Source organism: Pistacia vera, unplaced genomic scaffold, assembly GCF_008641045.1.
Source record: "Pistacia vera cultivar Batoury unplaced genomic scaffold, PisVer_v2 Contig664, whole genome shotgun sequence".
Lineage (NCBI taxonomy): Eukaryota > Viridiplantae > Streptophyta > Magnoliopsida > Sapindales > Anacardiaceae > Pistacia > Pistacia vera.
In genome coordinates this window covers 378,186-522,364 of record NW_022196517.1, presented here as the reverse complement: position 1 = coordinate 522,364, position 144,179 = coordinate 378,186, and the positions used below count along the sequence as shown (strand labels likewise).

Genomic DNA, 144,179 nt, shown 5'->3' with positions numbered 1-144,179 from the left:
GTTCATTGCGATTATTTTCGTGTGGACTACATCGGTTCGATCCTAAACTTAGGTCGGTAGCAAATACATTTAGAGACAAAGTTGGAGAAGCCTCCAAACGTGCGTATGATTCCTTAAAACCTTGAAAAGATTTTTCTGCAGATTTAATATATATATTGTATAAACTGTGATTTTTGTACTCAGATCTTGGTTCTAAGGAACGATCCATGTAGTTTATGTTTTTGTTTTCCGCTGCGTAACTGGGTCGTTCACTAACAGTGGTATCAGAGCCTTGGGTATCAAATTTTTACAGTTTATTGTATGAACTATAACATGTATTTGGTTGATAACAAAATCTGCAAAATCTGCTTTTGGATGAATAACTCAAATGATAAATTGGTTTAATAATGTGTTGATGGATGTTATATTGGTTGGTTGATGTCCTGGTTGAACGTGTGTGCGTTCGATTTGATTTGGATTCGTGTTATTACACAAAACCTGCAAAAAACACGAACTGTTCATATTGGGGATTTCCAGGTTTCGCCGCGGCGAAGTGCTCTTTGGAAATTTTCGCCACGGCAAAGATAAAAACTTTGCTGCGGCGACGTGGCTGCTGCCCCAATATTGTGCTTTTCGCAAATGGACCGAAATGCAGTTTTTAATAACCTATAAAGGCAATGATTATTCTGCACATTTTAAGAGGGTAATTAATAAATAACCCACTCGATTCAAAAATTGATTGTTTTTGAAATGAATGCTATGTACTTGTTTGTATATTGTATGGTGCACGGTACATGAGCCTTATGACCTATGGTGAATGTTCTAAATTATTTTTGGGTATTTATGGTTGTATAATTTATTAAATAGGGTTTGCGTGTCCTGCCTTTCTCATCTTCTCAATGTACATTCTCTTCTAATCTCATTCCCCTCGAATGTAAATCGAGGTTTCTAAATTTGTTGATGTAAAATTAGTTTAAGATTAATTTTATTGTAAATTTAGAATGATGTTTTTGTAATGTACTTGAAGACGGAACAAAGGACTAGGCAACCATACTTGAAGACTCAAGATGTTTATTACAGGACCCCTAGGTGACCCACCGATTCCTCTAGGCTCAAGAAAATTAGTTTTAGTTGGGCCATGTACCGGAACGTTTTAATATTGTGTTTAGAATGCATGCTAAGGTTGAATGTTGAATAACATGCCAAACAATGTCATTCTAACAAAGATAATAATTTGGTGAGACATTAAATAACAAACCCTCAATTAAAGTATATTAAGTCACGTAAGCCTTCCATCACCATGGTTTTAGTCAAACCACTGTTCGTCGAAACCTTGTTCGGCAAAGCAAAGGGTACACTTCTACCAATGAGAGGTTAAAATGCATTGGAGTTTTCCTTAATGGTGATGGGTCAACTTAAAATGACGGTTTTGCTTGTTTGCCAAAACGAAGGTTGATAAATGCGTCATAGGCATAGTAGAGCAGTAAACTTATTGTGTGTACGTGGTGACATGTAGTGTCCACTCTATTGATACTGAGAATCACACTTGAGGACAATAGTTGGAGCCATTGGATTGTGTGATTGGCTTGTTGGCTTTCTCACATTTGAGGTTGATAGTGGGAGCTATCAACTAGTGTGGATTAAGTTTGTTGGCCTACCTAATCAACTCATTTTGGCTTGTTCGCTAAAGTGAAGGTTTGAAATGGGCCAGATGGGATCTCAGTCGGCTAGGAAAGTCAACGGGCTTTCCCGAGTTAATAGTGAGGGCTATTAACTTGAGTAAAATAGTGGGAGCATCGTTTAATAAAAGACCATATTAAATAATAATGAACTTTATAATAACTTTATTTTTCTGCAATTGTAGATTCGCCAAAATGAGCATTATGAACCTGCAATCGATAATCGAGAAAGAAAACAGGTTGGATGGATCCAATTTCTCAGACTGGTATCGTAATCTTCAGATTATACTTAAGTCAGAAAAGAAATTGTATATCCTTGAAAAGCCATACATGGATGAGCCTGATCCTGATGCCACTCAGGAAGTAAAGGATACTTATCAAAAGTTCCTTGATGATACTGATAGCGTTCAATGCTTGATCTTAGCATCGATGACACCTATGCTCAAAAGCAGCATGAGAATATGGACGCTTCGTCCATTATTCTATACCTCAAGGAGCTTTACAAAACAAATGCTCGACATGAGAGGTACAAGGTGTCAAAAGCACTGTTTGGGAGTCGTCTAACTGAGGGAGCCCAAGTTGGTCCTCATGTGCTCAAGATGATCGAGCACATAGAGAGGCTTAAGACTTTGGGATGTGGCTTGGATGCAGAATTACAAATGGATTTAATTCTGCAATCCTTGCCTGACTCTTATGCTCCGTTCATAATGAATTTCAATATGAACATGATGGAGAAAACCCTGTCAGAACTTTTGAACATGATTAGGACTGTAGAGCAGGACTTGAAAAAGTCCAAGCTTGTTTTACTGGTTGCTGCCGGTAAACCAAAGGGCAATGGCAAAGGTAAGGCCAAGGCCAAACCCAAGCTTAAGCCCAAGCCCAAGCCCAAGCCCAAGCCCAAGCCCAAAGGACAGGTTGCTCTTGGTCCTGAGAGTGGCATTGGGAAGGGCAAGGTGGTCTGCTTCTTTTGTGGCAAGCTTGGCCACTAGAGGAAACACTACAAGGCTTTCCTCGCAAGCAAGAAGAAGTCAGATACTACGAGTTCAGGCATTTTTATGATTAAGATTAATTTCTCTCCCTCAACATCTTGGGTCATTGACACAGGATGTGGTACTCACATTTATACTGCTGTGCAGTGACTAAGGCAGAGTAGAGTGCTCGCCAAGGGAGAGGTGGACCTACGAGTTGGAAATTGAGCACATGTGACTGCATTGGCTGTAAGGACTTACTGTTTATCTTTGCCTACGGGCTTGTTATTAGAACTACATATCTGTTATCACATACCTTTTATTTCTAGAAATATTATTTCAGTATCCGCTTTGGATAATATAGGGTATCATTTTGAGATATCTAATGGATTGTTGTCCTTTAGTTTGAATGGTATTCTATTTGGAATTGCAAGGTTATATAATGGATTGGATGTTCTTGATTTAAACAATAAAGAAATTCTAAATATTGAAACCAAGAAATCTAAACATAGCGATCAAAACCAGATATATCTCTGGCACTGTAGATTGTGTCATGTTAATAAGACTCGCATTGCAAAACTTCAAAGGGATGGAGTTTTGGACCCTTTTGACTTTCAGTCATTTGAGGTATGCGAGTCATGCCTGTTAGGCAAGATGACCAAGTCTTCTTTCACAGGACAAGGTGAAAAGGCTACTGAGCTGTTAGGCATCATCCATAGTGATGTATGTTGTCCACTAACAGTTGAGGCCAGAGGTGGATATTCATACTTCATCACATTTATTGATGATTTCAGTAGATATGGTCATGTCTACCTTATGAGACATAAATCTGAAGTCTTTGATAAATTCAAGGAATTCAGGAATGAAGTACAGAATATGTTGGGCAAAAGTATTAAAGCTCTTCGGTCGGATAGAGGAGATGAATACTTAAGCTCAGGGTTTTCAGAGTACCTAAAGGAATGTGGGATAGTATCGCAGCTCACCCCTTCTTATACACCCCAACTCAATGGAGTGTCAGAAAGGAGGAACATGACCTTACTTGACATGGTTAGGTCCATGATGAGTTTTAGTGATTTACCTGCATCATTCTAAGGTTATGCCCTAGAGACTGGGACTCACGTTTTGAACCATGTGCCGTCAAAGTCTATAGATAAGATTCCATATGAGCTATAGAGTGGGCGAAAGCCCAACTTGTCTTATCTAAGGATTTGGGGTTACGAAGCTTATGTTAAGAAATTGACTTCGAACAAGTTGGGCCCAAAATCCTGTAAATCTATATTTGTGGGGTATCCAAAAGAGACCAAAGGATATTATTTCTACCACCTAGAAGAGCGCAAAATTTTTGTTGCTCGATCTAGTGTCTTTCTAGAGAAGGAATATTTTCTAAGAAGTACTAGTGGGTGAAAAGTAGAACTTGATAAAGTTCTAGAACCGCAAAATATACTAGACGAAGGACGGGATGATGTGCTACAGGAAGTGGTTGAGCATCATGAGGAGGTTACTCCACCACTTGTGGATCACAGTGAACCACCTCAGGTAGCACAGGAGCTACGTAGATCTGGGAGAGTATGCCATGAGCCCAAGAGATATGGTTATCTTGTGACTCAACATGGTGACATACTAGTCTACCAAGACGATGAACCCAGAACCTACGAAGATGCTATATCGGATCCAGATTCCATTAAATGGCTTGAAGCCATGAAATCTGAGCTAGATTCCATGTACCAGAACCAAGTGTGGTCTTTGGTGGAACCACCTAAAGGGGTAAAACCCATAAGGTGTAAATGGGTCTTCAAGAAGAAGACTGACATGGATGGCAAAGTGCATACTTATAAAGCACGACTGGTTGCCAAAGGTTTCAAACAAATTCATGGCATTGACTATGAAGAAACTTTTTCGCCAGTTGCCATGATTAAATCCATCCGGATTATGCTTGCGATTGCTGCATATCATGACTATGAGATTTGGCAAATGGATGTCAAAACTGCTTTCCTGAACGGAAACCTTGAGGAGGATGTGTATATGACACAACTTGATGGTTTTGTTCTTGATAGTCAGGCTAATAAGGTATGCAAGTTGCAGAGATCCATTTATGGACTCAAGCAAGCTTCAAGGAGCTGGAACATGAAGCCTTAAAAGAATTCGGTTTTATCAAGAACGAAAATGAGCCATGTGTTTACAAGAAAGTGAGTGGGAGCGTAGTAGTATTCCTAGTGTTGTATGTTGATGACATACTTCTGATTGGGAATGATATACCGAACTTGCAGTCAGTAAAGACTTGGTTATCCAAGTGCTTCTCCATGAAGGACTTAGGGGAAGCAGCCTACATCCTTGGTATAAAGATCTATCGTGATAGATCACGTAGGTTGTTTGGCCTAAGTTAGAGTGCATATATTGACAAGGTGTTGAAAAGATTCAGTATGAAAGAATCCAAAAAGGGATTTCTTCCAATGTCACATGGTGTTTATCTCTCTAAAGAATCATGTCCTAAAACACAAGATGAGATAGATAACATGAAGAGAATCCCATGTGCATCAGCAATTGGATCCATCATGTATGCCATGCTATGTACTCGGATTGATGTCTCATGTGCTTTAAGCACTTATAGTAGATATCAATCGTATCCAGGTGAGCATCACTGGATGGCTGTCAAGAATATTCTTAAGTACCAGAAGAGGACTAAGGATATGTTCTTGATTTATGGAGGGGAAGATAAGCTCACTGTAAAAGGATACAGTGATGCTAGTTTCCAAACGGACAAAGATGATTATCGATTGCAATCAGGGTTTGTATTTTGTCTCAATGGCTGTGCAGTGAGCTGGAAGACCTCCAAGGAAAACACTGTAGCGGAGTCTACAATGGAGGCTGAGTATATTGCATTGTCAGATGCGGCCAAAGAGGTAGTCTGGATTAAGAAGTTCATTACTGAACTTGGTGTGATTCCCATGATTGTTGATCCTATAGACATCTATTATGAAAACAATGGAGCAATTGCTCAAGCCAGGGAACCACGGTCTCATCAGAAGTCCAGACACATACTCAGAAGATTCCATCTCATCAGAGAGATAGTTGAGAAGAAAGACATGCAGATTAGTAAAGTGCATACTGACGACAATCTCGCAGATCCATTAACAAAGCCTCTGTTGCAGCAGAAGCATGAAAGGCACTTGAGATCATTTGGTATTAAATACATAAATGATTGGCTATAGTGCACGTGGGAGATTGTTAGAGTAGATGCCCTGGAGCCAATCAATTATTGTAGAATTGACTATTTGCAATAATGTTCATTAATCAATAATAAGAGGCATTTTATCCTATATCGCGTAAATCATTATTCTTGCAATATGTATTGATATATGTCTTTAGAATGGTAGAACCGTGACGAGGGTATCAAGTGTTTCAAATCTTGATAGTGAGAACCTTATGAGCACATATGGTGGCCATTCTAGAAACGTCAGTAGCCCCAGTATTATTTTGAAGTAAAGGCACAGATAATACGGTAAGGCTATCATAGTGTTGAACGACCCTGTCGAAAGGTAGTGACTGATCTCACTTGTCAAGGTTATTTGGTGACAACCTGGTGCAACACATGGGTGCTTGCTATAGGCAAAGACATCGCAACAAGTTCACTGGATTGACCTACCAGAGGATTCCATATGGATGGTACCCTAGTGTCTATGGAACAAATCCTCTAACGAATGGTGGTGCATGTGATCCTTAGACTTGAGATCACCGGAGAGCCTTGTGCATCGATTGGTGTAGTTTGACACTAGCCTAACGCAGTTCTATTCAGAGCTGTCAATACAGTGGTGATTGGCTGCATCAAGCAGTGTATCAAGACTATGGTAGATTGACAGAGGATTCATCACTCCCGAGTACGGGAGAAGTTATCTCACGGCGTAATTCAGTATATGGCAATGACACTAAAACTGTTGCCACAGTGGGATTGAGTTGTTGCTCTATCCGGATTATAATACAAGTCATTGGTCCAAAAACTGAATACATAATATCGAGAGTAACCAAAGGTTGACACTATTTCTATGTCTTCATCTCGTTGAGATAACGAATGATGAAATGATTGAATTGTACGGTAACCATATCGTTGACAGGTAGCTACTTTGCTGAATCCGAATCTATCGGGTGGCCATGATGCCTTTCTAGGGGCCAATCTTGGTCTGTGTATTAGTGAGACGATTAATTGGTGTTAATCGCGATACTATACACTACCGGTATGATGAGGAGCCTATGGGTCACACACATAGAAGATAATTTAAGAGCCAAGAAGAAAGAAGGGCGTTTTCGTCTTTTTGGGCGAAAGGGTATTTTGGTAATTTCACAGTGCAATTAAATTTGCTGAGGTCGTAGCCTTTATTTAATTTGTTAGAAAAATTAAATAAGTGAAATTACGTTTAAATATGTGTTCGCATATATTTAAATAAATTATCATTATTGTTAAATGTTAATATATATAGATTAAATATATATTAATTGGATTTTAATTGAGATAATGATGAATTAAAATAAATATCTAATTGGGAGTGTTTGGAAACATGGGGTGTTTGGGTTGGAGCCCAAGCCCATTCCATATGGGAACAGGGCAATTAAAAGATCACTATAAAAGAAAAGGTTTCGTTGAAAAAGTAGATAGATTATTCATTCATTACTTTTCATTGAAAACAAAACCCTCAAGCCCCAAATACTCTCTCCCACACCACTTTTAGTTTTGATTGAGAAATCAAATACTCTTCATTTCTTCTTTGTTCTTAATGCTAAAGAGGATCTAGCAAATTCCTCTTTAGTTCATTGCGATTATCTTCGTGTGGACTACATCGGTTCGATCCTACACTTAGGTCGATAGCAAATACATTCAGAGACAACGTTGGAGGAGCCTCCAAACGTGCGTATGATTCCTTAAAACCTTGAAAAGATTTTTCTGCAGATTTAATATATATATTGTATAAACTGTGATTTTTGTACCCGGATCTTGGTTCTAAGGAACGATCCATGTAGTTTATGTTTTCCGCTACGTAACTGGGTTGTTCACTAACAGATTAATGGCTCTAGTTTCAAAAGCAGATTGCATTACTTTGTATTGGAACCTATAAATGGCTGCTATAGGAATGGTTCTTGGTTTTAATTCATAACCAAATGTTTTAATAGTCAAAGTTAAAGCATCTAGTATATTTTGATCATCTAAACGAATTGTGAAATCAGGATAAAAATTGAAATAAATTGGTCCATTGGACATGCTGAATTCTATTGTTCCTAGTAGAGAATCTCTAAATCATAGCCATCTACAATCTCTTAAACAAGTAAAGATAGCAGTGTCCATGCCTTCAATGCTTAAAGGTTTGATTCCTATTTGGACTAATCCTATGTGAAGATAATTATAGTTCTTTTTGTATTTTTCAACCATTGCATTCGATATTAACTTAGTTATTTGAGTTGAACTGTTTACCTTAAGAGTCTTTTCTTCTGTTTTAATTATGTATTTTGATTTGTTTAAGTTGAGACTTGATAATTTTCCTTCTTGGAAATGTTCCACTTATCAAAATGTTTTTGCAAATCTTGAGGTCTTATGACATGTTTATCTTTTTGTGTACAGGCTTGACTTGTTTCAATTATGTTATCATTTTGATTTATACAAATCTCTTCTTGATGAACAATCTGTTTATCTCTACTATTCAAACTGGAAGTAGACATTGATCTAGAAAAGTTTTCAATTTTGTTTATCACCTATTTCTTTCCCTTCAGTGGTTGATCTAGGGGACTTACAACGGTTACATCCTACAGCCCTACACAACCCAAAAGGACTTGGTACTAAAAAATAAAATTATATATATATAACCATGTTTAACCATTATTGAATTTATCTTATTGAATTATTATTATAGTTGATACCATCCTAATATAATTATATCAAAAACATACATATTTACTATTGGATCCTTATATATAAAATATCATTTTAGTCGAATGAGTGAAATCCAATAGTACTTAAATATGATCCTGATATAATTATATTAAGACAATCCTAGCTAGAGAATTATTGTATATTTTTATATACTTAATTTTATATTTATATATTGTAAAGTGAGTGGATTTTCTACCACTCTTTGGCAATAATTGGACCCCTTCCCCTTGGCTTGCCTTTGATTTAACCAGATATACTTAAATTTTCTGGAGTGGTGCTATAGGAACCCCACTTTTTAGCTAAATAGCCTACTTTAAGTAAGGATAGATTTGGTATAAAAAAAATTATACTTCTATAGAACTAAATCAAATCCCTCTCTATCATAAAAATGTTTATTATTTTATCTTTCTTACATTTTTTTTTCCTTTTTTTTAAGATCTCCGTGGTAGAAAAATAAATACCTTTCAAGTTCACATACTTCATATTCTGATAGATAAGTCACTTTATGTAAATAATGAAAAGTATTACACAATTAAACTTTTGATAATTGATGAAATTAGGAAGAAGGATCAATAGATGTTATTACAGGATTCAAGGTAATTTTGCGAGTATGATTGGAGGATGGAAAGGAGGAGTAGGACAAGGGCTTAATAAATGGGAAAGGCGTTCGGCTGGAGTTGTAAGAAGGGGGCAGAAGCGAAAGGATGGGGATGTTGGTTGTAAAACTTGTAGTTGATAAGAATAAAAGAGGAGATCTTTGTTTTATGATAGAATGAAGTGTTAAATGTAGAGTAGGTTCCCTAGAGCAAACCATATTGTTGTATATTGACTCTAGCTATGGATCATCTTATTCTATTACTAAAAAGGCATCGTTTATATTATGTAAATCATATTTTATATCCATGTGTTAATATATGTCTTTAGAGTGGTTGAACTGTGACGAGGGAATCAAGCAGTGATAAGTCTTGATTCTGAGATCCCTATAATCACTTATGGTGGTCATTCTAGAAACGTCCATAGCCCTAGTATTATCATGACTTAAGGCACAGATAATACAGTAAGACTATCATAGCGTTGAAGGACCCTACCGGAAGGTAGTGACAGATCTCGCATGTCAAGGTTGTTTGGTGACAACTTGGTGCGACACATGGGTGCTTGTTATTCACGAGTTCACCGGACTGGCCCATACAGAGGATTTCATTTAGATGCTAACCTTATTGTCTATGGAATACATCCTCTAACGGATGGTGGTGCATGTGGTCCTTAGACTTGAGATCACTAGAGTGTCGTCTATAAACATTGGTGTAGTTTGACACTACCCTAACGTTATCCTGTTCAGGGTTATCAGTATGGTAGTGATTAGCTGCATTGAGAAGTATACTATGACTATGGTGAATCGACAAAGGATTTATCACTCCTAGGTATAGGAGAAATTATCTTGGTGAAATTTTTGGTAAAAGACAACAACATTAAATCTGTGGCCATAATGGAATCGAGTTGTTGCTCGGTTGGTCAATTGGTTCGATAACCGAATTTGAATATGTCAAGGTGGTTCACACTTAAGTTGACATTATTTTTGTGCTTCAAACCTTGATGAAATAATAGATAATAAAAGGATTTGATTGCATAGTAACCATACTATTGACAGGTAGAGAATACGCTGAATCCGAATCTGTTGGGTGACCGTGATGCCTTGCTAAAGACCAATCTTGGTTTATGTGTAATGAGATGATTAATAGGGTATTGATCGCGATATTACTCATTGCTGATATGATGAAGAGCCTGCGGATCACACACTTAAAAGGCAATTTAAAGAAGATAATGAGTGAGGGGCATTTTCGTCATTTACAGATGAAGGGGTATTTTGGTAAATCTTATGAAGCAATTAAATTTTGCTAGAAAGGTTGTTGCCTGGATCCAATCTCATATTGGATTTAATTTGTAAGATTGAATATTTAAATATATATATTGTCATATGTATATTCTAAATAAATAAAATATCATTATTTAAATATAAATATTGGTGTATATATGTTTTAAATATTGAATAATTATTATTGGATGAATAAAATAATAATTTCTTAATCCCCGGTTAATTAATTTCTTCGGAAATCATTATATCTAATTATTTAATTAGATGGGGGTATATTAGTAATATATCATAATAAGGGGAGATTAGGGTTGGCCTATAAAAGGCACTTTTCCACAAATCTCCCATAACCCTTGAATTGCCACCCAAGCTAAAGGTGAGAGAAAAATTCTCTCTAAATTATTTTCTTAAGTATTTTCTTCTTTAAACTACATAAATTACTCTAGCAAACTGATTATGTGTGTAGTCTTGCCTTTGTGTGGATTTCTGTTAGTTTACTTCTATCCTTGAAGTGGGAGCGTTTTCAATGATCAATCGGAGGAGCCATCAACGTGGGTGAGAATTCGAAACCTTGAATGGGTTTTATTGTTCTTAAGCATGTAAACAACGTTAAATCTCTTATAAGGATTTTGGGCTTTAGGTTTTAATCAGTAAATTTTTGTTTTTCGTTGCCTATTTGTTTGATTAATTCCTAACACCCTCATATGTTTTAATGTGCCAAAACTAATAAAAAAGATTACTTAAGAGCTAACAAATGTGCAAAAGTGATGAGTGTTGGAAATGCATATATATATTTAGTGATTTGGGGATGAGATTGTAGGGAATTTATGGTTTAATGCATTATTTATGATGATATTCCTTGCATGTTTTGTTATCTTCCATAACTAGGGTTTGTGTGTGTTCTCAGGAATTCAAATGCAAAATTGATGATTTGTACATGCGCTGATGTTCGGACCATCGAGACTCATTAGGATACGAATGAATCAAGACAAGAAGAAGAAAAAGTGGAACTTCAAGGTTGCGTCGCGGCACAGTTTTGCATGTTGTGGCTCAATCATAGTTGTGTCGTGGCATAAATTAGCGCTATCCTTGTTGTGTCGCGGTGTAGATTTATGGCACCACGACACACATTAGCGAAATCCAGATCGTGCTGCGATGTGTTTGGGTTTTTGTCGTAGCACAAATTGCCAGAAATTGTGCTGTGGCGCCATAAAACCGCGTGGCATCGTCAATCGAGAAAAATGCAAAAATTGCTCATTTCCAACCCTAATTTGACTTTCCAATATTTTACCAAATTGCCATTATTTGTAAACACTATATAAGGGCAACTAAATTCGTATTTTATTCATTCATTCACATTCCAAACTTTGTAAACATTTGGGTTAACTTGGAGAAGGGGTTTTTGAGAGGCAAGGAACTAAATCTTGATTATTTGTTGTGGTTTATGATCCAAATGATTATGAGTAAGATTAAGGTTTGTTCTCTTGTAATTATGAGTAGCTAAACCCTTATCTAGTGTATCCAATGTAACCTAATTTGAATACTCTATGTTTTTAATCTAAATTACGTGTTTAATCAATTCATTACAATCTTAGTTTCATTCATTGTTGTTTATTCAATCTTTGATCGTTATTATTGCTGGATCGTCTTTAATAATTGCTTAATTGTTTGTGTGAGTCAAGATTAGACTATACGCCTAGCTAATCTTGAATAGCTCTTGTGAATGGATGGTTTGTGTCTGTGTATACACCTTGACATATTTAGATTGGTTTGTGAACTATGGGTACTCGTATTTTTAATGGGTTTTTAGTAATTATACTAGACTATACACCCTAGCTAGTTTAATGATGAAAGCATTAGGTTAATCCCAAATGTCTTACGGTAATACCTTAATTTGGTGAGTATCGACCTTAGGATTTAATTGAGAAAACAATAGTTAGATTATTGGCATAGAGTAGGATAATTATGGTGAAATTGGATACCTAGACCTTTACCCATTTGTTTCTCACGTGTTTTATTATCGTCTTTACTTTAATTGTTAATTTTCGTTATTAGATTTAATTGATAACCTACAATTCTCTGTGGGATTGACCCTTGCTTTTTTACTATACTGCGACAGCGATTCATACACTTGTGAGGAATGGCATTTTGTCTATCAAAAGGTATGACATAAGTCATAACCAAAATGAAAATGCAGTTTTTCCAAGTGGAACAACCATTCATGCAAATGGAATGCCTATTGCAATCAGTTTATTTTGGAAAATAATCCCTAGTCAAGTCGTTCCAATTTGAAATGACATCGTTTCATGACGCCGTTTATAGTTCTGCCCAAAATGAAGCAAGCATCCAATCATATTGAAACTCACATCTAAAAGGAACGACCAAAACAAACGACCGTTCCAGCAAGCTATTCCAAACATCTGAAGATTTATCCAAAAAGGCTGATACACATTCACGAGTCAAACATAATTTGTGATCTAAAAAAGGAATGACCAAGAAGAACGACTGTTCCTTGAGCCGTTCCACATGAACGACATTGTTTCATCACCTCGTTCATATCTTTGGAATCTTGACACTTTGCGACCTAAAGAGGAACGCTTCTTCCATGAGAGGAATGCCCATTCCAAGTTTCAATCAAGATTTTGGACTTAGAAGTTTTGAGCTCAAGTCAAGGTTGTGGAAACTTCAAGTAAAACAAGAACAACCTTGATGAACGGCTATTTTGAAAATTCTTCAAGCCATTCCAAGAAGGAACGACACCATTCCAAGAAGTCGTTCAAAGTTTTAGAACTTGTGGACTTTAAGAGATCCAAGATGGAATGCCCGTTTAAGATAGGGGGAACTATCATTCACTATAGAGGAACGACCATTTCATATAGGGCAATGATCATTCCAAACCCTAAAATAAAATAAAATAAAAAGTGACTGTTGGTGTCATGAACACCCATTCCCAATGTTGGAACTCTCGTTCCTCTAGGTAACTTTGTAGTAGTGCATTAAATGCAGCAACGACTCTAATTTTCTAAGGGTTGGCGAAGACTTCAATAGGGCGATTTATTGCAAAAAGAAGAGGGAGAAAACAGTGCAATATCCAACAATCAAACTTGCAAACCCTAGAGCTCATTCTTGATAAAAAAAAAAATTACTCTCTCATTTGTACTAAAACTCATATCCTTAGAGAGAAATTTGGAACCCATTGTGTATTAGCCTAGCGTAGAGGTAATAATTCACAAAAACATTTATCTTATATTTGTGGGCAAAATCTTGTAAAACTAAAGGTGAAATCCTGTCAAACTATTGAAGAGGCAAAATCCTGTGAAAACTATTGTATTGACGAAATCCGATTCCAGTGGAACTTCAAAGAGATTGCTTTGAAGAAGTTGATGTAGAAGGCTTGTGATCAAAGCTCCAAACCACTATAAATCTCTGAACATTTTTGTTCTCTCAACTCATTTATTACATTTTTTTAATTTTTCTTTAAATTAAATTTTAATTAATATTAATTTTTAAATTTTTAAATTTATGTTTTTATTTAATTAATTTTCAGCGAGCGTCCATGACCCTGAAGTACACAAAGTTTTGTTATTTTTTAGCTGATTTATCCTTTTGTTTTATTCTCAATCATACCCTCAGAAACCCTAAACTATAAATACATACTTTTAACACAAGAGACTAGACTTGTGTGGAATTTTGGATGCTCTTTTACGTTTTTCAGAGTGTGTCTTTAGTGTGAGAAAATTGTGAGTTTTCAACAAGGGAGAGAAGGAAAAAGATCAATCTACTTCAATTCCTAGGTGATTTCTTTTCAGTTACATCTTATTTTGCAATATGATTAGTTTTTCATTCATTGAATTCATTTGTTTGAGTTTGATTATGACCAACTAAATATATTGTGGGAGTTCAGTTTAACTATCATGATTGTATTGGGTATTTAGTGATTTGTTTTATGAAAGTTTTACATTGTTTCTTGTTTTATTGTTCTTCATGATCTTAATTATAATTTGTTGATTGGCCGACTACTTTTTATAATTAAAATTAAGAATTAGGGTTCTAGTAATCATCTTGCCTTAATTAAGTTCTATTAAACAAGAGTTCAAATTGAATACATGATCATTGTTCTGAATTGGATGGTTGTGTGATTTTTTTTTTTTTTTTTTTTTTTTTGCAGATTACAATTAATCAATTAACGACTTGATCATAGAAGTTAATTAGTTAATTATAAACGGAGAATAAAAATGATCAATGGGATTTTCTATGGCTTAGTGGAAAAATCAACAATTTGAACTTAGGATTTAATTGTTTTATTTGCCAAATATTCCAATACATGATTGAGAAGTTAGCTAAGTCCCCACTATCACTTTCATTGATTTAATTCACATTCAACAAGTTGCATTCATTAATTTTAATTAATTTACAGTTTTATTTTAGATTAATCTCATCAATCTTTTGGTTACAGTATTTAGGATTTAATTCATTGTTTAGTTTAGTTTAGTTGTTAAAGAAAATAAATCAAGAATTTAGACCACTGCAATTCCGCGAGAGATCGACCTTGGGAGTATACTTATTTCTAGCTATTAATGATTTGTGTGCTTGCGAGTATTGAATTTGCACATCAAGTTTTTGGAATTCCCCCAAACTTAGATTTTGCTAGTCCTCGAGCAAAACAACAAAGAAAGAAAGAAAGAAAAATTCAACTAAAACCTCAAATCGTGAAGTACATTGTAATTAGCAACTAAATACATTAATACAATTGTATTCAAAATCTTAGCACAACAAAGTGAATTATGCAATTATAGTACACACCACACTATCATATTCCAATGCTCAAAACATATCCGTCTCGATCTCCCCCAAACCTAACGTCAAGAATAGGAATTCGCTTCAACTCTGTATCTCACAAGATTCACTCATTATATCGCATTGATTCTAGACTTCCGCGCACCAATTACGCATATGCGAGTAGAAGTTATATAGACAAGGATTAGCAAATATATTCTCGCACATGAATATGGGTATAATCAATAAACGCTCATGTGTTCACAAAATAGGTCTCATGAAAAGAACCAAGTACAAGGAATAGACATACATTCCTGTTAGAAAACTAGGAATAACAACTATTCTATTTCTATCCCAAGATCTTATTAGCATAATCATCATTGCAATCATATTAACATAATTAACGAATTGCAATGAAAAACATCACAACATAAATACCTCTTGTAGATACCCAAGTAATTCTTCAAAAACACACAGATTGACAGAACGAAATTGGAGAGTATGCTCACTGCTCTGTGAAAAATAGAGAGAATAGTGTTTTTTACCTTCAAGGAAGATTTCCCAAGAGATGAGTCAGGTCTTTATTATGGTTGTAACGTAAGGCTCGGTTGGGGTTAAGAAGAAAGCTATGGAAAAACTAGAGCTTGAAACATACCAAAGCTTCCTCTTCTTTATAATTGAAAGGCAAGCTTTCCTCCTTGAATTCATTTTGGTGTCCGAGATGCTATACTTTTTTTTTCTTCTTTCAATTCATCTTTTTTTTTTTTTTTTTTTTTTTTTATAAACAATAAATAGCAAACATTTCCTCGGTACTCACCATATTTTTTATGCGGAGTTCAGCCTTCTTAACTTTTCTCATCACTTTAGCATTCTCAAGCTATAGGGTATGGCTTAAAATTGGGTTGAATGGGTAAGGCTTGTTGTAGGTGATGAAAGAAAAGGCTAAGTGTTTGGCTTCAAAACTGGTAATTGGCGCACACAAAAGAGTATGGATTAAGGCTTTTAACAGGGGAAACAAAACATGCATAGCCTAACATCATCTCTCAAGGTCCTTCCGACTCGGACCTAGCTAGTATAAATGCCTAATGAGACCATCCTAATGTAAGTACAAATTTGAAAAAGTATTAAAGAGGTTCAAGAAACCTAACTCTCTCAATCAAAACGCTTATGGCTCAAAGAACTCACAAGGTAGTCTCCACTGTTTGTTTCTTAATCGTTAATTCTAAGTTCATCTCAACTTCAATATCAAGAGCATAGTCTATGAAACATGAGTATGCATCAATTTACACATCAAACTTTTGAAAATGCTAACAAAATAAACACAAATTGCATTAAAGATCTAGTTACCAACCCAAAATTGAATTTTCAAAAACAATTTTTTTTGCACAACTAAACATTGTCCTCAGTGTTTGTAAAGAAAGCATGTGTTTAAAAAGCATTTAAAGGGAACATATAATAATAAAATAAAAACTAAAAGCTTAAAAACACAAATAAAAGGAAAAAAGAAAGAAACTACCAAAGCGCTTTCTTTAATGCCCTTGGCAAGACGTTTCTCCGTGTGTGTTCAAGGAGGCTCATCCATATGTGGGGATGTTGGTAACTCTAAGGATTTACTAGAATTTTCTTGTGGTAAAACAGGAATTGCTCTGTCTAGTATCTCATGGAATCCCTTAGTTTCCTCATCAAGTGTTGCCTCTACCTTATCAAGTGTTAGTGCAACTTCAAGCTTATCTTTTATCTTCTCCTACAAATAAGTGTCATAAACAAGTGGGTCAACACAATCAATAAAAGAACACTCATCATTAGTTGAAGTAGAAGGAATAGGTAGGGAACCAAACACTTTAAATTCAACAGTCTCTCCCAAGACTGTTATGGTTAACTTCCCTTTATGGACATCTATGATTGTCTTGGTTGTCGCCATGAATGGATTACCAAGAAAAATTGTATGCTCATTGTCCTTTCATGGCACTTCTTCCATCTCCAAAACCACAAAGTCGACCGGAACAATCAGCTTGTTGACTTGCACCAGCAAATCCTCAACTATCCCTTTTGGGTATTTGATCAATCTATCCGCAAATTGAAGGGTCATAGTTGTTGGATTAAGCTCCTCCAAACCGAGTTGCAAGTATATTAAGTAAGGGATGAGATTGATACTTGCTCACAAGTCTAGCATAGCTTTCGCGATTTTCTTGTCTCCCATGGTGATGTTTATGTTGAAACTTCCAGGATCTTTTAATTTAGGAGGCAAATTTTGTTGGAGCACCGCACTAGCAACTTCTGAAACCATGACTTTCTCGTTCTTCCCATATCTCCTCTTTTTGGTAATGAGTTCCTTGAAAAACTTTGCGTTTGAAGGCATATTCCTGATAACATCCAAAAAAGGCAAGTTAATGTTAACTTTAGAAAGCATATTGTTGATGCGTGATTTTTATACCAGCTAAACGCACGTGTGCAATGCTGAGCTAGCTTAGAAGACACACATGAATGCAAGAAAAATGAGAGTAAATGCAATGGGAACAGCTTTTAAAGTGGTTCGGATGCTAAGGAAGCAAATCCTATGTCCACTGTTGTTTGTATTAATGATAGAGGTCAGGTCGCGTTAGCGGACTGACGTACAAGTGACTTACAAAATGATAGTGCAAGAGAGAGAGTGCTATATATTCTTGAGAGAGAATAGCAATTAAGAGTAAAAATGAGCGAATCCTTTGAATGGGAGAGGAGCTCTTTATTTATAGCGGGATACATTGGGCTAATGATTACTGAATCTGTGAGTTGGTGGGATTAAGTGTACAAATCTTTCTTTATGTCACATTGCCCACCTTCTAAAGTGATTTACGCGATTTGGAGCAGGGATTGGACACGTGGAATCATCACAGCTTCTGGCTGGTCTGGCGCGCACCTATATTCTGACAGAAGCAGGCTGCCCCTTTCCTCCCATGACTTGGCTATGGGTGTACCCATGCTCTGACTTTTACACGCTGACTGGACCTTATGTCAGCCCTATATTTTTCAGGCATAACAGAAGTCCCCTAGTTTTTAAGGTTTGAGAATCGAACCTTGGAAACTATAAGTCATGCCGCGATTGGATGATTTCTAGAAATTCTGGTGATCCCGACCTGATTGAAGATAGGTTGGGGTAGCACTTTTTACGAACACGACCTCACATGGTCCTTGTTTGCAGAGGATAAGCGACCTAACTTCGTCAGGCGTTATCTGTTGTACTCTAGCTAACAATGCTTGCATGCAGTGACCATGCCTCCAAAGGAGTTAGAGCCGCTGCGACGAAGGCAATTCAATTTTCCGCGGTCAAGGACCGCCAAGGTGACCGATGCTGCTCCTGCCGATCCCCAGACTGAAGGTGCCACATCGTGCCTCCCGGTGTGACGTGTTGGAGCTTCTTAGCATCAGCCTTCAGAGGACGCACCAATCCGTCCTGCGAAAACTTCCCAGCCATCGACTGTTCGCCCGAGGCTAAAGACAACGGCTCAGCGAGCGAAGAAAAAGAGAAGGCAAATTCAGGTCAAAGAGTCAGAGACCGAATTCGAGGATGATCAACCCGGGAGGTCGCAGCCAGACGTAGGGAAGAGGTCGGGTAAGGAACCGACAGGCGACACGATCTCTGCTGAAAGTGCGAAGAAGGAAACTCCAGTGCTGGACTCGCTGGGGAACCTGCCGGAGTACCTACAGTCGAAGGCCTATACTTTGTTGGACTGCGGACACTCGAAGGCATTCGAGGAGTTTGTAGGTTCCAGCGATGTGGATCTAATGTCCACATCGCTCTAGCACTTAAGCAAGGTAAACGAACTGTCCTCGGCGAGGACTTCCTTAGTTCCTTTTGATAAACTAACTTGATATCTTTTCTTGTTCGCAGGCCCTACTTTCCATGTAACTGTCTCTGGAGAAGGTTCGGTTGGGAGCTGTAAAGGGGGACTGAAAGAAGAGAACGCACAGCTCAAGCGAAACCTAGAAGCCACCGAAGCAGAAAGGAACCTATCCTCTAAGTCGGCGAACCGGTACCTGAGCGAAAGGGACGTAGCTCTTCGTACAGTGGACTTCCAAAAAGCTAAGCTTGAGAAACATGGGGAGGAAATAAAGGAACTCTAAAGGACTATAGCCAGACTCTCCAAAGAGGTCAAAGAGAGGGACCAGGAGCTGAAAACAACCTCTCTATAGGCTTCACAAGCAGAACAAGAGAGGGATTCCTCTGAGAAGTAAAGACAAGCTCTCGAGGTCGAACTCCAAGCTAGCCAGGGAAAAGTTGCCTCCCTGACTGAAGAGATGCAGAATCAGGTAACGGAGGTCAAGGAAAAGGTTACTGAATGGGCGATCGAGTCTATCTATGCCTTGCGGCCGAAGAATCCGCACATCGATATTTTCGACCTCCCGGAGGACTGGCAGGAAACTCTCAGGTCCATGGCACGGCAGGATGATGAAGCGGCGGCCACCCGAAAATGAAATACATTTTGCTTTTACAATTTCTATTCGCTATATTATAAATGAGTTTACATTCTGTCTACAATATTGGAACAAGTCTATGCGAACATGATAACACATTTATACGAACAAGATTACATGCGAAGACTGTTAGAAGCGAACAGAATAATACTTTACAAGGAAATAATTTACAAAGATCAAAAATTAATTTACAAGGAAAACTGAGTTCGGAATTACTGATAGTAAGGTCGAAGATGCTCAGCATTCTAAGCTCGGGGTACTTTGGAACCATTCAGCCTTTTCAGATGATAAGTCCCTGGTCTTATCACCTTGTCGATGCGGTATGGACCTTCCCAGTTTGGTCCTAACACTCCCGCACTTGGTTCCCTAGTACCGAGAAGAACTTCCTTCAATGCAAGGTCGTCGATCTGGAAGTCTCTTCGTCTGACCTTCGAATCAAAGAACCTATTCGCGCGTAGTTGGTAGGCTACTATTCTTAGTGATGCCTTGCTGCAATGTTCTTCAACAAGGTCTAAACTTGCTCGCATAAGTGCTTCGTTGTCGGCTTCATTGTATAAGTCCCTCCGTAGCGAACCGGTCCCTACCTCTACAGGGATCATCGCTTCACAACCGTATGCTAGCGAAAAAGGGGTTTCTGAGGTAGAGATTCTCGGAGTTGTCCTGTACGCCCATAGGACTTCAAGGAGGTCGTCGGCCCAATTCCCCTTGGCTACGCCAAGTTTGGCCTTTAGAGTGTGCTTGATGGTTTTGTTGACAGCTTCAACTTGACCATTTGCTTGTGGTCTTGCGACTGAGGTGATTTTTTTATGGATGCCCAGCTCGTCGCAAAACTGCTTGAACTCCTTGTTGTCGAACTGTTTTCCGTTATCCTAGATGAGGGTATGAGGAATTCCGTAGCGGCACACAATATTCTTGAAAACGAAATCTTTGAGCTTTTTGGTCGTGATCGCGGCTAGCGGTTCGGCTTCCACCCATTTGGTGAAGTAATCTACCGTGACCACTGCATATTTGACTCCCCCTCTACCGACTGGCATGGGACCGATGAGATCGATTCCCCACATGGAAAATGGCCAGGGGCTAGTCATTGTTATCAGTTCGTGAGAAGGAGCTCGCGGTATGTTCACGAACCGCTGACACTTGTCACACCTTTTCACAAAGTTGTAGGTGTCTTCTTGGATTTGGGGCCAATAGTACCCTTGGCAAACAACCTTGTTCGCAAGAGATCGTGTGGTGGTGTGATTACCGCAGATCCCTTTATGTATTTCCCTCATGATGTAATCTGCTTCCTCGCTGGTTACACATCGGAGGAGAGAGGCGCTAAACCCTCGCCTGTACAGTTGGTCTCCGATGAGTGTGTAACGAGCTGATCTTATTCGTAGAACCCTCGCCTCGACTTTGTCATCAGGCAAGATCCCATCCTTGAGGTATTGGAAAATGAGAGTCATCCAGGAATCTGATTCTGTTACATTCACGGCCTGTTCGATCGGGCTGATACTGGGGGTCTCAATGAATCGAACAGGAATGCTATCCGGTGCTTCTGAGTCCAGCGATGAGGCTATCCTTGCCAAGGCGTCCACCACAGAGTTGCTATCTCTGGAATCTGGGTGATCGCGAAGTGCTTGAACGGCTCGAGTGCGGCCTTAGCTTCCTTCAGATAGCAGATCATATTTTCTTCCTTGGCTTGGTACTCTCCTAAGATCTGGTTAACGACCAGTATGGAGTCGTTGTGGATGCTAATTGCAGTTGCGCCCATTTCTCTGGCCAACCGCAATCCAACGAGCAAAGCTTCGTATTCGGCCTCATTGTTGGTTGCCTTAAATCCGAACCGGAGGATGCCGTGAACGCGAGCCCCTTCGGGACTCAAAAGGAGAAGACCTGCACTGGTCCTCTTTCTGTTCAATGATCCATCGACGTAGAGGCTCCAGGTCGACAGATTCTGACAGTTTCCTGAATGGCTTCTCTGGGCTGTTGCTCCGACTTACTTAAAAGATAGGAGAATTCTGAGATGAAGTCAGCAACAGTCTATCCTTTGATAGTCGATCTTGGCTTGTACTTTAGATCGAACTAACTTAATTCCATGGCCTATTTAAGCAATTTAACCGATGCCTCTAGCTTCTGGAGGACCTGCCTGAGCGGGTAATTAGTCATTACATGAATTGTATGGGCGTGAAAGTAAGGTCACAGCTTTCTGGAAGTGATCAACAGGGCATAGGCTAATCGTTCCATTTCTGGATACCGTATCTCGGCATCCAATAGACGCTTGCTCGTATAGTATACTGGCCTTTGGATCTTTTCCTCTTCCCGAACTAAGGCTACACTGACCGCGAATTGAGAGACGGACAGGTACAGGAGTAGGATCTCTTGCGGAAGAGGCTTGGACATGAGAGGTAGCTTCCCGAGGTGTTCTTTTATACTCTGGAATGCCTATTCGCACTCGAGAGTCCACTCAAACTTCTTATTGGCCTTCAAAACATTGGAGAACGGCAAACAACGATCTGTTAGCCTCGATATGAAGCGACTTAGCGTCGCTATTCGCCCATTAAGGCTCATGACCTGCTTTTTGCTGGTTGGGCTTTCCATATCGAGGAGAGCTTGGATCTTCTCGGGGTTGATCTCTATTCCTCGTTGGTTAACCATGTATCCTAGGAATTTTCCCGAGGATACTCCGAACGAGCACTTGAGGGGATTCAGCTTCATTCTGTATAGTCGGAGGATATCAAACATCTCAGCGAGATGCGCTATGTGATCTGAGGCGACATGGGATTTGACCAACATGTCATCTACATAGACCTCCATTGATTTACCGATCTGGTCGGAGAACATCTAGTTAACCAATCGCTGGTAGGTCGCGCCAGCATTCTTGAGGCCGAAGGGCATAACTCTGTAGCAGTACAGTCCCCAATCTGTAATAAAAGATGTATGCTCTTCGTCCAGCGCGTACATCAGAATTTGATTATATCCCGAGTACGCGTCCATAAAACTTAGCAGCTCGTGCCCCGAGGTGGCATCCACGAGCTGGTTGATTCTGGGTAGGGGGAAGCTATCTTTCGGGCATGCCTTGTTGAGGTAGTTGAAGTCGACACAGGTTCGCCACTTGCCATTGGGCTTCTTTACCAGAACCAGGTTGGTAACCCAAGTCGGGTAGAGTGCTTCCCGGATGGACCCGTTTCGGAAGAGGTTATCCACCTCTAGCTTTAAGGCGGTATATCGCTCCGGATCCATCGCCCTTCTTTTTTGGTGAACTGGCTTGGCTTCGCTGTCGATGTTCAACGCATGGCAGATGATATCTAGGCTGATCCCGACCATATCTGTGTGCGACCAGGCGAACACATCGATATTTTCCTTGAGGAAGCTAATCAGCTCGGAGGCGAGCTGGGGGTTAAGATTGCTCCCAATTCTTAGCATTCAGCTCGGCTCGTCCTAGTCGACCAATACCCCGGATAAATCCTCAACTAGCCCACTGGAAGGGCTTTCCTGAATTCGAGGATCCATATTATCCTCGGCTGGACCTGACTGGGGGCTCGATCCGGCTGATCGCCATAGTTTGTCAGGGAGTTCCACGCGAGATACCCTTCCCTTTGCACGCCATCTGCACTGCTTTTATGTAACAGTCGCGAGATGCGCTTTGAGATCCGCTAACTTCCCCTATCCCCATCGGGGTAGGGAACTTTATCTTGAGATGGTACACTGAAGTGACTGCCTTGAAGTTTCTTAGTAGAGGTCACCCCAGAATTCCATTAAAAGCAGATGGGCAATCCACTACCAAGAATTCAGTAACCTTGGTCACTTCGTCAAAGTCACCTAGCGTGACTGGAAGTTGGATTGTTCCTTTGGGGATCAGGTGGTCCCCCGTAAAACCATAAAGAGGGATCGAGGCGGGCTTCAAGTCGGCCTCGTCCAAGTTTATTCTTTCGAAAGTGGTCTGGAAGAGGATGTTCACAACACTTTCGTTGTCCACTAGCATCCTGCGGACGTTATGGTGCCTATGAAGGGCGTGATCACAAGAGCGTCGTCATGGGGATGATGCAAATAGGCTGCATCCTTTTCGGAGAAGGTGATTGGCTCCTCCTTGCGAACCTTTTGTGGTCGCTGCGACGTGCTCATCACACTGATTGGGTCGTGAGGAGTTGCGGGAGTATATCTTTCCTGGGCACCTCGCGTGTTCCCCGCGAGGTGCGGCCCCCCAAAGATCAGGTTGACACTGCAATATCCTGTACGTTCACGACGTTTCTTTCCTTGTTCCCTTTGACTTTTCTCTTGTGCGGGAGCGGAGTCGTCAATATACTTCTTGAAATGCCCCTTCTTGATGAGTTCTTCGATTGCCTGCTTGAGAGCTCGGCACTCATCGGTGTGATGCCCGTTATCCTGATGGAAGCGATAGTACTTTTTATTACTTCTGGCTGACGCGGGAGTTTTCATGGGCTCGGGCTCTCCGAGCAGGCTGGCTTCTTCTGATTTATTAAGAATAGCCGATACGGATGCATTCAGATATGTATATTGGTCTCTGTCGCCAATGAATTTTCAATCCGGAGGTACTTCTCCGCAAGGTTATAGAATCGGGTGAGGGAAACATCATCCTCAACCTGTAATTCTTTCCACAGGTCGGTTTGTGAATGAACTCCTGCTATGATGAGAGTCCGAATAGACTCTTCGGGAGTATGAGCCACCTTGTTGAGTTCTCTGTGGAAACGGTCAATGTAGGACTGGAGGGATTCATCCCTTTCTTGCCTTATATTGCTGAGGTAGCTCAAAGGCATCGAGAATTTTCGGTTCGCTTGAAAATGTCTTAGGAACGTCGCGCTCATCTGAGGCCACGAACTGATCGATCCCGCTGGGAGCGACCTGAACCATCGTTTGGCATGGGAGGTTAAAGTCACTGCCAAACAACAGCATTTTGCTAGATCTGAGACCTGGTGAAGCTCCATCAGGTCGTTAAATTCATATAAATGATCCTGCGGATCAGAATTTCCATCAAACGCCTGCATGTCGGGCATCCTGAATCTTGATGGGAGTGGAGCGGCTAGCACTTCGGGAGAGAAGGGGGACGCATACGCGACTTGCCCTTGCTCATTTTGCTAAGCTATTAGTCGGTCTAGAGCTCGCTGCAGCTCCTCAATTTGTGGCAATGAAGCCATTTGGGGATTGCTTTCACCCATGCGAGTTCGACCCTCGCGATTACGGTTGAGGAAATTTCGAAGGTCGGGTTCCTCTTCGCCTCGGCTGGCGATTCCGACCACTCTTAACACACGCTGGCTAGAGTCGTGTGATGGAGATAAATGGTGCGGGGTATTTTCACGACCTTCGCGATGGTAAGAACTGCCCTGCGAAGTGTGGGACCCTTTTGCATAGTGACAATCAGGATCGTTTTGCTGGCGGTGATAGGAATCGCCCCGCCCAGTACTTTTATAGGGGTGTACTTGTGACGTGGCATGGGACAGCTCGGGCCGCGTCTTTTCACCGAGTCTCAACGAGACTGGTATTCTGCTTGGGACGCGGTCGATGTTTGCTGGCCCTTTGGAACCCGTAGGCCCATTTTTTACCACCTGCTTACCCTTTCATCTACTTGCTATAGTGCTCGCGGCACGGGCTATTTCCCTTTGCCATGCTTTCGCACGACCTACATGCGTTTTTGGCGGTTGCACCGTCCCAGCTGATTTGGATGGCACACCTTGGTCCAAACGGTCCAACCTTCGGTTGACCATCTAGAGAGTATTGTCGAACCTCTCCAGGTAGCTTCTAATGGCAGGGTCAAGTTGTGAACTTGATGGGATATCCCCTGCAGCATTTTGCAGAACTGAAGGTATTTTGGAAGAGGTGTCCCCCTGGACTTGGGGGGTCCCCTCAGCACCGTGGTTGGTTCGCTCAGGTTCAGGTTCAGGTTCAGGTTGAGGTTGGTGGACCATTTGCTGTTGTAGGACCAGTAAGTTAGAGATTCTCCTGATGAAGGATGAACACTAAATCAGGCTCTCCTTCTAGCGTCAAACTGTTGATGTGTGATTTTTACACCAACTAAACGCACGTGTGCAATGCTGAGTTGGCTCAGAAGACACATGAATGCAAGAAAAATGAGAGTAAATGCAATGGGAACAGCTTTTAAAGTGGTTCGGATGCTAAGGAAGCAAATCCTACGTCCACTGTTGTTTGTATTAATGATAGAGATCAGGTCGCGTTAGCGGACTGACGTACAAGTGACTTACAAAATGATAGTGCAAGAGAGAGAGTGCTATATATTCTTGAGAGAGAATAGCAATTAAGAGTAAAAATGAGCGAATCCTTTGAATGGGAGAGGAGCTCTCTATTTATAGCGAGATACATTGGGCTAATGATTACTGAATTTGTAAGTTGGTGGGATTAAGTGTACAAATCCTTCTCTATGTCACATTGCCCACCTTCTAGAGTGATTTACACGATTTGGAGCAAGGATTGGACACGTGGAATCATCACAGCTTCTGGCTGGTCTGGCGTGCAACTACTATTTTGAAAGAAGCAGGTTGCCCCTTTCCTCACGTGAATCGGTTGCGGGTGTACCCATGCTCTGACTTTTACACGCTGACTGGACCATACGTCAGCCCTATATTTTTCAGGCATAACACATATCAAAAATTTCAAAAATTTGCTTATCTTGTTTATTGTCCTTTAGTTGATTTGGATAAGGAATTGGAGGTCTATAAGGCTCCGTCACCTTATGGAGTGTTGGTGAGGAGAAATCCCGTGTTCCTTCATCCTTGTTGATTGGCTTGAACGATTGAACATCCTTTGCTTGCACTTCCTTAGGATTTTGTTGTCTATCACGCTCCTCATCCCAATTTTCTGCATCTTGTGGTAAGTCATCAAAATTTTTATTATCAAAATCTTTATTTAAAATCTTACCACTTCGAAGGACCGTAATAGCCTTCGCTTGTTCGTGTTGACTCGACAATTTTCCTTGTTGATGTCCTTGTAGTTGACTTGCAAGTTGCCCAACTTGCACTTCTACCCTCTTCATAGATGCTTCTAGAGAATCTAGCCTTTGATTATTTCTCTCTTGATTTTCTCCACTAACTTTGAATAAAGGCATTCAAGCTTTCTTCCACGGTTGGATTTCTAGGTTGGTTAGGTGGTATGGCTTGGTTTGGAAATTGACCAGGCCTTGGGTTTTGAGTATAGGTAGGATTATTATTAGTCTTCCAGGAGAAATTAGGATGATTTCTCCACCCAGGATTATAAGTGTTTGAATAAGGATCATTCCTAGGCTTAGGTTGGTAAGAATCCATCAAATTGGCTTGTTCTTGTTCATTCCCCGCATAAGAGTCATAAGACAAAGAACAAGTGTTAGCACCATGCCCTAGCCATTTAGAGGTTGACTCATAAAAACTCCTCTATTTGACATAACATTTATTAATTTATAATTATTCATCTTTTAATTTCAAAATTAAAAGCTCAAGTGTTAAGATCATGCATTACCCTTCGTTCATATTATTTCTACTAACACCTCCACTAATGGGATTTTCCTACTTCACTTCATAAGGAAATGATCTTCCCATCATAAGAATAGCGTACTTATTATTATTATTTTTTATTGAGTTTGTTTTTACGTTATTTTGAAATTTTTTGATAAGTATAAACTATTTGATTTATCTATATAAGTTTATTGTTATTATAAATTGATTCTTCATGGGTTTTCTTGTTAGGAAACGATCAAACTCATGGCAGCGGAAAACAAAAATTATAAAGCATAGATCGTTCCCATTGAACCACGATCAGGGCACAAATTATACAGTTTATATGTTAAATCAAAATTTGTAGTTTAGAGTTCATATGCATGTTTGGAATCTCCTTCAAGCTTGTCTCTGGCTGGGTTCGCTACCGATTCAAAATAGAATCGAACCAGCGGTAATCCACACGAAGATAACCCGAAGAGCTAAAGAGAGATTTGCTAGATCCTCTTTAGCTTCAAGAACCAAATCAAGAATCAAGAAATTTTGATTCAATGAAACAAAGGTGGCATGAGACTTGGGAGAGGGCTGTGTGTATTCTTTTCTTTCAAGTGAAAAATGATTGAATGAATTCACATACCTTTAATTCACAAAACATTGCACTTATATAGTGCACATAAAACTCTATTATATCAAGGAATAGTCTTGGGCTTCAACCCAAACAACCCCTATATCCAAACACCCCCAATCATGATATTTTAATTTTAATTATTATTATTTTCAATTAAACTCAATTAATATATTTATAGAAATACATTAACATTTAATTAATAATAATAATCCATTTAAATATATGTGTACATATATTTAAATATAATCTCACTCATTTAATTTTAATATCAAATTAAATATAGGCAAAACCTCAGCAAATTTAATTGCACTGTGAGATTACCAAAATACCCTTTCGCCCAAAAAGATGAAAACGCCCCTTGCACAAACTGATTCTTAAATTATCTTCTATGTATGTGACCCGTAGGCTCCTCATCATACCGACAGTGTGTAGTATCGTGATTAACACCAATTAATCGTCTCACTACACACCGACCAAAATTAGCCCCTAGCAAGGCATCATGGCCACCCGATAGATTCGGATTCAGCGAAGCAGCTACCTGTCAATAATATGGTTACCATACAATCAAATCATTTCATCATCTGTTATCTCACCGAGACTGAGGTACATAAATAGTGTCAACCTCTATTACTCTCAATATGTATATATTCAGTTACTAGACCAATGACCGGAATAATAACTTAGATTGAACATGCAACTCAATCCCACTATGGCCACAGTTTTAGCGTCATTGCCATTTATTGAATTGCGCCGTGAGATAACTTCTTCCGTACCCAGAAGTGATGAATCCTCTGTTGATCCACCATAGTCTTGATACACTCCTTGATGCAACCAATCACTACCGTATTGACGACTCTGAATAGAGCTGTGTTGGGCTAGTGTCAAACTACATCACTCGATACACAAAGCTCTCCGGTGATCTCAAGTCTAAGGATCACATGCACCACCATTTGTTAGAGGATTTATTTCATAGACACTAGGGTTACCATCTATATGGAATTCTTTGGTGAGTCAATCCAGTGAACTTGCTTACAGTAAACACCCATGTGTTGAACCAGGTTGTCACTCAACAACCTTGACAAGTGAGATCTGTCACTGCCTTTCGACAAAGTCGTTCAACACTATGATAGCTTTACTGTATTATCTGTGTACTTGGTCAAAATAATATTGGGACTACGGATGTTTCTAGAATGGCCACCATATGTGCTCATAGGGTTCTCACTATCAAGATTTGAAACACTTGATACCCTCGTCACGGTTCTATCATTCTAAGGACATATATCAATACGTATAGATATGATTTACACGATATAGAATAAAAATACATTTTATTGATCAATGAACATTATTACAAAGAATCAATTCTATAATAATTGATTGGCTCTAAGACACCTACTCTAACATTTCTTGGTGTTGTGTACTTTTGTTTCATGCTTCATGAAATTTTATATTTTTAAATTATTTCATTAATTATGTTGATGTTTGAGAGTAAAATTTGTCTCAAGTAATTTTAGTATGCGATTACAGCATTTCAATGTTTTTTTCTTCTCACAACCGAGAAACCTACTGATGCACTTGTTGATGAAGGAGAAGGTCTATTGTTGCTCTATGTAAGGAACAATAGAGATAAGGCCTAAACATGGTCAATTTGTGCATTTCTTATTGTATTCTATATCAATTATTTCGATTTATTAAAATATTTAATTCAATGGGAGTTTTACAAAAACATAAAGAAAATAAGAAAAGTAAATATTTAGGTATAAATAATAACAATGANATTACCATTAAGGAAAATCCAATGAATTTTAACCTTCCACTGGTAGAAGTGTACCCTTCGCTTTGGTGAACAAGGTTTCAACGAACAGTGATTTGATTAAAACCATGGTGATGAAAGGCTTACGTGACTTAATATACTTTAATTGAGGGTTTTTATTTAATGTCTCATCAGATTATTATCTTTGTTAGAATGATATTGTTTGACATGTTATTGATCATTCGACCTTAGCATGCATTCCAAACATAATATAATACGTGCCGGTACATGGCCCAACTAAATCCGATTTCCTCGAGCCTAGAGGAATCGATGGGTCGCCCAGGGGTCATGTAATAAACATCTTGAGTCTTCAAGTATGGTTGCTTTGTTCTTTGCTCTGTCTTTAAGTACATTATAAAAACATCATTCTAAATTTACAATAAAATAATTATACAAATTCTTTACATCAATAAATTTAGAAACCTTGATTTATATTTGAGGGGAATGAGATGAGAAGAGAATGTACATTGAGAAAAGGAGAAAGGCAAGACACGTAGGCCCTATTTAATAAATTTACAACCATACATACTCAAAAATAATTTAAAACATTCACCCTTAGGTCTAAGGCTCATGTACCGGTCACCATGCAATATACAAACAAGTACAAAGCATACATTTCAAAAATAATCAATTTTTTGAAATTTTTGGGTTAATTACATTTACCCCCTAACAATTTGCAGATCTTATTTGGTCCAAAAGTTTTGAAACTTTACATTATGGCCCCTGTGCACTTGGAAGTGCGCTCACTGCGGCGTGCGTTGGTTATGCTGACGTTCACGCTCTAAGGACAATCGTCGCAGCGATGGGTTATATCGCCGCAGCGAGCGCTGTTTTCATACAGCGCTCGTCCTTTGCATCGCCGCAGCGAGCATTGGTTTCGTCACCAGCCCTGGCGTGAACAACGCTTGCTGCGGCGATGGGTTATATCGCCGTGGCGAGCGTACACAGACCTGTAGCTCCGGATTTGTTCATACAGTAACCATATACACTCTAAACGGATTTTCAATCAATCATACACACTGATTTCAACCAAAAATCCATCACCAATATACCAAACTTCCAGATCATCAACAAATTAAATTAATCGATTAATAAATTTCTTAAAACATGAATTTAAGGCAGATTTTATTAGGCAACATAATATCATCAAATACATGTTATCAACCATCCACATAAAAACTGTAAAATTTGGTACCCTAGCTCTGATACCATTGTTAGGAAATGGTCCCTATACGCTGCGGAAAACAAAATCATAATAACAAGGATCGTTCCCAAAGAGCCAAGATAAAGGGTATAATTTTACAGTTTTATCATAATAAAAAGAAATCTACAGAAAAATTAATCATGAGTTTAGAAACCTTACGCACATTTGGAGGCTCCTCCAACTTTGTCTTTGAACGTTTTGCTGCCAACCCAAGTGTAGGATCGAACCAATGAAGTCCACACGAAGACAATCACAAAGAACTAAGGAGGGATTTGCTCGATCCTCCTCAGCCTTAAGAATCAAGAAGAAAAATCAATGAAATTGATTTTAGGCAAAAATGAATCTGCCGTGGGAGAGTGTTTAAGGGGCTGGAAGTTTTCAATATTTTAATCAAATGAGTGAAATGAAAAACCTTGATAAAAAATCTCTACACTTTTTCTTTTATAGTGATTTTTAATAGCCCTATTCTCTTACGGAATAGACTTGGGCTCCAACCCAAACACCCTATGTTACCAAACACTCCCAATTAGATATTTTTTATATTTATTTCATCATTATCTCAATTAAAATCAATTAATATATATTTAATCTATATATTAACATTTAACAATAATTATGATTTAATTAAATATTTGTAAACACATATTTAAACGTAATTTCACTTTTTTAATTTTTCTAATAAATTAAATAAAGGCTATGACCTCAGCAAATTTAATTGCACTGTGAAATTACAAAAATACCCTTTCACCCAAAAAGACGAAAATGCCCTTCTTTCTTCTTGAGTATTAAATTATCTTCTATGTGTGCGACCCATAGGCTCCTCGTCATACTGGCAGTGTATGGTATCGCTATTAACATCAATTAATCGTCTCACTAATACACAAACTAAGATTGACCCCTAGCAAGGCATCGTGGCCACCCGATAGATTCGAATTCAGCAAAGTAACTACCTGTCAACGATATGGTTACCGTATAATTCGATCCTTTCATCATACGTTATCTTGACGAGACGAAGGTATAGAAATAGTGTCAACCTTCGGTTGCTCTCGATATTATGTATTCAGTTTTTGGACCAATGACTTGTATTATAAACTGGATAGAGCAACAACTCAATCCCACTGTGGCCACAGTTTTAGTGTTATTGCCATATACTGAATTGCGCCGTGAGATAACTTCTCCCGTACCCGGGAGTGATGAATCCTCTGTCTATCCACAATAGTCTTGATACACTCCTTGATGCAGCCAATCCTCACCATATTGACAGCTCTAAATAGAACTGCGGTAGGCTAGTGTCAAGCTGCACCAATCGGTGCACAAGACGCTCTGATGATGTCAAGTCTAAGGATCACATGCACCACCATTCGTTAAAGGATTTGTTCCATAGACACTGGGGTTACCATCCATATGGAATCCTCTGGTGGGTCTGTCCAGTGAACTTGCTGCGGTGTCTTCGCCTACAACAAGCACCCATGTATTGCACCAGGTTGTCAACAAACGACCTTGACAAGTGAGATCAGTCACTGCTTTTCGACAGGGTCGTTCAACACTATAATAACCTTACCATATTATATTTGCCCTTACTTCAGAATAATACTAGGGCTATGGACGTTTCTAGAATGACCACCATATGTGCTCATAGGGTTCTCACTATCAAGGTTTGAAACACTTGATACCCTCGTCACGGTTCTACCATTCTAAAGACATATATCAATACATATTGTAATAATAATGGTTTACGCGATATAAAATAAAATGTCTTTTTATTGATTAATGAACATTATTACAAATAGTCAATTCTACAATAATTAATTGGCTCTAGGGCATCTACTCTAACAATAACATCCAAAAGAGGCAAGTTAATGTTAACTTTAAAAAGCATATCAAAAATTTCGGAAAATTGCTTATCTTGTTTATTGTCCTTTAGTTGATTTGGATAAGAAATTGGAGGTCTATAAGGCTCCGTCACCTTATGGAGTGTTGGTGAGGAGAAATCTTGTGTTCCTTCATCCTTGTTGATTGGCTTGAAGGATTGAACATCCTTTGCTTGCACTTCCTTAGGATTTTCTTGTCTATCACGCTCCTCATCCCAATTTTCTGCATCTTCTGGTAAGTCATCAGAATTTTTATTATCAAAATCTTTATTTAAAATCTTACCACTTCGAAGGACTGTAATAGGCTTCGCTTGCTCGGGTTGACTCGGCAACTTTCCTTGTTGATGTCCTTGTAGTTGACTTGCAAGTTGCCCAACTTGCATTTCTACCCTCTTCATAGATGCTTCTAGAGAATCTAGCCTTTGATTATTTCTCTCTTGATTTTCTCCACTAACTTGAATAAAGGCATTCAAGCTTTCTTCCACGGTTGGATTTCTAGGTTGGTTAGGTGGTATGGCTTAGTTTGGAAACTGACTAGGCCTTGGGTTTTGGGTAAAGGTAGGATTATTATTAGTCTTCCAGGAGAAATTAGGATGATTTCTCCACCCAGAATTATAAGTGTTTGAATAAGGATCATTCCTAGGCTTAGGTTGGTAAGACTCCATCAAATTGGCTTGTTCTTGTTCATTCCCCGCATAAGAGTCATAAGACAAAGAACAAGTGTTAGCACCATGCCCTAGCCTTTAAGTGACTCATTAAACTCCTATATTTGATATAACATTTATTAATTATATTTATTCATCTTTTAATTTCAAAATTAAAAACCCAAGTGTTAAGATCACGCGTTACCCTTTATTCATATCATTTCTACCAACGCCTCCACAATGGGATTTTCCTACTTCACTTCATAAGGAAATGATCCTCCCTCGAAAATAGCATACTTATTATTATTGTTTTTTATTGAGTTTGTTTTAACGTTATTTTGAAATTTTTTTGATAAGCATAACACTATTTGATTTATCTATATAAGTTTATTGTTATTATAAATTGATTCTTCATGGGTTTTCTTGTTAGGAAACGATCAAACTCATGGCAACGGAAAACAAAAATTATAAAGCGCAGACCATTCCCATTGAACCAAGATCAGGCACAAAAACAGTTTATATGTTAATCAAAATCTGTAGTTTAGAGTTCATATACATGTTTGGAGGCTCTTTCAAGCTTGTCTCTGGCTGGGTTTGCTACCGATTCAAAATAGAATTGAACCAACGGTAATCCATACAAGAATAACCTGAAAGCTAAAAAAGGATTTGCTAGATCCTCTTTAGCTTCAAGAACCAAATCAAAATCAAGAATCAAGAAATTTTGGTTCAATGAAATAAAGGTGGCGTGAGACTTGGGAGAGGTGTGTGTTATTCTTTCTTTCATTGAAAAATGATTGAATGAATTCACATACCTTTAATTCACAAAACATTGCACTTATATAGTGCACATAAACTCTATTCCATCAAGGAATGGCCTGGGCTTCAACCCCAAAACAACCCCTATATCTATAATTTAATTAATTATATTTCCAATTAAACTCAATTAATATATTTATAGAAATACATTAACATTTAATTAATAATATAATCCATTTATATATATATATATATATATTATATATATATATATATATATATATAATATATATTATATATATATTATTATATATATATATATATCTCACTTATTTAATTTTAATATCAATTAAATATAGGCAAAACCTCAGCATTTATTGCATCGTGAGATTACCAAATACCCTTTCGCTCAAAAAGACGAAAATGCCCCTTGCACAAACTGATTCTTAAATTATCTTCTGTATGTGACCCGTATGCTCCTCATCATACCGGCAGTGTGTAGTATCGTGATTAACACCAATTATCGTCTCACTACACACAGACCAAGATTGGTCCCTAACAAGCATCATGGTCACTCGTATATTCGGATTCAGCGAAGCAGCTACCTGTCAACGATATGAACTGTACAATCAATCCTTTCATCATCTGTTATCTCATCGAGACTGAGGTACATAAATAGTGTCACCCTCTGTTACTCTCAATATGTATGTATTCAGTTATTAAACCAATGGCCGAAATATACTTAGATTGAGCATGCAACTCAATCCCACTATAACCACAGTTTTAGCGTCACTGCCATTTATTGAATTACGCCATGAGATAACTTCTCCCGTACCCAGGAGTGATGAATCCTTTGTCGATCCACCATAGTCTTGATACACTCCTTGATGCAGCTAATCACTACCGTATTACGGCTCTAAATAGAACTACGTTGGGCTATTGTCAAACTACACCAATCGGTGCACAACGCTCTAGTGATCTCAAGTCTAAAGATCACATGCACCACCATTTGTTAGAATTTATTCCACAACATTGGGGTTACCATCTATATGGAATCCTCTGTTGAATCAGTTCAGTGAACTTGCCTACAATAAGCACCCATGTGTGGCACCAGGTTGTCACTCACAACCTTGACAATGAGATCTGCCACTACCTTTCGACATGGTCATTCAACACTATGATAACCTACCATATTACTGTGTCCTTGTCAAAATAACTAGGGCTATGGACTTTTCTAGAATGACCACCAAATGCATCCCTACTCCTAGTTCTCGTGGTCATCAATAGGGAGCTGTGGTTTCTTTGGGAGCTCTAGAGGGCTGAGACAAGGGGATCCGTTATCCCCTTACTTGTTTGTTATTGCTATGGAGGTTCTCTCGAGGCTCTTGAATAGAGTGGCAGCTAATCCGAACTTTAGTTTTCATTGGAATGCAAGAAAATAGGGCTGACTCACTTTGTTTTGCGGACGATCTCATGCTTTTTGTGAAAGCCGAAGGTACTTCCTATCTCTCCTTAAGAATGCTTTAATTACCTTTGAAAGTTGGTCAGATTGAGTGCTAATCCCGATAAGAGCAATATCTTCCTTTCTGGTGTGAATCACAATGAAAGATGGAACTCTTAAGTTTGATAGGTTTTTCCAGGCTACTCTTCCCATAAAATACTTATGGTACCCCTTATTACCTCTAAGTTAACCTTTGGGATTGCCAACCCCCTTGGATAAAATCTTGGCTCGGTTACCACTTGGAGAATAGGTTTTTATCCATGCGGGGAGGATTATTTTGATTAGTCGATTCTTTGGAGTATCCAGATTTATTGGTCGTCTCTCTTTATTCTTCCTTCCAAATTTCAAAGGAAATTGATGCTAGGTTGAGAGCTTTTCTTGGTCCGGAGTTGATATGAATAGACACAAAGCAAGATATCTTGAGAGGAGGTATGTGTACCCAAAATAGAGGCGGGCTTGGTTTTATGAAATGTGGATGGAACCTCGCCGCTTCTTTAAGACATATTTGGAACCTGTGCAATCATAAACCATACTTTGTGGGTCTCTTGGTCCAATTCATCTTTTGAGGAATAGAAGCATTTCGGACATAAGCATTCCCCAAATTGTACATGGTCATGGAGACATATCCTAAAAAATAGGGAAATGGCTAGAAGAATATCAAATGTCGCATTGGCAATGAACCCCACCTCTCTTTGGTTTGATAACTGCACCCGAACGGGCCCCTTGTTTCCTTCTACGGGAAAAGATTATTTATGATGCAGGGATTGCTAAGGATGCTAAGGTAGTTCTATAATTGATGTGCAATTGGAAGTGGCCAAGTGCCAATTCTTGGGCTCTTATTAATATGAGGATCTATGAATTTCACATCTTCCAATGTTGACGACAGATTTGTTGGATACCCTCACCTTCGGGGATTTCTCTACCAATCTTGGAGGCTATTAGAGGAACAAGAGCAAAAGTTGACTGGTGTGCTTGGTTTGGTTCTCAAAGCTATCCCAAGATACTCTATGATCTTATGGATGGCTATAAGAAGAATTCACCTACAAGGAAAGGTTGATGAGGTATGGGGCTACTAATGCTCAGTGTTCCTTTGTAACTCATCTATGGAATCTCTTGATCACTTATTTTTTGCATGCCTTTTTCTAAGTCTATTTGGAGTAAGATCCTTATGCTTGCTAACCTTGGCTATTGGTTAGACCCTGGCATGATTACATCCCCTATTTGGCAAGGAAATGGAAAGGTAAGAGCTTAAAATTCACTTTGGGTAGGCTTTGTTTAGGGCTACGGTTTATTGATTTGGAGGGACGCAAGTCACGAATTTTTAGGGTGACTATAAGGATTCCTTCCACCATAATTGATGTTATCAAAAGTGTTGTGAGAGACAAAGCCTGGAACTTAGAATATCAAAGTATCCTATAGCAATGGGAAGTGGCGAATGATTGGGCCTCCCCAGATCTATTTTCAAAGATGTTCCTCAAGTTCCCGACACCGTTTGAAGACTGGATTACGGAGGGTTACACATATGGTTTTTCTTGTTGTTTCTATCTATCATTTGTAGCGAGTTTGATATCGTGGTTTTCTTTTAATGATCCTAACCTAGGAGGTGTCCTATGGTAGTTGGAATTGTTGTTGTTCTCCTTGCTTTCTTCGTGTTTTTGGTTTAAGATTACCCCTAGAGTGAATGGCCGTTTGTAGGCTTGTTTTCTTTGATTCCTATTTTGGAGCATGTCCCAAAATAGGCTGGTCGCCCTTTATCAGGCCTTTGTACATTCTTCTCTTTTTTTTTTTTTAATATTATTACTTACTTAACAAAAAAAAAGTTTCTCACTATCAAGATTAAAAACACTTGTACCCTCGTCACGGTTCTACCATTCTAGAACATATATCAATACGTATAGATGTATTTACACGATATAGAATAAAAATACTTTTATTGATCAATAAACATTATTACAGAGAGTCAATTCACATAATTTATTATTCTAAAACACTTCTCTAACATTTCTTGGTGTGTGTACTTTTGTTTCATGCTCATGAAATTTATATGTTTAAATTATTCATTAATTATGTTGATGTTTGAGAGTAAAATTTGTCTCAAGTAATTTAGTATGCGATTACAGCATTTCAATGTTTTTTCCTTGTCACAGTTGAGAACCTATGAGCACTAATTGATGGAGAGGGTCTGTGTTGCTCTATGCAAGGAACAATAGAGATAGGCCTAAACATGGTCAATTTGTGCATTACTTACTGTTTCTTATCAATTGATTCGATTTTAAAATATTTAATTCAATGGGAGTTTTACAAAAACATAAAGAAAATAAGAAAAGTAAATATTTAGGTATAAATATAACAATGACGACCACCATTATCTCCACGACATCTTATGCCCTCTTGGCTATTGTGAATGAATTTAGAGAACATGAAGACTGAAAACTAGATTGATATTACAAACAAAGCATTCCATAAAACAAATGTAACTTTCATATCACAAGAAACATATCCATCTCACTAACATTACTCGTACAATAAAATACCAACATCCTAATCAAACAATCAATAAAATGACGGTAACATTTTAACCTGTATAAGTTCTCTCAAACATTGGAAAAAAAAAAATAATAATATAGAGAGAAAACTTCACATTTTTTTAGCAAAATTTCCGATTATGCTTATCGGCTGTCCCTTAAAATAAGCAGCACCGCCAAATTCTCATGTGTAATTTAAGTTTCTTATACTGTAAATCCATCAAGACAAGGCCTAAAAATAGAACAAATTCATCAGCCTTTCTCAATATCTCAGTCTCCTCCACTTTCTATTAGAACTTTATAAACATACCCAATCAAAACTCGTCTTGGCAAGCGCATTTTAACCTGTATCATAAACAAACTAATTATTAGTCATATAAGAAAATCTATAACCCCAACAGAAAATCAAATCAAATATTGTTAAATATGAACCCAAAAGAAAATCTAAGAGACATAATTTGAATATATATTTGTCATCATAACTTTGTCAAGTCGATGTACAAAAACAGTGTCCCACTTTGAAGAGGTGATTATAGCCAAAGCCCAATCCCTACTCCAGATGATTATGTTATTATGTGCATTATACTTTGGTGGGACACAGATTCTTGATGTTTAAATGAACTAAACAGCTCGCCAAGGCTAGATGCATATTGCATACCTTCCAAAAACCATTTCTTCACTTCACTCACTGGAAACATTGTCATGCTTCTCATAAGCTCGATTATTATTATGTGCTTCAAGATCCAGAAGTCTAGATTCTAGGCTCATGTAGAATCAAGAAAGCATAACTTTTATCGCTAGGCCAGATGCAGACACATTTATATGCCTTATATCAAAACAAATTATGACATAAGAATAATCAATTATAGAGCACATACAAGCCTAGTGACTCAAGAAAATCTCAAAATGGTTTGATTGAGAAAGCTTGTAAACTTGCCCAATTTGGCAGACGCAAATTCATGTCCTAAGTCAGAGGGTCTCTTACTTTTTGTTACCATATTTCGAATAATGCAACATGATAGCCATGTTAAAGGTTAATTAACCAACTGCTAAGCATCTCTACTTAAATAAACTCAAACCTTTAGTAAGACTGACTGTGTTCTGTACAATTGTTATTACCGCCTGGAACTATTATATCCCAACCTGGAGCCTCTGTGTTGGTGTTGTGTTGCTGATACTCTGTTGCTGGCTCTGCTGGTTTTGTTGTTCTAGGTGCTGCAGCTCATGCGCTGTTTCGCCCAATGTTAATCGCCAATGCGAGACTGCATCTGCCTACTTGTCCTCCATCTAAGGTATCCCAATAAGAGAATTTGTACTAATTCAAGTCCAAACCCAGTGAACAGAAAGGAGGACAAGAGAATCGGGTTCACATTTAGCTGCATGTTACAACATGTGAGAAACCAATTCCACCCCCCATCCCCTCACCCTCAAAAACATTAATTTCAGAACATTGAGCAAGCATTGAAATCATGCTATACAACCCAAGAAATACAAGAAATGCATGGATAAATTTAGTTTTGCTTACTACAGAGTAAAAGTTGAGCGAACAGGATCACAATTGCAAATGTGGAAGGAGCATAAGCCCATATGTAAGTCCTGCTCACTGCCACCATCAAAAGCCACATGCTTTTTAAGTAACTCTAATTATGAAACAAAGAATGCTCTATAATTTGCAAGCGAAAATGAGAAATTTACACAAATGAAAATAAGAAAACACAGAGCAAAGAACTTTTAATATATCTCGCATAGTACGAGTATTCTAGTAATTACATTATAACCCTAAATTGCAAAAGCAAACTTATAGGTTTTAACGACATTTAACTTTTGAAGCTTTAGCACTCATTATTTAAGCAGTTTTTTATTATATTTGAAGTATGATACTCAATGTAAATAGAGCCATATATTTGTATAATATGAATATAAATTGCCTTATCCCAATCTCTGCCTACGTTCTTCATTCTCTTGTTTCTAATTCATTGTCATCTTCTGTCTGGTAAAACTTTTCAGACTTACTATTACTTCAGCATTTAATGAGGTAGACTTGTTTCCTTACAAAACCTTTGAACCCTTAATTTTTTTTTTTTTTTTTTTTCTTCAATAAAAATCTTCTCAGTTCCTACACACAGAATCCTCCGTTTTGCCTGTGATGGGGGTTAACTTTGTGAATATCCAAATTGATCAGTTAACTCCATCAACGGGGACAAGGCTATTGTTTGTTGTCCACTAGCTCAGCACTGGATATAAATTTACACAGAAAGAACAAGTTGTTCACACAAGAAACCTTGTCCAATACTAAAACCCAAGCGTAATAAAGGTGTTGTCCACTTCAACTAACTGCTGCCCCATATTTAGATAAATAAAGAAATGCATTTCTCCAAACTCTATTCATAAGCACCACATCCTCACCTATGCAATCGTAAAAATCTCTGCCCCTCTAATCACCCCAAAGGTGGTTCCGAAGCCTACAAGCCAACAATCTCCTGACACAAGCTTTACAATCTCACTATGATTGAATGTGTAAATGAGGTAAAGCCTATGGCCTTTGACATGCACCTCGGGCATGTCATAAGCCCATTTATGTTGGAAAAGAGACCTTGTTGCATCTTGCTAAGAACCCTTCCACTACCATGACACTTCAGCGATTTGAACCCATGACTCCAGGCTCCTCTGCCACTATGTAGGAAGAGTCTTATCATAGAACATGAATCCTGTAGCTTTTCTGATAGGAACCCACCCAATAACTCAACATTTTGGCTAGGCATGATCTTTCAGGTGCTTGGGTAGAACTCTCCTTGGAAAACCGCTTGTCAAGGAGGGTCCCAAGCCTTTTAACCCATGCCCACCCTTTTCCCTTTCAATGTGGGATCCTAACATTCCACCACGCTTCCGCAACCGACTCCACGTCGGCCTCTTTACCCCTTGGGTGACTAGCGGATCCCCTTTCCCTCGGGCCTCCATGCCCTTTCTCGGGGTAACAGCCCGGCCCAAGTCAGCCACTCTAATAACTCAACAATTGGGCTGGGTCTGGTTTTTCATGGGCTTGGTAGGACTTTCCTTGGAAAACCCGGCTTGTCAAAGGAGGGTGCCCAAACCTTTATAACCCACATGCCCACCCTTTTTTCCTTTCAATGTGGGATCCTAACACTTTCTCATTTCTCCCAAAGGCCACGGTGTCTCTCAAGCAAAAAACCAAATAAACTATGTCAAGAACACTTTGAACCAAAATCTTAAGTTATTTGATGAGAACCAAACATCATTTTCAGGCTACCACGCTCTCTCACAAATAACTTGGACCCAATTTTAATGTCAAATATCCCCTCTTATGTGTAACATGGATTCGATGGTAAGGTCTAATAGATGTAGTGAGATTACCAAGCTAAACTGAGATAACTGAACAAAGATCAACCTGATTTGATTGAGTGAAAGAACATATACATAAGGGATTCAAAACACAGGCTTTTAGCTTTAATACTATTAAGTACACTACTTACTCAAAGTTTAGCTAATAGATAAAGCCCCAAAATATAATTTAAACTTAACATTGTAACACAAAAATTTGGTTTGTTTGCATTGCTTTGGTAGGTTCAGAATCTAATATGATTTTCACTCCCTCATGGCATTTTCCGAAGCAGCATTTAGGCCATTTGCATCATCTATAGTATTGTTGGAATTGATTAAGCTATAAGAAATTTTCCACCCTATGCATAAACAATTAATTTACTCATTGGAATGAATCTTTTTAGTGGGAAAGAAAATGAATCAAACCAAGAATAACTGTGTTTCAATTGTATTATTATTTGCTAAGATTGAGTTTAATATGGTTATTACCCTATTGATAAAAAATTTATATTCATGATTGGCTTTCTTTAAAGAAAGACTTATTTTCTAATAAATCCCTTCCTTCATTGTCCTTTGCACATTGTTGCAAGACACATTGTTTGAACACACTGTGAAATCCTCTACCGTTGAGTTAACTTTATCCTTATTTTGCTTTATCCTTAATTTCCATGATTGTCATATCTTGTAATTGTACCACCATGGCAATAGTTTGATATAATTAATTGTTATTTAGTTGATTAAATAATCAAATTGTAAATAGACTTACCTCCCTCTAGATCTATTCATCTTCAATATAACTTTCAATATGTTACTCATAATATTACAAAGTAATATAATAATTAAATTCTCGCTACTAATCTCCCTCCAAATTCTATATTCTCTTCCAATAATTTTTTCCTTATTATGACTCTTTTTCTCTCTTATTTCTTTCTGTCCTTCCGTTATCTCTCTTTCTTTCTCTCTCTTCCTTTTCGTCTTCTATTCTTTCTTTCCTTTTTTTCTTTTTCTCACCCTATATAATATTGTTCTTGCAAGATAAGAACCAAATTGAGGGAATCTCTTTCATCTCACTATTCTTGAATTCTCCTAAAACTCAAACTTTACACCCAATTAATCATGGTCCCAATATAAATAATCCACAGAACCATTTATCGTTTTCTCTCTCTTGGTCATAGCATAACTAAAAGAATGCCATAGATGACAAGTTTACCCACATTTGTACTACAACCTCTCAACCAATGGTTATTGTTGTAGATTGTTGTAAATAATCATGCAAATCTTACAGATATGCTGATTAAGTAAATAAATCTATAATAGGATATATGGATTGTAATCAATACAAATAGGAACAAATCTTAATAGATTAGATTTTTATTTCCTAATTATAGATTATTTTTTCTAGATTATTTCTTATTTTCCTATATATTGAGGTATCTTTGTCATGCATACATAAGAAAATTACAATCATTCTCTGTTTGTAACATGGTATCAGAGCAATACAAGCAATTCTAGGTTGTTTTTTTTTTTTTTTCAGTTGTTTTTTTTTTTTTCTCTTCTGCCCAAGTGAGCATTTTTTCGTGAGTCACCCTAGAGAGTGGCCATTTTTTTTTCTCACCGCCTGCCTAGGAAGAAGCCTTGTCTGCCGATCGCCATTCCCTGAAGTCCCGTCACCGGAAGAGTAGCGTGTGAGTCTCACCGCCACCCTTTTTCATCTGCGTCAGATCCACGCGCTGGCGCTTGTGGGCGTGTGACAGAGGAAAGTGCCCCGATCACCCTTCCCGGCTTCGTCTGTATTTCCGGCAAGTCTGTGTGTTATTTCCTCAGTGTTTCTCAGCCAGGTCAGAACAGTTTTGTTGATTTCTGTTGATATCAGTTTTGTTTCTGTTGATATAGAGTTCGTTCGTTGAGGAGTTTTTGTTGGCTATTTTCGTCTTCTTACTATGACTGATAGTCTATAATTGATATGGTTCCTGTAATGTCAAAAATTACGGAACAAAGCTTAATGGGTCTGATAACTATTTTGATTGGAGTAAGACAATTCGTCTTTATCTGCGAAGCTTGGTAAAAATGATCATCTCACCAAAGATTCATCTGAAGACGATTCAAAACAAACATGGTTGAGAAAGGATACCCGGTGGTTCTTGCAGATACGGAACTCCATCAACAGTGAGGTACTTTTGGTTTAATTAATCATTGTGAATATGTGAAGGAATTGATGGACTATCTAGATTTTTTGTATTCTGGGAAAGGGAATGTTCTCCGGTATTTTGATGTTGGCAAGCTTTTTATCGAGCTGAGAACAAGATAAGGTCTCTTATGGGCCTATTTAGTGGTTTTAAAAAGACATATGAAGAACTAAACTTCCTTTCTACCGGTGATTGTCTGATTGAAAGTTCAACAGCTCCACGAGAGAAAATGGCGATTATGAGTTTCCTATCTGGACTCCCTTCTAAGTTGAATCTGCTAAATCTCAGGTTCTTGCTAGTTCTGAGATCACCTCAACTCCCTCCAAGACATATTACTAGGGTTCTTTCTTCGTACATAAACACTCCATCTGTTCAATCGGTAGTGCTCTTGTAAGTCAGAATCATGAACACTGGGCGTTCATATAACGAGTCAAAAAGAGGAGGGATTCAATTATCGTGAGAATCGGGAGTCAGGAGTCAGGAGTTTGTGTGCTACTATTGTCATGAACCCGATCATACAAGCGCACGTGTAAAAGTGCAAAATAAGACCCAGAAACCTCAGTACAGCTCATGTTGCCGCTACTGATACTTCTGAGAAGATAGGTTATGGTTTCAGCTGATGAGTTTGCCAAGTTTTCTCTCAATATCAAGAACATTGAAGTCCTCATCACTCCATCACTGCTCTCCGGCCGAGTCAGGTAAACCAAAACATGTCTTATTCCCTCATCCTCCAAATGGGTCATTGATTCTGGTGCCACAGATCACTATGACAGGTATCCTAGTCTTCTTTTCATCATATCAGTCACTAATTCCTCGTCAATGTTACTTTAGCTGATGGGTCAACTTCTTTGTGTTCTTGGGTCTGGTCTGTTACCCCTACTACTCCGTTAATTTCCTCTCATCTTGTATTGAAGTCTACTACAACGAAAATCGCGTAAAGTTTCATTTAATTTTTCTGGGAGTAAACTCACTCGCGCTCTAACTGTTGCATCTCATTTTTCCCTTAACATTGCCTGTTTCATAGATCTTACGACGAGGCAGATTATTGGTAAGAGGACATGATCTAGAGGCTTACATCCTTGACACACAGGTGCCTAGAACATCTGCTGTTCCAGTATTCGTACCCCTTTGTAGGAGCATGTCGTACGCCATCCTTCGTTTACATTGTTAAAGAAAACTAGTCCTCAGTTTACTGAAATTTGAGTCGTTAATTGTGATTCATGTCAATTTGACAAACCCCACCGTCCTTTCTTCAAGTCCAGAGTCAAAACGGGCTTGTCCCTTTTGAATGTAGTTCATTCAGATGTTTGTGGTCCCGTGTCTATTGTGTCTAAACCTGGATTTAAATTTTTGTTACCTTTGTTGTGACAACTCTCGTGTAACCTTGGCTTTATTTAATGAAGAATGTTCTGAGTTGTTTCCAACGCCTCATTTTGTGGCTTTTGTGCTGAAGTTAAAATTCAATTCTAATACTTCTATCCAGACATTAAAGTAAGCGATAACTGCCAAAGGGAGTTTTCTCGAGTTCTTTCAGCTTATATGCGCCGCATGGAATTCTTCATCATCCTCTTTGGTTGACACACCATCTCAAAGGAGTAGCCGAGAGGAAAAAATAGCCACCTTCGTGAACCAAAGCTCGAGCCCTATTTTTCAATGCAAGTTCCAACGTTTTGGTCCTATGCGTTTCCACGGCCTGGTTTTTCTATTAACCGCATGCCTTTCCTCTATTTTGAATGGTTTCCACTCCTTAAACCAGTATTCTCTTCATCCCTTTTAAGTCTTTGTTTGCCTATTGCCCCAAGATATTTGGTATACTGTTTTGGTTCGTGATGTTCAACCCCAAGTAACCAAGTTAGATCCCAAATCTCTTAAATGTGTTTTTCTAAGGTTTACTCTCGTCTTCAGAAAGATATCGATGTATTGGTCCTAGTCTTAATAGAGATCTGTGTCACCATGTAGTGTTACTTTCTTAGAAACCCCATTTTTTTTTTTTTTTCCCACCTTCGTCTCCCTATACAACGCAGGAGGGAGACGATGACTTCTAATCTATACTTCACGTCCCACCTGAGTCTTCCTCCCACATCCTGGTGCTCTTCTCTCTTCACCCACTTGTCCGTCCACTACCTCCAATTCGCATTGTCTATTCTCGTTCGCAGGACCCTCCTGTAACCATCCCTTCTGTCGTTAACCAGTCCCCAGTAGTCCGATACTTGTTTCCTCGTCAGAGACGACAGTCACCTTCATGTCCTACCCAAACTCTTCGTCTTGGAATCCAACCTTGAGTGCTCTTGATCGTCCTATTGCTTTTCAAGGTAAACGTCAGTGTACTTATCCTATATCGTCATTTGTTTCTTATGATCCCTATCATCTTCTTCTTGTTCTTTTGGCACTCACTAGCTTCTTTCCTCCCTCCTGCAAACGGTCCATGAAGCCTTGATCCAAAAAGAAGAAACATCCTCTGGTTGGCTGATGCTTGATAGAAGAGATGACTACTTTAGATGTTAATGGTACTTGGAACTTGGTTGACTACCTACTGGAAAGAAGCTATGGATGCAAATGGGTGTTTGCTCTATTAAAGTAAATCATGATGGTGTCTGTGGCTCGACCTTAAACTCGTCGTGTTAGCTAAAGGTCTATACCTCAACTTATGGAGTGGATGTCAATTCTGACACTTTTTCCCTGTAACTAATTGACTTCTGTCGCTTATTTATCTCTATGACCGCTACTCATCTTGGCCATTACAACATCTTGGACATAAAAATGTTTTTTTATCAGGTGACCTCAGAGAAGTCTTATATGGAGCAACCACCTGTGATTTGGTTGCTTAGGGGGAGTATGGAAAGTTGTCATCTCGTACAATCGTTGTATGGTTTTAAACAGAGTCCCCTGCTTGGTTTTGGAAAGTTCAGTGAGGTAGTTGCAAAGTTCGCAATGACAAGAGCAAGTCATCACTCAGTCTTTTACAAACAATCACGTTGGCTTATTCTTCTTGTTTGTAATGTTTTGAGACATTATCATCCCTGGGAGTGACACGACAGGATTGCATTACTTAGAGTCATTTCTTCTTCACCCAATTTCTTACAAAGATTTAGGAGTGTTGAAGTATTTCTTAGGGTTGAGTACCAGGAGCAAGAAAGCATCTTTCCTCTCTCAGAGAAATATGTACTGTGACTTATTAACTGAGACGTAAAATTGAGTGCTAAGCATGGAGTCCCAATGTTTCCTACTTTGTCACTTCCAAAGATGGTGAACTATTTGAAGATACCTGGAGGTATTAAGACTGGTTGAAAGTTGAATACTCTAACAGTCCTTGTCCTGATATTGTGCGTACTCTGTCCGAGTGTGTAAGTCCAATTCTGTCTTCTCCTACTGTTGATCATTGGCGGACGTTAGACAAGATTCTGTGTTATCTGAATGAGGAGCTCATGACGTGATATTTTGTACGGAATCATGGACATATAATATTGAGTGTTCTTTGTACAATTGGGGCGGGTTCCAAGATAGATAGAGATCCACTACGGGCTACTGGTGTTTTATTGTGGGAAATTTGGTCTCATGGAAAAGTAAGAAGCAAACGGGTTGTGTCGCCGATCTAGTGCACGATCGGAATATAGGCTATGGCCCAGTCTGTTGTGTGGAGTAATATGGATATATCAGTTTTTGACTGAAGTTGGTCTTATGGCCTCTTTGCCACAAATTGTGGGTGTGTAACCAAGCCGCTTGCAATTTACGTTCTAATCTCGTATTTCATGACAACTAAGCACATTGAATGCTGCCTTTGCATTCGTGATAAATACAACAAGGTTTAATTCTACAGGTCTATACAGACCTAGAGTCAACTAGATGAATGTTTTCACTAACGCTTGAATGGGGTTGGGATTGATTATATTTGTAACAACGCTGGCTATTTAACTCTAATGCTCCATCTTGAGGGGAGTGTGTAGAATGTTGAAGTAATCTCAAATCTTAACAAATATTGCATGATTAGTGGATAATCTATATATGATTTAGGATTGTAATCAATGCATAATAGCACAAATCTGTAAAATAGGATTGATTTTTTATTTTCCTAGATTAGATTATTTATTTCCCTAGATTGTTCTTTATTTTCCTATATATTGATGTATAATTTTGTCAATGCAATAACATAAGAAAATTACAATCATTCTCGGTTTGTAACAGTTATCAAAGAAATTCGAATGATAAGAACGTGATACATGAAGCCTGTGAAACTAACTATTTAACATAACTTACCCATGGTTGAAGCTATCATTGAAGAAAGGAACTAAAACACGAGAGAAGGTAGTGAGATGCGAGAGCACGAGGACCCAGCTGAGATAACCTGCTCAAATGAAATCCAAAGGGCCAGCATAAAGAAAATTAAATTGAAAACGTTATAACATAAAACAAAAAAAGAAAAAGACATACCATACAAGCAAACAAACATGAGACCACAAAAAGGGCAATCATCAAAGTGAAACTCTTACAAGGCAATTATGTTCTCTTAACTTGTTGAGGCTTCTAAAGAACAAAATATGAATGAATTATGTTCAATCACAATTTTTAACTTTCAAATTTGAGAAAATTCAACGTAATGATTCCTCAAACAAAGGCTTTTATCTGTCGGCCAAAGGCATCTATGAAGGTGATCATCAGTAAAGTTTAGGCAGCAAGGTAAAGAAGGTAGAGTTTGAGCCTCAGTCTCAAATATAGGCAAGATATTTGTTCAATTTTTTTCATACATCTAAACTAGGAACAATTTGGTTAATCAGTGTAATTTTGTATTGGGCTTTTGTTTTTCTATTCAAATGAGGCCCCCAAATTGGTACAGTTACATTTTGTATCGGTTTTAGATTTTTCCAATTTAAAGATCACTTTCATCATTCCTTGAGTATGCCTCTAGTTGTTCACTTCTTATAATTCATTTCAAGTACTAAAGTCTTTCTTTGTTTCTAGTAAGAAACTATAATCCATATTGTCTTATGTAAATTTAGGTATTAATTAGGATAACTTTACAAGTTATTTATAACTAATGACAAAAGACATCCAATAGATGATAAATTCACCAAAAAGTGTATGAAGTGAGGGCATGAACCCATTTACCATAGGATGGCCTCGCCCTATCCCAGCATGTTACATGCATTAAGTAGGAATATTTACAAGCATAGATAACTAATGATCAAAGACCTGATGATGATAAATTCACCAAGTGTATGAACTACATGGCATGAAACTTCAATAACCAGTAGGATGAACTTGGCCCACAACAGCACTGTCCATGGAGAGCAAGCAAGTTATTTATAGTTTAGCAAGCAAAGTTATGATAGGTTAGCATGCAAAGTTTATATAATGTCAAGGCACATAAACGAAAGGTATATACCCAGAAGCTGCTCCAGAAACAGAAATACGCAAGCATGCTGACCAAGACAAGAACTGGTATGTCCTGCCGAACCCTGGCAGAATACAATAATTAAAACACACTTTCTGAAACACAAAATAAATTAACATAACCACCATCCATTAGTTGCAAGCAACCGGCTTTAAAACTAAGACAATATGGAATTACCAAGCTTTGGAAATTTAGGCTCTTTGAATAAAAATAAATATAAAAAACAAAACGTTTTTTTATCATTTGATTGTTAGAAAAAAAAAAAAAAAATATGAATTTCAACATGGCGCTACCAGTTGATGGCAGTTCGAAATGAAATTAAAAATCTTTTTGAAAGGAGCCTTTTAGCTACATATATTGCGCGAACAGAATGCATAATAATAAGGAAATAGAAGCATAAGAGTGTGGAAGATGTTTTATAGAATACGCAAGAACACTTTGGAGGGGGACAACTCCAAACTAATCCTACATTCCCTCCCCAATTGCCATAATTCCATCAAATGAATAAATTCTTATATTCGTTAGAAAAACTTACCACAGAGAATAAAAAGTCAAATCTATCCCATAAACAACTGACTTCTTCCCCTCAATTATCACCAAACATGCAACTATTAAAAGTAAAACTTAACATCAGCAAACTAGAACCCTCAAGATGGGAAAACCCAAGCAAATGCATCATCTAGGTTTAACCAACGCAATGTGGACCATACTTGGATCCTACTCCAAGATGGAAATCTAAAACTCAGGAGAACGACCAATTAAACCCAAGCCCTACTCATCCCTCTTTTGAAACATATGTACGTCGCACTATATCCCAAGTTGGATCTCCAGATATTCTACTTCATTGAGTAATGAGGCTTTCTTATAATGTGAAACTTATGAAATTGTGTATAGTGTGCAATTGAAATATATCATAGATGAACACTGTAAACAAAATTTAACGGCATCTCAGCTTCTTTGATTAGATTCTTTTCAGCAAAATAGCAAATAACATATCTTCAAGATATTGTTTGGAATCATCTAAATGAAAGGAAGTTTTTCTTTTTCATTTTTTTGAAATTAATAACAAGAAAACAACCCAACATTCTTCTACAGTTGATAGCACCAAGCACAGGCACCTATTAATTGACTAAAACATCATGCTGCAAAACAGATGTACTCTGCATCTATGGGTATATTTTATATATTCCCTAAATAATTTTTCTTTCTTGCTTCCAAATCAATAACTCAAGTACACCAAATGATTGTTATCACACAACCTGAGCACACAGGACCAATTATAGAAGATTTAGCTAACTGCCAAATAATCAGACATGCTGTAACGAGTGACTTCTCTCTGCTGAATAACAGATGATGCCGCCTGACAACATTTTGAGGATTTTGTATTTTTAATATGTCACTGGTAGTTCTGGACATCCTGCTTGCAGACATCATTCTCCTTGTTTCCCTTGATGCTAACCACTTCACTACACATCTTGTGAGCAAGTGCAAGCTCCCTTTACAGCTACACTCCACTAAACATGTCACCCCTCCTTCCCAAGCTCACAAAACCAAATTCTGCAAACTGCTTCTTCTTCAAAATATCTTCACCTGCATCTCACAAGCTGAAACAAGTATGTCATAAAACGCAAATCAACTATTTATTTTAACAAGATTACTCACCAAACAAGAAATAAAAAATATACAGAAGGTGAACTAAGAAGGACATCACAATTTTTTGGCAACACGAAACACCACAATCCCCAGCCCAAACAGTGAAAGTTGCAAGCAGTGAAATCTTAAGCTGTGCACATATTGGACAGAAGAAAAATGTCCAAAATCTTATAATCTTTAAGTCCTTAACAAAATGTAAAATCCACAAACTTGAACTTTAAACATGTTTACTTTAAATTTGGACCTCAACTTGAGTAATATAAATTCTTTTAATTTCTTTTCTCGTGTAAGGAATTCAGTAGGACAAGCCGAATTATATGTCCAAGTCAAATGTTTGCACCCTTTGGGAAACCACACCCCACTTTTATCAATGTAATGAAATTCCAAACAGTATGAAGTTCGGGTGCCATCAAGCTATTGAGATAATGTGAAGTTTTTTCCTCAAAAATAAAACTTTGCTCCAATGCCAAATTGATGAAACTAATTAAGTTAATGAAAAACCATAAATAAAGAGATAGAGATGCAATTTCTGAATAAAATATCAGTTCCCTCATTTGGCAGTGAGTATTGTAGTTCACCCTAACAACTTAGTTTAATGTGGAAAATTGCATCAAGTGAAACCTATGAACCACGTTGTACAGAATACAATCCCATAAGTAAAACTCAACAATTGAATTAATTATGGAAAGTAGGGTAGAGACCATCATGACCCTCCAGTCAGGACTTGGAGTCTACAATATTACTGGTAATATGTTTTTCGCTCCCTTCAAAGTTGTACACTTAAATCCATAAGAAAACTAGCATTTACCATTTTCAGTTGCTGAGTCATCATTCACTGATGTCTTATCAGCAGGCCGCAAACGAGGAGTCATAGAAATTACAAACGAATTAAACTCCACCAGATTCAGTCCGCCTTAAACTTCTCACTTTAGTATTCACCGGAACTGACAAGAGCGTGTCATATGCTGCCGAACTTGATTTCTAAAACAAAAAAAACAAATATCCTTCATTCAAAATTAAAATAAAACACTTCTCCATCCAAAATAGGCAAAGTACTTACAAAATATCAGATTGAACCGCAAGAGTGGTTCCTGTACAGATTCTGACTTTGCAATTGTGTAGCCGGTAAAAGAATGTGCTGCTTTCACTGATGAAGAGAAAAAAAAAACTTACTAAGAGAAAATGACGTCTATGTAGAAGGCTTATACACTGATGATGGTAAATCCGGGAGGAGAACCGTCTTCTCACCAGTGAGAACCGTCTTCTCACCATCTTGAACAAATTTTTTTGTTCTAAAAGTTCCTCTGAGAAGCAAATTCCTCACAGATGTTTGAGCTTTGGTGAACTAGGTCTAGGGGTAGGGCAGCTCTAGAAAACTAGGACTTGACACCGAGAAGAAATGTCTACTTTTGGAAATCACCAAACGACACCATCCAAAGACCTCACAGGAATTTGCAACGTTGAGAGTTTTGGTCGTTTAGATTGCTGAACTAAAACTAAGCAAGATTCTTCATTCTTTTTTTTTTCATCAATACACACCTTCAATGCCATTGAAAAACCTTTTTAGTCTTATTATTAAACTCTACCAAACCCAAAATGCGAAATAAAAAAATTTAAAAAAAAAAAAAAAAAGAGAACAAATTTCATACAAATACCAAATGGATCAGAGAAATGAAAGAATTACCTGGGTGTGATGGTAATCATCGGAGGTTGATTCCGCATTCTGTTGTTGATCTGAACTACTCTCCATCAAATCAGGGAACAGAAAATGAAAAAGAAAAACCTAATTTTGAAATTTGGAGAGTTTAATATATGTTGATAATCCTGTGTTTTGCTCTCCAGATTTGATTCGATTTGAAGTAACAGTAACGGTAATGATGGATTCCATGCCATCAAAGTCTCGACCATTCACCCATTCGTAAATTGAATTGTCTTTTTCTACTTTACTTTTTCATTTTTATTTGTAATCACCCGCCAATCCAATAATATTTATTTTTGTTTGTCCTTTAATTAATGGATTATTCACTCACCTTCCCCTGAATTATAAGGTTTTACAGCGACCTCCCTTTAGCCTGACATATTTGAAAGCAACAACCACCCTCTAGATTTTTATATTATTACATACACGTGTCAAGCATGGGACTTAAAATTCATATATGCTTGTTCTAAAAATATTTTGTCATAACTTGATGATAAATTATAAACCTCTTGTTATGTTTAGAGGCATTTTCATTAGACATACAAATAGGGCTGCAAACAGACCACGCTTTTTATGAACAGTTCAATGTTCATTCGATAATTATTCGATTCGATTCGGTAACAAACTGTTCGCGAACAGTTCGATGTTCGTTTTATAATATGTTTAATTCGAGTTCAAATATAGGATGTTTATTTGATTATGTTCGTGAACATACTGCGTTCGACTGATCCATCCGTTCGCGAATAATCTGTTCCATTATTTGTTCGTTTATGTTCAAAAAGCATGATATACATTATTACATTTTACATTTTTTTTCTTTTTTATATTATGTTTGGTTTAGTTTGGATGAACTTTTGTTTTTCTTATATATATAATATGTTTGGATTTTTTTTTTTCAAATGTCATCAATAATTAAATATATAAGTATATAGCTTTTTAATTAAAAAATAATAAATTATTATGATACATAGTATGACAAATTTAATAACATAATAGATTGTATAATCAAGTGATATATAATATAGCAAATCTAATAACATAATAGCTTCATTTTTTTTCTAAATGTAATCAATAATTAAATATTATGAGATAGCATTTCAATGGTAAATTGATGAACATAACATATTGTATAATCAATTGATGTATAGCATGACAATTTTAATAACATAATAGCTTAATTAAACATAGTATGGTAAATTGATGAACATAATATATTGTATAATCAAGTGATACATAACATGACAAATTTAATAATATAATAGCTTAATTAAATATAATATGGCAAATTGATGAACATAACATATTGTATAATTAAGTGATACATAACATGATAAATTTAATAATATAATAGCTTAATTAAACCTAAATTAATCACACATTTGTATTGATTATATATTACAATAGACTCTCATACCACTATGAATTTATGGGTGTTGAAATATATATGTAAACAGTAATGATAATAAATATATATATATATAACAAATTAATCACACATATGTATTTTATCATATATTACAATAGACCCTGGTACCACTATGAATTTATGGGTATTGATACAAAATATATATGTAGACAGTAATGATAATATATATATATATATATATATGATAATATATATCATATATATATATATATATGATAACTTATCATTTTGATAATTTAATAACATATTAAACATATTTAATCTATGATTAATATACGTATGATATACACAATTACATATTATATAATAAAACCTCTCTATAGTAATAATACTCTATATAGGAATAACCTCCATGTAGTCATAAAAACTTTTGGTCCCAACTTGGACCAGTTATAAATGAGAATAAATTTTACATTGTAATAAGTTATAATTTTTCTAGGTCTTGTCTTAAGGAATTTGCCTTTACATAGTGATAATTATATGTGAGGTTATAACTTATTAGAAGTGTAGTTACAAAAATTATTATTTTGATTAAAAAAATATTGTTTTGATTTTTGATTTTATAATTCATGTTTCAATAGTACAAATGAATTGAGTGAATAGATTTGACAACTTCACTACATTAATGAAATGGCTATTAATGTCTTTTTCAATCATTTAAATGAGTAACAAGCCGTGTATGTTTTAACTGAAGAAGAAATCATTATTAAAATTAGACAAGAAGAGAAAGGAGATAATCTTGAGGATGATAACGAAAATACCAAAAGTTTCGTGCAAGAAACTTTAAACCTACTTGAGAAGCTAGAAATATTTTGGCTTCAACAAGAAGGTGTCCATGCTAGCGACTTATTATGTACCCACAAGATAAAAGTTGTGGAAACAACGCTAAAACATAAATCACTCTTTCAAACAATTTTAGGTGAATATTTTATTTCATCTTAAACATTTAATGTAACATAGCATATGCTTTTTTGCAATATACATATAATTATTACTATGTAGAGGCAAATTCCTTAATATGGGACCCAGAAAAATTATAACTTATTACAATGTGAAATTTATTCTTATTTCTAACTGACCCAAATTAGGATTAGAATTTTTTATTCTTATTTATTCCTATATAGAGTATTACTATAGAAAGGTTTTACTATTATATATAATTGTTTCATATTATTAATTGATCAAATTCAAATATGGTTATAATAATCTAATTGTGGAAACATTGAGTGAAACCATATACAAATGAGTAATAATAGAAAAAATTGTCTATATTAAATATAATAAGCTAAATATGCATATATAAATTACTTGATATATATGTAAATGACTAAATGTTACTATATATGTTATATTATTGATAGATAATAAAATATTTTTTGTTCAAATAACTTGTAAATGTTAATAACATAAATACATAATTTATATGTAATAAGTCATTTAAATTAATTAATAATAAATTATGGCAATGACATTACNACACACAGAATCCTTCCAGTTTTGCCTGTGATGGGGGGTTAACTTTGTGAATATCCAAATTGATCAGTTAACTACATCAACGGGGACAAGGCTATTGTTTTGTTGTCCACTAGCAGCATGCACTGGATATAAATTTACACAGAAAGGAACAAGTTGTTCACACAAGAAACCTATTGAGTCCAATACTAAAACCCAAGCGTAATTAAAGGTGTTGTCCACTTCAACTAACTGCTGCCCCATATTTAGACAAATAAAGAAATGCATTTCTCCAAACTCTATTGGCATAGAAGCACCACATCCTCACCTATGCAATCGTAAAAATCTCTGCCCCTCTAATCACCCCAAAGGTGGTTCCTGAAGCCTACAAGCCAACAATCTCCTGACACAAGCTTTACAATCTCACATATGATTGAATGGTGTAAATGAGGTAAAGCCTATGGCCTTTGACATTGCACCTCGGGGCATGTCATAAGAGCCATTTATGTTGGAAAAGAGACCTTGTTGCATCTTGCTAAGAACCCTTCCACTACCATGACACTTCAGCGATTTGAACACATGACTCCAGGCTCCTCTGCCACTATGTAGGAGAGAGTCTTATCATAGAACAAGTGAATATCCTGTAGCTTTCTGATAGGAACCCACTCCAATAACTCAACAATTTGGGCTAGGCCATGGATCTTTCATGGGCTTGGGTAGAACTCTCCTTGGAAAACCGGCTTGTCAAGGGAGGGTGCCCAAGCCTTTATAACCCACATGCCCACCCTTTTCCCTTTCAATGTGGGATCCTAACATTCCACCACGCTTCCGCAACCGACGTCCACGTCGGCCTCTTTACCCCTTGGGTGACTACGCGGATCCCCTTTCCCTCGGGCCTCCATGCCCTTTCTCGGGGTAACAGCCCGGGCCCAAGGTCAGCCACTCTAATAACTCAACAATTGGGCTGGGTCATGGGTTTTTCATGGGCTTGGGTAGGACTTTCCTTGGAAAACCGGCTTGTCAAAGGAGGGTGCCCAAACCTTTATAACCCACATGCCCACCCTTTTTCCTTTCAATGTGGGATCCTAACACTTTCTCATTTCTCCCAAAGGCCACGGTGTCTCTCAAGCAAAACCAAAATAAACTATGTCAAGAAAACACTTTGAACCAAAATCTTAAGTTATTTGATGAGGACCAAACATCAATTTTCAGGCGTACCACGCTCTCTCACAAATAACTTGGACCCAATTTTAATGTCAAATATGCCCTCTTATGTGTAACATGGATTCGATTGTAAGGTCTAATAGATGTAGTGAGATTACCAAGCTAAACTGAGATAACTGAAACAAAGATCAACCTGATTTGATTGAGTGAAAGACATATACATAAGGGATTCAAAACACAAGGCTTTTAGCTTTAATACTATTAAGTATCACTTACTCAAAAGTTTAAGCTAATAGATAAAGCCCCAAAAATATAATTTAAACTATAACATTGTAACAACAAAAATTTGGTTTGTTTGCATTGCTTNATATATATATATAATCTCACTTATTTAATTTTAATATCAAATTAAATATAGGCAAAACCTCAGCAAATTTAATTGCATCGTGAGATTACCAAAATACCCTTTCGCTCAAAAAGACGAAAATGCCCCTTGCACAAACTGATTCTTAAATTATCTTCTATGTATGTGACCCGTATGCTCCTCATCATACCGGCAGTGTGTAGTATCGTGATTAACACCAATTAATCGTCTCACTACACACAGACCAAGATTGGTCCCTAACAAGGCATCATGGTCACTCGATATATTCGGATTCAGCGAAGCAGCTACCTGTCAACGATATGATTACTGTACAATCAAATCCTTTCATCATCTGTTATCTCATCGAGACTGAGGTACATAAATAGTGTCAACCTCTGTTACTCTCAATATGTATGTATTCAGTTATTAAACCAATGGCCGAAATAATAACTTAGATTGAGCATGCAACTCAATCCCACTATAACCACAGTTTTAGCGTCACTGCCATTTATTGAATTACGCCATGAGATAACTTCTCCCGTACCCAGGAGTGATGAATCCTTTGTCGATCCACCATAGTCTTGATACACTCCTTGATGCAGCTAATCACTACCGTATTGACGGCTCTAAATAGAACTACGTTGGGCTAGTGTCAAACTACACCAATCGGTGCACAAAGCGCTCTAGTGATCTCAAGTCTAAAGATCACATGCACCACCATTTGTTAGAGGATTTATTCCACAGACATTGGGGTTACCATCTATATGGAATCCTCTGGTGAATCAGTTCAGTGAACTTGCCTACAATAAGCACCCATGTGTTGCACCAGGTTGTCACTCAACAACCTTGACAAGTGAGATCTGCCACTACCTTTCGACATGGTCATTCAACACTATGATAACCTTACCATATTATCTGTGTCCTTGGTCAAAATAATACTAGGGCTATGGACTTTTCTAGAATGACCACCAAATGCATCACTACTCCTAGGTTCTCGGTGGTCATCAATAGGGAGCTGGTGGGTTTCTTTGGGAGCTCTAGAGGGCTGAGACAAGGGGATCCGTTATCCCCTTACTTGTTTGTTATTGCTATGGAGGTTCTCTCGAGGCTCTTGNACGTGTGAAAACTAACTAATTTAACATAATTTACCCATGGTTGAAGCTATCATTGAAGAAAGGAGACCTAAAACACAGGAGAAAGGTAGTGAGATGGCAAGAGCACGAGGGCCCAGCTGAGATACCTGCTCAAATTGAAATCCAAAGGGCCAGCATAAAGAAAATTAAATTGAAACAGGTTAGAACATAAAACAAAAAAAGAAAAAGACGATACCAATACAAGCAAAACAAAACATGAGACACAAAAATGGCAATCTATCAAAGTGAAATACTCTTAAAAAGGCAATTATGTTCTCTTAACTTGTTGAGCTTCTAAAGAAACAAAATATGATAGAATTATGTTCAATCACAATTTTTAACTTTCAAATTTGAGAAAATTCAACGTAATGATTCCTCAAACAAAGGCTTTTATAGTCTGGCCAAAGGCATCTATTGAAGGTGATTCATCAGTAAAGTTTAGTATGCACAAGGTAAAGAAGGTAGAGTTGAGGCCTCAGTCTCAAAATATTGCAAGATAATTTGGTCAATTTTTTTCATACATCTAAACTAGGAACAATTTTGGTTAATCTAGTGTAATTTTGTATTGGCTTTTGTTTTTCTATTCAAATGAGGCCCCCAAATTGGTACAGTACATTTTGTATCGGTTTTAGTTTTTCAATTTAAAGATCACTTCATCATTCCTTGAGTATGCCTCTAGTTTGTTCACTCTTATAGATCTCATTTCAAGTACTAAAATGTCTTCTTTGTTTCTAGTAAGAAACATATAATTCTATATTGTCTATATGTATATATTTATGTATTAATTTAGGATACCTTTACAAGTTATGTATAAACTAATGATCTAAAGGATCCAATAGATAATAAATTCACCAAAAAGTGTATGAAGTGCAGGGCAGGATGGACTTGGCCTATCCACAGCATGTTCCATGCATTAAGTTAGGAAATGGATTTACAAGCGATGGATAAACTAATGATCTAAAGGACCTGATAGATGATAAATTCACCAAGTGTATGAACTACATGGCATGAAACTTCAATAACCAGTAGGATGAACTTGGCCCATCAACAGCATGTTCCATGAGAGACAAGCAAGTTATTTATAGTTTAGCAAGCAAAGTTATTGATAGGTTAGCATGCAAAGTTATATAATGGTCAAGGACATATAAACGAAAGGTATATACCAGAAGCTGCTCCAGAAAGCAGAAATACGCAAGCATGCTGACCAAGACAAGAACTGGTATGTCCTGCCAGACCCTGGCAAGAATACAATAATTAAAACACCTTTCTGAAACACAAAATAAATTAACATAAACGACCATCCAATATAGTTGCAAGCAACCGAGCTTTTAAAACTAAGACAATATGGAATTACACAAGCTTTGGAAATATTAGGCTCTTTGAATAAAAATAAAATAATAAAAAACAAAACGTTTTTTTATCATTTGATTGTTAAGAAAAAAGAAAAAAAATATGGAATTTCAACATGAGCTGAACCATAGTTGATGGCAGTTCTAAATGGAGAATTAAAAATCTTTTTGAAAGGAGCCTTTTAGCTACATATATTGCGCGAAACAGAAATGCATAATAATAAGGAAAATAGGAAGCATAAGAGTGGGTAAGATGTTTATAGAATATGCAAGAACAACTTTGGAGGGGGACAAACTCCAAACTAATCCTACATTCCCTCCCCAATTGCCATAATTCCATCAAAATGATAAATCTTAATATTCGTTAGAAAAAATTACCAACAGAGAATAAAAAGTCAAATCTTATCCCATAAACAACTGACTTCTTCCCCTCAATTATCACCAAACATGCAACTATTAAAAGTAAAACTTAGACATCAGGCAAACTAGAAACCCTCAAAGATGGGAAAACCCAAGCAAAATGCATTCATCGGTTTAACCAAGCTCATGTGGACCATACTTGGATCCTACTCCAAGATGGAAATCTAAAACTCAAGGAGAACGACCAATTAAGAACCACAAGACCTAACTCATCCCTCTTTTGAAACATATGTACGTCGCACTATATCCCTAGTTGGAGCTTCCATAGATTCTACTTCATTGAGTAATGAGGCTTTCTTATAATGTGAAACTTATGAAATTGTGTATAGTGTGCAAATTGAAATATATCATGTAGATGAGAACACTGTAAACAAAAGTTTAACAGGCATCTCAGCTTCTTTGATTAGATTCTTTTCAGCAAAATAGCAAATAATACATATCTTCAAGAATATTGTTTGGAATCATCTAAATGAAAAGGAAAGATTTTTCTTTTTCATTTTTTGAAATTAATAACAGAGAAAACAACCTCAACATTTCTTCTGCAGTTGATAGCACCAAGCACAGGCACCTATTAATTGACTAAAACATGATGCTGCAAAACCAGGATGTACTCTTGTGATCTATGGGTTATATTTTATATAATTTCCCTATATAATTTTTATTATTCTTGCTTCCCAAAATCAATAACAATCAAGTACACCAAATGATTGATTATAACAAACCTGAGCACACAAGGACCAATTATAGAAGCATTTAGCTAACTGCCGAAATAATCAGACATGCCTGTAACGAGTGACTTCTCTCTGCTGAATAACAGATGATGGCCGCCTGACAACATTTTGAGGATTTTGTATTTTTAATAATGTCACTGGTAGGTTCTGGACATCCTGCTTGCAGACATCACATGTCTTGTTTCCCTTGATGCTAAACCACTTCACTACACAATCTTTGTGAGCAAGTGCAAGCTCCCCTTTACAGCTACACTCCATCTTAAACATGTCACCTCCTTCCCCAAGCTCAACAAAACAAATTCTGCAAACTGCTTCTTCTTCAGAAATATCTTCACCTGCATCTTCACAAGCTGAAACAAGTATGTCATAAAACAGCAAATCAACTATTTATTTTAACAAGATTACTCACAAAACAAGAAATAAAAATAATACAGGAAGGTGAACTAAGAAGACATCACAATTTTTTGGCAAACAGAAACACCACAATCCCCCAGCCCAAACAAGTGAAAGTTGCAAGCAGTGAAATCTTAAGCTGTGCACATAGTGGAAAGAAGAAAAATGTCCAAAATCTTAATAAGTTTAAGTCCATTAACAAAAATGTAAAATCCACAAACTTGAACTTTAAACATGTTTACTTTAAATTTGGACCTCAACTTGAAGTAATTATAATTCTTTTAATTTCTTTTCTCTTGTAAGGAATTCAGGTAGGACAAGCAGAATTATATGTCCAAGTCAAATTGTTTGCACCCTTTGGGAATAAACACACCCCACTTTTATCAATGTAATGATAATTCTTCAAACAGGTATGAAGTTCAGGTGCCATCAAGTCTATTGAGATAATGTGAAGTTTTTTCCTCAAAAATAAAAACTTTGCTCCAATGCCAAATTGATGAAAACTAAATTTAAGTTAATGAAAAACCATAAATAAAGAGATAGAGATGCAAATTTCTGAATAAAAACTATCAGTTCCCTCATTTGGCAGGAGAGTATTGTAGTTCCACCCTAACAACTTAGTTTAATGTGGAAAAATTGCATCAAGTGAAACCTATGAAGCTACGTTGTACAGAATACAATACCATAAGTAAAACTCACAATTGAATTAATTATGGAAAGTAGGGTAGAGACCATCATGACCCTCCAGTCAGGACTTGGAGTCTACAATATTACTGGTAAATATGTTTTTCTCCCTTCAAAGTTGTACACTTAAAATCCTATGAAGGAAAACTTAGCATTTACCGGTTTCAGTTGCTGAGTCATCATTCACTGATGTCTTCTCAGCAGCCGCAGAATGAGGAGTCATAGAAATTACACGAATTAAACCTCCACCAGATTCAGTCCGCCTTAAACTTCTCACTTTAGTATTCACCGGAACTGACAATGAGCGTGTCATATGCTGCCGAACTACTGATTTCTAAAACAAAAAAACATAATATCATGTCATTCAAAAATTAAAATAAAACACGTCTCCATCCAAAATAGGCAAAGGTACTTACAGAAATATCAGATTGAACAGCAAGACGTGGTTCCTGTACAGATTCTGACTTTGCAATTGGTGTAGCCGGTAAAGAATGTGCTGCTTTACTTGATGAAGAGAAAAAAACCTTACTAAGAGAAAATGACGTCGATGTAGAAGGCTTATCAACTGATGATGGTGAATCCGGGATGATGAGAACCGTCTTCTCACCATGATGAGAACCGTCTTCTCACCATCTTGAAACAAATTTTTTGTTCTAAAGTTCCTCTGAGGAAGCAAATTCCTCACAGATGATTTGAGCTTTGCTGAACTAGGTCTAGGGGGTAGGGCAGCTCTAGAAGAACTAGGACTTGACACCGAAGAAGAAATGTCTACTTTTGGAAATTCACCAAACGAACCATCCAAAGACCTCATAGGAATTTGCAACGTTGAGAGTTTCGGTCGTTTAGATTGCTGAACTAAAACTAAGCAAGATTCTTCATTCTTTTTTTTTTCATCAATACACACCTTCAATGCCATTGAAAAACCTTTTTAGTCTTATTATTAAACTCTACCAAACCCAAAATGCGAAATAAAATAAAATAAAAAAAAAAAAAAAAAAAAAAAAAAAAGGAGAACAAATTTCATACAAATAACAATTACAAATACCAAATGGATCAGAGAAATGAAAGAATTACCTGGGTGTGATGGTAATCATCGGAGGTTGATTCCGCATTCTGTTGTTGATCTGAACTACTCTCCATCAAATCAGGGAACAGAAAATGAAAAAGAAAAACCTAATTTTGAAATTTGGAGAGTTTAATATATGTTGATAATCCTGTGTTTTGCTCTCCAGATTTGATTCGATTTGAAGTAACAGTAACGGTAATGATGGATTCCATGCCATCAAAGTCTCGACCATTCACCCATTTTTAAATTGAATTGTCTTTTTCTACTTTACTTTTTCATTTTTATTTGTAATCACCCGCCAATCCAATAATATTTATTTTTGTTTGTCCTTTAATTAATGGATTATTAACTCACCTTTCCCTGAATTATAAGGAATTACAGCCACCTCCCTTTAGCCTGACATATTTGAAAGCAACAACAACCCTCTAGATTTTTCAATTATTACATACACGTGTCAAGTATGGGACTTAAAATTCATATATACTTGTTCTAAAATTATTTTGTCATAACATCATGATAAATTATAAACCTCTTGTTATGTCTAGAGGCATTTTCATTAGACATACAAATAGGGCTGCAAACACACCACGCTGTTTATGAACAGTTCGATGTTTATTCGATAATTATTTGATTCGACTCAGTAACAAACTGTTCGCGAACAGTTCGATATTCGTTCGATAATATGTTCAATTCGAGTTCGAACATAAGATGTTCATTTGCTTATGTTCGTGAACATACTGCGTTCGACTGATCCATCCGTTCGTAAACAATCTGTTCGATTATCGTTCGTTTATGTTCAAAAAACATGATATACATTATTATATATATTTATATTTTTTTTCTTTTTTATATTATGTTTGGTTTAGTTTGGATGAACTTTTGTTTTTCTTATATATATAATATGTTTGGATTTTTTTTTTCAAATGTCATCAATAATTAAATATATAAGTATATAGCTTTTTAATTAAAAAATAATAAATTATTATGATACATAACATGATAAATTTAATAACATAATAGATTGTATAATCAATTGATATAACATAACAAATCTAATAACATAATAGCTTCATTTTTTTCTAAATGTAATCAATAATTAAATATTATGAGATAGCATTTCAATTAATAAATAATAAATACAGTATAGTAAATTGATGAACATAACATATTGTATAATCAAGTAATGTATAGCATGACAAATTTAATATCATAATAGCTTAATTAAATATAGTATGGTAAATTGATGAACATAAGATATTGTATAATCAAGTGATATATAGCATGACAAATTTAATAATATAATAGTTTAATTAAATATAGTATGACAAATTTATGAACATAACATATTGTATAATCAAGTGATATATAGCATGACAAATTTAATAACATAATAGCTTAATTAAACTTAAATTAATCACACATTTGTATTGATTATATATTACAATAAACTCTCATGCCACTATGAATTTATGAGTGTTGATACATAATATATATGTAGACAGTAATGATAATATATATATATATATATAATCTAAAATTTTGATAATTTAAGAACATATTAAAATTTGTATAATATGAAGATTGAATTGCCTTATCCCTAATCTCTGCCTACGTTCTTATTCCCTTGTTTCTAATTCATTGTCATCTTCTGTCTAGTAAAACTTTTAGACTATATTACTCAGATTTAATGAGGTAGACTTGTTTCCTTACAAAAAGACCTTTGAACCCTTAATTTTTTTTTTCTTCAATAAAATCTTCTCAGTTCCTACGCACAGAATCCTTCAGTTTTGCTTGATGGGGGGTTAACTTTGTAATATCCAAATTGATCAGTTAACTACATCAACAGGGAAAGGCTATTGTTTGTGTGTCCACTAGCAGCATGCACCGGATATAAATTAACACGAAAGGAACAAGTTGTTCACACAAAAACCTATTGAGTCCAATACTAAAAAACCAAGCGTAATTAAAGGTGTTGTCCACTTCAACTAATGCTGCCAATTTAGACAAATAAAGAAAGCATTCTCCAAACTCTATGGCACAGAAGCACCACATCCTCACCTATGCAATCGTAAAATCTCTCCCCTTAATCAACCCAAAGGTGGTTCCTGCAGCCTACAAGCCACAATCTCCCCTGACACAAGCTTTACAATCTCACATAAGACTGAATGTTAAATGAGGAAGGTAAAGCCTATGGCCTTTGACAGCACCAGGGCATGTCATAAGAGCCATTTATGTTGGACAAAGCGACTTGTTGCACTCTGCTAAGAACCCTTCCATACCATGAACTTCAGTGATTTGAACCCATGACTCCAGCTCCTCTGCCATATGTAGGAGAGAGTGTTATCATAGAACAAGTGAATATCTGTTGCTTTCTTATTCTCACAAAGGCCATGGGGTCTCTCAAGCAAAACCAAAATAAACTATGTCAAGAAAACACTTTGAACCAAAATCTTAAGTTATTTGATACGGACCAAACATCAATTTTCAGGTGTACCCGCTCTCTCACAATAACTTGGACCCAATTTAATGTCAAATTGCCCTCTCAAAAGGATTCGATTGTAAGGTCTAATAGATGTAGTGAGATTACCAAGCTAAACTGAGAAACTGAAACAAAGATCACCTGATTTGATTTGAGTGAAAGACATATACATAGGGATTCAAAACACAGGCTTTTAGCTTTAATACTATTAAGTATCACTTACTCAAAAGTTTAAGCTAATAGATAAAGCCCCAAAAATTAATTTAAACTAAACTTGTAACAACAAAAATTTGGTTTGTTGCATTGTTCAGGTAGGTTCAGAATCTAATATGATGTTCTACTCCATTCATGGCATTTCCCGGAAGCAGGCAATTTAGGCCTCATTTGCATCATCTATAGTATTGTTGAATTGATTAAGCTATAAGAAATTTTCCAACCCTATGCATAAACAATAATACTCATTGGAATGAATCATTTTTAGTGGGAAAGAAAATGAATCAAAACCAAGAAATACTGTTTTCAAATTAGTTATATTTTTGCTAAGATTGATGTTAATATGTTTAGTACCTATTTGATAAAAAATTTATATTCATGATGGCTTTCTTAAAGAAAGACTTATTTTCTAACAATCTTCCTTCACTGTCCTTTGCACATTGTTGCAAGGACACAATTGTTTTCACACAACTGGTGAAATCCTTAGCAGTTGAGTTAACTTTATCCTTAATTTTGCTTTAATCCTTAATTTCCATGATTGTCATATTCTTGTAATTGATACACCAGTCAATAGTTTGATATAATTAATTGTTATTAGTGATTAAATAATCAAAATTGTAATAGAATTACCTCCTCTAGTCTATCAATCTTCAATAATAACTTTCAATATGTTACTCATAATAATTACAAAAGTAATATAATAATAAATTGCTCGCTACTAATCTCTCTCCAAATTCTATATTCTTACAATAATTTTTCTTATATGACTCTTTTCTCTCTTATTTCTTTCTTGCCTCCCGTTATCTTCTTTTCTTTCTATCTCTTCCTTCCTCTTCTACTTCTTTCTTTCCCTTTATTTTTTTTTCCACCCTATATCATATTGTCTTGCAGATAAAGAACCAAATTAAGGGAATCTTTCATTCACTATTCTTGAATTCTCCTAAAACTCAAACTTTACACCAATTATATCATGGTCCACCATAAATAATCCACAGAACCATTCATCGTTCTCTCTCTTGGTCATAGCATAAACTAAAAGAATGCCATAGAGGAACAAAATTTACCCACATTTGTTCTACCCACCAATGGTATCAAAGAAAATTCAAGAATGAAAGAACTTGATACTGAAGACGTGTGAAAACTAACTAATTAACATAATTACCCATGGTTGAAGCTATCATTGAAAGAAGGAGACCAAAACACAGGAGAAAGGTAGTGAGATGGCAAGAGCACGAGGGCCCAGCTGAGATACCTGCTCAAATTGAAATCCAAAGGCCAGCATAAAGAAAATTAAATTGAAACAGGTTAGAACATAAACAAAAAAAGAAAAAGACATACCAATACAAGCAAAACAAACATGAGACACAAAAATGGCAACTATCAAAGTGAAATACTCTTAAAAAGGCAATTATGTTCTCTTAATGTTGAGCTTCTAAAGAAACAAAATAAGATAGAATTATGTTCATCACAATTTTAACTTTCAAATTTGAGAAAATTCAACGTAATGATCCTCAAACAAAGGCTTTTATAGTCTGGCCAAAGGCATCTATTGAAGGTGATTCATCAGTAAAGTTTAGTATGCACAAGGAAAGAAGGTAGAGTTGAGGCGCTCCGTCTCAAAATATTGCAAGATAATTGGTCAATTTTTTTTTATACATCTAAACTAGGAACAATTTTGGTTAATCTAGTGTAATTTGTATTGGCTTTTGTTTTCTATTCAAATGAGGCCCCCAAATGGTACACGTACATTTTGTATCGGTTTTAGTTTTTCAATTTAAAGATCACTTCATCCTCCTTGAGGAGCCTCTATGTTGTTCACTCTTATAGATCTCATTTCAAGTACTAAAAAGTCTTCTTGTTCTAGTAAGAAACATATAATTCTATATTGTCTATAGTTATATATTATGGATTAATTAGATACTTACAAGTTATGGATAAACTAATGATCAAAGGATCCAATAGATATAAATTCACAAAAAGTGTATGAAGTGCAGGGCTAGGATGGACTTGGCCTATCCACAGCATGTTCATGCATTAAGTTAGGAAATGGATTTACAAGCGAGATAAACTAATGATCTAAAGGACCTGATAGATGATAAATTCACCAAGTGTATGAACTACATGGCAAAACTCAAAACCAGTAGGATGAACTTGGCCCATCAACAGCCGTTCCATGAGAGCAAGCAAGTTATTTATAGTTTAGCAAGCAAAGTTATTGATAGGTTAGCATGCAAAGTTATATAATAGTCAAGGACATATAAACGAAAGGTATATACCAGAGAGCTCCAGAAAGCAGAATACGCAAGCATGCTGACCAAGACAAGAACGGTATGTCCTGCCAGACCCTGGCAAGAACAATAATTAAAACACCTTTCTGAACACAAAATAAATTAATAACAAACGACCATCAATATAGTTGCAAGCAACGAGCTTTTAAAACTAAGAACATATGGAATACACAAACTTTGGAAATATTAGGCTCTTTGAATAAAAATAAAATAATAAAAAACAAAACGTTTTTTATCATTGATTGTTAAGAAAAAGAAAAAAAATATGGAATTTCAACATGAGCTGAACCATAGTTGATGGCAGTTCTAAATGGAGAATTAAAAATCTTTTTGAAAGGAGCCTTTTAGCTACATATATTGCGCGAAACAGAAATGCATAATAATAAGGAAAATAGGAAGCATAAGAGTGGGAAGATGTTTATAGAATACGCAAGAACAACTTTGGAGGGGGACAACTCCAAACTAATCCTACATTCCCTCCCAATTGCCATAATTCCATCAAATGATAAATCTAATATTCGTTAGAAAAAATTACCAACAGAGAATAAAAAGTCAAATCTTATCCCATAAACAACTGACTTCTTCCCCTCATTACATCAAACATACAACTATTAAAAGTAAAACTTAGACATCAGGCAAACTAGAAAACCCTCAAAGATGGGAAAACCCAAGCAAAATGCATTCATCGTTTAACCAAGCTATGTGGACCATACGGATCCTACTCCAAGATGGAATCTAAAACTCAAGGAGAACGACCAATTAAGAACCACAAGACCTAACTCATCCCTCTTTTGAAACATATGTACGTCGCACTATATCCCAGTTGGAGCTTCCTAGATCTACTTCATTGGTAATGAGGCTTTCTTATAATGTGAAACTTATGAAATTGTGTATAGTGTGCAATTGATATATCATGGAGATGAGACACTGTAAACAAAAGTTTAACAGGCATCTCAGCTTCTTGATTAGATTTTTCAGCAAAATAGCAAATAACATATCTTCAAGATATTGTTTGGAATCATCTAAATGAAAAGGAAAGATTTTTCTTTTCATTTTTTGAATAATAACAGAGAAAAACCTCAACATTTTTCTCAGTTGATAGCACCAAGCACAGGCACTATTAATTGACTAAAACATGCTGCAAAACCAGGATGATCTCTGTGATAGGGTTATTTTATATAATTCCCTATAAATTTTTTTATTCTTGCTTCCCAAAATCAATAACAATCAAGTACACCAAATGATTGATATAACAAACCTGAGCACACAGGACAATTATAGAAGCATTTAGCTAACTGCCAAAATAATCAGACATGCCTGTAACGAGTGACTTCTCTCTGCGAATAACAGATGATGGCCGCCTGACAACATTTTGAGGATTTTGTATTTTTAATAATGTCACTGGTAGGTTTGGACATCCTGCTTGCAGACATCACATGCTTTTTTCCCTTGATGCTAAACCACTTCACTACACAATCTTTGTGAGCACAGTGCAAGCTCCCCTTTACAGCTACACTCCATCTTAAACATGTCACCTCCTTCCCCAAGCTCAACAAAACAAATTCTGCAAACTGCCTCTCTTCAGAAATATTCACCTGCATCTTCACAAGCTGAAACAAGTATGTCATAAAACAGCAAATCAACTATTTATTTTAACAGATTACTCACAAAACAAGAAATAAAATAATACAGGAAGGTGAACTAAGAAGGCATCACAATTTTTGGCAAACAGAAAAACCACAATCCCCAGCCCAAACAAGTGAAAGTTGCAAGCAGTGAAATCTTAAGCTGTGCACATAGTGGAAAGAAGAAAAATGCAAAATCTTAATAAGTTAAGTCCATTAACAAAATGTAAAATCCACAAACTTGAATTTAAACATGTTACTTTAAATTTGGACTCAACTTGAAGTAATTATAATTCTTTAATTTCTTTTCTCTTGTAAGGAATTAGGTAGGACAAGCAGAATTATATGTCCAAGTCAAATTGTTTGCACCCTTTGGGATAAACACACCCACTTTTATCAATGTAATGATAATTCTTCAAACAGTATGAAGTTCGGTGCCATCAAGTCTATGAGATAATTGAAGTTTTTTCCTCAAAATAAAAACTTGCTCCAATGCCAATATGATGAAAACTAAATTAAGTTAATGAAAAACCATAAAAAAAGAGATAGAGATGCAAATTTCTGAATAAAAATATCAGTTCCCTATTTGGCAGGGGAGATTGTAGTTCCACTAACAACTGTTTTAATGTGAAAATGCATCAAGTGAAACCTATGAAGCACGTTGTACAGAATACAATACCATAAGTAAACTCACAATTGAATTAATTATGGAAAGTAGGGTAGAGACCATCATGACCCTCCAGTCAGGACTTGGAGTCTACAATATTACTGGTAAATATGTTTTTTTCCCTTCAAAGTTGTACACTTAAAATCCTATGAAGGAAAACTTAGCATTTACCGAAAGCCTAAAAATAGAACAAATTCATCAGCCTTTCTCAATATCTCAAGTTCCTCCACTTTCTATTAGAAACTTTATAAACATACCCAATCAAAACTCAGTCTTGGCAAGCGGCATTTTAACCTGTATCATAAACAAACTAATTATTAGTCATATAAAGAAGAATCTATAACCCCAACAAGAAAATCAAATCAAATATTGTTAAATATGAGCCCAAAAGAAAATCTAAGAGACATGATTTTGAATATATATTTGTCATCAATAACATTTGTCAAGTCGATGTACAAAAAACAGTGTCACTACTTTGAAGAGGTGATTATAGCCAAAGCCCAATCCCTACTCCAGATGATTATGTTATATATGTGCATTATACTTTGGTGGGACACAGATTCTTGATGTTTAAATGAACTTAACATCTCGCCTATGCTAGATGCATATTGCATACCTTCCAAAAACCATTTCTTCACTTCACTTGGAAATATTGTCATGCTTCTCATAAGCTCGATTATTATTATGTGCTTCAAGATCCAGAAGTCTAGATTCTAGGCTCATGTAGAATCAAGAAAGCATAACTTTTATCGCTAGGCCAGATGCAGACACATTTATATGGCCTTATATCAAAACAAATTAATGACATAAGAATAAATCAATTATAGAGCACAGACAAGCCTAGTGACTCAAGAAAATCTCAAAATGGTTTGATTTGAGAAAGCTTGTAAACTTGCACAATTTGGCAGACGCAAATTCTATGTCCTAAGTCAGAGGGTCTCTACTTTTTGGTTACCATATTTCAGAATAATGCAACATGATATAGCCATGTTGAAAGGTTAATTAACCAACTGATTTAAGCATCTCTACTATAAAATAAACTCAAACCTTTAGTAAGACTGAGCTATGTGTTCTGTACAACTGTTATTTACCGCCTGGAACTATTAATGGATCCAACACTGGGAGCCTCTGTCTGTTGGTGTTGGTGTTGCTGATACTCTTGTTGCTGGCTCTGCTGGTTTTGTTGTTCTAGTTGCTGCAGCTCATGCAGCTGTTGCTGCACAATGTTAATCTGCCAATGCGGAGACTGCATCTGCCTACTTGTCCTCCATCTAAGGTACTCCACAATAAGAGAATTTGTACTAATTGCAAGTCCAAACCCAGTGAACGAGGAAAGGAGGACAGAGAGAATCGGGTTCACATTTAGCTGCATGTTACAACATGTGAGAAGACCAATTCCACCCCCCATCCCCTCAGCTCAAAAACATATAATTCAGAACATTGAGCAAAGCAGTTGAAATCATACTATACAACCCAAAAGAAATACAAGAAATGCATGGAATAAATTTAGTTTTGCTTACTACAGAGTAAAAGATATGAGCGAACAGGATCACAATTGCAAATTGGAAGGAAGCATAAGCCCATATGTAAGTCCTGCTCACTGCCACCATCAAAAGCAACATGCTTTTTAAGTAACTCTAATTATGAAACAAAGAATGCTCTATAATTTGCAAGCGAAAATGAGAAATTTACACAAATGAAAATAGAGAAAAAACAGAAGCAAAGAACTTTTAATATATCTGCTCATAGTATGAGTATTCTAGTAATTACTTTATAACCCATAAATTGCAAAAGCAAACATTATAGGTTTTACGAACATTTAACTTTTGAAGCTTTAGCACTCATTATTTAAGCAAGTTTTTTATTATATTTGAAGTATGATACTCAATGTAAATTAGCAGCTATACTATTTTGTATATATGAAGATTAAATTGCCTTATCCCTAATCTCTGCCTACGTTCTTCATTCTCTTGTTTCTAATTCATTGTCATCTTCTGTCTGGTAAAACTTTTCAGACTTATATTACTTCAGCATTTAATGAGGTAGACTTTTTCCTTACAAAGTACCTTTGAACCCTTAATTTTTTTTTTTTTTTTTTTTCTTCAATAAAATCTTCTCAGTTCCTACACACAGAATCCTTCCAGTTTTGCCTGTGATGGGGGTTAACTTTGTGAATATCCAAATTGATCAGTTAACTACATCACGGGGACAAGGCTATTGTTTTGTTGTCCACTAGCAGCTGCACTGGATATAATTTTACCAGAAAGGACCAAGTTGTTCACAAGAAAACCTATTGAGTCCAATACTAAACCCAAGCGTAATTAAAGGTGTTGTCCACTTCAACTAACTGCTGCCCCCATATTTAGATAAATAAGAAATGCATTTCTCCAAACTCTATTGGCATAGAAGCACCACATCCTCACCTATGCAATCGTAAAAATCTCTGCCCCTCTAATCACCCCAAAGGTGTTCCTGAAGCTACAAGCCAACAATCTCCTGACACAAGCTTACAATCTCACATTATTTGAATGGTGTAAATGAGGTAAAGCCTATGGCCTTTGACTTCACCCTCGGGCATGTCATAAGAGCCATTTATGTTGGAAAAGAGACCTTGTTGCATCTTGCTAAGAACCCTTCCACTACCATGACACTTCAGGCGATTGAACACACTGACCCAGGCTCCTCTGCCCACTATTGGAGAGAGTCTTATCATAGAACAAGTGAATATCCTGTAGCTTCTTGATAGGAACCCACTCCAATAACTCACAATTTGGCTAGGCCAGGATCTTTCATGGGCTTGGGTAGAACTCTCCTTGGAAACCGCTTGTCAGGGAGGGTGCCCAAGCCTTTATAACCCACATGCCCACCCTTTCCCTTTCAATGTGGGATCCTAACATTCCACCACCTCTCCGCAACCGACGTCCCACGTCCGGCCTCTTTACCCTTGGGTGACTACGCGGATCCCCTTTCCCTCGGGCCTCCATGCCTTTCTCGGGGTAACACAGCCCGGGCCCAAGGTCAGCCACTCTATAACTCAACATTGGGCTGGTCATGGTTTTTTCATGGGCTTGGTGTAGACTTTCCTTGGAAAACCGGCTTGTCAAAGGAGGGTGCCCAAACCTTTATAACCCACATGCCCACCCTTTTTCTCTCAATGTGGTATCCTAACACTTTCTCATTTCTCCCAAAGGCCACGGTGTCTCTCAAGCAAAACCACAATATAACTATGTCACAGAAACACTTTGAACCAAAATCTTAAGTTATTTGATGAGGCCAAAACATCAATTTTCAGGCGTACCACGCTCTCTCCAAATAACTGGACCCCAATTTTAATGTCAATATGCCCTCTTATGTGTAACATGGATTCGATTGTAAGGTCTAATAGATGTAGTGAGATTACAAGCTAAACTGGATAACTAAACAAATCAACCTGATTTGATTGAGTAGAAAACATATACAAAGGATTCAAAACACGGCTTTTAGCTTTAATATCAATTAAGTACACTACTCAAAAGTTTAAGCTATAGATAAAGCCCCAAAAATTATAATTTAAACTTAACATTGTAACAACAAAAATTTTGGTTTGTTTGCATCTTTGGGTAGTGTCAGAATCAAATGAGTTTCCATCCATCTGCATGCATTTTCCGGAGATCCCATTTAGGCTCATTTGCACACTATAGTATTGTTGAATTGATAAGCTATAAGAATTTCCAACCCTATGCATAACAATTAATTTACCATTGGAATGAATCTTTTAGGGGGAAAGAAAATGAATCAAACCAGAATACTGTTTTCAAATTTAGTTATATTATTTGCTAAGAATTGATTGTAAAATATTTATACCTCTTTTATAAAAATTTATATCATGATTGGCTTTTCTTAAAACAAAGACTTTTTTCTAAAAATCCCTTCCTTCATTGTCCTTTGTTTCATGCACATTTTGCAAGACACAATTGTTTTGACACAACTGTGAAATCCTCTAGCCGTTGAGTTAACTTTATCCTTAATTTTGCTTTAATCCTTAATTTCCATGATTGTCTATTCTTGTAATTGATACCACCATTGCAATAGTTTGATATAATTATTGTTTTTAGTTGATTAAATAATCAAAATTGTGAAATAGACTTACCTCCCTCTAGATCTATTCAATTCTTCAATAAATAACTTCAATATGTACCCATAATAATTACAAAAGTAATATAATAATTAATTGCTCGCTACTAATCTCCCTCCAAATTCTATATTCTCTTACATAATTTTTCCTTATATGACTCTTTTTCTCTCTTTTTCTTTCTTGTCCTTCCGTTATATCTCTTTCTTCTCTATCTCTTCCTTTCGTCTTCTATTCTTTCTTTCCCTTTTATTTTCTTTTCTCACCCTATATAATATTGTTCTTGCAAGATGAAGAACCAATTGAGGAATCTCTTTCATCTCACTATTCTTGAATTCTCCTAAAACTCAAAACTTTACACCAATTATATCATGGTCCACAATATAAAATCCACAGAACCATTTATCGTTTCTCTCTCTTGGTCATAGCTAAACTAAAAGAATGCCATAGAGGAACAAAGTTTACCCACATTTTACTACGAACCTATCCAACCAATGGTTATTGTTGTAGATTGTTGTAAATAATCATGCAAAATCTACAGTATTGCATGATTAAGTAAATAAATCTATATAGGATATAGGTTGTAATCAATACATAAGGAACAAATCTGTAAAATAGGAAGTTAGATTTTTTTATTTCCTAGATTAGATTATTTATTTCCTAGATTAGTTCTTTATTTCCTATATATTGAGTATAATTTGTCAATGCATACATAAAAAATTACAATCAGTTCTCTGTTTGTAACATGGTATCAGAGCAATACAAGCAATTCTAGGTTGTTTTTTATTTTTTTTTTCAGTTTGTTTTTTTTTTCTCTTCTGCCCAAGTGAGCATTTTTCGTGAGTCACCCTAGAGATGGCCATTTTTTTTTCTCACCGCCTGCCTAGGAAGAAGCCTTGTCTGCCGATCGACCCATTCCCTGAAGTCCCGTCACCGAAGGAGGTACGTGTGTCTCACCGCCACCCTTTTTCATCTGCTCAGATCCCGCGCTGGCGCGTGTGGGCGCGTGTGACAGAGGAAAGTGCCCCGATCACCCTTCCCGGCTTCGTCTTGTTATTTCCGGCAAGTCTGTGTGATTATTTCCTCAGTGTTTCTCAGCCAGGTCAGAACATTTTGTTTGATTTCTGTTGATATCAGTTTTGTTTCTGTTGATATAGAGTTCGTTCGTTGAAGAGTTTTTGTGGCTATTTTCGTCTTCTTACTATGACTGTAAGCTTATAATTGATATGGTTCTGTATGTCAAAAATTACGGAACATAAGCTTAATGGTCTGATAACTATTTTGATTGGAGTAAGACAATTCGTCTTTATCTGCGAAGCATTGGTAAAATGATCATCTCCCAAAGATTCATCTGAAGCGATTCAAAACAAACATGGTTGAGAAAGGATACCCTTGTTTCTTGCAGATACGGAACTCCATCACAGTGAGGTACTTGGTTTAATTACATTGTGAATATGTGAAGAGAATTGATGGACTATCTGATTTTTTTATTCTGGGAAAGGGAATGTTTCTCGTATTTTTGATGTATGCAAGCTTTTTATCGAGCTGAGAAACAAGATAGGTCTCTTATGGCCTATTTTATGGATTTTAAAAGACATATGAAGAACTAAACATTCTCTACCCGGTGAGTGCTGATGTGAAATTTCAACAAGCTCAACGAGGAAAATGGCGATTATGAGTTTCCTAGCTGGACTCCCTTCTAAGTTTGAATCTGCTAAATCTCAGGTTCTTGCTAGTTCTGGATCACCTCCCTCCAGACATATTTACTAGGGTTCTTCTACAGAAGCACATCCCATCTGTTCAATCGAGTAGTGCTCTTGTAAGTCAGAATCATGACACTGGCGGTCTATAACCGGAGCAATATAGAGGGGGGATTCGAATTATCGTGAGAATCGGAGTCAGGAGTCGGAGGGATTGTGTGCTACTATTGTCATGACCCGATCATCAAAGCGCACGTGTAGAAAGTTGCAAAATAAGACCCAGAAACCTCAGTCAGCTCATGTTGCCGCTACTGATACTTCTGAAGAAGGTTATATTTCAGCTGATGAGTTTGCCAATTTTCTCAATATCAAGAATCATTGAAGTCCTCATCTACTTCCATCACTGCTCTCCGCCGAGTCAGGTAAACCAAACACATGTCTTATTTCCTCATCCTCCAAATGGGTCATTGATTCTGGTGCCACAGATCATATGACAGGTAATCCTAGTCTCTTTTCATCATATCATCACATAATTCCTCGTCTAATGTTACTTTAGCTGATGGGTCACATCTTGTGTTCTTGGGTCTGGGTCTGTTAACCTACTCCGTTAATTTCCCTATCCTCTGTATTGAGTCTACTACAGTTCGCTTTAATTTAATTTCTGTGGTAACTCACTCCACTCCGCTCTTAAATGTTGCATCTCATTTTTCCCTGATCATTGCCTGTTTCAGGATCTTACGACGAGGCAGTTATTGGTAAAGGACATGAATCTAGAGGACTTTACATCCTTGCACACAGGTCCTAGAACCATTGCATGTTCCAGTATTTCGACCCTTTTGAGAGCATTGTCGTTACGACATCCTTCTTTACCATTGTTAAAGAAACTATGTCCTCAGTTAATAAATTATCTTCGTTAGATTGTGAGTCATGTCAATTTGACAAACACCACCGTCTTTCTTCAAGTCCAGAGTTCATAAACGGGCTAGTGTCCCTTTTGATTAGTTCATTCAGATGTTTGGGGTCCGTGTTCTATTGTGTCTAAACCTGGATTTAAATATTTTGTTACCTTGTTGATGACAACTCCGTGTAACTTGGCTTTATTTAATGAGAATTGTTCTGAGTTGTTTTCTCATTTTTGTGCCTTTTGTCTGAAGTTAAAATTCAATTTATACTTCTATCCAGACATTAAGAAGCGATAATGCCAAAGAGTATTTCTCGATGTCTTTTCAGTCTTATATGCGCCAGCATGGCATTCTTCATCAATCCTCTTGTTGTTACACACCATCTCAAAATGGAGTAGCCAGAGAAAAATAGGCACCTTCTTGAAACCGCTCGAGCCCTATTATTTCAAATGCAAGTTCCTAACAGTTTTGGGCCGATGCAGTTTCCACGGCCTGTTTTCTAATTAACCCATGCCTTCCTCATTTTGAATGGTTCCACTCCTTACAGTATTCTCTTCTCTGTTTAAGTCTTGTTTCCTATTGCCCCGATTTGGGTAGTACTTGTTTTGTTCGTGATGTTCAACCCCAAGTAACCAAGTTAGATCCCAAATCTCTTAAATGTGTTTTTCTAGGTTACTCGCGTCTTCAGAAGGGATATCGATGTTATTGTCCTAGTCTTAATGATATCTGGTGTCCACCTGATGTTACTTTCTTAGAAAACACCAATTTTTTTTCCCACTTCGTCTACCTATACACGTCAGGGGGAGGACGATGACTTACTAATCTATACTTCACGTCCACACCTGAGTCTTCCCCACATACTGTTCCTCCTCCGGCACCACCACTTGTCCGTCCACTACCTCCAATTCGCATTGTCTATTCTCGTCGACAGGAACCTCCTGTACCAGTCCCTTCGTCGTTAGCCCCAGTCCCCAGTGATCCGGATACCTGTGTTCCTCGTCAAGAAGACAGTCAGACTTCATGTCCTACCCAAGACTCTTCGTCGTTGGATCCAACCTTGAGTGATCTTGACTTCCATTGCTCTTTCGGAAAGGTAACGTCAGTGTACTTATCCTATATCTTCATTTGTTTCTTATGATCACCTACATTCTCTTCTTGTTCTTTTGTGGCATCACTAGACTCTGCTCCCTTCCTGCAACGGTCCATGAAGCCTTACTCATCCTGGTTGGCGTGATGCTATGATAGAAGAGATGACTACTTTAGATGTTATAGTACTTGGAACTTGGTTGACTTACCTACTGGAAAGAGCCTATTGGATGCAATGGGTGTTTGCTATTAAAGTAAATCATATGGGTCGTGGCTCGACTAAAGCTCTGTGTAGCTAAAGGCTATACTCAAACTTGGAGTGGATGATTTCTGACACTTTTTCCCCTGTAATAAATTGACTTCTGTTCGCTTATTTATCTCTATGACGGCTACTCATTCTGGCCATTACATCAATTGGACATAAAAAATGTTTTTTTACATGGTGACCTTCAGGAAGAATTCTATATGGAGCAACCCCCTGGATTTGTTGCTTAGGGGAGTATGGGAAAGTTTGTCATCTTCGCAAATCGTTGTAGGGTTTGAAACAAGTCCACGTGCTTGTTTGGAAAGTTCAGTGAGGTGTGTGCAAAGTTCGGAATGACAAAGAGCAAGTCTGATCACTCAGTCTTTTACAAACAATCACATTTGGCATTATTCTTCTTGTTGTATATGTTGATGACATTATCATCACTGGAGTGACACTACAGGGATGTGCATTACTTAAGTCTTTCTTCACACTCAATTTCATACAAAGGATTTAGGAGTGTTGAAGTATTTCTTAGGGGTTGAGGTAACAAGGAGCAAGAAAGACATCTTCCTCTCTCAGAGGAATATGTACTATTGACTTATTAACTGAGACAGGAAAATTGAGTGCTAAGCCATGTAGTACCCAATGTTTCCTAATTTGAACTTACCAAATGGTGAACTATTTGAAGATCCTGAGAGGTATAGAAGACTGGTTGAAAAGTTGAACTATCTAACAGTCACTTGTCCTGATATTGCGTACTCTGTTAGTGTAGTAAGTCATTCATGTCTTCTCCTACTGTTGATCATTGGGCAGCGTTAGAACAGATTTCTGTGTTATCTGAAAGGACTTCAGGACGTGATATTTTGTACGGAAATCAGGGACATAATATTGGTGTTCTTTGATACAGATTGGGCGGGTTCCAAGATAGATAGGAGATCCTACCGGTGCTACTGTGTTTATTGGTGGAAATTTGGTCTCATGGAAAGTAAGAAGCAAACTGTTGTGTCCCGATCTATGCAGAATCGGAATATAGGGCTATGGCCCATTCGTGTGTGAAGTAATATGGATATATCAGTTTTTGACTGAAGTTGGTCTTATGGCCTCTTTGCCAGCAAAATTGTGGTGTGATAACCAAGCCGCTCTGCATATTACTTCTAATCTCGTATTTCATGAACGAACTAAGCACATTGAAATGACTGTCATTTCATTCGTGAGAAAATACAACAAGGTTTAATTTCTACAGGATATGTAAAGACTAGAGAGCAACTAGAGATGTTTTCACTAGCTTTGATGGGGTTGGGATTGATTATATTGTAAAGCTGGGCATGATTAACATCTATGCCCATCTTGAGGGGAGGGGTGGTAGATTGTTAAGATAATCATGCAAAATCTTACAAATATTGCATGATTAAGTGAATAAATCTATAATAGATATTAGGATTGTAATCATACATAATAGGACAAATCTGTAAAATAGAGTAGATTTTTTATTTCCTAGATTAGTTATTTATTTCCTAGATTAGTTCTTATTTTCCTATATATTGAGTATAATTTGTCAATGCAATACTAAGAAAATTACAATCAGTTCTCTTGTTTGTAACAGTATCAAAGAAATTCAAGAATGAAAGAACTTGATACTGAAGCCATGTGAAACTACTAATTTAACATAACTTACCCATGGTTGAAGCTATCATTGAAGAAAGGAGACCTAAAACACAGGAGAAAGGTAGTGAGATGGCGAGAGCACAGGACCCAGCTGAGATACCTGCTCAAATTGAAATCCAAAAGGCCAGCATAAAGAAATTAAATTGAACGGTTAGAACATAAACAAAAAGAAAAAGACAATACCAATACACCAAAACAATGAGACACACAAAATGGCAATCTATCAAAGTGAAATACTCTTACAAAGGCAATTATGTTCTCTTAACTTGTTGAGCTTCTAAAGAAACAAAATATGAATAATATGTTCAATCACAATTTTTAACTTTCAAATTGAGAAAATTCAACGTAATGATTCCTCAAACAAAGGCTTTTATAGTCTGGCCAAAGGCATCTATTGAAGGTATTCATCATAAAGTTAGCATGCACAAGGTAAGAAGGTAGAGTTAGGCCTCAGTCTCAAAATATTGCAAGATAATTTGGTCAATTTTTTTCATACATCTAACTAGGAACAATTTTGGTTAATCTAGTGTATTTTGTATTGGCTTTTGTTTTTTCTATTCAATGAGGCCCCCAAATTGGTACATTCATTTTGTATCGGTTTTAGTTTTTCAATTAAAGATCACTTCATCATTCCTTGAGTATGCCTCTAGTTTGTTCACTTCTTATAGATCTCATTTCAAGTACTAAAATGCTTCTTTGTTTCTAGTAAGAACATATAATTCTATATTGTCATATGTATATATTTAGTATTAATTTAGGATAACTTTACAAGTTATGTATAAACAATGATCAAAGGATCCAATAGATGATAAATCTCACCAAAAGTGTATGAAGTGCAGGGCATGAAACTTCATTTACCATTAGGATGGACTCGGCCTATCCACAGCATGTTACATGCATTAGTTAGGAAATGGATTTACAAGCGATAGATAAACTAATGATCTAAAGACCTGATAGATGATAAATTCCACCAAGTGTATGAACTACATGGCATGAAACTTCAATAACCATGTATGAACTTGCCCATCAACAGCATGTTCCATGAGAGGCAAGCAAGTTATTTATAGTTTAGCAAGCAAAGTTATTGATAGGTTAGCATGCAAAGTTATATAATGGTCAAGGACATATAACGAAGGTATATACCAGAAGCTGCTCCAGAAAGCAAAATACGCAAGCATGCTGACCAAGACAAACTGGTATGTCCTGCCAGACCCTGGCAGAATACAATAATTAAAACACCTTTCTGAAACACAAATAAATTACATAAACGACCATCCAATATAGTTGCAAGCAACCGAGCTTTAAAACTAAGACAATATGGAATTACACAAGCTTTGGAAATATTAGGCTCTTTGAATAAAATAAAATAAAAAACAAAACGTTTTTTTATCATTTGATGTTAAGAAAAAAGAAAAATATGGAATTTCAACATGGCTGAACCATAGTTGATGGCATTTCTAAATGGAGAATTAAAAATCTTTTTGAAAGGAGCCTTTTAGCTACATATATTGCGCGAAACAGAAATGCATATAATAAGGAAAATAGGAAGCATAAGAGTGGTTAAGATTTTATAGAATACGCAAGAACAACTTTGGAGGGGGACAAACTCCAAACTAATCCTACATTCCCTCCCCAATTGCCATAATTCCATCAAAATGATAAATCTTAATATTCGTTAGAAAAAATTACCAACAGAGAATAAAAGTCAAATCTTATCCCATAAACAACTGACTTCTTCCCCTCAATTATCACCAAACATCAACTATTAAAAGTAAAACTTGACATCAGGCAAACTAGAAACCCTCAAAGATGGGAAAACCCAAGCAAAATGCATTCATCGGTTTAACCAAGCTCATGTGACCATACTTGGATCCTACTCCAAGATGGAAATCTAAAACTCAAGGAGAACGACCAATTAAGAACCACAACCTACCTCTCTCCTCTTTTGAAACATATGTACGTCGCACTATATCCCAAGTTTGGAGCTTCCATAGATCTACTTCATTGAGTAATGAGGCTTTCTTAATATGTGAACTTATGAAATTGTGTATAGTGTGCAAATTGAAATATATCATGTAGATGAGAACACTGTAAACAAAGTTACAGGCATCTCAGCTTCTTTGATTAGATTCTTTTCAGCAAAATAGCAAATAATACATATCTTCAAGAATATTGTTTGGAATCATCTAAATGAAAAGGAAAGATTTTTCTTTTTCATTTTTTGAAATTAATACAGAGAAACAACCTCACATTTCTTCTACAGTTGATAGCACCAAGCACAGGCACCTATTAATTGACTAAACATCATGCTGCAAAACAGGATGTACTCTTGCGATCTATGGGTCATATTTATATAATTTCCCTAAATAATTTTTTTCTTATTCTGTCCCAAAATCATAAACAATCAAGTACACCAATGATGATTATAACAAACCTGAGCACACAGGACCAATTATAGAAGCATTTAGCTAACTGCCAAAATAATCAGACATGCCTGTAACGAGTGACTTCTCTCTGCTGAATAACAGATGATGGCCGCCTGACAACATTTTGAGGATTTTTGTATTTTTAATAATGTCACTGTTAGGTTCTGGACATCCGCTTGCAGACATCACATGCCTTGTTTCCCTTGATGCAAACCACTTCACTACCAATCTTTGTGAGCAAGTGCAAGCTCCCTTTACAGCTACACTCCATCTTAAACATGTCACCTCCTTCCCCAGCTCACAAAACAAATTCTGCAAACTGCTTCTTCTTCAGAAAATCTTCACCTGCATCTTCACAAGCTGAAACAGTATGTCATAAACAGCAAATCAACTTTTATTTTAACAAGATTACTCCACAAACAAGAAATAAAAATAATACAGGAAGTGAACTAGAAGACACACTTTTTTGGCAAACAGAAACACCACAATCCCCCAGCCCAAACAAGTGAAAGTTGCAAGCAGTGAAATCTTAAGCTGTGCACATAGTGGAAAGAAGAAAAATGTCCAAAATCTTAATAAGTTTAAGTCCATTAACAAAATGTAAAATCCACAAACTTGAACTTTAAACATGTTTCTTTAAATTTGGACCTCAACTTGAAGTATTATAATTCTTTTAATTTTCTTTTCTCTTGTAAGGAATTCAGGTAGGACAAGCAAATTATATGTCCAAGTCAAATTGTTTGCACCCTTTGGGAATAACACACCCCCCTTTTATCAATGTAATGATAATTCTTCAAACAGGTATGAAGTTCGGGTGCCATCAAGTCTATTGAGATAATGTGATTTTTTTTTCCTCAAAAATAAAACTTGCTCCAATGCCAAATTGATGAAAACTAAATTTAAGTTAATGAAAAACCATAAATAAAGAGATAGATAGCAAATTTCTGAATAAAAATATCAGTTCCCTCATTTGGCAGGTGAGTATTGTAGTTCCACCCTAACAACTTAGTTTAATGTGGAAAAATTGCATCAAGTGAAACCTATGAAGCCACGTTGTACAGAATACAATACCATAAGTAACTCACATTGAATTAATTTGGAAAGTAGGGTAGAGACCATCATGCCCTCCAGTCAGGACTGGGAGTCTACAATATTACTGGTAAATATGTTTTTCTCTCCCTTCAAAGTTGTACACTTAAAATCCTATGAAGGAAAACTTAGCATTTACCAGTTTCAGTTGCTGAGTCATCATTCACTGATGTCTTATCAGCAGCCGCAGAACGAGGAGTCATAGAAATTACAACATTAAACCTCCACCAGATTCAGTCCGCCTTAAACTTCTCACTTTAGTATTCACCGGAACTGACAACAGCGTGTCATATGCTGCCGAACTTCTGATTTCTAAAACAAAAAAACATATATCATGTCATTCAAAAATTAAAATAAAACACGTCTCCATCCAAAATAGGCAAAGGTACTTACAGAAATATCAGATTGAACAGCAAGAGGTGTTCCTGTACAGATTCTGACTTTGCAATTGGTGTAGCCGGTAAAGAATGTGCGGCTTTACTTGATGAAGAGAAAAAACCTTACTAAAGAAAATGACGTCGATGTAGAAGGCTTATCAACTGAGATGGTATCCGGGATGATGAAACCGTCTTCTCACCATGATGAGAACCGTCTTCTCACCACTTTGAAACAAATTTTTGTTCTAAAGTTCCTCTGAGGAAGCAAATTCCTCACAGATGATTTGAGCTTTGCTGAACTAGGTCTAGGGGGTAGGGCAGCCTAGAAGAACTAGGACTTGACACCGAAGAAGAAATGTCTACTTTTGGAAATTCACCACACGAACCATCCAAAGACCTCATAGGAATTTGCAACGTTGAGAGTTTCGGTCGTTAGATTGCTGAACTAAAACTAAGCAAGATTCTTCATTCTTTTTTTTTTCATCAATACACACCTTCAATGCCATTAAAAACCTTTTTAGTCTTATTATTAAACTGTACCAAACCCAAAATGCGAAATAAAATAAAATAAAAATAAAAAAAAAAAAAAAAAAAAAGGAGAACAAATTTCATACAATAACAATTACAAATACAAATGGTCAGAGAAATGAAAGATTACCTGGGTGTGATGGTAATCATCGGAGTTTGATTCTGCATTCTGTTGTTGATCTGAACTACTCCCATCAAACAGGGACAGAAAATGAAAAAGAAACCTAATTTTGAAATTTGGAGAGTTTAATATATGTTGATAATCCTGTGTTTTGCTCTCCAGATTGATTCGATTTGAAGTAACAGTAACGGTAATGATGGATCCATGCCATCAAAGTCTCGACCATTCACCCATTCGTAATTGAATTGTCTTTTCTACTTTACTTTTTTCATTTTTATTTGTAATCCCCCGCCAATCCAATATATTTTATTTTTGTTTGTCCTTTAATTAATGGATTATTCCCTCACCTTCCCCTGAATTTAAGTTTACAGCGACCTCCCTTTAGCCTGACATATTTGAAAGCAACAACCACCCTCTAGATTTTTATATTATTACATACACGTGTCAGCATGGGACTTAAATTCATATATGCTTGTTCTAAAAATATTTGTCATAACTTGATGATAAATTATAACCTCTTGTTATGTTTAGAGGCATTTTCATTAGACATACAAATAGGGCTGCAAACACCACGCTTTTATGAACAGTTCAATGTTCATTCGATAATTATTCGATTCGATTCGGTACAAACTGTTCGCGAACAGTTCGATGTTCGTTTTATAATATGTTTAATTCGAGTTCAAATATAGGATGTTTATTTGATTATGTTCGTAACATACTGCGTTCGACTGATCCTCCGTTCGCGAATAATCTGTTCCATTATTTGTTCGTTTATGTTCAAAAAGCATGATATACATTATTACATTTTACATTTTTTTTCTTTTTTATATTATGTTTGGTTTAGTTTGGATGAACTTTTGTTTTTCTTATATATATATATGTTTGGATTTTTTTTTTTCAAATGTCATCAATAATTAAATATATAAGTATATAGCTTTTTAATTAAAATAATAAATTATTATGATACTAGTATGACAAATTAATAACATAATAGATTGTATAATCAAGTGATATAATATAGCAAATCTAATAACATAATAGCTTCATTTTTTTTCTAAATGTAATCATAATTAAATATTATAATAGCATTTCAATGGTAAATTGATGAACATAACATATTGTATAATCATTGATGTATAGCATGACAATTTAATAACATAATAGTAATTAAACATAGTATGGTAAATTGATGACATAATATATTGTATAATCAAGTGATACATAACATGACAAATTTAATAATATAATAGCTTAATTAAATATAATATGGCAAATTGATGAACATAACATATTGTATAATTAAGTGATACATAAACATGATAATTTAATATATAATAGCTTAATTAAACCTAAATTAATCACACATTTGTATTGATATAATTACAATAGACTCTCATACACTATGAATTTATGGTGTTGAAATATATATGTAAACAGTAATGATAATAAATATATATATATAACAAATTAATCACACATATGTATTTTATCATATATTACAATACCCCTGGTACCACTATGATTTATGGGTATTGATACAAAATATATATGTGACAGTAATGATAATATAATATATATATATATATATGTAATATATATCTAATATATATATATATGATAACTTATCATTTGATAATTTAATAACATATTAACAATTTAATCTATGATTAATAACGTATGATATACACAACATATTATATAATAAACCTCTCTATAGTATAATACTCTATATAGGAATAACCTCCATGTAGTCATAAAAACTTTTGGTCCCAACTTGGACCAGTTTAAATGAGAATAATTTTTACATTGTAATAAGTTATATTTTTTCTAGGTCTTGTCTTAGGAATTTGCCTTTACATAGTGATAATTATATGTGAGGTTATAACTTATTAGAAGTGTAGTTACAAAATTATTATTTTGATTAAAAAATATTGTTTTGATTTTTGATTTTATAATTCATGTTTCAATAGTACAAGAATTGAGTGAATAGATTTGACAACTTCACTACATTAATGAAATGGCTATTAATGTCTTTTTCAATCATTTAAATGTAACAAGCCGTGTATGTTTTACTGAAGAAGAAATCATTATTAAAATTAGACAAGAAGAGAAGGAGATAATCTTGAGATGATAACGAAAATACCAAAAGTTTCGTGCAAGAAACTTTAAACCTACTTGAGAAGCTAGAAATATTTGGCTTCAACAAGAAGTGTGTCCATGCTAGCGACTTATTATGTACCCACAGATAAAGTTGTGGAAACAACGCTAAAACATAATCACTCTTTCAAACAATTTTAGGTGAATATTTATTTCATCTTAAACATTTATGTAACATAGCATATGCTTTTTTGCAATATAACAATAATTTATACTATGTAGAGGCAATTCCTTAATATGGGACCCAGAAAAATTATAACTTATTACATGTGAAATTTATTCTTATTTCTAACTGACCCAAATTAGGATTAGAATTTTTTATTCTTATTTATTCCTATATAGAGTATTACTATAGAAAGGTTTTACTATTATATAAATTGTTTCATATTATTAATTGATCAAATTCAAATATGGTTATAATAATCTAATTGTGGAAACATTGAGTGAAACCATATACAAATGAGTATAATAGAAAAAATTGTCTATATTAAATATATAAGCTAAATATGCATATATAAATTACTTGATATATATGTAAATGACAAATGTTACTATATATGTTATATTATTGATAGATAATAAAATATTTTTTGTTCAAATAACTTGTAAATGTTAATAACATAAATACATATTATATGTAATAAGTCATTAAAATTAATTAATAATAAATTATGGCAATGACATTACGATTAGAATTGTAGTTATTTATTTAGATTATCTTAAATTTTATTTAATAATTTGATAAGAGATTTAAAAAAATCATATCTTAAATAAACATATTTATCATTTATCAAATAGATAATGTATCATTTCATAAGAAACATATTTTTTGATAATTTGATAAGATATTTAAAACAAAATTGGATATAAACTCTCTTAACAATATTAATATAGTACAAGTATAATACTATATTATTAGTATATGTATCATTTGATTCATTATAAAGTTTTTTTTTTTTTTTTATTTGGGGATTTCTCGAAATCCCACTAGTTGAATTTGGGGATTCCCTGAAATCCTCGATTCAAGGAATGCTGTTTAGGGAATCCCTTTGGGCTTTTGGGTTGGGCTTGGATGCAGGGGTCCCCGGCCCATGCCCTCCCTGTCATTACAAGATTTTTGTTAAATTAATAGTCAAATGCCAGAAAATATTTGCGCATGCCTCACAACTTTTTTCAAATGAAATAAATAAATAATAATAAAAAAAACCTCTCTCTCACCCTCTCTCGACTTTTACGCTCTCCTTCTTCAACCATGGCTGCTACACTTCCAGCAGCAATCCATGCAACTTTCCTCTTTGGGTGTGTTTGGTTCAGAGAATGTTAAATTACTAGGAATGGTTAGATTACTTGAATCTTATATTACCTTGAAGATTACTGGGAATCTTTAGAAAAATATGTTTGGTTAGTTGGCAAGCATGTTATATTAATATGTTTGGTTAGGGGAAATAAATTGGTGGATATGTTATTTAAATTACTAAATTGTCCTCTTTTTAAAAATTAATATAATATTATTTTTATTATTAATTTTTGAATAATTTTTTTAACTCTCAATATTTCATATTTAGCTAAAACACCCCCGCTTATATAAAACTTTAATTTATGACAAAATCAACCTCACCCCTGCCGCCACCACAAACCACCGTCGAAAGTCATCAAAAGTTGTCGTGAGTAGCTCACCGTGACTGCAAGGCCTTGATATGGTCGTTTCTAGCCATAATGATGGCCGAAAACGGTCATATTAGGCCGAAAATGGCCAGATTTATTTTGGCCATTTCGAGCCAAATCGATGGATCTGACCATTCCCTAGCCATTATCAGCCAGATCTAGGCAAGATCTGGCCGTTAACGGCCATGGACTTGGTCGTTAACAACCAGATCTATTTTAGGCAAAATAGATCTAGCCGTTACTAATCAGATCTTGCCCAGATATGGCTGTTTTTTGCCATCAATATGGCCAGAAACGGCCATATCGAAGCCTCCCAGAGCCTCTTAGCAACTCTCAGTCATTTTTAAGGACTCTGGCGGCGGTTTGTGGTGGTTGGCCCACTGTCGGCGGTGGTGGCTAGGTGGCAGTGGTAGTCTGTAATTTGTTTTAAATATAAAACCATTATTGTCCAAAAATTTAATTAAACAAGGGTAAAATTGAAATGATATATTAATATAAATTGATTTTAAAACAGAGGCATTATGGTCCAAATTTTTTATTAATAAGGGATAGAATTGTAACAAAAATAAGATTACCTTGGTAATCTTACAATGCCTAAGAAAATTGAGGTAATCAGATTGCCTCCAATATTACCAGAAGTAACAATTATTGATAATGCAAGATTACTGAAATCTTATATTACTTGACAACCAAACATGGTAATCAAGTAATATAAGATGACATAACCCAATAATCTTAGATTACCTCCAGCCAAACGCGCCCTTTGTGTTTGGTACTGTTGGGCAAGGAGAAAAGGTAGCATGGTGAAGGGAGGAGTTATGTGTTTCTACTTTTTTTTTCTTCTAAAACTTTTTAAATTATTTTCAATTATGGAGAGTCCAAAAAGCATAATAAGTGTATTGGACATGTTTTTGAAATAATAACGAGGTGTTAGGGCAATAAATATAAATAGTCTAACTGTTATGGGAGAATTAAAAAAAGTAGCCTATTTTAAAAAGTCTTAACTCTATAACCCTCTTTTTATTTGGTTATCGATTTTACCCTTTGGGGGCGTTTGAATCATATAATGTTTTATTATATGGGGATATTATATTAACAGAATAAAAAATCACCTTGAAGATTACTAAGAATGTTTAGAAAATGTGTTTGGTTAATTCGAATAAATTAGTGAATAATATGTTTGGTTGGGAATAGAGGTGGAAAAACGGGCCAACTCGGCCTAACCCGTGGCTGGCTGGGTCGGGTTGAGCTCGCCAATAAGTGCGGGCTGGGTTAGGCCTAGCACTTTTCTAAAATGCAACCGTAACTTGAAATGTTAGGAATCGGGCCGGGCCGACGCGCCATTTTTTTTAAGAGTAAAAAAATAATTTTTTTAATGTTTTTGTCTTTTGTGTAATTTTTTTAGTTAACTTATCAAATATCATTTCAATTAAATTAATGTTAGTTTAGTTAACATTTTAAATATTAATTCAATTTTAATACAATTAAATTGTAATATAAGAAAAAAAATAGATTTATTCATTTATCATAAAATAAAATAAGAAATAAGAAATTACAACAATTATTGCCTCATTAAAAATCTTACCAAGAAAAATCCAATTGGGATAAAAACTTGGTAAGGAAAAAATAATGCAATAATTGACAGTTAATTTATAAATTACAAAGTTACAATTTGCAAAACAACTAATTTGAGGGTTGACTATGACCTCCTCATCTGTATCATCTAAATTAAAATATTGAAATGATTCTATTAACGTATCGTTGACAACCTCGTATTGATCCTGATGACTTGACCGTTCCCAATCACGAAGACATGTGAGGACTTCAACCATTTTTTGTGAAAGTTTAGTCCTCTTTTCATTTATAATTCTTCCAATTGCACTAAATGCTTGTTCGGATGAGACGGTAGAGATGGGAACAGAGAAAAAATCCATGGCAAGTCTTGATAGTATTGGAAAAATACATTTTCTTTTTTTCCAATAGGTTAAGACATCAAATTTGGCTCTTTCTTGTGGATCTGCTAGTAGCAAGTCAGAGGTTCCCAAATATTAGTGAAGCTCATTACTCTGTAGCTCTAGGGAGGAGTTTATATTCATTGTTGGTGCTTTTGAAGAGGAGGAAACTCCTACTGTGCTTCGGGTTCGGGTCTTCTTCATCGTCGACCTATTAATTGTACTCTAGAAGTCGAAGTCTTCTCCAATTGCGCTTGTATCTCCTGCTAGTTATTCCTCAATTATTGCGCCTCTTCACTGGTTCCCATACCTGTTTTCATATTACAAATATACCTCAGCAATGGACTATTTTACCTCTCCTAGTTGATTGGCACACCCATCTTCTTGTAAATTATCAATTAATACGTCTTAAATCCTTTCTAAACCCGCTAATTTAAGCCTAGGATCAAAGATGGTAGCTAAACAATAAAGAAAGGAATCGGTTTCCAATATTTTTAAATTTAGCTTCCACGGTTTTTATTGGTTCTGCTAAAATTGCATTGTTTTTGTTTATATCAAATAAATTTGAAATTTCTACAATGTTATGTATTACCAATGGACTAATAGAATAATACACACTAGAAAATTTTAAAGTGACAAAATAAAAAGTTCTAAGAAAAGAATGAAATATTTTAGCTATATGTCAATCATTATCTACCAAATAATGAGGATCCCTCTTATTCAATACAAAATAACTAATTAAATTTGTCACGCCCCCTCCCGAGTATCCCTATCCCACCGGATCCGGGCACTCCAGACACCGATTCTGATGTTTAAATGAACAGACACAGCTCGCCAAGGATAATGAACTATGCAACCTTCCAAACCCTTTTTGCACTTCACTTGAAACATTGTCATGCTCTCTAAGCATCGATTATATTATGATTGCTTCTCAGAAGTCTAGCTTCTAGCTCCATGAGGGGGGGGGGGGGGGGGATAGAAATGAAAGCATAACTTTTATCGCTAGGCCAATGCAGACACATTTATTGGCCTTAATCAAAACAATTAATGACATAAAATAAATCAATTATAGAGCACATACAAGCCTAGTGACTCAGAAAATCTCAAATGTTTTGATTTGAGAAGCTTGTAAACTTGCACAATTTGGCAGACCGCAAATTCTATGTCCTAAGTCAGAGGGTCTCTACTTTTTGGTTACCATATTTCATAAATGCAACATGATATACCATGTTGAAAGGTTTAATTTACCAACTGATCTAAGCATCTCTACTATAAATAACCTCAAACCTTTAGTAAGACTGAGCGTGTGTTCTGTACATTGTTATTTACCGCCTGAACTATTAATGGATCCAACACTGGGAGCCTCTGTCTGTTTGGTGTTGTGTGTTGCGATACTCTTGTTGCTGGCTCTGCTGGTTTTGTTGTTCTAGGTGCTGCCGCTCATGCAGCTGTTGCTGCCCCATGTTAATCTGCCATGCGGAGACTGCATCTGCCTACTTGTCCTCCATCTAAGGTACTGCCACAATAAGAGAATTTGTACTAATTGCAAGTCCAAACCCAGTGAACGAGGAAAGGAGGACAGAGAAATCGGGTTCACATTTAGCTGCATGTTCACAACATGTGAGAAGACCAATTCCACCCCCCACCCCCTCACTCAAAAACATATATTCAGAACATGGCGCAAAGCAGTTGAAATCAGGCTATACAACCCAAAAGAATACAAAAATGCATGAATAAATTTAGTTTTGCTTACTACAGAGTAAAAGATATGAGCGAACAGGATCACAATTGCAAATTGGAAGGAAGCATAAGCCCATATGTAAGTCCTGCTCACTGCCACCATCAAAAGCAACATGCTTTTTAAGTACTCTAACTATGAAACAAAGATGCTCTAAATTTGCCACGAAATGAGAAATTTACACAAATGAAAATAGAGAAAACACAGAAGCAAAGACTTTAATATATCTGCTCATAGTAACGAGTATTCTAGTATTACATTATACCCAAAATTGCAAAAGCAAACATTATGGTTTTACGAACATTTAACTTTTGAAGCTTTGCACTCATTATTTAACAAGTTTTTTAATTATTTTGAAGTTGATACTCATGTAAAATAGCCTATATTTGTATAATATGAAGATTAATGCCTTATCCTAATCTCTGCCTACGTTCTTCATTCTCTTGTTCTAATTCATTGTCAATCTTCTGTCTGGTAAAACTTTTCAGACTTACATTACTTCAGCATTTTGAGGTAGACTTGTTTCCTTACAAAAGTACCTTTGAACCCTTAATTTTTTTTTTTTTTTTTTTTTTCTTCAATAAAAATCTTCTCAGTGCTACACCCAGAATCCTTCCAGTTTTGCCTGTGGATGGGGGGTTAACTTTGTGAATCCAAATTGATCAGTTAACTACATCACGGGGACAAGCTATTGTTTGTTTGTCCACTAGCAGCATGCACTGGATATAAATTTTACACAGAAAGGAACAAGTTGTTCACACAAGAACCTATTGAGTCCAATACTAAACCCAAGCGTAATTAAAGGTGTGTCCACTTCAACTAACTGCTGCCCCATATTAGATAAATAAGAAATGCATTTCTCCAAACTCTATTGGCATAGAAGCACCACATCCTCACCTATGCAATCGTAAAATCTCTGCCCCTCTATCACCCCAAGGTGTTCTGAAGCCTACAAGCCAACAATCCCCTAACACAAGCTTTACAATCTCACATATGTGAATGGTGTAATGAGGTAAGCCTATGGCCTTTGACATTTCACCTCGGGGCATGTCAAAGAGCCATTTATGTTGGAAAGAGACCTTGTTGCATCTTGCTAAGAACCCTTCCACTACCATGACACTTCAGCGATTTGAACACCATACTCCAGGCTCCTCTGCCACTATGTAGGAAGAGTCTTATCATAGAACAATTGAATATCCTGTCTTTCTGATAGGAACCCACTCCAATAACTCACAATTTGGGCTAGGCCATGGATCTTTCATGGGCTTGGGTAGAACTCTCCTTGGAAACCGGCTTGTCAAGGAGGGTGCCCAAGCCTTTATAACCCACATGCCCACCCTTTTTCCCTTTCAATGTGGGATCCTAACATTCCACCACCTTCCGCAACCGACGTCCACCGCGGCCTCTTTACCCTTGGGTGACTACGCGGATCCCCTTTCCTCGGCCTCCATGCCCTTTCTCGGGTAACCAGCCCGGGCCCAAGGTCAGGCCACTCTAATACTCAACAATTGGGCTGGTCAGGGTTTTTCATGGGCTTGGGTAGACTTTCCTTTGAAAACCGCTTTCAAGGAGGTGCCCAACCTTTAAACCCACATGCCCACCCTTTTTCTTTTCAATGTGGGATCCTAACACTTTCTCCTTTCTCCCAAGGCCACGGTGTCTCTCAAGCAAAACCAAAATAAACTATGTCACAGAAACACTTTGAACCAAAATCTAAGGTTATTTGATGAGGACCAAACATCAATTTTCAGGCGTACACGCTCTCTCACTCCAAATAACTTGGACCCAATTTTAATGTCAATATGCCCTCTTATGTGTAACATGGATTCGATTGTAAGTTCTAATAGATGTGTGAGATTACCAAGCTAAACTGAGATAACTGAAACAAAGATCAACCTGATTTGATTGATGTGAAAGACATATACATAAGGGATTCAAAACAACAAGGCTTTTTAGCTTTAATATACTATTAAGTACACTTACTCAAAAGTTTAAGCTAATAGATAAAGCCCCAAAAATTAATTTAAACTTAACATTGTAACAACAAAATTTGGTTTGTTTGCATTGCTTTGGGTAGGTTCAGAATCTATAGATGTTTCCACTCCATTCATGGCTTTTCCGGAAGCAGGCATTTTAGGCTCATTTGCATCATCTATATATTGTTGGAATTGATTAAGCTATAAGAAATTTTCCAACCCTATGCATAAACAATTATTACTCATTGGATTGAATCTTTTTAGTGGGAAAGAAAATGAATCAAAACCAGAAATACTGTTTTCAATTTAGTTATATTATTTGCTAAGATTGATGTTAAATGTTTATTACCTTATTTGATAAAAAATTTATAATGATGTGGCTTTTCTTTAAAAGACAGACTTATTTTCTAAAAATCCCTTCTTCATGGTCCTTTGCACATTGTTGCAAGGACACAATTGTTTTGACACAACTGTGAAATCCTCTAGCCGTTGATTTAACTTTATCCTTAATTTTGCTTTAATCCTTAATTTCCATGATTGTCTATTCTTGTAATTGATACCCCATTGCAATGTTTGATATAATTATTGGTATTTATGTTGATTAAATATCAAAATTGTGAAATAGACTTACCTCCCTCTAGATCTATTCAATTCTTCAATATAACTTCAATATGTTACTCAAAAATATATTACAAGTAATATAATAATAAATTGCTCGCTACTATCTCCCTCCAACTATTCTTTTCTCTTAAATAATTTTTCCTTATATGACTCTTTTTCTCTTATTTCTTTCTTGTCCTTCCGTTATATCTCTTTCTTCTCTATCTCTTCCTTTCGTCTTCTATTCTTTCTTTCCCTTTTATTTTCTTTTCTCCACCCTATATAATTTGTTCTTCAAGATGAAGAACCAAATTGGGGAAGTCGAATCTCTTTCATCTCACATTCTTGAATTCTCCTAAAACTCAAAACTTACACCAATTATATCATGGTCCACAATATAATAATCCACAAACCATTTTATCGTTTCTCTCTCTGGTCAGCATAAACTAAAAGAATGCCATAGAGGAACAAAGTTTACCCACATTTGTACTACGAACCTATCCAACCAATGGTTATTGTTGTAGATTGTTGTAAATAATCATGCAAAATCTTACAGTATTGCATGATTAAGTATAAATCTATAATAGGATATGGATTGTAATCAATACATAATAGGAACAATCTGAAAATAGGAATTTAATTTTTTTATTTCCTGATTAGATTATTTATTTCCTGATTAGTTCTTTATTTTCCTATAATTGTGTATAATTTGTCATGTCATACATAAGAAAATTACAATCAGTTCTCTGTTTGTAACATGGTATCAGAGCAATACAAGCAATTCTAGGTTGTTTTTATTTTTTTTTTTCAGTTTGTTTTTTTTTTCTCTTCTGCCCAAGTGAGCATTTTTCGGAGTCACCGAGAGGTGGCCATTTTTTTTCTCACCGCCTGCCTAGGAAGAAGCCTTGTCTGCCGATCGACCCATTCCCTGAAGTCCCCGTCACCGAAGTAGCGTGTGAGTCTCACCGCCACCTTTTTCATCTCGTCAGATCCACCGCGCTGGCCGCGTGTGGTCGTGTGACAGAGGAAAGTGCCCCGATCACCCTTCCCGGCTTCGTCTTTGTATTTCCGGCAAGTCTGTGTGATTAGTTCCTCGGTGTTTCTCACCAGTTCAGAACAGTTTTGTTGATTTCTGTTGATATCAGTTTTGTTTCTGTTGATATGAGTTCGTCGTTGAAGAGTTTTTGTTGGCTATTTTCGTCTTCTTACTATGACTTATAAGTCTATAATTGATATGGTTCTGTATGTCAAAAATTACGGAACATACTTAATGGTCTGATAACTATTTTGATTGGAGTAAGACAATTCGTCTTTATCTGCGAAGCATTGGTAAAATGATCATCTCACCAAATATTCATCTGAACGATTCAAACAAACATGGTTGAGAAAGGTACCCGGTTGTTCTTGCAGATACGGAACTCCATCAACAGTGAGGTACTTGGTTTAATTAATCATGTGAATATGTGAAGGAATTGATGACTATCTAATTTTTTGTATCTGGGAAAGGGAATGTTTCTCGTATTTTGATGTATGCAAGCTTTTTATCGAGCTGAGAAACAAGATGGTCTCTTATGGCCTATTTTAGGATTTTAAAAGACATATGAAGAACTAACATTCTCTACCGGTGAGTGCTGATGTGAAAGTTCAACAAGCTCAACGAAAAATGGCGATTATGAGTTTCCTAGCTGACTCCCTTCTAAGTTTGAATCTGCTAAATCTCAGGTTCTTGCTAGTTCTGGATCACCTCCCTCCAGACATATTTACTAGGGTTCTTCGTACAGAAAGCACTCCATCTGTTCAATCGAGTAGTGCTCTTGTAAGTCAATCATGCCACTGGCGTTCATATAACGGAGCAATAATAGAGGAGGGATTCGAATTATCGTGAGAATCGGAGTCAGGAGTCCGGAGGGATTGTGTGCTACTATTGTCATGAACCCGATCATACAAAGCGCACGTGTAGAAAGTTGCAAAATAAGACCCAGAAACCTCAGTCAGCTCGTTGCCGCTACTGATACTTCTGAGAAGAAGGTTTATGATTTCAGCTGATGAGTTTGCCAAGTTTTCTCAATATCAAGAATCATTGAAGTCCTCATCTACTTCCTCACTGCTCCTCGCCGAGTCAGGTAAACCAAACACATGTCTTTTTCTCATCCTCCAAATGGGTCATTGATTCTGGTGCACGATCATATGACAGGTAATCCTAGTCTCTTTTCATCATATCAGTCACATAATTCCTCGTCTAATGTTCTTTAGCTGATGGGTCAATCTCTTGTGTTCTTGGGTCTGGGTCTGTTACCCCTACTCCGTTTAATTCCTATCCTCTGTATTGAGTCTACTACAGTTCGCTTTAATTTAATTTCTGTGAGTAAACTCACTCGCGCTCTTAAATGTTGCATCTCATTTTTCCCTGATCATTGCCTGTTTCAGATCTTACGCGAGGCAGATTATTGGTAAAGGAACTGAATCTAGAGGACTTTACATCCTTGACACACAGGTGTCCTAAACCATTGCATGTTCCGTATTCACCCCTTTTGAGGAGCATGTCGGTTACGACATCCTTCTTACCATTGTTAAGAAACTATGTCCCTCAGTTTATAATTATCTTCGTTAGATTGTGAGTCATGTATTTGACAACACCACCGTCTTTTTCTTCAAGTCCAAGAGTCAATAAACGGGCTAGTGTCCCTTTTGATTAGTTCATTCATGTTTGGGGTCCGTGTTCTATTGTGTCTAAACCTGGATTTAAATATGTTACCTTTGTTGATGACAACTCCGTGTAACTTGGCTTTATTTAATGAGAATTGTTCTGAGTTGTTTTCTCATTTTTGTGCCTTTTGTGCTGAAGTTAAAATTCAATTTAATACTTCTATCCAGACATTAAGAAGCGATATGCCAAAGAGTATTTCTCGAGTTCTTTCAGTCTTATATGCGCCACATGGCATTCTTCATCAATCCTCTTGTGTTGACACACCATCTCAAAATGGTAGCGAGGAAAAATAGGCACCTTCTTGAAACCGCTCGAGCCCTATTATTTCAAATGCAAGTTCCTAACAGTTTTGGCCGATGCAGTTTCCACGCCTGTTTTCTAATAACCGCATGCCTTCCTCTATTTTGAATGGTTCCACTCCTTACGTATTCCTTTTCTGTTTAAGTCTTTGTTTCCTATGCCCCAAAGAATTTGGTAGTACTTGTTTTGTTCGTGTGTTCAACCCCAAGTAACCAAGTTAGATCCCAAATCTCTTAAATGTGTTTTTCTAGGTTACCTCGTCTTCAGAAGGGATATCGATGTTATTGTCCTATTCTTAATAGATATCTGTTGTCACCTGATGTTACTTTCTTAGAAAACACCAATTTTTTTCCCACTTCGTCTACCTTACACGTCAGGGGGAGGACGAGGACTTACTAATCTATACTTCACGTCCACACCTGATTCTTCCCCACATACTTTTCCTCCTCCGGCACCACCACTTGTCCGTCCACTACCTCCAATTCCATTGTCTATTCTCGTCGACAGAACCTCCTGTACCAGTCCCTTCGCGTTAGACCCAGTCCCCAGTGATCCGTATACCTGTGTTCCTCGTCAAGAAGACAGTCAGACTTCATGTCCTACCCAAACTCTTCGTCGTTGGGATCCAACCTTGATTGATCTTGATCTTCCATTGCTCTTCGGAAAGTAAACGTCAGTGTACTTATCCTATATCTTCATTTGTTTCTTATGATCACCTATCATCTTCTTCTTGTTCTTTTGTGGCATCACTAGACTCTGTCTCCCTTCCTGCCACGGTCCATGAAGCCTATCTCCTCCGGTGTTGCGTGAGGCTATGATAGAAGAATGACTACTTTAGTGTTATGGTACTTGGAACTTGGTTGACTTACCTACTGGAAGAAGCCTATTGGATGCAATGGGTGTTTGCTATTAAAGTAAATCTGAGGGGTCAGTGGCTCGACTTAAAGCTCTGCGTGTAGCTAAAGGCTATCCTCAAACTTATGGAGTGGATTATTCTGACACTTTTTCCCCTGTAACTAATTGAACTTCTGTTCGCTTATTTATCTCTATGCGGCTACTCATCTTGGCCATTACATCAATTGGACATAAAAAATGTTTTTTTAACATGGTGACCTTCAGGAAGAGTCTATATGGACAACCACCTGGTTTGTTGCTTAGGGGAGTATGGGAAAGTTTGTCATCTTCGCAAATCGTTGTATGGTTTGAAACAGTCCACGTGCTTGGTTTGGAAAGTTCAGTGAGGTAGTTGCAAAGTTCGGAATGACAAAGAGCAGTCTGATCACTCAGTCTTTACACAACCAATCACAGTTGGCATTATTCTTCTTGTTGTTATGTTGATGACATTATCATCACTGGGAGTGGACACTACAGGGATTGCATTACTTAAGTCATTTCTTCACACTCAATTTCATACAAAGATTTAGGAGTGTTGAAGTATTTCTTAGGGGTTGAGGTAACAAGGAGCAGAAAGACATCTTCCTCTCATAGGAAATATGTACTTGACTTATTAACTGAGACAGGAAATTAGTGCTAAGCCATGTAGTACGCCAATGTTTCCTAATTTGCAACTTACCAAAGATGGTGAACTATTGAAGATCGGAGAGGTTATAGAAGACTGGTTGAAAAGTTGAACTATCTAACAGTCACTTGTCCTGATTTGCGTACTCTGTTAGTGTAGTAAGTCAATCATGTCTTCTCCTACTGTTATCATTGGGCAGCGTTAGAACTTTCTGTGTTATCTGAAAGAGCTTTCAGGACTGATATTGTACGGAAATCATGGACATAATAATATTGAGTGTTCTTTGATACAGATTGGGCGGGTTCCAATATGATAGGAGATCCAACGCTACTGTGTTTTTTAGGTGGAATTTGGTCTCATGGAAGTAAGAAGCAAACTGTTTGTGTCCCGATCTAGTGCGAATCGGATATAGCTATGCCCAGTCTGTGTGTGAAGTATATGGATATATCAGTTTTTGACTGAAGTTGGTCTTATGGCCTCTTTGCCAGCAAAATTGTGGTGTGATACCAAGCCGCTCTGCATATTACTTCTAATCTCGTATTTCATGAACGAACTAAGCACATTGAATTGACTGTCATTTCATCGTGAGAAAATACAACAAGGTTTAATTTTCACAGGATATGTAAAGACTAGAGAGCAACTAGGAGATGTTTTCACTAAAGCTTTGATGGGGTTGGGATTGATTATATTGTAACAAGCTGGGCATGATTAACATATGCTCCATCTTAGGGGGATGTGGTAGATTGTTATAGATAATCATGCAAAATCTTACAAATATTGCATGATTAATGATAAATCTATAATAGGATATTAGGATTGTAATCATACATAAAGGAACAAATCTGTAAAATAGGAAGTTAGATTTTTTATTTCCTAGATTAGATTATTTATTTCCTAGATTAGTTTCTTATTTTCCTATATTTGATGTATATTTGTCAATGCAATACATAAAAAATTACAATCAGTTCTCTGTTTGTAACAGTTATCAGAAAAATTCAAGAATGAAAGAACTTGATACATGAAGCCATGTGAAAACTAACTAATTTAAACATAACTTACCCATGGTTGAAGCTATCATTGAAGAAGGAGACCTAAAACACAGGAGAAAGTAGTGAGATGGCGAGAGCACGAGGACCCAGCTGAGATACCTGCTCAAATTGAAATCCAAAGGCCCTAAAGAAATTAATTGAAACAGGTTAAACAAAACAAAAAAAGAAAAGACAATACCAATACAAGCAAAACACAACATGAGACACAAAAAATGGCATCTATCAAGTGAAATACTCTTACAAAGGCAATTATGTTCTCTTAACTTGTTGAGCTTCTAAAGAAACAAATTGATATAGAATTATGTTCAATCACAATTTTAAACTTTCAAATTTGAGAAAATTCAACGTAATGATTCCTCAAACAAAGGCTTTTATAGTCTGGCCAAGGCATCTTGAAGGTGATTCTCAGTAAAGTTTAGCATGCACAAGGTAAAGAGGTAGAGTTAGGCCTCAGTCTCAAAATATTGCAAGATAATTTGGTCAATTTTTTTCATACATCTAACTAGGAACAATTTTGGTTAATCTAGTGTTAATTTTGTATTGGCTTTTGTTCTATTCAAATGAGGCCCCCAAATTGGTACAGTTACATTTTGTATCGGTTTTAGTTTTTCAATTTAAGATCACTTCATCATTCCTTGAGTATGCCTCTAGTTTGTTCACTCTTATAGATCTCATTTCAGTCACTAAAATGTCTTCTTTGTTTCTAGTAAGAACATATATCTATATTGTCTATATGTATATATTTATGTATTTAATTTAGGATAACTTTCAAGTTATGTATAAACTAATGATCAAAAGGATCCAATAGATGATAAATTCACCAAAAGGTATGAAGTGCAGGGCATGAAACTTCATTTACCAGTAGGATGGACTCCCTATCCACAGCAGTACATGCATTAAGTTAGAAATGGATTTACAAGCATAGATAAACTAATGATCTAAAGACCTGATAGATGATAAATTCACCAAGTGTATGAACTACATGGCATGAAACTTCAATAACCAGTAGGATAACTGGCCCATCAACAGCATGTTCCATGAAGGCAGCAAGTTATTTATAGTTTGAGCAAGCAAGTTATTGATAGGTTAGCATGCAAAGTTATATAATGGTCAGACATATAAACAAGGTATATACCAGAAGCTGCTCCAGAAAGCAGAAATACGCAAGCATGCGACCAAGACAAGACTGGTATGTCCTGCCAGACCCTGGCAAGATACAATAATTAAAACACCTTTCTGAAACACAAATAAATTAACATAAACGACCATCCAATATAGTTGCAAGCAACCGAGCTTTTAAAACTAAGACAATATGGAATTACACAAGCTTTGGAAATATTAGGCTCTTGAATAAAAATAATAATAAAACAAAACGTTTTTTTCATTTGATTGTTAAGAAAAAGAAAAAATATGGATTTCAACATGAGCTGAACCATAGTTGATGGCAGTTCTAAATGGAGAATTAAAAATCTTTTTGAAAGAGCCTTTTAGCTACATATATTGCGCGAAACAGAATGCATAATAATAAGGAAAATAGGAAGCATAAGATGGGTAAGATGTTTATAGAATACGCAAGAACAACTTTGGAGGGGGACAAACCCAAACTAATCCTACATTCCCTCCCCAATTGCCATAATTCCATCAAAATGATAAATCTTAATATCGTTAGAAAAAATTACCAACAGAGAATAAAAGTCAATCTTATCCCATAAAACAACTGACTTCTTCCCCTCAATTTCACCAAACATGCAACTATTAAAAGTAAAACTTAGACATCAGGCAAACTAGAAACCCTCAAAGATGGGAAAACCCAAGCAAAATGCATTCATCGGTTTAACCAAGCTCATGTGACCTACTTGGTCCTACCCAAGATGGAAATCTAAAACTCAGGAGAACGACCATTAAGACCACAACCTAACTCACTCCTCTTTTGAAACTATGTACGTCGCACTATATCCCAAGTTGGAGCTTCCATAGATCTACTTCATTGAGAATGAGGCTTTCTTATAATGTGAAACTTATGAATTGTGTATAGTGTGCAAATTGAAATATATCATGTAGATGAGAACACTGTAAACAAAGTTTAACAGGCATCTCAGCTTCTTGATTAGATTCTTTTCAGCAAAATAGCAAATAATACATTCTTCAAGAATATTGTTTGGAATCATCTAAATGAAAGGAGATTTTCTTTTTCATTTTTTGAAATTAATAACAGAGAAAACAACCTCAACATTTTCTCTACAGTTGATAGCACCAAGCACAGGCACCTATTAATTGACTAAAACATCATGCTGCAAAACCAGGATGTACTCTTGCGATCTATGGGTCATATTTTATATTTTCCCTAAATTTTTTCTTATCTTGCTTTCCCAAAATCAATAACAATCAAGTAACCAAATGATGATTATAACAACCTGACACACAAGGACCATTATAGAAGCATTTAGCTAACTGCCAAAATAATCAGACATGCCTGTACGATTGATTCTCTCTGCTGAATAACAGATGATGGCCGCCTGACAACATTTTGAGATTTGTATTTTTAATATGTCACTGGTAGGTTCTGGACACCTGCTTGCAACATCACATGCCTTGTTTCCCTTGATGCTAAACCACTTCACTACACAATCTTTGTGAGCAAGTGCAAGCTCCCCTTTACAGCTACACTCCATCTTAACATGTCACCTCCTTCCCCAAGCTCAACAAACAAATTCTGCAACTGCTTCTTCTTCTCAGAAATTTCTCACCTGCATCTTCACAAGCTGAAACAAGTATGTCATAAAACAGCAAATCAACTATTTATTTTAACAAGATTACTCACAAAACAAGAAATAAAATATACAGGAAGGTGAACTAAGAAGACATCACAATTTTTTGGCAAACAAAACACCCAATCCCCCACCCAAACAAGTGAAGTTGCAAGCAGTGAAATCTTAAGCTGTGCACTAGTGGAAAGAAAAATTCCAAAATCTTAATAAGTTAAGTCCTTAACAAAAATGTAAAATCCCAAACTTGAACTTTAAACATGTTTACTTTAAATTTGGACCTCAACTTGAAGTATTATAATTCTTTTAATTTCTTTTCTCTTGTAGGAATTCAGGTAGGACAACAGAATTATATGTCCAAGTCAAATTGTTTGCACCCTTTGGGAATAAACACACCCCACTTTTATCAATGTAATGATAATTCTTCAAACAGGTATGAAGTTTCGGGTGCCATCATATCTTGAGATAATGTGAAGTTTTTTCCTCAAAATAAAAACTTTGCTCCAATGCCAAATGGATGAAAACTAAATTTAAGTTAATGAAAAACCATAAATAAAGAGATAGAGATGCAATTTCTGATAAAAAATATCATTCCCTCATTTGGCAGGTGAGTTGTGTTCCACCCTAACAACTAGTTTAATGTGGAAAAATTGCATCAAGTGAAACCTATGAAGCCACGTTGTACAGAATACATACCATAAGTAAACTCACAATTGAATAATTATGGAAAGTAGGGTAGAGACCATCATAACCCTCCAGTCAGGACTTGGAGTCTACAATATTACTGGTAAATATGTTTTTCTCCCTTCAAAGTTGTACACTTAAAATCCTATGAAGGAAAACTTAGCATTTACCAGTTTCAGTTGCTGAGTCATCATTCACTGATGTCTTTCAAGCCGCAGAACGAGGAGTCATAGAAATTACACGAATTAAACCTCCACCAGATTCAGTCCGCCTTAAACTTCTCACTTTAGTATCACCGGAACTGACAACGAGCGTGTCATATGCTGCCGAACTTCTGATTTCTAAAACAAAAAAACATAATATCATGTCATTCAAAAATTAAAATAAAACACGTCTCCATCCAAAATAGGCAAAGGTACTTACAGAAATATCATTGAACAGCAAAGGTGGTTCCTGTACAGATTCTGACTTTGCATTGGTGTAGCCGGTAAAGAATGTGCGGCTTTACTTGATGAAGAGAAAAAACCTTACTAAGAGAAAATGACGTCGATGTAGAAGGCTTATCAACTGATGTAGGTGATCCGATGATGAGAACCGTCTTCTCACCATGATGAGAACCGTCTTCTCACCATCTTAAACAAATTTTTGTTCTAAAGTTCCTCTGAGGAAGCAAATTCCTCACAGATGATTGAGCTTTGCTGACTAGGTCTAGGGGGTAGGGCAGCTCTAAAGAACTAGGACTTGACACCGAAGAAGAAATGTCTACTTTTGGAAATTCACCAAACGAACCATCCAAAGACCCATAGGAATTTGCAACGTTGAGAGTTTGGTCGTTTAGATTTGCTGAACTAAAACTAAGCAAGATTCTTCATTCTTTTTTTTTTCATCAATACCCCCTTCATGCCATTAAAAACCTTTTTAGTCTTATTATTAAACTGTACCAAACCCAAAATGCGAAATAAAATAAAATAAAATAAAAAAAAAAAAAAAAAAAGGAGAACAAATTTCATCAAATAACAATTACAAATACAAATGGTCAGAGAAATGAAAGAATTACCTGGGTGTGATGGTAATCATCGGAGGTTGATTCTGCATTCTGTTGTTGATCTGAACTTCTCCATCAATCAGGGAACAGAAAATGAAAAAGAAAAACCTAATTTTGAAATTGGAGAGTTTATATATGTTGTAATCCTGTGTTTTGCTCTCCAGATTTGATTCGATTTGAAGTAACAGTAACGGTAATGATGTTCATGCCATCAAAGTCTCGACCATTCACCCATTCGTAAATTGAATTGTCTTTTTCTACTTTACTTTTTCATTTTTTTGTAATCACCCGCCATCCATAATATTATTTTTGTTTGTCCTTTAATTAATGGTTATTCACTCACCTTCCCCTGAATTATAAGGTTTTACAGCGACCTCCCTTTAGCCTGACATATTTGAAGCAACAACCACCCTCTAATTTTTATTATTATCATACACGTGTCAAGCATGGGACTTAAAATTCATATATGCTTTGTTCTAAAATATTTTGTCATACTTGATGATATATAACCTCTTGTTATGTTAGAGGCATTTTCATTAGACATACAAATAGGGCTGCAACAGACCACACGCTTTTTATGAACAGTTCAATGTTCATTCGATAATTATCGATTCGATTTCGGTAACAAACTGTTCGCGAACAGTTCGATGTTCGTTTTAATAATAGTTTAATTCGAGTTCAAAATAGGATGTTTATTTATTATGTTCGTGAACATACTGCGTTCGACTGATCCATCCGTTCGCGAATAATCTGTTCCATTATTTGTTCGTTTATGTTCAAAAAGCATGATATACATTATTACATTTTACATTTTTTTTCTTTTTTATATTATGTTTGGTTTAGTTTGGATGAACTTTTGTTTTTCTTATATTATAATATGTTTGGTTTTTTTTTTTTTCAAATGTCATCAATAATTAAATATATATATATAGCTTTTTAATTAAAAAATATAAATTATTATGATACATAGTATGACAAATTTAATAACATAAATATTGTTAATCAAGTGATATATAATATAGCAAATCTAATAACAATAGCTTCATTTTTTTTCTAAATGTAATCATATTAATATTATGAGATAGCTTTCAATGGTAAATTGAACATACATATTGTATAATCATTGATGTATAGCATGACAATTTTAATAACATAATAGCTTAATTAAACAAGTATGGTAAATTGTGACATAATATATTGTATAATCAAGTGATACATAACTGACAAATTTTAATATAATAGCTTAATTAAAATAATATGGCAAATTGATGAACATACATATTGTATATTAAGTGATACATAACATGATAAATTTAATATTAATAGCTTAATTACACTAAATTAATCACACATTTGTATTATTATATATTACATAACTCTCATACCACTATGAATTTATGGTTGTTGAAATATATATGTAAACAGTAATGATAATAAATATTATATATAACAAATTAATCACACATATGTATTTTATCTATATTACAATAGACCCTGGGTACCACTATGAATTTATGGGTATTATACAAATTATATATGTAACGTAATGATAATATATATATATATAATATATGATAATATCATATATATATATATATATGATAACTTATCATTTTGATAATTTAATAAAATTAAACATATTTATTCTATGATTAATATACGTATGATATACACAATACATATTATATAATAAAACCTCTCTATAGTATAATACTCTATATAGGAATAACCTCCATGTAGTCATAAAAACTTTTGGTCCCAACTTGGACCAGTTATAAATGAGAATAATTTTACATTGTAATAAGTTATAATTTTTCTAGGTCTTGTCTTAAGGAATTTGCCTTTACATAGTGATAATTATATGTGAGGTTATAACTTATTAAAGTGTAGTTACAAAAATTATTATTTTGATTAAAAAATATTGTTTTGATTTTTGATTTTATATCATGTTTCAATAGTACAATGAATTGAGTGATAGATTTGACAACTTCACTACATTAATGAAATGGCTATTAATGTCTTTTTCAATCATTTAAATGAGTAAACAGCCGTGTATGTTTAACTGAAGAAGAAATCATTATTAAAATTAGACAAAGAAAAGGAGATAATCTTGAGGATGAACGAAATACCAAAATTTCGTGCAGAAACTTTAAACCTACTTGAGAAGCTAGAAATTTTGGCTTCAACAGAGTGTCCATCTACGACTTATTATGTACCCACAGTAAAAGTTGTGAAACAACGCTAAAACATAAATCACTCTTTCAAACAATTTTAGGTGATATTTATTATTCATCTTAAACATTTAATGTAACATAGCAATGCTTTTTTTGCATATAAATATAATTATTACTATGTAGGCAAATTCCTTAATATGGGACCCAGAAAATTATAATTTATTACAATGTGAAATTTATTCTTATTTCTAACTGACCCAAATTAGGATTAGAATTTTTTATTCTTATTATTCCTTATAGAGTATACTATGAAAGGTTTTCTATTATATATAATTGTTTCATATTATTAATTGATCAAATTCAAATATGTTATAATAATCTAATTGTGGAAACATTGAGTGAAACCATTACAAATGAGTAATAATAGAAAAAATTGCTATATTAAAATATAATAAGCTAAATGCATATATAAATTACTTGATATATATGTAAATGACTAAATGTTTATATGTTATATTATTGATAGTATAAAATATTTTTTGTTCAAATAACTTGTAAATGTTAATAACATAAATACATAATTTATATGTAAAAGTCATTTAAATTATTTAATATAATATATGGCAATGACATTACGATTAGAATTGTAGTTATTTATTTAGAATTTATCTTAAATTTATTTAATAATTTGATAAGAGATTAAAAAAATCATATCTTAAATAAACATAATTTTCATTTATCAAATAGACATAAGTTCATTTCATAACCATATTTTTTTGTAATTGATAAGATATTTAAAACAAAATTGGATATAAACTCCTTAACCTATTAATATAGTACAAGTATAATACTATATTATTAGTATATGTATCATTTGATTCATTATAAAGTTTTTTTTTTTTTTTTTTATTTGGGGATTTCTCAATCCTACTAGTTGAATTGGGGATTCCCTGAAATCCTCGATCCAAGGAATGCTGAATTTAGGGAATCCTTTGGGCTTTTGGTGGGCTTGGATGCAGGGGTCCCCGCCCATGCCCATCCCTGTCATTACAGATTTTTGTTAAATTAAATAGTCAAATGCCAGAAAGTATTTGCGCATGCCTCACAACTTTTTTCAAATAAATAAATAATAATAAAAAAAACCTCTCTCTCACCCTCTCTCGCTTTTACGCTCTCCTTCTTCAACCATGGCTGCTACACTTCCAGCAGCAATCCATGCAACTTTCCCTTTGGGTGTGTTTGGTTCAGAGAATGTTAAATTACTAGGAATGGTTGATTACTTGAATCTTATTACCTTGAAGATTACTGGGAATCTTTAGAAAATATGTTTGGTTAGTTGGCAAGCATGTTTATAATATGTTTGGTTAGGGGAAAAATTGGTGGATTTGTTATTTAAATTACTAAATTGTCCTCTTTTAAAATTAATATATATTATTTTTATTATTAATTTTTGAATAATTTTTTTAACTCTCAATATTTCATATTTAGCTAAAACACCCCCTTTATATAACTTTAATTTATGACAAAATCAACCTCACCCCTGCCGCCACCACAAACCACCGTCGAAAGTCATCAAAAGTTTGTCGTGAGTAGCTCACCGTGACTGCAAGGCCTTGATATGGTCGTTTCTAGCCATAATGTGGCCGAAAACGGTCATATTAGGCCGAAAATGGCCAGATTTATTTTGGCCATTTCGAGCCAATCGATGGATCTGACCATTCCCTAGCCATTATCACCAGATCTAGGCAAGATCTGGCCGTTAACGGCCATGGACTTGGTCGTTAACAACCAGATCTATTTTAGGCAAATAGATCTAGCCGTTACTAATCAGATCGTTTTTTGGTTTAAGATTTACCCCTAGAGTGAATGGCCGTTTGTAGGCTTGTTTTCTTTGATTCCTATTTTGGAGCATGTCCCAAAATAGGCTGGTCGCCCTTTATCAGGCCTTTGTACATTCTTCTCTTTTTTTTTTTTTTTAATATTATTACTTACTTAACAAAAAAAAAGGTTCTCACTATCAAGATTAAAAACACTTGATACCCTCGTCACGGTTCTACCATTCTAAGAACATATATCAATACGTATAGATATGATTTACACGATATAGAATAAAAATACATTTTATTGATCAATAAACATTATTACAGAGAGTCAATTCTACAATAATTTATTAATTCTAAAACACCTTCTCTAACATTTCTTGGTGTGTGTACTTTTGTTTCATGCTTCATGAAATTTTATATGTTTAAATTATTTCATTAATTATGTTGATGTTTGAGAGTAAAATTTGTCTCAAGTAATTTAGTATGCGATTACAGCATTTCAATGTTTTTTCCTTGTCACAGTTGAGAAACCTAGTGATGCACTAATTGATGGAGAGGGTCTGTTGTTGCTCTATGCAAGGAACAATAGAGATAAGGCCTAAACATGGTCAATTTGTGCATTACTTACTGTATTCTATATCAATTGATTCGATTTATTAAAATATTTAATTCAATGGGAGTTTTACAAAAACATAAAGAAAATAAGAAAAGTAAATATTTAGGTATAAATAATAACAATGACGACCACCATTATCTCCACGACATCTTATGCCCTCTTGGCTATTGTGAAATGAATTTAGAGAACAATGAAGACTGAAAACTAGATTGATATTACAAACAAAGCATTCCATAAAACAAATGTAACTTTCATATCACAAGAAACATATCCATCTCACTAACATTACTCGTACAATTAAAATACCAACATCCTAATCAAACAATCAATAAAATGAATGGTAACATTTTTAACCTGTATAAAGTTCTCTCAAACATTGGAAAAAAAAAAATAATAATAATAAGAGAGAAAACTTCACATTTTTTTAGCAAAATTTCCGATTATGCTTGATCGGCTGTCCCTTAAAAATAAGGGCAGCACCGCCAAATTCTCATGTGTAATTTAAGTTTCTTATACCGTGTAAATCCATCAAGACAAGGCCTAAAAATAGAACAAATTCATCAGCCTTTCTCAATATCTCAAGTTCCTCCACTTTCTATTAGAAACTTTATAAACATACCCAATCAAAACTCAGTCTTGGCAAGCGGCATTTTAACCTGTATCATAAACAAACTAATTATTAGTCATATAAAGAAGAATCTATAACCCCAACAAGAAAATCAAATCAAATATTGTTAAATATGAGCCCAAAAGAAAATCTAAGAGACATGATTTTGAATATATATTTGTCATCAATAACATTTGTCAAGTCAATGTACAAAAAACAGTGTCACTACTTTGAAGAGGTGATTATAGCCAAAGCCCAATCCCTACTCCAGATGATTATGTTATATATGTGCATTATACTTTGGTGGGACANGATCTCAACTTGAAGTAATTATAATTCTTTTAATTTCTTTTCTCTTGTAAGGAATTCAGGTAGGACAAGCAGAATTATATGTCCAAGTCAAATTGTTTGCACCCTTTGGGGATAAACACACCCCACTTTTATCAATGTAATGATAATTCTTCAAACAGGTATGAAGTTCAGGTGCCATCAAGTCTATTGAGATAATGTGAAGTTTTTTCCTCAAAAATAAAAACTTTGCTCCAATGCCAAATTGATGAAAACTAAATTTAAGTTAATGAAAAACCATAAATAAAGAGATAGAGATGCAAATTTCTGAATAAAAACTATCAGTTCCCTCATTTGGCAGGTGAGTATTGTAGTTCCACCCTAACAACTTAGTTTAATGTGGAAAAATTGCATCAAGTGAAACCTATGAAGCCACGTTGTACAGAATACAATACCATAAGTAAAACTCACAATTGAATTAATTATGGAAAGTAGGGTAGAGACCATCATGACCCTCCAGTCAGGACTTGGAGTCTACAATATTACTGGTAAATATGTTTTTCTCCCTTCAAAGTTGTACACTTAAAATCCTATGAAGGAAAACTTAGCATTTACCAGTTTCAGTTGCTGAGTCATCATTCACTGATGTCTTATCAGCAGCCGCAGAACGAGGAGTCATAGAAATTACACGAATTAAACCTCCACCAGATTCAGTCCGCCTTAAACTTCTCACTTTAGTATTCACCGGAACTGACAACGAGCGTGTCATATGCTGCCGAACTTCTGATTTCTAAAACAAAAAAACATAATATCATGTCATTCAAAAATTAAAATAAAACACGTCTCCATCCAAAATAGGCAAAGGTACTTACAGAAATATCAGATTGAACAGCAAGAGGTGGTTCCTGTACAGATTCTGACTTTGCAATTGGTGTAGCCGGTAAAGAATGTGCGGCTTTACTTGATGAAGAGAAAAAAACCTTACTAAGAGAAAATGACGTCGATGTAGAAGGCTTATCAACTGATGATGGTGAATCCGGGATGATGAGAACCGTCTTCTCACCATGATGAGAACCGTCTTCTCACCATCTTGAAACAAATTTTTTGTTCTAAAGTTCCTCTGAGGAAGCAAATTCCTCACAGATGATTTGAGCTTTGCTGAACTAGGTCTAGGGGGTAGGGCAGCTCTAGAAGAACTAGGACTTGACACCGAAGAAGAAATGTCTACTTTTGGAAATTCACCAAACGAACCATCCAAAGACCTCACAGGAATTTGCAACGTTGAGAGTTTTGGTCGTTTAGATTGCTGAACTAAAACTAAGCAAGATTCTTCATTCTTTTTTTTTTTCATCATACACACCTCATGCCATTGAAAAACCTTTTTAGTCTTATTATTAAACTCTACCAAACCCAAATGCGAAATAAAAATTTTAAAAAAAAAAAAAAAGAGAACAAATTTCATCAAATACCAAATGGATCAGAGAAATGAAAGAATTACCTGGTGTGATGGTAATCATCGGAGTTTGATTCCGCATCTGTTGTTGATCTGAACTACTCTCCATCAAATCAGGGAACAGAAAATGAAAAAAAAAACCTAATTTGAAATTTGGAGAGTTTATATATTTTGATAATCTGTTGTTTTGCTCTCCGATTTGATTCAATTTGAAGTAACAGTAACGGTAATGATGGATTCCATGCCATCAAGTCTCGACCATTCCCCATTTTTAAATGAATTGTCTTTTTCTACTTTACTTTTTCATTTTTATTTGTATCACCCGCCAATCCAATAATATTTATTTTTGTTTGTCCTTTAATTAATGGATTATTAACCACCTTTCCCTGAATTATAAGGAATTACAGCCACCTCCCTTTAGCCTGCCATATTTGAAAGCAACAACAACCCTCTAGATTTTTCAATTATTACATACACGTGTCATATAGGGGACTTAAATCATTATACTTGTTCTAAAATTATTTTGTCATAACATCATGATAAATTATAAACCTCTTGTTATGTCTAGAGGCATTTTCATTAGACATACAAATAGGGCTGCAACACACCACGCTGTTTATGAACAGTTCGATGTTTATTCATAATTATTTGATTCGACTCAGTAACAAACTGTTCGCACATTTCGATATTCGTTCGATATGTTCAATTCGAGTTCGAACTAATAATGTTCATTTGCTTATGTTTGAACATACTGCGTTCGACTGATCCATCCGTTCGTAAACAATCTGTTCGATTATCGTTCGTTTATGTTCAAAAAACATGATATACATTATTATATATATTTATTTTTTTTCTTTTTATATTATGTTTGGTTTAGTTTGGATGAACTTTTGTTTTTCTTATATATATAATATGTTTGGATTTTTTTTTTCAAATGTCATCAATAATTAAATATATAAGTATAAGCTTTTTAATTAAAAATAATAAATTATTATGATACATAACATGATAAATTTTAAACATAATAGATTGTATAATCAATTGATATAACATAACAAATCTAATAACTAATAGCTTCATTTTTTTCTAAATGTAATCAAATTAAATATTATGAGATAGCATTTCAATTAATAATAATAATACAGTATAGTAAATTGATGAACATAACATATTGTATAATCAAGTAATGTATAGCTGACAAATTTAATATCATATAGCTTAATTAAATATAGTATGGTAAATTGATGAACATAAGATATTGTATAATCAAGTGATATATAGCATGACAATTAATAATAATATAGTTAATTAATATATATCAAATTTATGAACTAACATATTGTAAATCAGTGATTATTGCATACAAATTTAATAACATAATAGCTTAATTAACTTAAATTAATCACACATTTGTATTGTTATATATTACAATAAACTCTCATGCACTATGAATTTGAGTGTTGATACATAATATAATGTGAGACATGTAATGATATATATATTATATATATATCTAATTTTGAAATTTAAGAACATATTAACATATTTAATCTATGATAATATATTATGATATAATTTTGTATATACAAAGTTACACATTATATATATATATATATATATATATCTATATAGGATATAACAAATTAATCACACATATGTAATTTATCATATATTATAATAGACCCTCATACTACTATGAATTTATGGGTGTTGATACAAAATATATATATATACAGTAATGATAATATATATATGATAACCTATAATTTTGATAATTTAATAACATATTTAATCTATGATTAATATACGTATGATAATAATTTTGTATATACACAATTACATATTATACAGTAAAACCTCTCTATAGTGATATTCTGCAATACTTTCTTTCTAGCTAGTATACTCGTAAAATAATCAATAAAACTCATTAAAAATATATATAAGAAAATACACATATAAACGAGTAATAAAGTAAGGGCCTATATTTAATTTTTCTTTATATACAAATATTTACAAAATATACTCAAAATAACAACTTGACAGTGTAGCTCAATCCCTTCCACTGTGTGACATTCCGAGTGACCGCAACTCACCTATTACTTGCAAAAACATTGAAAACAACGGAGTGAGCACTAATTGCTCAGTAAGTAAACCCGCTATACTACCTTTCTCTCTCCATTGATTAAATCCTGAATTTTCTTTCCTTACAACTCATTTCTCGAGTATTCTTTATTCTTTCTCTGTTCTTCTCTCTGTTCTTTCTCTATTCTTTCTCATTCTTTCTCTGTTTGCTCATTATTTTTCTCTCAATTTTCTAATTTTTTACTACTCACAATAATGAGCATGGTATTATGCATATTTATGATGCAAATGCACAAATGCATAGATTATGCAGTTTCTTTTCTATTTTTCTTATTATGTTTTCTGTTTCTTATTCTTTATTTCTTTCTTTGTTTTCTAGTCTTTCTTTCTATTTTTTTCCTTTCTTTCTTTCTATTCTTTCTTTCTTTTCTATTCTTTCTTTCTTTCTATTCTTTCTTTCTTTTCTATTCTTTCTTTCTTTCTTTTCTATTCTTGCCGATCGGACTTGGTTGACGCATGGATTTGGAGCCTTGGCCGTGTGAGTGAATTCTCTAATTCTGGGTACAGTCCTCATCCACACGCACTTCTAACGGACTGTACAATTCTTTTTTCTGAATTCTGAGGCCGCTCACTAAAGGCGGCGTGCATGTGGGACTCTGTCACTCACGTGCTCTCCATTGCAACAACCTTCTCTTTTTTTTATCTTTTTACACTTCTTTAACTAAAATTTCAGATTTGAATATCTTTACTATTCTCATTTCTTTCTATTTTCTCTTTAACATACTTTAGTGTTTTTTCATTCTCTTATGAATATGTATGCATGTAGATGGTTTCATGCTTATAATTCTTTCTAAATGCAAATGTTTAAATGCAAGGATGCCATGTAGCATAAAAATAAGTTTCTCTCTACCATCTACAAACTCATATCAATTCATAAATGAATAAAACTCATGCATACACTTCTCTTGGACATTTCATCAAACATATTGCATGCATAATCAAACTATAATTTGACTACAACTCTATCTATTTCTCAAGCCACCAATATTTGGAGTAAAACTCCCTTAAACAATTACTAAACTTGTCCAAAACAATACACTCCCAAAAATTCTACTCAACTCTTTCTAACTTCAACCAAACTTCAATTAATCATCATACAACCAAAACCACTTCTCATGGCTAAATTCTATTCATCAATAATCATCATACTCATCAATAATTCATCAATTTCATCAACAATTCTCAAATCATAAGCATATACATGTATGTAAAATTTCTACACACTTGATTTCTCAAATCATAACTTGGGTGGGATTTATTTACCTTTGATATGAGCAATCCAACCCCTTTTAGAATCTTCTTTGATCAAACTCTCTTCTTCTTAAATCCTATTGGCACAAACCATCAAAATTCAACACTTTAAAAATGAAAAATCACTTCTTAGTGCAAAGATCTTACATAAAGTTGCTTGGGATTGAAAATCCACTCAAAAATATCCAAAATCTATGAATTTCTTTTGAAAAAGAAGTGAAGAAATTGACAGGATTTAGAGGAGAAGTGTCGTGAAAATGGGTTGAAGAGTGGCTAGGGTTTCACTCTTCAATCCTTGATATAACATAAAAATATATGAAGTTTCCCATTTTGCCCTTGCACTTTCTTTAAAATTTCATCTATATCCCTTAGTCAATTACCATAATGTCCTCATTTTTATTGCATTCTCCATGAAATTCTATCTCTTTTCACTCCCCACTTTTTCAACTAATTTTGAATGAAAAGACCATTTTACCCTTAATGCAAGTTTAAGGCATTTTCTCAAAATAACTTTAGTAAAAATCAACTAAAGGTATAAGAGCATAAATTAAATTACGTACCTTCATGTGGGCGTTACATACTCTATATAGGAATAACCTCCATGTAGTCATAAAAAATTTTGGCCCCAACTTGGGCCAGTTATAAATGAGAATAATTTTCACATTATAATAAATTATATTTTTTCTAGGTCTTGTCTTAAGGAATTTGCCTCTACATAATAATAATTATATGTGAGGTTATAACTTATTAGAGGTATAGTTACAAAAATTATTATTTTGATTAAAAAAAATATTGTTTTGATTTTTGATTTTATAATTGATGTTTCAATAGTATAAATGAATTGAGTGAATAGATTTGACAACTTTACTACACTAATGAAATGACTATTAATGTCTTTTTCAATCATCTAAATGAGCAACAAGCTGTGTATGCTTTAACTGAAGAAGAAATCATTATTGAAATTAGACAAGAAGAGAAAGGAGATAATCTTGAGGATGATAACGAAAATACCAAAAGTTTCGTGTCAAGAAACTTTAAACCTACTTGAGAAGCTAGAAATATTTTGGCTTCAATAAGAAGGTGTCCATGTTGGTGACTTATTACGTACCCGCAAGATAAAAGTTGTAATAACAACGCTAACACATAAATCACTCTTTCAAACAACTTTAAATAAATATTTTATTTCATCTTAAACAATTAATGTAACATAGCATATGTTTTTTTGTAATATACATATAATTATCATTATGCAGAGGCAAATTCCTTATTATAGGACCTAGAAAAATTATAACGTATTACAATGTGAAATTTATTCTTATTTATAACTGGTCCAAGTTAGGATTATAATTTTTTATTCTTATTTATTCCTACATAGAGTATTACTATAGAGAGGTTTTACTATTATATATACTTGTTTCACATTATTAATTGGTCAAATTCAAATATGGTTATAATAATATAATTGTGGAAACATTGAGTGTAGCCATATACAAATGAGTAATAATAGAAAAAATTGTCTATATTAAATATAATAAGCTAAATATGCATATATAAATTACTTGATATATATGTAAATGACTAAATGTTACTATATATGTTATATTATTGATAGATAATAAAATATTTTTTATTCAAATAACTTGTAAATGTTAATAACATAAATACATAATTTATATGTAATAAGTCATTTAAATTAATTAATAATAAATTATGGCAATGACATTACAAATAGAATTGTAGTTATTTATTTAGAATTTATCTTAAATTTTATTTAATAATTTGATAAGAGATTTAAAAAAATTATATCTTAAATAAACATAATTTATCATTTATCAAATAGACATAATGTATCATTTCATAAGAAACATATTTTTTTATAATTTGATAAGATACTTAAAACAAAATTGGATATAAACTCTCTTAACAATATTAATATAGTACAAGTATAATACTATATTACTAGTATATGTATCATTTGATTCATTATAAAGTTTTTTTTATTTATTTATTTGGGGATTTCTCGAAATCCCAGCGAGCTAGATTTGGGGATTCCCTGAAATCCTCGATTCGAGGATGTGCCGGATTTAGGGAATCCCTTTGGGCTTTTGGGTCGGGCCTGGATACAGGGGTCCCTCGCCTATGCCCATCCCTGTCATTACAAGATTTTTGTTAAATTAAATAGTCAAATGCCAGAAAAGTTTTTGCGCATGCCTCACAACTTTTTTCAAATGAAATAAATAAATAATAAAAAAAAAACCTCTCTTTCACACTCTCTCGACTTTTACGCTCTCCTTCTTCAACCATGGCTGCTACACTTCCAGCAGCAATCCATGCAACTTTCCTCTTTGGATGCGTTTAGTTCAGGGAATATTGAATTACTGGGAATTGTTAGATTACTTGAATCTTTTATTACCTTGAAGATTACTGGGAATCTTTAGAAAAATGCGTTTGGTTAGTTGGTAGGTATGTTATATTAATATGTTTGGTTAGGGGGAATAAATTGGTGGGTATGTTATTTAAATTACTAAATTGTCCTATTTTTAAAAATTAATATAATATTATTTTTATTATTAATTTTTGAATAATTTTTTTTAACCCCCAGTATTTCATATTTAGCTAAAACACCCCCGCTTATATAAAACTTTAATTTATGACAAAATCACCCCCACCCCTGCCGCCACCACAAACCACCGTCGAAAGTCGTCGAAAGTTGTCGTGAGTAGCTCACCGTGACTGCGGGGCTTCGATATGGCCGTTTCTGGCCATATTGATGGCCGAAAACGGTCATATTAGGCCGAAAATGGCCAGATTTATTTTGGCCATTTCGAGCCAGATCAATGGATTTGGCCATTCCCTGGCCATTATCGGCCAAATCTGGCCGTTAACAACCACTGTGAACGACCAGGTCTATGGCCGTTAACGGCCAGATCTTGCCCAAATCTGGCCGATAATGGCCAGATCCATCGATCTAGCCATTTTCGGTCAGATATGGCTTGATATGGCCATTTTTTGCCATCAATATGGCCAGAAACGGCCATATTGAAACCTCCCGGAGCCTCCTAGCGACTCTCAGTCATTTTTAGGGACTCTGGCGACGGTCTGTGGTGGTTAGCCCACTGTCGGTGGTGGTGGCTAGGTGGCGGTGGTAGTCTGTAATTTGTTTTAAATATAAGGGCATTATTGTCCAAAAATTTAATTAAACAAGGATAAAATTGAAATGATATATTAATGTAAATTGATTTTAAAATAGGGGCATTATTGTCCAAATTTTTTATTAATAAGGGATAGAATTGTAACAAAAATAAGATTACCTTGGTAATCTTATAATACCTAAGAAAATGAAGGTAATCAGATTACCTCCAATATTACTAGTAGTAACAACTATTGATAATGCGAGATTACTGGAATCTTATATTACTTGACAACCAAACATAGTAATAAAGTAATATAAGATGACATAACCCAATAATCTTAGATTACCTCCAGCCAAATGCCCCCTTTGTGTTTGGCACTGCTGGGCAAGGAGAAAAGGTAGCGTGGTGAAGGGAGGAGTTATGTGTTTCTATTTTTATTTTTTTTCTTCTAAAACTTTTTAAATTATTTTCAATTAAGGAGAGTCCAAAAGCATAATAAGTTTATTGGACATGTTTTTGAAATAATAACAAGGTGTTAGGGCAATAAATATAAATGGTCTAATTGTTATGGGAGAATTAAAAAAAGTAGCCTATTTTAAAAAGTCTTAACTCTATAACCCTCTTTTTATTTGGTTATCGATTTACTCTTTGGGGGCGTTTGAATCATATAATGTTTTATTATATGGGGATATTATATTAACAGAATAAAAAATCACCTTGAAGATTACTGGGAATGTTTAGAAAATGTGTTTGGTTGATTCGAATAAATTAGTGAATAATATGTTTGGTTGGGAATAGAGGTGGAAAAACGGGCCAACTCGGCCTAACCCGTGGCTGGCTGGGTCGGGTTGAGCTCGCCAATAAGTGCGGGCCGGGTTAGGCCTAGCACTTTTCTAAAATGCAACCGTAACCCGATAGGTTAGGAGCCGGGCCGGGCCGACGCGCCATTTTTTTTAAGAGTAAAAAAATAATTTTTTTAATGTTTTTGTCTTTTGTGTAATTTTTTTAGTTAACTTATCAAATATCATTTCAATTAAATTAATGTTATTTTAGTTAACATTTTAAATATTAATTCAATTTTAATACAATTAAAATTCAATTTTAATACAATTAAATTGGAATATAAGAAAAAAATAGATTTATTCATTTATCTAAAATAAAATAAGAAATTACAACAATTATTGCGTCATTAAAAACCTTACCAAGAAAAATCCAATTGGGATCAAAACTTGATAAGGAAAAAAGAGTGCAATAATTGACAGTTAATTTACAAATTACAATGTTACAATTTGGAAAACAACTAATTTGAGGGTTGACTATGACCTCCCTCAGTCAACCCTCATCTGTATCATCTAAATTATAATATTGAAATGATTCTATTAACGTATCGTTGACAACCTCGTATTGATCCCGATGAATCGACCGTTCCCAATCACGAAGACATATGAGGACTTCAACCATTTTTTGTGAAAGTTTAGTCCTCCTTTCATTTATAATTCTTCCAATTGCACTAAATGCTTGTTCAGATGAGACGGTACAGATGGGAATAGAGAAAACATCCAGGGCAAGTCTTGATAGTACTGGAAAAATATATTTTCTTGTTTTCCAATAGGTTAAGACATCAAATTTGGCTCTTTCTTGTGGATCTGTTGGTAGCAAGTCAGATGTTCCCAAATATTGGTGAAGCTCATTACTCTGTAGCTCTAGGGAGGAGTTTATATTCATTGTTGGTGCTTTTGAAGAGGAGAAAGCTCCTACTATGCCTCAGGTTCAGGTCTTCTTCGTCGTCGACCTATTAATTGTACTCCAGAAGTCGAAGTCTTCTTCGACTGCCCTTGTGTCTCCTACTAGTTGTTCCTCAATTATTGCGTCTCTTCGCTGGTTCCCATACATGTTTTCATATTGCAAATATACCTCTGCAAGGGACTCTTTTACCTCTCCTAGTTGATTGGCATACCCATCTTCTTGTAAATTATCAATTAATACGTCTTAAATCCTTTCTAAACCCGCTAATTTAAGCCTAGGATCAAATATGGTAGCCAAACAATAAAGAAAATGAATTGGTTTCCAATATTTTTAAATTTAGCTTCCATTGCTTTTATTGGTTCTACTAAAATTGCATTGTTTTTGTTTATAGCAAAAAAATTTGAAATTTCTACAATGTTATATATTACCAATTGACTAATAGGATAATACACACCAGAAAGTTTTAAAGTGACAAAATAAAAAGTTCTAAGAAAAGAATGAAATATTTTAGCTATATGCTAATCATTGTCTACCAAATAATGAGGATCCCTCTTATTCAATACAAAATAACTAATTAAATTTGCATAAAGTAAACATGAATCAAGCATTAAATAAGTACTATTCCACATAACTTTCATGTCTAATGAAAAAGTTATAGGAGACAAATTTGATTTTATACAAGCATCTTTAAATATAGAATTTCTTTTATTACTACTAGTAATCCAAGCTAAACAATCCCTAATTCTATCAATATTATTTCCAATTCTTTTCATACCAGTTTTTACAATTAATTGATAATGTGACATGTACAACATTGGTGAAAAAACTTCAAATTGTCAAAAAAAGGAAAATTTAGTTTAAAAAAATCCATAACTTTACTGTTAGAACTTGTATTATCTAAAGTTAAACTTACAACTTTGTCAATCAAATCATATTCTTGTAAAACTTCAATAATTTTATAATAAATTTGTTAACCATTATGATCCACATCCATCAATTTAAATCCTAATAAAGATTTATTTAAGTTACATTCGTTATCAAAATAATGACTAGTCTCACAAATATAATCTTGTTTAGCTCTACCACTGCAAATATCGGTTGTTAAAGCCACACTAACATGACAATTATGTATTTTATTTTTTAATTCTAATTTCATTTTTTAAAATAAATTTATCAAATCATTCCTTGTTGCAGTTTTAGAATAAGTTCTAAATTCCGATAAAAATAATTTTTTAATAAATCTTTCAAAATATTTATCTTCAACCATATTAATAGGTTGATTAGTTGTAGCAATATATAAAGCTAATTGTTCCCTATATACATCAGAATTATAACGCCAAGTATTACCCATATTAGTTATTTGAGTTTGATTGGGTTGTCTATTTCCAAGATGATTTATATGTTTATCAGCATGCCTTTTTCAAAATACTAGTACCATTACCTGCATCAACTTTATAAGTATTTTCACAGAACCTGCATCTTGCTTTCTTCACTTGAACTCCATTTTCTATTACGTAAAACTTGTCGAAATGCATTCAAACGTCTGATGTGTGCCTGTCGACGTCGGTTTCGGTAGCTGCAGATGATGAACCCACTTCTACTGAAGTTGGACGAGGACGATGATGAGAACGACCTCCTCTAGAACCATTGGGAGTGAGAGCTATAGCAGCATGAGGAGGATTAGGAATGGCTGAATTAGATTCTGAGAGTGGGAAATGGAGACTGTTTGAATCTACTATGTTTGTGAATTCAAGAGGGCTAGGACCAGGATAATTTTCTTCATCATCGAAATTGATGGTGGGATGGAAATATCTATCCATTCTAGTTATAAAAAAAAAAAAAAANTAGAACCATTGGGAGTGAGAGCTATAGCAGCATGAGGAGGATTAGGAATGGCTGAATTAGATTCTGAGAGTGGGAAATGGAGACTGTTTGAATCTACTGCATTTATGTTAGTAAATTCAAGGGGACTAGGACAGTAGTTTCCTTCATCATCGAAATTGATGGGATGGAAATATCTATCCATTCTAGTTTAAAAAAAAAAAAAAAAAAAAAAAAAAAAAAAAAAAAAATTAAAGAAGGAGAATTGGAATTTAGAAATATGAATTGACAATTATAAAAAGTAATAAAAATTAAAATGAGAGCAAATTGAAAATTGAGAGATTTTTAGAACAAGAGCAAATAGCAATTGAAGAAGATTAGAGAATTGAGAGAAAATTGGATGTGCGGAAATATGAGAAGTTTAGGCCTTATTTATAGAAAAAAGGGAAAAGAAAATGACTAAAAAGACCTGTCCAACGGCTATATTTGAAGGATAAAAACGTAGATAGATTTTTGTAAAAAAAATTATTTTTTTGGCTAACCCGCCGTTTTTACCAAACGGGCAACCCGCCAGGTTGCCAGGTTTTTTTTTTTAAAAAAAAATTGACTTGTCGGGTTGGCGGGTCATGCCAATGCAGGCCTAAACCACTTGGTCGGATGCACCCGGGTTAAGCCCAACTCGATCCTCACCTTATGCCGGGCTAGGTTGACCCAGTTGGGATGGGTCGAGTTAGGGTTGATCCGCCTAACCCGACGCAAAAGTTCCACCTCTAGTTGGGAGGATAAATGGGTGAGTATGTTATATAGATTACTAAATTGTCTTCCTTTTTAAATATTAATATAATAGTATTTTGTATTATTATTTCTTGAATAATTTCTTTTAAACCCCTATTTTTCAGATTTAGCAAAAATACCCTAGCAACCAAAAACATTTTAAACTTAACAAAAACAACCCAAGTCACTACCAACAGTCAGCAACCACCGTCAGCGGCCGCCAAAAATGCCATAGATTTGGCCGTGACGCTGGCAATGCCATAGATCTGGTAGTGATGATGGTAGTGCCATAGATTTGGTCATGGCCGTTTTCGACCATGGATCTGTGATCCATGGTCAGAAAAGGCCTTATCGACGCATGACCAGCCATATACGACCGATCGTATGCCATTATGGTGACTTTTGGCAGCTAATTTGGACCAAATGCTCAACTGTTTAGGGGAAATATAGGAAACAAAATTAGATTAACTTGGGTAAGTTTTTATAACCAAACACCTGCCCCCCGCCCGCCCCCCCCCCCCCCCCCCCCCCCCCCCCCCCCCAAATGCCACTGTTTGTCATAAAATATGCAGGCAATATTTTTTTACAAACCAACCAAACATCGTCATCTATTCAATTTAAAAAATATTACCTCAGTTATCTAATATTAACCCCCTCCAAACGGGCCCTTTATATAAAACCTAACTTCTTCACCTCTTATTCTTCTATCCAAGCACAAGTCTTCTCTTAAATCATCAACTCTCTATATACATTAACAACAAAGTAATCAATTATCAAGTATTCATTGTTAAATTAAAGACTTTTATCTCATTCTTTCATTTGTTGTAAGTTATAAAATATATGTTTTTTCACATACGAGATAGTTTAGGAATGAATTATACGTTCTTGGATTGGGTACCAATTTAGGTTTAAAGTGCTTTAGCATTTGCATTGCATGTTTGTGTGATCATTCATGCAAGTCGATCGATTTAGGGTTAGAGGTTGAAGACCACAACACCCGAATATGTTGTTGAACACTATTGGGCACTATTAGGCATTATCTGACTTTCATTATAGTGTCTGAATCTTAATATTTAGGTGATATCATGCGAGCTTAAGGATGGCAACAGGTCGGGGCGGCCTTGGGATCGCCATCCTTGTCCCCATCCCCCAAAAATTGGGTACCCTCGTCCCCGGCTCGATCGACTTGAAATTCTTTAAATTTAATTTTTATAATTTGATTGTTTCAAAATTTTTAATTTTTTTAATTGAACCACTAAATTTTTATTCACTTATATTAATTTAAAATAAATAAAAAAAGTAAATTAGCTGTTAGCAAAACTCCCATTAAATGAATATAGGTTATAGAGAGAAACATTAGTGATCTTTCTTACCACATCTTTTTTTCCTTATATATATATATATACACACACAAGTAGAACTTCTTTATAATGATACTTTATATATGAATAACCTCCATGTAGTCATAAAAAATTATGGTTCTAACTTGGACCAGTTATAAATAAGAATAAATTTCATGTTATAATAAGTTATAATTTTTCTAGGTCTCATCTCAAAGAACTTGCCTCTACATAGTAATAATTATATATATATTGTAAAAAATATATGTTATGTTACATTAAAGGTTTAAGATGAAATAAAATATTTATCTAAAGTTGTTTGAGACAATGATTTATGCTTTAGAGTTGTTAGCACATCTTTTATCTTGCGGGTATGTAATAAGCTGCCAGCATGGACACCTTCTTATTGAAGCCAAAATATTTCTAGCTTTCAAGTATGTTTAGAACTTCTTGGCATGAAATTTTTGTTATTTATATACTATCATCCTTAGGATTATCTCTTTCCTTTTCTTGTTTAATTCCAGTAATGATTTATTTTTCAGTTAAAATATATACGACTTGTTGCTCATTTAGATGATTGAGGAAGACATTAATATTCATTTGATTAGTGTAATGAAGTTGTTGAATCTGATCAGTCAATTTTACAGTGACTCTTTGATATCCATTTCCGTACTATCTTAATGCTATTAAAACAATTAATTGAAATTTTAATACTACTAAAACATGAATTAAAAAATAAGAAATCAAAATAATAATTCTTGCGGTTACACCTTTATTAAATTATAACCTCCTTATAGTAATAAATTTAGTTGGCCTCAATATTATGACTATAGAGAGGTTCTACTATATACATATATATTCAACCAAATTTTGAATTACAAAAAAATAAAAATAAAAATAAATAAATATTAAAAAGAAAAAAAAACTAATATTAAAGACTTATTTAATTTTCAAAACTCCTCACATCTAAAATGGTATGTCCCTAAAACTTAATATAATTCTATCATTATTATTATATTTAACACCCAAAATATTTATTCCTTAACTGTAATAGGCAAATTATATAAAATATGTTTCCCATAAATGATATTAAGAGAAAAAATTATTTATTTTGCTTTGTGATTAGAATCAATCTCCGTCCAAGGCCTAAAATCAATGCGGGGATGAAAGATCATCCCTATCCTCGATTTATTGCACTTAATACCCAGCCCAAACAAGACGGGGGCCCAACCTCAGGGCGAGTTGTGAGTTGTGACTAAAGGCTGAAGTTGATCGTGCCCGAATTAGCAGGTGTCATTGTTTAATGTATTGTATTTTTAGTTCAAGAAAAAATGGGGGAGAAAAATAAGACAATTTTATTTTAAATTAATTAATTATTTAAAAAAAAAAGGGCATTTTAATTGAGACAAGACAACAATTTTTTATTGTGTTATTCTGGATTTCACTGCTTTGTCAATGTCAGTTCAAAGTTAAAACGGCTCTCTAACATGAGGGGGATTTTGTTAGTAGCTTAACCTAATGAGGGTGGCAAAACCCCTTCCGAAATTATGTCACAAAAATTCTCAAAATGTGACCTTGTCAACAAACCCCTAAGGAAACCGAATGTATATTTATTTGTCCAACTCATACAAAAGAATAGCTCCCATTTCCAAACAATATATCATATCATCACCATCAGTCCATCAAAATTTTGGGTCTTACATGTATAATATCCTATTACAATTTTGTATATTGTTCCACCATCAAAGTATTACAGAAGAAGATTAAATAGAACACATCAGTTAGCAGATGTTGAGAGGATAGAAAGAAAAAGGAAATAGTACAAGTTGAATGGGGCCGGCTGGACTCTTGGCTCCTCCAAGGTTTCAATTCTGCAATCTTAGCTTTGTTGGAGATGACCATGACCATCCACGTGAGTTAACATAACTATTAAGTTCCCAAATTTATCGTAGTACACTTCTAGCTTTTGGTTTATTAGTCAACACCTCAAGTAACCTATACATCCAACGATCTAGCATCCCTGTTCAAAAATATATCATTTCTTTAATACTACACCATCAAAATTAAAGCATACTTCCCAATTACACTGTAACTTATTTCTACTGTGTTATCATAAGTAATGTGGCATTGATTCAAATATGTCATGTCAATATAGGTTAGTTAATATGACAACTATTTTTTAGTGCCATCACATTTGGAGCATAAAAATTAAGATACAAACTTAGAATGTACAGCATATCACTTTTTAATTAGACGGTGAAGCCATCTGGAATTACCCCTAATAACATTAGCAACATTTTTACAGTCAGAATGGTATTGAGACAAACCTGTCAAAGCAAATGTGCCACCTAATACTGCACAAAGCCGAGTAATGAAATGGAGAAAACTGCGTCGTTCTTCTTTGATAGTTACAGTTATAGGTGAAAGATCATACAAGAAGTATACAGCTGCATAAAGGAAAAGAAAAGCATGGATGGTTATCAGTTCCAAGAACCAATTAAGAAAATAAAAGACAAATCAAATGCTAAATGCATCAGGCTGCAACCCACCTGGCCATGTCCTGTCAAACTCATTCATTGGAGAGAAATATTCTGTTACAGAGAATTGATTTGTTGGCAAAACTTCTTTCGATATATATCTGTATTCAGTAGGAACAATCTGCAAGATTATACACAGAAAAGTTCAATGGGTCACAAGGAAAGGAAATATCAAACAGTAGAAAACTCAAAATTGGATCAACAAAAATTCTTATGGCAGCTCAATAAATTGAAGAAAATCATATCACATAATATAAAATTTCAGTTAGAAATATCATATCTACTCTTCCTTGACCAATTATACAAATGCACCATATTCAACAGCAAACATTATTCAATAGGCCAATCTACTACCAATTTATGCATGTAAATTACGATGGAAAGCAACATTATCTTTTCCAAATTCATCGAACATCATATTTTCCATCACAATATTTAGTTGCAGTCTTAAGCATTGCAGTTTCTTGCCTGTTAAGTGTCCACAAAATGTGCAAGATAAATAATGTTCCTTGCCAAAGGCAGGCTAAGATATATACGCTAGATCAAAGTTCAAAAGCTTAATCAGAATGAGCATGCAGTCAAACCTTTATGTAATATTTGAATGTTCCACTTGTATCATGCAGCATTCGCACTGTCCCATCTAGTGGATTGTGAATTCCTGGATATTTAGGCCCAAATGATAGATCATGGATGGTATGACTCACATTTACGTGTGTAGCTCCCCCAAATATCTAGAAAAGGAAAAGGAGCAAATAAAGTTCCCACATGAAAATGCATCACCTTATGTAAACTCAAAATAAGACACATAGACCAGAAGTCTGTATTATTATAGTACTTTTAAAAAGTAGAAATCAATGAAACCAATAAATCAAAAGACAAATGACTCAGAATACTGCTTTTTAAGGGAAGAGTTACAATTAAATGTAACCAAAAACTTCTTGATATTTTTGACAGGTGAAGAGAACCCATAACTAGTCTTAGGCTTCTGAGTCAGAACTCTCACCATGATACATACGCAAAATTAGCTCCAAATGCTTCACATGGCATTATATGTAAGCGTTTCACAAATTTGTGTTTTGGCTGCAGAAATTTTTTGTGTATAACTGTTATACTTCATTGCAAATCTATTTTTTAGTGGAGAAGATACAAATCTTCAATATTGTCACTTCACACAAATGGCAGATTAGTTGCACATGCATCTTTTTCTAACTATTTTCCCAAAATCATTAAACTTAACTTTTAGGATTTATAAGCTCCTAAAAATTAATTTTTACTACATTTTACAACCAATTTGCATCCTCAGTTATAAACTTGTGTTGCAGACATGTTGCAGACATCAAAATCTGCAAAGAATAGAGTACAATGCTCCAAATAGGTCAAAAGGCATAAACATGAAATACCAAACCACAAGTACATAGAATTTAAGTCTTTTTTTTTTTTAAATACAAAGGTAGACCACATGACCACTGGAAAAGAGTTAGATCTTTAAAAAAATCTCAAAAGTCTTGTGAAAACTGTGCCATAAGAACACATATATTAAGTCTTATGTGAGTTAAGATGGCTTTCAATATGTAAATATATACTGAATCTCAAAATTGCCTTCTATATTGTCATATATGATATAATTTAAACAGTAGAAACTTTTCACCATTTACCCAAAATACTGAACACTCTATAATATACCCAATAAAGACATATATGGCTTCAAAACTAACCATAATCTTTATCAGTCATCCAAATACCAAACCAGGTTTTTGCACAAATGTAATCCATGGTACCAACATCATCACTAACAAGAAAAAAAAAGATATTTAAATTCATGTCCATCCTAGGCTTTTTTCTCTATACTACATGACATTTCCATAACACATATAAGAAAACGCTACTGACCGTTTGAGCTACATAAATGTTTAACCCATGAACTGATATATGAAAGTTTCCAGCAACCCTTTGAACATCCAGAACTCCATAAACCTGCACAAGTGTTATGCTAGCATGTTAGGTTCTTTTTTTTTTCCCCCCCCCTTCTTCTCTAGGACTTGAGATTAGAGTGATAAACTAAATCACTGTATTAATATGATTGAAATTAACGCTTGCTCTAGAAGTAATACCCGGCATCCTTCACCATTTTCCAATGCTTGCTTCACTTTCTTGATCAAATTTTCAGAAGCTTGATCAAAGCCAAATGCATGAAGTTTCTCATCAGAATCCTCATGATGACCTTTATCATCTGGTCAAAGTACCATTAAGAAAACCAAAAGACCAATGGCTTGATAATTACTCAGTTACAAAGTTAGACAAACCACTGATATAATAAAAATTTATGCCCATGAAATATGTGTTGCTTGTAAAGCTTATATTACAAACTTACCATGATAGATCAAGGAAGAAACAAATATTAATGCTTTCGTTCTTGCTTTTGCACATCACACACCAACTACAAGACAAGTACACAATTTTGAACAATAACATAAGTATTGATACTTCAAAGAACCAAAGACCAACAAAGTGTTTTGGTTTTCCATATCATTCAAGCTGGTTGGAAAGAAGTAAAATTAAGGATCAGCAGTTAGCTACTCTAAAAGTTAACTTATAAGATTAAAAAAAGATCTGAAGAATCAAATCTCCAAACTCTACAATCCCTCATCAAAGTATTTAAAGAAACACTCACAATAAATGGAAGGAGAGAAGGGAACTCTCATAGACACTATGATGGAATCACTGTTCCCGCCCACCTTGTCCCCCTCAAAAGAAAGCCTAAACATTCACTAAGATGTCAAAAATGCCTGGGGGATTTGTTCTATTCGAAGCTGGGGTGGAAACTCATTTAGAATTTCAGGGCAGGGATGAGGAGAGGTCATTGCTATTGACTCAAGTTCCCCAAGCTTGATAGCATCAAATTGTAAGAATTTAATAGTTTCCTTTATACCCATCTTTTTTTTCCTGAAATCCACTAATCCTAGAACAATGTTGTTATAATTCCTCTCATTTCATCTCAGCTTCTACACCAATATCAAAATAACAACCTTTCACACAAACTTGATATGTCCCAACAAAAACTCAATCTCAAATCTCACTGTGCTACAGAAGCCAGCCATCTTTTATCAGCTTACATCACTCTCCAAATTCTTGTAACTTTCCATTTCTCTTTCTATTTACTAGCAGTTCCTTTGACAACAAATCACATGGAAACATGCTATCATGGCCATGATGAACACAAATAACATTTCCATTTCTCTTCTTTTCACTTGGGATTCACTTGACGACAAATCACATGCAAACATGCTATCATGGCCATGATGAACACAAATAACATTTCCATTTCTCTTCTTTTCACTTGGGATTCACTTGACGACAAATCACATGCAATCATGCTATCATGGCCATGATGAACAATAATAATATCTGCCAACTTCAAAGATAATCTAGACCCACAGCTTCAAAGCATGGAGTTTTGTTTTGTCCTTTTTGTGATTTAACTTTTTCTTTTAATCACAAAAAATCTTGAAATTTTGCATGGCTTATCTTCATGTTGTTAATTATTCCCAAGTTGTGGATATGTGAGATTTGCTTAGATTGGCCCAATATCTTTCAATTTGTTTCTAGTTGTGGACTTCTATCTCTTTCTTCTTCTTTTTTTCCTTTTTTTCCCAATAAAATTCACTAAAATGCCTAAATAATAAATGGAATAGAAGCTGGAAAAAGGAAACAAATAGGATACTAAATGCTATAGAGAATGAGAATTCAAAAGCATAGTAAACTCCAAACCAAAATTTAATTTATGATGCAATGAAAACTATACCATGCTTGTGACCATGGTCCTGTTCCACCAGGTCAGACAAATATTCAGTGCCGATGATATGGCCATAACTGTTCAGGCGAAGCTGCAAAAATTATATTCTAGTAAGCAGGAAAGCATACGAAGAGTTCTACCATATTATAACTATCAACTCAATCAGAAAAAAAATTAATAGGGGGAACAAAAAGCAGTCTCCCCAAAAATAAATAGTTGATGGCTAAAATGGTTAAAACACCCAAACTTGATATAATGAATAAAACAAGGGTTGCACAAGTCAAACTCCCCAAATACTTATCACACTCCCCTAAATATTTAGCTTCATAACATTTTATCCTCATCTCAGCATTTCTCTCTCACCTCATTAGCATACTTTAAAAATAAAAAAATGAGGGTAAATTCATCATTTCAATCTTAATAGAAATGGTTTGAGAATCATTTTGAAAATGCAATTTTTCTTGCTATTGAGGAAGCTTTTCAAGGTACACCATGTAACACCCATCTAAAATAGGGCAACTTAAGAATGGTTAAATTTGGGAAAGGATTATTCTGAAACTTCTAAAGTATCACAAAAATGTTATGCATAATCAGAATCCAATTTCTTAAGCCCAGATTTTCATTGGTGTTAAAAATATTCTAAAATTCTTTTGTTAAAGATTCACATTACTGATGCCATGAACTAATGCAAATTCACAGGCTTATGTGTTAACTGGTTCATTAGAGGATTATACTAGAAATTATTACTCTTCCTACACTGTAAGCAGTAAAAATTTCCACAATTAAACCTCATAAAATTTATTTTTCCATCTTCAGCAATTAACAGGCTTGCCCAACAACCTCCAAAATACCATCAAGAACCATAGTCCAAACTAAAACTCAGCACAAGGTGCATGCACAGTGACATAATCCTTGCCTCATGTGATCATCCCCATTCCCTCCAGTTATTCATAAATATGAATTGCATATGTGCCATGTACATGCTCCTCCTATGTTATTTTCACTTCTCCTATGTCTTCCAATTGCTCCATATATAGGTAATGCAGAAATAATTAGAGGTTTTCTCCAATGAATGAGGCACGTGTTGGAATTAAAACTAGTATACAAAAGCTAATACAATGTTTTTCTAAATTTCATACTTTCCATATGTTTGTATCGAGATCAACTTCATGCTTGCCTGACATATCAATAGCATCAACACTTAAGACTGCAAGAAAAATTCAAAAAAAGAAAGGAAAAGAGTGATCATCCAAAACTTTATTGTGCAAAATAAGTCAAATATGAGATAAACAAAGGATATACAAATAAATAGCCACTTCAAAGAAGAAAAAGAGAGAGGCTAACCATCACAAGGTAAAGAAGGAAATGTCATGTTTATGTGAATAGGAAGTGTTTCTCCACGTTTCAAGTCTACAGACATCTGCCAAACACATACTCTGTCAATTCATGTGTATGCTCATGAAGTACATAAACTGACATGTGTGGCTCATGATTTTTACCTGTCTTGATCAAGATTATTGCCAATGAACTTTCCAAATTTCCTCACAAGCCTATTAGATATAAGGTTATGGTTGCCTAACTAAGGGAAATTATCTAGTCAAGTGCTACCCCACCTATAACAAGTCATTCTAATCTTTTGTCGTTCTCTAACAAATAGTTGGCTTATTTAAATTCTTTGGCAATTTAATTCACCTAGAGAACCCTATTATTTGGAAGTTATACATAAAGTATGAACTTTTAATAGCAGACAAAGTGTGTTTTATCAATTGTCTCATGTAGTAGTGGTTTGGAAGTTATACATAAACTATTAACCTTCATTAGCAAAGACTGTTTCTTGAACTTTCTAATGTAGTAGTTGTTTAGATTCCCTCATCCACCAAGGCAATGCATTTCAGATTTCAATTTTTAGGTGGGCCATCAAAGCATTGGACTTGAAAGCAATATATTTAGAATTTTCCCTCCACACAACTTAGTTGGGCAATTTGGAAACAAAGCAACACAGAGGGAAGAATCACTAGTTCATCAAGCGAAATAAAAAAAAAAAATCATCGGTTAAGTTGGGTTACACCTTCGTCTTATAAAAGTCCCAAAAGCAGCACTGTATAACCAATGTATTCATATCCTCCAATTTCATAGGTCCTATGGAAGCTCTATTGACTTCTTCATTCTTCCCTCCAAATTCGAGGAATTCCCTCAGTTGATCTAGTCTTCAATATACAGTCTACTTATCCCATGAGCATATATCAATGAAGCAATAAGCTTTCAGTACCCAAAAGTATCCATATTGTCACAAATATGCTAGGTTACTTAAAACTCAAGAAAAAAAAATTCATTTCAAGATTCGATTAACCATGGCCCCATGGGACCAACAAAGTAAATTAACCATGGCCCCATGGGACCAACAAAGTAAAGTAAAAAATTACCATTTTTCTGAGAAAAAAGAAAAAAGAAAAAAGAAAGAAAGAATGATAACGAAGAGACAAGGATACATTAATATTATAAATTTACTCAGGAGGAAGAGGATAGAGACACAGAAAGCTAGCTAAAACACAACAAAACCAATAACCATATTAGTATTATCGAATTTTATATCTTAATCATTCTGTTTTAATTCTACTTCAACCTCCCTTTAATTGCCAAGAGAACAAGATTTAAACATTTGTATTGCAAGTTTCCATTTAAAAGATTCTCTAAGGTTAATCTTCAATGAGACAAACTAGCCCCTATATTAGTCTTAAGCTTCAAGCTAACTTAGACTCAGAGTAAGCTAATAGAAACTATGATTATTTTGGTAACTGTTTCTTAATGCAAATTCTAATTTGTTCTGCCCATCTAATGTTTCCCGATTCACATTTATCGTTAACAAATCCATCCTATATTGTATCCTATTAATTTCAGAATTGAAATATTTACACATAAAATTGGGAGTGTAAATATTTACATATTAATTTCAGAAATGAAACGCATACCTGATGAACAGTATATGTTGTAACATAATATCTGAGCTCATGCAAGAATAATGAGGCCATTATGATTAGACCAATGATCGAGACTACATAATTGAAAACACAAAACAATGGAAAACAATTTGATCAGCCAATTCACAATAACTGGAAGCAAATGAATTAACAATGTAAATCAAAATGGTTATAAGATGATTGACCAAGTGCCCCAGATTGGGTTTTCTGCAACAAGTGCTCCTCTGCGCGTGGAAAGGCGTCGAGACTCTTTATAGCTTGCTTCACACCCATCTCTCCCACTTTAAATTAACAATTTAGATAACGAAAGAAAAAAAACCCTAAATTAACAGTTGCCTGCATATCAATCAATCAATTAATCAATCAGATAGTCCATCCAAGAATCATACGGCTAATTAAACGTATGTAAGATGTAAAAATTACATCGGAATTAGGAATGATTTAGATTTGAAACGGAAATTGCAGTCAATAACGGCTAATGAACTGTACGTACCTAAAGAAGGCGACCAACGAGACGGACCAGAGGAATTTCGCGTTTATATTTGAAGACCAGATTGTAATTTTGCGTTTTGTGCTATAGATTTATATAGGTCAGGTGAATCTGCAGATGAGCTTTCCAGCGGCCCATCGCTAAGGCCCGGCCGGCCCGGTGATGATTTACTTTGAAACTAACAAAAAGGAAATAGTAAATATAAAAAGTTGACTTAATATATGCAGGGTTAATAATTCCCCTTAGGTAATACATTAATTTTCAACACTCCCGCGTAGAAATAGAAATAACAGAAATCTTAAAACAGCATAGAGGCATTGAGGTAAATATTTATTAACCAATTAACTATGAACTCTAATGGTATACTAACAGTTTACTAACGATAGAGAACTTTTTGTTATTTTTAAAATTTCAAAGAAACTTTTGTTATTTGATTAAAGCTTAAGGGTTTGAGAAAACCTTAATATTTAAATTAAAAATAATATGAAATTGATTTATTTATATGAATTTGTATATACATTTTATATTTATGTGAAGAAAACCTATATATATATATATATATATATATTCATTGAACCAATTTTTTTTTATTTAAAAAATTGACACAAATGAGGGGCAAACATAATTTAACTACAATTTATAGAACCAATGTTATTTGACCAACTCTCAAATTTTGTTTTCCCCCAATTTTAAGTGCATCTTCAACACTTTAAAAAACAAATGTTGTTTTCGCCAAAAACTTCTCTACTAAATTCTTTTTGAAAATCAAACTCAATGCCAAATTATTGTTTTACTTAGTTATTTGCTAAAATATCAAAATTAAGGGTAAATATACTTTTTAATTTTTAAATGGTAAATTATTGGAATATGTTATTAAAGGTAGTTTCTGAATTTTGAGTAATTTCTTAAAACATTAGGAGGAAATTAATTAAAAAGCTCAATCTTACCATTGACAATTTCTAGACTTGTGGAGTGGTTAATTATTTTTGCCCATTTAAATAATGAATTATTTATTTATTTAAGAACTTATTAAATAAGTTTATTTATAACTTTAATTTGTAAAAAAACTATTTAGTTTATATCTGGGTTAGAATATGTTAGGGCCAAAAAATGTCCTCGACCCAAATAGGCCCAAAGACATAGACACCTTTATCCAAGCTGGAAGCTCGGGCCCAACTCCGATGGGGCCAAATCAAGGTTCTGTAGATGAGGCCCATTCAGTATGTCTTCTCAGCTCCTCACCATCTAGAACCAGGCCTCTTTACCCTAGAACACCTTCTGGGCTTACAGTCAACTCGAAGCCCACAGTTGCCTACAAACTACATTCCTACTTGAACTTTGCTAAAGAAGTCAATTACTATCCTAACTCTTCCAAGGTCCGTATCCAAGGCACATTCGAACTCCCTTTCCTACTGAGATAAGGGAGCCAAAGGCTACACCTTTTGAGAGGACTACCATCACAAGGACTCCTAGTCCCACCAGGACTCGGAGGCCATACAGTCACTATTTAAACAGAGGCCAGCCCTCTCACAAAGGACATTGACATTACACCCTCAGACCCTGAAGTTCTTACTCTTGAGAACTTCGCGTTATAACCGTAGTCACAGTCCCCGACTAGACTTTCGGTAACCTTTCTTCTCCTTAGCCCTTACTAAATTAGTCTTATTTAGCTTTGCTGACTTGAGCGTTGGAGTGCCTACGGCAAACACCACTCTGGTGTTTTCCATCACTTCACGCTTGTTTCCTTACGTGTGCAGGTGCAGTAGATCGCTAGTGGCATCAACCTCACGGGATCAGTCCCTCCTTCCGTACAGGTAGATTTTTACGTCTACAGTTTGGCACCCACAGTGGGGCCTTTGGCAATCGTTCGTTTCACAAACTCTGCTACGTAAAGAAACTCTCAATGGTTGAAAATTCTGATAACACTAACCCCGGCCTTGAGGCCAAACTGGAGGCACTAACCGCCCTCATGCAACAACACTCAAACAAGGTGGTCGCACTGGAAGCTAAGAACACTACCATTCGAATTGAAAACGCCTCCATCAGAGCTAAAAACCAGTCTCTAAAAGAGAAGGTAAGTCAGTTTTATGATCTTGAGCTTCTGCCTTGTCAAGTACAGCCCAACCGGTTCCACGCCACAGTTCCGTCTATGCAACCTCTCCAAACTCTAGAGCACAGACCCACGACCTCAGATAAGAGGTTGCGTCAGCTATGTTTGCCATTGGTCGACGATTCAGCCCTGATTCATGGTGAACGGGGTTTGCCAATGGAACCCCTCTCGGTCGATCTGCCTCAGGCGCAAGATCAAGTCGTCCAAGTGATAGAAAGCTCGCTACAACAAGAACTGCCCATCCTTGCCATCCCACCTCACCTTCAGTCAACCATCATTACACAAACTCCACTCGGCTCGATTCATCCTCGCGAGTCAAGCGGTCACCCACTTCAAACCATCCCGCTCGAGTTCGTCCATCCCAACGGACCGAGCGAATCCCAAATAACCCCTTAACCATTCATGTAGGGCGAAACACCCGATCAGTTACAATGGGAGTCACCCAACCGGAGGGAATGAATGGGGATCTAGGCTACCAAACGATACAAGAAGGAATGATCCACCAGGCTACACCATGCGGATTGACCCAACAAAATTCACCGAGTGTGAATCCTTTGGCCAACCGAGTCAATCAGGATGACTTAGTGATATCCTCCTCTCCCATGACACATATATTGGCCAAGAGACTAGCCGACCTAGAGGCAGTGATGAGGCGCATACCAGGAATGCCAATCCCTACCAGAAAGAGCAATCCTTATTGTTATGCCGATTCACCCTTTTTGGATGCGATCGCGCTAACTGACATGCCCCACAAATTCACTATCCCTGGCATGAAGCCCTATGACGGTACAACCGACCCAGATGATCACATAGTCTCGTACAAGTAGCAGATGTTCATCGTCTTGATACCCCGAACACTAAAGGAAGACTGCATGTGTAAGAGCTTTGGTTCAAGTCTCTCTGGTCCGGCTCTTCAGTGGTACACTAACCTCTCAAACAGTTCAATCAACTCGTTCGCCCAGCTCACCGACACCTTCATTGAACAATTCGTTAGCAGCAAGAAACTTGAGAAACTATCGGCCGACCTATACAAGGTCTACCAGAAAAGGGGGAGCCACTAAGAGAGTACGTTAGCAGATTCAACAAAGAAAAAATCTCCATCCCCTCCTATAACCCTGAGACAGCCACAAACGCCTTCAGAAAGGGTCTCCTCTCGGATGGTGAACTATACAAAGATCTGACGAAGCTTAGTTGCACCACGATGGAAGATGCCTTGGCCAGAGCGGTGATTCAAATAAGGTGGGAGGAAGATGAGATGAATCGGATGAGTCATGCTAGGTATGACCTAAGGCGGAATGATACAAAGTTAGAAAACCATATGACCGCCAGCCACTTAGAACCGACAACAGACCAACCAGGTCGAGCCAATACAAAGTCCAGGAGTACAACCTCAACGTCGAACCAGCCCAAGTCGTGGCAATCATGAAAGGAATGGAACCTATCGTTAAGTGGCCGGGCAAGCTTAATGTCAAAGCAAGGAGGGACACGACCAAGTGGTACGAGTTCCATGGCGACCATGGACATAACACCATGAACTGCATCGCCTTGCAGTTGGAAGTTGCTGCACTACTAAAGAGGGGACATCTCTGAGATCTGTTGACAGATAAAGGGAAGAATACAATCAGCCAGAAAAGCACAAAGGAAACATCTCCACCTTCACGAGAACCTACACCAAAAGGATTCTGCTCAATCATCTCAAGAGGTTTGAAGATCAGTGGGGTCAGTTATTCCTCAGCCAAATGGTACGCTAGAGCCAATAACCACTATGAAATCCAATCCATCCATCCGTCCTCTCGATCACACACCCACCAGGTAATTTAGTTCGAAGATGACAAGCCAGTTACCTTGAACGCCCCTCATCATGACGCTCTAGTCATCTCCTTCCAAATCATTAACATCCTGGTCAAGAGAGTATTCATAGATGGGGGGGGGGGGGGGTCCTCAGCAAACATTCTCTTTCTTGAAGTAGTGAAGGTCATGGGTCTGGAAGAAACAAACATCAACAGATGACCTACCATACTGGTTGGGTTCAGTTCCAAACAGAAATACACCATTGGAGAAATCATCCTTCTTGTTTATGCTAGTGAAGAAAACAAGCAAACCGTTTTTCTAGTGATTTACTGTCCTTCACCATACAACGTCATCTTGGGCCGACCTTGGATTCACAATATGCGAGCTGTTCCATCCACCTTCCACTAAACCATCAGGTTTCCAACAAAATGGGGAGTAAAGGAAATCAAGGGCGATCCTAAGGCTTCCAGAGATTGTTACAAGAACGCCTTCAAAAGTAAAGGTCATGCTTCATAGCAACTACAATCTCATCCAACCCCTTCGATCGAGCCAGATTGACCATTTATGGAAGAGCTGGATGAAGTGCAGATTCACCCGAAAGACCCAGAAAGAAAAACCCATATAGGCTTTCGCCTTGGGCCTGAGACAAGAGAGAAACTAATAGAATTCCTCAAATGAAACCAGGACTGTTTCGCCTGGTCCCATGCTGACATGACAGGAGTCAGCCTAGAAGCAATCGTCCAACACCTCAAAGTAGATCCAGATCAACCCCCAGTGAAGCAGAGGCGTAGGAAATTCGCACCAAAGCGTAACCGAATCGTTAATAAGGAGATTGATAAGTTACTGAATAACAGTCTGATCAAAGAGGTCCACTACCCCGACTGGCTGGCAAACGTTGTGGTCGTAAAGAAAAAGAATGGAAAGTGGAGGGTCTGCATTGACTTCATGAATTTAAACAAAGCATGCCCTAAGGACTCCTTCCCACTCCCATATATCGACATGATGGTCGATGCGACCGCAGGCCATGAGCTCCTAAGTTTCATGGATACCTTCTTAGGGTACAACCAGATTTTGATGCACTCCGACAACCAGGAAAAAACAACATTCATCACAGAGAGGGGAACCTACTGCTGCAAGTTGATGTCGTTCGGTCTCAAGAACGTCGGGGCTACCTATCAGCGGCTAGTCAACAAAATGTTTGTCGAACACCTCAAGGACGCCATGAAGGTTTACATCGACAACATGCTCGTCAAGTCCTTGATGGCCGAGTAGCACCTCGACCACCTCAGCAAGGCGTTTGCCGTCCTAAGGAAGTATAACATGAAGTTGAATCCAGCCAAATGCTTGTTCAGTTTCTCGTTAGGTAAATTCTTGGGATACATGGTAACTCAGCAAGGGATAAAAGCCAACCCCGACCAAATCAAAGCGATCCTCAATATACCATCACCAACTTGCATCAAAGACGTCCAGTGCCTCGCAGGGCTAGTAGCCGCCTTAAGCCGCTTCATCTCCAGATTTGGTGACAAGTGCCACCACTTCTTCCACACACTCAAGAAATCTAAGAAGTTCGAGTGGACCCCTTCTTGCAAGGAAGCCTTGCAACAATTGAAGAGTACCTGACCTCCCCTCCGCTCATTTCCAAGCCTGTGGATGGGGAGAAGCTTTACACTTATCTGGCGGTCTCAGAGACAGCAATCTCAGCAGTGTTAGTTCGGGAAGATAATATGAAGCAGCTACTGGTTTACTATGTAAGTAAGTCACTCCTCGACGCGGAAACACGATACAGTCAGCTGGAGAAACTAGCCCTCGCCCTCATCCATGCATCCAGAAAGCTCAGGCCATACTTTCAGTGCCACTCCATAGTCGTACTCACCTCTTTTCCACTCAAGAAGATACTACACAAGCCAAAGTTATCAGGCCGACTCACGCAATGGACGGTAGAGCTTAGTGAGTTTGACATATCTTTCCAGCCACGTACTGCCGTCAAGTCCCAAGCATTGGCAGACTTTATTACTGATTTCACCCCGAACACCACCGTCCAAGTAGAAAGAGAGTTATTATACATGAATAGCGGGTCACCTTCAAAGTAGACTCTCTTAGTGGATAGCTCAAGTAATGTGAATGGAAGCGGGCTCGAGTTAGTACTAACTACACCAGAGGGAGACGTCATCTAGCGGGCCATACGATGTGGATTCAAGTGCACCAACAATGAAGCTAAATACGAGGCTCTCATCGCTGAACTCTCTCTAGCCAAAGAAATCGTAGTAAGGAGGCTGGAGATAAAGTCCGACTCCCAACTCGTGGTCAACTAGATGCAAGGCACTTACCAAGCTTGTGACTCGAAGATGACAGCCTACTTGAATCTGGTCAAAGAATTGCAAACCGAATTTGAAGAATTCTCCATTGCCCAAGTCCCAAGATCGGAGAACACTCATGCTGACGCCCTTGCTAACCTCGGCTCAGCCCTTCAATGTTCTTCCTAGCCATCCATCCCTCTATTATTCCTATAATGGCAGGCCAACGGGAAGGAACAACCAACAAATAAGTCGCCCGAAGAAGCAATGGACATCGAACTGGCCGACTCCTAGATGACCCTGATAGTGAAGTACTTGGAACACAATGACATCCCAACTGACAAGAACAAAACACGCCACCTGAGAGCGAGAACTGCCAGGTTCACCAGATATGAGGGCCAACTCCTTAGGAAGTCATTCTCTGGTCCCTACCTCAAGGGCATAAACCAAAAAGAGGCCAAACGGGTTCTTGCCTAACTGCATGAAGGCGAATGTGGAAACCATGCAGAGGACGTAGCCTCGCACACCAGGTTATCACCGTTGGATACTATTGGCCAACCATACGTACTGATTCAACGGCTTATTTGAAGAAATGTGATAATTGTCAGAGGTTTGCCCACGTCTCACACCTCCCACCCGAGCGACTCCACTCCACTCTCACACCTCCCACCCGAGCGACTCCACTCCACTCTCACACCTTGGCCGTTCATGAAGTGGGGAATGGATATAGTAGGAAAGCTACCGACCGCGCCCGGGCAATGAGTCTTCATGCTGGCTGTGACTGATTACTTTACTAAGTGGATCAAAGCCGAAGCATTCGCACAAGTCAGAGACCGAGAGGTAAAAGCTTTCATCTGGAAACATGTCATCTGTAGGTTTGGGATACCAAAGGAAATCGTCACTAAAATTGGATCCCAATTTATCAGTTCAGGCTTCAAGGATTTCTGTGACATGTGGGGGATCAAGCTAAGCTTCTCTACCCCCCGTAACCCCCAGTCCAACGGCCAGGCCGAATCATCGAATAAAACCATCATACAGACTTTAAAAAAGCACCTGCAGAAAGCCAAAGGTGCATGGACAGATGAACTACTCGGAGTCCTTTGGTCCTACCGAACTACAGCTCGATCATCCACGGGCAAAACTCCTTTCTCCCTCACATATGGATCTGAAGTAGTCATCCCAACTGAAGTATCGGTTCCTTCTACCAGACTCCAATGGGCGGACAAGGAAATCAACAACCAGAACCTGGAAACCATCGATGAGCTACGCGAGCGGGCGAACATCCGCAACGCAATCTATCAACAGCAGCCATCCGACACTATAACCGTAACGTCAGGATCAGAACTTTCAAAAAAAGCGACTAGGTCCTCCGTAAGGTCTTTCAAAATACTAGGGAGATCAACTTTGGCAAACTCGGCCCCACTTGGGAGGGTCTCTACAAGATCACCAAAGAAGCAGGGAAGGGCTCCTACCGACTCCAAACTCTCGAAGGCAAAGACATCAGCAACAGTTGGAATGCAGTCCATCTCAAACGCTACTACTTTTAGGTGAACTCATTCATCCACATATTTACTTTCTTTTTGTTTTTATTTAAAAAAGGATGAGTGGGCCTATCCACCTCCTTCACAGACAGTCGGCCTCACGGCCTCAATTCAATGAAGCATTATTCAGCAATTTACACCTTCGATCGGCTCAGACCAATTCATGAGTTTACACCTTCGATCAGCCCAGCCTAACACCTTCAATCGGCCTAGCCCGATTCATGAATTTACACCTTCGATCGGCCTAGAACGATTCATGAGTTTACACCTTCGATCGGCCCAGCCTGATTCATGAGTTTACACCTTCGATCGGCCCAGCCCGATTCATGAGTTTACACCTTCGATCGGCCCAGCCCGATTCATGAGTTTACACCTTCGATCGGCCCAGCCCGATTCATGAGTTTACACCTTTGATCGGCCTAGCCCGATTCATGAGTTTACACTTTCGATCGACTCAGACCGATTCATGAGTTTACACTTTCGATCGGCCCAGACCGATTCACAAGTTAACACTTTCTATCGGCCCAGCTCGATTCACAAGCATACACCTTTGATCGGCCCATACCGATTTATAGGTTTACATATTCAGTCGGTCCAGACCGATTGAAGGGGACTTGCACCTCAAAATCGACAAGTCATCAACCCAACCCAATAGAGAGTCCACACGACTCAGCCACTTGGCCGCGTCAAAGTTGTAACACAAGCATACTGTTAAACCCCTAGTGGATCTACAAACAAACAAGCAATTAACTCATTCACCCATAAGGGAAGCACTAAAAACAGAATCACAAGTATAATATAAAAGAAGCCTCAAACAGTTGAGTTCCAAGTACAGTATAAGGCACAGACGCCAGCGAAGTGTTAGAGTAGATGCCCTAGAGCTAATCAATTATTGTAGAATTGACTCTTTGTAATAATGTTTATTAATCAATAAAAGACATTTTATTCTATATTGCGTAAATCATTATTATTGCAATATGTATTGATATATGTCCTTAGAATGGTAGAACCATGACGAGGGTATCAAGTGTTTCAAATCTTGATAGTGAGAACCCTATGAGCACATATAGTGGTCATTCTAGAATCGTCCGTAGCCTTAGTATTATTCTAAAGTAAGGGCACAGATAATACGGTAAGGCTATCATAGTGTTGAATGACCCTGTCGAAAGGCAGTGACTGATCTCACTTGTCAAGGTTGTTTGGTGACAACCTGGTGTAGCACATGGGTGCTTGCTGTAGGCGAAGACACCGCAGCAAGTTCACTGGATAAACCCACCAGAGGATTCCATATGGATGGTAACCCTAGTGTCTATGGAATAAATCCTCCAACGAATGGTGGTACATGTGATCCTTAGACTTGAGATCACCGGAGCGCCTTGTACACCGATTGGTGTAGTTTGACACTAGCCTAACGCAGTTCTTTTCAGAGCTGTCAATACAGTGATGATTGGCTGCATCGAGGAGTGTATCAAGACTATAGTGGATAGACGGAGGATTCATCACTCCCTGGTATGGGAGAAGTTATCTCACGACACAATTCAGTATACGGCAATGACACTAAAACTATGGCCACAGTGGGATTGAGTTGTTGCTCTATCCAGTTTATAATACAGGTCATTGGTCCAGAAACTGAATATATAATATCGAGAGTAACCGAAGGTTGACACTATTTATATGCCTTCATCTCGTCGAGATAACGTATGATGAAATGATCGAATTGTACGGTAACCATATCGTTGACAGGTAGCTACTTTGCTAAATTCGAATCTATCGGGTGGCCATGATGCCTTGCTAGGGGTCAATCTTGGTCTGTGTATTAGTGAGACGATTAATTGGTGTTAATCGTGATACTGTACACTACCGGTATGATGAGAAGCCTATGGGTCACACACGTAGAAGATAATTTAAGACTCAGGAAGTAAGAATGGCGTTTTCATCTTTTTAGGCGAAAGGGTATTTTGGTAATTTTACAGTGCAATTAAATTTGCTGAGGTCGTAGCTTTTTATTTAATTTATTAGAAAAATTAAATAAGTGAAATTACGTTTAAATATGTGTTTGCATATATTTAATTAAATCATCATTATTGTTAAATGTTAATATATATATTAAATATATATTAATTGATTTTAATTGAAGATAATGATGAATTAAAATAAATATCTAATTGGGAGTGTTTGGTAACATGGGGTGTTTGGGTTGGAGCCCAATCCTATTCCATATGGGAATAGGGCAATTAAAAATTGGACTATAAAAGAAAAAGTGTTAATTGAAAAAGTGTGTGAATTCATTTTATTCATTCATTACTTTTTCATTTGAGAGAAAAACTCTCCTGCCCCTAAACACTCTCCCACGCCAGATTTTAGTTTTGCTAAGAATCAAAGTTTTCTTTGATTTTTGCTTCTTGTTTCTTAAGGCTAAGGAGGATCTAGCAAATCCTTCCTTAGTTCCTTGTGATTGTCTTCGTGTGGACTATGTCGATTCGATCCTACACTTGGGTCGGTAGCAAAAACATTCAAAGACAAATTTGTAGGAGCCTCCAAACGTGCGTATGTTTTCTAAACTCATGATTAATTTTTTCTGCAGATTTCTACTTTAATATAAACTGTAAAATTATACCTTTGATCTTGTCTCTATGGGAACGATCCTTGTATTATTGTTTTTGTTTTCCACTGCGTATATGGATCGTTTCCTAACAGGAAGGGCATCGTAGGCTCCAAAATACATGAGCGAAAAAAAAAAAAAAAAAGCTAAGTATCATCGGTGCGAGTCGTCTCACCTATCTCTGACTCGATCACCCTATCACCAGCCCCAACACTCGCCCCTACAGCCTGGTCGCTCACATCCTCAGTAATCGATGGCCCCGACTGACTAGCAAAATCAAGCACCTGCTCATCAATCTGCTCCTCTGTATGCCCAGCGGCCTCCTCCTCCATTATCTCCTGCATGAGTTGGATGTCCTCATCCGGGTTCTAGTGAGAGGTGTTCTCGACCTTATACTCAAGCATGAGCTCTCCCCAGGCCCTAATGATGGCGTCATCAGCGATGCTCAGGCATTGCTCCCTTAGGGACTCGACCTCCGCTGTCTTCTCGAACAACTCTCTCCTCAACTGCTCTAACTCACTCTCGGACTCCTTCAGATGTTGCTAGCTCTTCCACTCAGCTTTCTGCACTGTCGCTTCCCTCTGTCGCAGGTTGGCATTAGATTTCGATACATCCTGTATCCTCTTCTCCTGCGAAACGATGGATTTCCTTAGGTGCAGGCTGTTGGTGAATGCCTGCATAACAAAACAACTTGATCAGTAAACATCAACAATAAACACAATAAAGTAAAACTCTGACTCATAC

The 144,179-nt window shown here is 35.8% G+C and overlaps 2 protein-coding genes, 1 long non-coding RNA gene and 1 pseudogene across 4 annotated transcripts; all 4 read right to left on the bottom strand.

The window, feature by feature from the left end:
- Positions 1-38,271: 38,271 nt before the first annotated feature.
- On the bottom strand, positions 38,272-111,200 carry LOC116112595. Its single transcript, XM_031398713.1, has 9 exons — positions 111,137-111,200; positions 110,511-110,716; positions 110,254-110,428; positions 60,359-60,656; positions 58,970-59,042; positions 57,823-57,913; positions 39,550-39,604; positions 39,389-39,473; positions 38,272-38,346 (listed from the first exon to the last, which is right to left on the bottom strand). The coding sequence occupies exons 1-9, from the start codon at positions 111,198-111,200 to the stop codon at positions 38,272-38,274; spliced, it is 1,122 nt and encodes a 373-aa protein (XP_031254573.1).
- LOC116112608 lies at positions 69,895-84,032 on the bottom strand (annotated as a pseudogene).
- LOC116112609 lies at positions 108,957-109,543 on the bottom strand. The gene is made up of 2 exons (XR_004125274.1): positions 109,363-109,543; positions 108,957-109,283 (listed from the first exon to the last, which is right to left on the bottom strand). It is a non-coding gene; the product is annotated as an uncharacterized LOC116112609 (long non-coding RNA).
- A 13,744-nt stretch (positions 111,201-124,944) lies between the features above and the next one.
- Positions 124,945-133,238, bottom strand: LOC116112603 (endoplasmic reticulum-Golgi intermediate compartment protein 3). Of its 2 annotated transcripts, XM_031398718.1 has the most exons (12): positions 133,101-133,238; positions 132,793-132,943; positions 132,599-132,681; positions 130,974-131,049; positions 130,769-130,836; positions 129,639-129,720; positions 127,948-128,066; positions 127,727-127,810; positions 126,421-126,567; positions 125,849-125,957; positions 125,627-125,746; positions 124,945-125,319 (listed from the first exon to the last, which is right to left on the bottom strand). In XM_031398718.1, the coding sequence occupies exons 2-12, from the start codon at positions 132,878-132,880 to the stop codon at positions 125,243-125,245; spliced, it is 1,053 nt and encodes a 350-aa protein (XP_031254578.1). In that variant the 5' UTR covers positions 132,881-132,943; positions 133,101-133,238; the 3' UTR covers positions 124,945-125,242. The 2 variants fall into 2 exon arrangements, with proteins under 2 accessions (XP_031254578.1, XP_031254579.1); XM_031398719.1 differs by lacking the exons at positions 130,769-130,836; positions 130,974-131,049.
- Positions 133,239-144,179: the final 10,941 nt, after the last annotated feature.

Bases quoted from the DNA above. Each gene is read 5' to 3' on its own strand.
- LOC116112595 (XM_031398713.1), bottom strand. From the start codon at position 111,200: ATGGAGAGTAGTTCAGATCAACAACAGATGCGGAATCAAACTCCGATG. The intron at 59,043-60,358 runs GCATGTCTGATT...TATTCTTGCCAG, and splicing joins AGAGAAGTCACTCGTTACAG to GGTCTGGCAGGACATACCAG. The intron at 38,347-39,388 runs GTAACATGCAGC...TTTATGATACAG, and splicing joins GAATTGGTTTCTCACATGTT to GTTAAAATGCGCTTGCCAAG.
- LOC116112603 (XM_031398718.1), bottom strand. From the start codon at position 132,880: ATGGGTGTGAAGCAAGCTATAAAGAGTCTCGACGCCTTTCCACGCGCA. The intron at 132,682-132,792 runs GTCAATCATCTT...TCAATTATGTAG, and splicing joins AACCCAATCTGGGGCACTTG to TCTCGATCATTGGTCTAATC. The intron at 126,568-127,726 runs GTCAGTAGCGTT...TTCCTTTTCTAG, and splicing joins ACATTTATGTAGCTCAAACG to ATATTTGGGGGAGCTACACA.